Raw genomic sequence first — 139,894 nt, forward strand, 5'->3', positions numbered from 1 at the left:
TTTAATACCTGTACAATTATTTTCTGTTTCCAACCAGTTTCCGTTTGATAAACACATAACAGTCCTGAATCCCTGGTAACCAGAATCACAGTGGAGTTGTCGGGGGAAGCCAACCAGACCCATTGTAGCGGAAATGGCAACATTTACAGGAGCGCCAGGAGTTGGTCCGCAGGCTGGAATTAGCATGATGGCATTGTATTCTTATGGGCACAGTTCTGGTTAGAATATATATATATATATATATATATATATATATATATATATTATGCAGAGCCTTACATTTCATGTATTTTGAATAAAAAAGAAAAACATTATGAGTGGCAAATATTTCTAACTTGAAACCCTGAAGTTCAGATAGTGTTTGGTGATTTATAGCGGATAACAGGAGTCTTCTGAATTTGTTTTACAAGACATTGGTATCTATGCACCTCCATTACACGTTCTTAAATGTGGGTGTTTCTTCCTTGAATCATGCAGTATTTATGGAAAACATACATCCGAGGCCAAAAGTAACCCTAACGGGGTTTCCCCCTCGAAATTTGCAAGCAGGGAAATCGCGGATGATTGAATTTATGTACTGGTATCAGTTGACCGAGTCTAGACCTAGCGCTGAGACATTAAAATGTAATTAATAAAATATTCATTGTTTCTTGATAAATAAAAATATCATCTCGTAAGGTAGAAACTTTGATATTTTTCACTCGTGCTTCGCAATGATCTTGCTCTATGAAATATATAGAGGTTACACAACGAGTGATTGCTGGATATGGAATTTATTGAGTGAGCCAAATTTTAAAAGTTACAAAAGACAAAATGGACATGAATTCCATATTCAGCAACCATCAGTTGTGTGACCTGTTTCTACTAAAATTAAAACATCTAAAAAAAAGGCCAAAATACGATACCGTTATTTGTCGCCATATGCAAATAAGGTGTAGTAACATCATCATGAGCTAACACTCATCAATACTCAAAAATCTTAATTGCATAAAGTAGGTATAAATATAAAAAAAACCAATCCTTTTAATTATTAACTATTCCATGTATTTCTACTTACCGAACGTCTTTTTGAATCAAGATTTTTATTGGTACTTAAACAATAAACTTATCGTTATCGAACTATATTCGGACACGTTTAGTGACATATGCTTCCCATCATATTATCATCAAACCATTTTATCCAAGTTCAAATCCGGCCTTGATGCGTTAGTTCTACTGAAATCACCCCCAGATTCCTCGTACGGCAATACACGCCACTAAACAAAAGACAAGTATGAATATTGGCTAGATAGTTTAGGCTACGAATGGAAAAACAGGAAAGAGTTCGACGTCGCCACACATCCGGTTTCAAGAGCAGTTTGTTGACGCTAACAAATTGTGACATGACAATGAACAAAAAATAGTTCGGGTCAAAGTTGAGGATTTCGACCAATCAAAAGACCGGAAGGTGGAATATCAATATATTTATCCAACACCGATCACATTTATACTGAGAGTGGTAAAACACGAGGTACTGTGGTAAAAAACTAGTATTCATGAAGACACGATTTATCTTAAAAAAATAAACACAAATGATAACTACCTGATATTATACAAGTTGTGGATCCCGAAGACAGCCCGATACACACAGTATACTCTGGACAGTTGTGGTTACTACACAAATCCATCAAAGGCACATTCTGTAAAAAAAGTTTCAAAGAAAATAGTATTATACAACTAACGTCCAATTTTTCTATGCTAAAAACCATTTCATGTTTACCGTTCATGATGTTTTATTTGTTTATACAATTTCCCGCTTTTAAAATAAATAAGAATAAAATAAAAAGAAAAGAGGATGAGGACGGGTTCCGACCGACGTATTTATGCTCAAATTTTATTCTCTGTACAGATATTTCATATATAATGTAAAGCAGTTAAATTGCGCGAGTGGTAAATTTTCGGTATTGTGGCATTTCCATTGAAATCCACGGGGTCTTAACAACAGAAAAATATTCAGAAATTCAATGACATACCTAAGAACAACCATTCCAAATACTCTACAAGATTTGTGCCCTTTTTGGACCCCAAATCTGTATTCTTCAAACTTAATATTCCTGATTATATTGTTGAATTTCAAATATTGATCACATTCCTGATGTGGAATGATAGTTGTGTATCTCTGCAACTGTAGATGTCATGGTAACCATCTTATCCAAAAGCAAAAATTGCCAAAACAATACAGTCTTTCAAATTCGCTAATTTATGCATATTTCGAATGATTACCATTACAACTAGAATGGTAAAATGATAAAACTAGCTTTTAATTGAATCAATGAGGTACTTATGATTAAATGACAACTACGTGTATCAAATTCCTGAAATCTTTGTAAAAAAAATGACGGAATATCTGCCCAAACGTAGTCCCTTATCATGTTACATGACCTTTATGACCTTAAAGCTATTAAAACATTGATTACGTTCTCGGAATCTTTTGCAACCATTAATAAGTACAAAACAAAATCAATAACTACTGTCAGTATAATTTGTTTTTAATTCAGTAATCAAGACACAATAATTCTGTCTTTATGGTTGTTGTGTTTCTTATGCGAACAGTTTATCTATATTTTTTTGAAAGAACTAATGATAAGCCTTTTTCTTGCGGCTCAGAATAAAAGAATAAAATAACATGCATATGTTACCTGGAGTATTGTTGCTCTATTTCCATAGACATAGCCAGTACTCTCTGTATACTGCCCAGGTTCAGTAGTAGCATCCTCCTCTATGAACCGACATCTAAGCTGCTCTGGGATGTAAGTAAATGATTTACACCCGATCTGTATGCCGCAGTGTCGAGCACAACCGTATAAACCCCCTCCTACGAAAGCGTGGTACCCCTTACTGGACAAACCAAAGTTACGCACAAAGTGAGGTACTTCTAGTTCTAAAGCAGAACTTTGTGATGCTATGTAAATCAACATCAGATAAATTTTCAATTCCATTTTTTGTAGACATATGACACACTAGCTTGCACTGCATAACATATAACCAATTTGTTAGAGATTGAATAATTAAAGCGGGGTATGGTCAATACAGATGATATTTTCAGGTAGAAAGAGCATTCCATTGGTTGAAACGCCGAATGAACAGTAACCCAAATGTTTATGATTTATTTTTGATGCTATTCATATTTTCGTACGAATCAATAAGATGTCACAAGATCAGTGGAGTCTAAATTCATGCACACATCAATACACATGCAGATCTTTTTTCCTATGATTTCTATTCATACCAAACGACTTGAAACATCAATGTTGATATCTAAAAGGCCATTTCGTTTGTATGCCGAACTTATACCTTCATAATTCATTATGCTGTACATTTACTTACTTCCTGTTTGAATGATTTCTCTGGTCTGTTGAATAAAAAGAGTCTGGGTTTGCAGGGTCATGCTCTTTAAATTATGACCACATCATGACAAACATGCATATATGTTTCAATGTCGTGCACCAGACCCAGTTATCTCGTTAACGGGATTGTATGTAATATCGTCGTAGCGCTGCAATATCAATGCTTGTTCCGATAAATAAACAAAGAAAACTACATACTTAAAGACACTCAAAACGTATGACGGAAAAATCAAAGTTCTTTCAGTTACGATGTAACTTTTCTTTTCAAATGCCGCTGATGAGGAACATTTTCTATTTTGAAAGTGCTACAACGATGACGAATGGTCTAATTGATATCTATTAAAACAAGGGCAGACGAATAAGTAGTTGTCTTCAGTAAAAAGCTACTTTATCACTCTACACTAATACTATCACCGAAACGTTTGAACTTCTTATTTTACTTCAGAATATACAATGTATGCATTTAAAATAGCTAATTGCATCGTGGAAAAAAACCCATGGCACTATGTCCTATCAATCGCAACATCTCGGAGAAATTTCCGGCAATCTTGGAAATTATCGATATTTCCGAAGATCGTCAGAAATTTTTATGTTAATTACACAGGTATATTCAAGATTAAACATCCATTATTGTCCAACTGATCAACATATGACCTATTGAAGACTTACGTGGAGTGTGTCGTCGAAATGAAACACAATAGGTTCGATCTTCCTCAGCATCGTCTGTTGTTTCTTTTTTTTCCTCTACCTTTTTCTAGAGTGTTTGAAATTTGATATTTAGTCTGTAGCGGGTTTCAATTGTAAATAGTTTATATAGTGATACGGTCGTTTTCTAGCTTTGCACTAGAGGGAATTTCCCTTTAGCTCAGTTGGTAAAGCGTGGACCAGTCAGTATTTCATTGACTTAAACAAATAAGAGCTGAAAATGATTTTTACCAAAAATCCTTGTATTAAGGGACCTTCATACTTATGGGAAAATCCCGAAGTTGGGAAAACCCATGTCATTTTTTTAATATGTCTTATTTTCTTGCATTTTTCATGTAAATTTCAACTATATATGATAATCATGTTTTTGTTTTTTTTGCCTCTAAAAAAACAATGAATAACAAATCTAAAATAAAGAAACTGAAAACCCATGTCAATTTTACAATATTTGTATATGATATAATATTTTTTTTTCAAATTTCATTCAAAAACATGAAGCCCTCAATCAAATTTTCACAATTATGCAAGCACAAACATAAAGAGATTTCATTGTGAGAACGATTGTGATAGAGGTGTCTCGGTAACTGTAATCTATGTAAATCATCCATATTATGTAGAAATGGAAAACTTTCTCGTAAACCGGAAACGGAAATCACAACAACATCCAACGTTGCGCAAGACAGTATGCAAAATCACACTCTCGCATGATTCCAAACAATTTATACCAATCTCTCCCAGGGTGCAAAATTTCTTCTCTGTATACGGCCCAGAGAAATTTCAAGATTCTTGAAAAACGTATAACGGACACAAACTAAATTCTTTAATACTTGAATTCGATAAATGAAACATTTTGCTTCATGTCCGGCTACATTTGCGGACGATTGATTAGGACTTACCGTTAAATGATTGTTTCGCCAACCTTTTGCAATTTCTCTCATCTTGACTTAAGGATGTATTCCTCTGAGGTATCAGACCAATAGTAATCTCGTTTCGACATAGATCAAAGAACAGCTTTACATCTTTACTAGGTTCGTGGTTATTAAAATATTGAGCATTATTGTGTGAAATGGTACACTTTTGTCACTTAATTTTTACATTTAGTCTTGAGCGTAGCTTGCTATATAAAAAAAAGCCCGGGCTTGCACATAAACATTCCTTGTTTTGCATGGTCTTGTAGAGTTAAAACATCTATGTCGATCCGCCAGGTTCTTGAATGTAATGTAGAATCACAATAAAAAATAACCTAAAAGTAGATGATTTAATTAAAATTAATAATACTGAAATATACCTTCTTCAAACTTCTAAACCGAAAGACAAGCAAAGTCAAAGAGGCTTTTTCTTCCATTTTCTTCTAAGGTGTGAACTCTATTTCTAAAAATCTTTATAAGAAAGAAAAAAATTAATAGAAGAAAATTTTGACTTCTCAACTGAATACATCCTTAATACACTCAACAGAGGTAAACGGGAGATGCTGAAACAACATGCTATTCTTTACTTAGTTGATATTTGTGGAACTGTTTGCGTTAAAGTAAATTGCCGTTTTAACCAAAATATCAAGTTTGTTTGCTCAAGTATATCCATATTCCGTACATTGTATATTAGACGTAAAACTTTTTAGCATTAGGAAAAGGTCCATTACATCTTCTAAACAACTTTATTAAAGCATTCAAAACGTTAATTCATCATGTAGGTCATATCATGTTTCCTGACTTCGTCCTAATTACCACGCCTCTTATTGTTCTTTGGACCGATGAAACATGGTACGATGTGAGCCTTTTACGCCAACAACTTCAAGACTGTCAATTCCAAGAGGACGCTACAGCAGATGGTAATCCAGTAACTCTTCCTTACAATCGGTGTTTTAAATTTTATAAACAATGAATGAACAGTTTTATTATATAAAATGTATTTCGTTTAGATAAAGAGCGAAGAAGTATCGGATACCATAAAGAAATTACCTTGAATGCATACCAATAATGCTGTTGTCCAAGTTCCATTTTGTTGACATGTGATGTCACCGGAACCGGAAGTGATGGAGTTGGGATCGCACGCATACGTCCTGTTAGACCCTATGGTATTGTTACCGTCGGAAATGGTTGCATTTTGAACAATCGGGGGGTTACCACAACCTAGAGCTACATATAAATCTAGTTTAAAAATTTAATAAAGTTTCGTCTATAGCATTATAACAATGTACTTGAATGATTTGCGAATATCAGTCATTTAAAGGCCCCCTACCTTTCCGAAACTTCTTTTAATTTTTAAAATGGGTATGTAAAACAAGATCGATAATTTTGTAGAGTCCTAAAAATTATTAACTTACCGTTAATACTACATTTTTCATCATCAACTTCTGAACGATTTGATTAAAATAAATAAAATGTTTATTTTCATAACGCGGGTCGTATTATGTTTCCCGCCGTCGTCCTAAATACCGCACGGTAGTTGACTATCACTGCGCCAGATGGCAAAACAGCGAATTGACTCTCCACTGTTTTCATATATTACGCAGGCAATCTTGCATATGTTTGGTGTCGTAACCTTATTTTAGATCATCGGTATGCATTTTCTGGTGTTATTAATGTTTTTTAAGAAACCTTTATATTTTGCTCCGGAAAGATAATGGGCCTTTAACATATTTTTGTCATGAATACATATACATATATTCTTGACAATAAAGTACTTGTAAAAGACGTGCTGAGATTATACCTTAGGGTAATTGATGAGCATGAGAAGTTGAAAATTAATTCACAATTGTTTTTAGTTATCGTATTTGAAGAACAAAGCATGTCACTTCGAAATTAGGTAAACTGAGCATCTAAGCATAAAGACATCATTAACTCATTATCAAAATAAATAATGAAAAATTTAATCACCTATACAATTATTTCCTTTTTCCGACCAGTTTCCGTTCAATAAACACATAACAGTCCTGAATCCCTGGTAACCGGAATCATAATGGAGTTTTCGGGGGGAAACCAACTAGACCCATTGTAGCGGAAATATTAACGTCCATAGGAGCACCAGGAGATGGTCCACAAGCTGGAAATAATATCATGACATCATAAACTCATTTAGCTCATCGAATTTTGATTCATTGCATATATACAGCTTGGATTATGAACAAATCAGACCATTTCACTATTGGTGCGTCCTATCATTCTATAGCGGAGCATGCTTATGGTCATCTTCGCTAACCAAGGGTTACGATCCGACCGCTACTCCTTAGGAAGAGAAGACGGTTCGTACGGATAGTAACCGTTGGCTAGCCAAGATGTTATATGATAGTAATCTCATTTTGTCTTTCAGATATCCTGTTCAAACAAGCTTTAAATTTCCAATATAAAGATTGCAAAAAACGCAATAAGCGCATGTTCGACGATTTTCATAAGGTACCGGGCCAATAATACTCACACGATCCAAGCGAATAGGCGTCTGATGCTTCATCGACAGTAACCATCATGCAAATCAAGGTCAAATAGTGTCGTATCTGATGGTGCGGGCTCAATATCGCAACTGGAATTAGTACATGCCTCAACGATAGCACACGATTTTCATAAGAACTATTATGACTAGTTTAAGAAAAAGCAGAAACTGGAAATCATTTTGTGAAAGCATCCTTATTTCTATGAGGGCATTCCCTCCTTTTTTCTGGCTCTTTCTGGCTCTTTAAGACACACTTATGAAAAGCTACATATGTATTTTTCTTCATTTTTAAAGAATCTGTTCCAGGGTCAGAAATTTTAAATTAACTCATTTTTCTCATGCAAGTAAAATTTTCCGAATTTCACGAAATCGCCAAATAGTTTGGAATACATACAGTTACGGTAGATAATTCGTCGTTACATATCCAGCAATATTGAAATATAGTGTTACCCAGAAATATTAAAATAATGTCTTAACCAGAAATATTGAAATATTGTCTAATCCAGAAATATGGAATTATTGTTTTTCCCAAAAAATATTGAAATAATGTCTTACACAGAAATATTGAAATAATGTCTTACCCAGAAATATGGAATTATTTTCTTTCCCAAAAGTATTGAAATATTGTCTTACCGTGAAATATTGAAATATTGTCTTAATCAGATATACTGAAATATTGTCTTACCCAGAAATATTGAAATAATGTTTTACCTAGAAATATGGAAATAATGTCTTACCCAGAAATATGGAATTAAATATTGTCTTTCCCAAAAAGATTGAAATAATATCTTACCCAGAAATATGGAAATATTGTCTTAACCAGAAATAATGAAATATTGTCTTACCTAGAATTATTGAAATATTGTCTTTCCCAGAAATAGTGAAATATTGTCTTACCCAGAAATATTGAAGTATTGTCTTTTAATGTTTACACAAACAAAAATGATGAATTGAGAATAGAATTGAAATAAGTAAACCAAACTATATTCCAGAAAACTACCAATGCAAAATGGAAGTGTAATCGTGACAGTTACCTGTTACAACACAGACTCTGGACCCCAACGACAAACTGACACATGATGAATATCCAGGACAAGTATGATTACGACACGCATGCATCAAAGGGATACTCTGTAAATGTTTATCAAATGGAAGTGAATTAGATATCTTTTTTCACAATATCATATCATATAGAGTTTAACAATCAATCTCCTTATAATGTATTGTATACTGTACCAATGTATGTATGCATGTATTGCCTATGAGCCGTAAGGCCCGCGGAATAAAGAAACTTGAAACTTAAAAAGACATGACGTCATAGTCAATACATATCGGCAAGGGCAGATATCTATGTAATATGCAAATACAGAAAAAAATATCGCCAAAAGTAACAAAATTAGAAAATAAAGTTAGAAGAAATCAATGAACATTTTCAGATCATCGAACAATTATAACAATTGTAATTGTAACGAATTGAAAAAATAAGATATGCAAATCAATTATTATTGCGATCAGCTGATAATCGTATAAAAACAAAAATAAAAGAAACGAACCTACCATTTAGAATTCAAAATTCAAATACAGACAGTTTCAAGACCAACGTACCGATAGAATTGTTGTTCTATCTCCATATATATACCCAGATCTCTGTCTATACTGCCCGGGGTCAGTAGTAGCGTCTTCCTCTGTAAAACGAAGATCTTCTGTGTTGTATCTGAACGATTTACATCCAGCTTGTCTACCACAGTACCGAGCACAGCTGTACAAACCCCAGCCATAGGCGGAATAGTACCCCTTACTGAACAAACGAAAGTTACGTTCAAGTTGGGGTACCTCTAGTTCAATTCCAAAGATTTGAGATGAAAGTATACCAACATTAGATATATTTTCAATTCCATGTTTCCAGCTGGTATACGGCATTTAATTGTACTTTTTCAATTATGGCATTTTACAACGTATATAATCTTCTTAAGTTTAATTATGTAACGGTTATCTGCTGATGCCATTGGCTGGAAATGCAAATCAAATATAGAGAATGCCTTTTTATTCAAGGTATAAAAGTTTTAATGGCTACTCTTGCAGAAAAAATATATGTTTCAATCGAGCACAGATCAATATGCTTTTTTCCTTCTGTTGTAAGAATAGTCCCAAAACGAACACAAGTATTCCCAAGAAGCATTACTAAAAAACTCCATTTTTTGATTGATTTCATATTCTATTATCTTAATTTATAAGTAGCTGGTGAATGGTCTAAATATGGTAGACACTTTACATAAATTCCCCTGTATTCAACGATAAACATGGTCTGACAGGTATTATAATATGGTAGACACTTTACATGAATTCCCCTGTATTCAACGATAAACATGGTCTGACAGGTATTAGAATATGGTAGACACTTTACATAAATTCCCCTGTATTCAACGACAAACATGGTCTGACAGGTATTAGAATATGATAGACACTTTACATAAATTTCCCAGTATTCAACGATAAACATGGTCTGACAGGTATAAGAATATGAATGACTTTGTGAATCTTCTGCATTGGTATCAATAATCAGTAACATCCATAAGTTTCCAGTCATGTACTTCACACTAGTTCCCTCTATATGTTTTCAAACTACTGAATAAGCATTTGCCCTCGGTCTGGTATAGGACACTATTTATTAAGAGGCACTCTATCTACTTGAAATGTTTTCAAGTGAAAGTGATATTTAGGTGGATAAGCACATGAAATGATCAGATTGTAAATTTTTGATAGAGATATGGTACTTTGCATACGTGTATTATTTGAGGTCCTGTTCCTTGTCTGATAAAAGTGGTCCTAGAACCGCCGCCATTTTGAAATCCAAGCTTAACTGACCTGATCTGGTATACTGACACCAGAACACTATATCAGGGACCACTGCATGCATCAAAATTAAATCCAAATCCAAATGTGAACACTCTTTGAAATTTACCTGAGGCTCACCAAAGGTTTTACATTTTGTCATATCGTGGGTATTTTCGCTGATATCTCTTACGGTATTATAACAATTTTCCCATGACGATATTCCGCCATATCTTTTTTTAGATTCTGCAGTAATAAGTTCTAAGAGAAACTGTGATTGAAAATCAATTCTACATCAAAGAAAAAAAAAGGCACCATTAACAAAAATGAAACCCTATAGAAAAAATGCCATGACATCACAATGGTAGTGTGGGTAACAATGTATAAGGAACCTACAGCCTCATACACCACGAGCATATTGAATTAGATAAACTAGTACTGCATTAGTAGGTACACTGTATGACATCAGTTCTGTTATCTTATTTATTTCTTGTTGGATATTTTAATGACCTAAACCACACATTTGTTGTGTATAGGCAAATATTGCAAAGACCAGTGGCCAGGGGTACTGTCTTAACACGTGCAACTTGAATCAAAATTTAATAAAAAAAAACCAACAAGATTTATCATGTTGTGATGTATATAAAGCCGAGTGGTTACGATGTCCCGACATAGGAACAGGAGTTAGAAAATGAAAATGTTCTAACATATTATCATAAGCCTTCAACATCTGGGTTGCAAGTTCAAATCCCATGTTGTCAAGTACTGATTTTGGTCGGTGATTCTCCGGATACTCCATCTTTTCTCTACCAACAGACCCGGTACGTCCTTACATGACATTGACTGTTAATAGGACGTTAAACTACTAAAACCAAATAATACAAAAACTCATTATAATTAGGCGATGGCTACTATTACCAAAGGGGATTTCAGTATCCGCCATATAGAATGATATTAAAATAAATCATAAAATAATAAAAGTTGATTGTTGGTATTAATTTGCTTTAACGAAAAAGATAGCACAACGAAATATTAAAGATGCTCCATCGCTGACAAATAGTATTTTTTTACTATCAAAAACAGGATCAGACGATTTAGTATTTTTCTTCATTTACAAAAGTTACTTACTTTACACCATTACCACCATTGAAAAGTTTGAGCTTCTAATTTTACTTCAAGATGAATATATAAAAAATAATTAATTGCATCCCGAAAAAATTCATGGCACTATATCATTTATGAAATGAAGTACTGATTGCGCATGCACCAAAGGCATAATAAATTATCCTATATTATTTTTGTGTTAATTAGACATATATATAAATACAAGATTAAACATCAATTATTGTTCTAATGATGAATGCCATTTATGCTGCGTCGGCGGTGGAGCATCTTTAAGGAAATAAAGCATAACTGAAACAACTCATTTCTAGTTGGTTAAAGGGTTTATTTTTTAAATGATAACAAAAAATGATAACACTAACAAGAAATAATCATTTTTTATCCGTTTTCATACCGAATCTGGGTTCTGATTGGTCAATACTTTTTTGCATACCACTGTGAAAATAAAATTATGTTGTTAGTGTTAGACCGCAACGAAATAATACTATTTTCAAAATGAAATAAATAAATAAATGAAAGCAACAACAACAGCAACGAAAACTTTAATTTTGATAGTTTTTTCCCTACTTCATGGCATGACAAAATCAGATTTTAGCCTTATTTGAAACCGTATGCTGAGTGTTAGAGTACAATGACCCACGATTATTGATTTGCTAGGATTGGCCTCTGTAGTTGTGGAAAAAAAACACTTTCAAGGTCTACCAATTAATCAACCTTCGAGTCCATTGAACAGATAATGCTGTATGTACGGAAAGCGGTGACGTTTATTTATCATCATGGTCAGACGTCTTAAAAACTTCAAAGATTTGTCACAATGAAGGGATTTATTTTTCAACTTCGTGAAACACATCAAGGAGAGATGTATTGAGTGCACCTTTCACGTATTGTTTGTATTAATATCAAAAGAGAGTAACATGATTATAAATGTTGTTTTTTGTATTGTATGAACTGGCAACGTGTCAAAGCTCATTCAAAGACAGAAATCTCTTATATGTTCATTTTGAGAACTGCGGACCAGTTCTGGAGGACAGATAACCTTCAATAATTTATTTTTATTTGTTTTCATACTAAATCCAAATCTCTGATTGGCAGATTCTTTTTCTTCATATACTATGAAGAAAAAATGCAAGAATGACGCGAAATCCGACGTAATCATGACGTCACAATATAATAGAGACGTCGACGTTGCGTATTGATTTAGAAAAAACAATCCATTGGAAAATTAAAAAAAATCGTACGTTTAAACGTACTTTATGTTATCAAGTTGTCTAAAAAATTAAGTATAAGCATTGATGTTACTATTTTTTAACTTCATAGGGTTATGAAATAAATTTTGTTTGCAAACTTTTGTGAGAAACAGCTTCGCGAATGTCCCTTTTACTTGAGTACAAGAATTCCCACTTTCCATATTATAGAGTCGCCTTCCTCAGTGATCATAATAAAGTTGTGAGCAAAATATTGTTGTTTATTCTGAAATACGTCTCACAAAACATGTCTTAACAATAAATACCTACACGCACGTTCAGATAACTCCAAAATTTGCAAATGCAGAATAGTGTTCTAGAATTTGAAAACGATAATTGATATTTGTCTTGGGGTTAAATAACAATAACTTATGCTGTGTATTGTCCTTATAATAATGTCAATAAAAATATCAAAGAGATACATGACTATAACACAAATCAATGAACACATTACTATCCAGACAAGGCCGTGGTTGTTACTGCATCTCTACTTATTTTAACGGTATTCTAATTTTAGCGCCTTCCACGCTAATGTCAATGTGCTAATTCACATACAGCGTTTAGATTTCGCGAATTTAAGATTGCGTTAAAAATTCGTCAATACCTTCTCAGAGCGGTAAAATTTGAGTACGTCAATTTAAGTACACGTAAAGTAAATGATTCAGTTGTGGGCTTAAAACCCGCATGGTTACGTTGCCAGCTTCAGACCAAAATTTGGTGGTTTTTCTCCATGTGCTCCTTTTTTTCACGTAAACCGTACGTCCTAAAATAACTATAATTGTCAATATAATATAACTTGACAAACCAATATATATATATATATAAATATAATTAAATAACAATAATAAAATAAATCAAACAAAATATCAAAAAAAAAAAAATAAAGAAATGAAAGTAAAACAATCCAAAAAACCGTGTTGTTAGTGTTTTTAATTTATATTGAAATCCCTAATCGTATAGCCATGCGATCAAGCAGGTGCAATGTGTACGCTATATCCACATCCGACTCGAATACCAATAAGGTATACCAAAGCAACAGATTTCCACCTCGAAAACTCGTTTCACACAAATCATGTATATAAACACGTAATATGCTGATGTGAAAGCGATTTCAATAATTATAGACAAATGGTGATTTACTCAACTCGTTCGAGTTCGTCCTTCAAGACGATAGCCATTGTATATTTGCAAACAACCTGAAAAAATATATTTCTATGTGAGCATAATACGCTTCCGGACACGTCTATAAAATTGATAAATCTCTTTGTTAGGTAGTTCTTGTTTGACCTTACTTGACTTATACTCACTCAGTGTATTCAATACAAAGTGAATGATGTAAAATACAACTAGGATATAGGTTGAAAATTATTAGCCAGCGGAAAGGACCTTCCAAAGCGTCTGTTTTTGAGTTCATTTGTCCAACAGACACAGGAAACTAAATTGATGCTGTCGAATATCGATCTTTTCGCAAAATCGCCGAACAAATGTATTTTATTATGTTTGACCTTATAGAGTATCGTCATTTATGAATTTTTTTTAAAAGAATTATTATGATTTCAATAAGAAGTACGGAGCGTCTTGACTGACCTGCCTAACTCTTGTTTTATTTAGTTATTCCGAACTATTACTTAGTTTAGTTAAATGTTATTTTGTTTATTTAAATAGTATTTCATTTTATTGAAAGGCTATTTCGTTTAATCGAAATATTATTTGGTTTAATCGAAATACTATTTCGTTTGATTGAAGGATTGATTCATTTTTTCAAAATATTACCTGGAAAAGATATTTAGGGATTATTACATGGTCATCACACCATTATCAGTCAGATGGTCCGATGTCAGGACTAGAGGTCAGATTAGCAATGTGGTATTTATATGGTCATGTCATATTTTTTATCATAGGATTATATTTTCTTTTTTAGACGTAAACAAAATACATTCATCGGTTTTTTTCCACAAATAATTAAATGAAAAATATCAATATCACGTTATGTGAATACTATTTGCCGATCTTCAAAAAACATGATTCATAGAAAACCGTACAAAGTTGTTAAATGCAAAAAATCAAACTAAAAAGTATAGTACAAATGACTAAGTACATAATACCAAAGAAAGAAATTTAATTCAATAACAGTCGTTAAAGATTGGCAAGAAGAAGTTATTTTTCATTCCTTGTGATGCTTTTGACGTCATCCTAGATGTTGATATTTCAGCGTTCTGACTTGACAGTCAAACGTCATCTGACGTTTTGTCTGTTTTCCGCTATCACTTTAAAGATTGTGTGATATATTTATTCGTGGTAAACAATAAAAACAATGGTGTTAATGTAACGTTTACTTCAGAAAAAAGAAAATACGATGGAAAATTACATTGCTAATTTGACTTAATCTGACCTTAAGTCATATTAAGCCCTCATACTGATATTTAGACCCATAGTTGATAAGGGATATGGAATCAAAATAGTTATTATCAATCTCTTAATACTGTTTCGATAATTTTTGATAAAAAAAACGAAAAATATATTTATGATGAAACGAAACATTATTACAAAAAAAAAGAAAAATTAATTTCGAAACAAAAGGTCGATGCAACGAAAACATATCTACTTAGAAAGAATCTCGATCTTTTATTTCGATGAGATAAAATAAATGAGAGACATGTCCGTTAAGGGGCTCCGTAAAAACGGCAATAAATAGTGATTCATTACATGTTCATTAAGCACATTTTAATTGATCGTAGATAATACTTTTGTACCTTTGTATCGTAAATTCCCGTTAACTTTCATAATCGGATCTTGCCCTAGATACTGGTCCATTGTACTCATTTGTAAGAGAACTACGCAAGTAAATTAATCATACAAATATCCCCTATAAGAAAAGATGGCAGCTAAAACATTACTACTTATGTTGTACATCTTGAGGATACACACACTAGCAGGAGAACCATGCAGGTAAATTAATCATACAATACCTTCTATAAAAACGATGGCAGCTAAAACATCATTACTTATGTTGTATTGTGCGTCGTTTGTAAGCGGAATGGAACTAGAGGTACCCCGATTTGTACGCAACTTTCGTTTGTCCAGTACGGGGTACTATTCTGCCTATGGCTGGGGTTTGTACAGCTGTGCTCGGTTTTGTGGTAGACAAGCTGGATGCAAATCGTTCACATACAAAACAGAAGATCTTGGATGTCGGTTCATAGAAGAGGATGCTACTACTGAACCCGGGCAATATACAGAGAGCTCTGGTTATATATATGGAGATAGAAAAACAATACTCCCAGTAAGTCATTTTCCCAGTTAATTCATTTCTTTAACTATTTTATTTGAACTTTTTTGTGCTGCATAGTGCCTTAAAAGGTGATCTGTAATTCTCTCCAATTTTGCTTTCAACGCTTTATCACTGATTTGTGATTGATAGAATTTTCACGAAAATAAGTGAATTAATAGAATTAGATTAAATGAAAAAGTAATAATGTACTGAAAGATAACTCTATTTTCAAAATTTTGAAATGAAATAAAATGTAATTATGGAATTATAATTGCTCTAGATATGAAACTTTTCATTAATCATTTTTAACGATTGCTTCTGTATATAAGTTATGAACGTGTTGCAGAACGAACCTTTAATGGGAAGTTGCCGTGACCATAGCTGTCCAGATTACCAAACATGTTTCCGTCTGTCGTCCGGGTCAACAGTTTGTCTTGTAACAGGTAACTGTCTAAATAACATTACACGTGTCCGTCTGCCGTCCGATCTATTTGTCGTAACAGATACCAGAGTTACAATATAGAGTTACAAAAGAGTTACAATATACAGTTATATAATTCAATTCAAACAATGTTAGTTAAAAGGGTATCAAGTGTCTTACAAGTTATGTTTACGATTTGGTTGCAATCAGAATGAATACAATTAAATGAATCATGAACAGATTGTAGAGGCTAATCTTAAACTATAGTAGGAATACTGTAGTAGGAATATAAAGCGTTGATATGGAGCTTATTTTTATTCTTTATTTAACAACTTATCCTGTGTTGATTTCCAGCAAAAATGAGGGAAAATGTCTCAATATTTGGTATTTCAAAGAATTGTTAATTGAACACTCCATGTCGTATTTCTAAAGCGACCACCAGATACTGTAAACGTATGTATGTTAGTGGTACATGTATTTTCGCATTTTTGTGCTAAACGTTTTGCGAAAAAGTATGTTGCGCTTGTTGCATTTTATCTATATGTCGTTAGAATAGCAATCATTAGAAATGCGGTAATTATTCACTGTAAAAACCTATGAAACATCAATTTTGTGCTCAAATTTGATTACAACAAATTATTTATGTTTATAGTACATGTGTGTCGCCCTTGCAGAACCCGTTACATTCAAAAAGTTATAACGATAAAAATATATAACTTTATATTTGTAATGAAGTTGAGTGTTTCATCTTTCACTGGTTATTTGATGGGTTTAGTTATTAAATGTTCATTGTGTATTTATTATTTTTTATAATATAATCTATGTATTTATCCTTATGTATGACTTTTTTCGGCCATGCATATGAGTTTGTGTTATCTAATTTTGTTATTATTTAACAAATATATACATTAATGCTAAATTATGGTGATACAATGTTCTTTTAACGTTTTGTGCATGTATATTGATATGGATATATTACATTAATATGGGGTGTGAAAAGTGAGTAAAAGAACCATGTGTGTATGAATGTGATGTTTATGTATAGATAATATATAATATGTTGAAAAATTAAATAAAAAAATGAAAAAAGGCCGCGTTGATAATTCCAATCCGTTTATCGATCAGTTATTTCCTCTATTCCACTGTGAATCTAATGTTAGACTAATGAGGCATGTATATCATTTTATAAACTCAGATATATTGTTAGGTTTTTCCTATTTAGAACACTTTTTTGGCAAATTCTTTTGACAAATATCCGTGACGAAAAAATATTGAAAAGTGCAAAAAGGAAACGCATACAATATCAATACAACAGATTCATAAATCATTTAAGGATTCTTCTGAGGTTTCAGTCCCGTTGAAGTCTAGTTTCGACAAAGATCAAAGAAGTTTTGAGATTTTCAAATACATTTTATCAATATCTGTAGCAAGTTACCTGATGCAAATTTTGTCAAAAAAATTACATTTTGTTTTCAGTAGATTTTTTATACAGGGGTTTTAAGAAATGACCCATTGGCGGCCATTTTGAAATTGCGCCTTTTTCCGCTTTCAGTAAAGCCGTAGTTTTACCATTTTTTTTACTGAAATTGTTTTTACTTTACTTAAATCATCACTGCGCCAGCATTTTTAGCTGTATCGTGCTATTGTTTGCTGGAAATCTTTACTAGGTTTGTGGTACTTAGCTAATTAAAATATTGAGCATTACTGTGTGAAATGATACACTTTTGTCACTTTATTTTTTACATTTAATGGTTATTTGAGCACTTTTATTTTTACTCTAAAATACTTAAAAATAACTAATATTCAAATGGGGCAAAAAAGTAAGCACACGGACCCCCATTTTTTCTGCCTAATTTAGAAAGAACAACCCATTCCCTATTGATATGAAAAATATTAACAAAAGTTAAATACCAGAACTTTTTCTATAAAGGGTTAAATTTGGCAAAAATGGCTGAAAATGGTATATTATGTAACCCAAAATTAAGGGTTAGGGGTACCATATGTTGTTATTCTGAGAAAAAAATTGAGTTTTATTAATCAATATAAAATAAATTCTACAAACATCCATACATATCAAACAACTCATTAGGAAATTATGGCTTTAATCACTTGTGTATATGGTCAAAAAGGCAAAAATCCCCCCAAAAAAATCCAATATTTTTTCAACTAGGTATTTTTGAGTGACAATAGCTCAAAAACGAGCGCACGGACATCAGTTTTTTCTTCCATTTTCTTTTATGGTATGAACTTCCAAAAATCTATATGAGAAAAAAAGTTCAATACAAAAATTTTTTGACTTCTCAGAGGTTACATACTTAACAATTAATGAAGAGGGCAACTTTCGTTCAAGTTTTGGTCTTTAAAAAATAACTTAACTCGAAACTCAATAATCAACAAAAAAAAATCATTGTTCATTCCCGACAAGCCCTTGACGGAATAAACAACTGTTCAATGATTCGAAGTAGAAAGGCGTTTATTAGCTTTTGTGAATTCAGTTATCTTTGTAGAAATATTTTTTCGTTTCTTTTAAAGGCAAATAAAGCTGCATTGCCCACGAAATTACTTTTTATTTCAGAACATATCAGAGTTATATGTAGTGTTACAAATAATCCGCTATTTTTGTTCGAAAGAAAATAAGTATATTAATAGATGTTATCATTACCTTAATTTCAGTCTGTGGACCAACTCCTGGCGTTCCTGTAAATGTTGACATTTCCCCGACAATGGGTCTGGTTGGTTCCCCCCGACAACTCCACTGTGATTCCGGTTACCAGGGATTCAGGACTGTTACATGTTTATCAAACGGAAACTGGTCAGAAACAGAAAACAATTGTACAGGTAATTCAGTGATTAACACCGCCAATGTTTTGATATCTGAGTATGCAAAGCTAATGTTCTAATGCTTGAGTGAGGACCGCAAATGTTCCAATATTTGAGTCAGCATCAAAATGGTTTGATATTCGGATGCATTCCGTAAATGGAGGTGAATACTACAAATGCTCTGATGTCTTTTGAACATCAAAAATTATCTAAGCTTCGGTACTGTTTATGTTCTATTGTGAAGTGGATATTTTTAACTGTTATTTAGTTATATGAATTCTGAGAATTTGTCTATACAACCTTCATTAGCTGAACCATACAGCTATGTATCAGAGCAAAAATTTCTACGAATGTTGCCTCTCTAAACATATTGAATTTAAATTCACGACAAAGTTGTAAGTTTTGTAATATATCACCACCAGGTGGCGATGTGTTTATTTTCATATCAAATACATTTCACAATATACGTCGAGTGTTTATGCATCAATTTACAAAACACAAATTCATGTATATCAGTAATGTACTCTTGGTGTCCCGCCAAATATAAATTTCCAATAGTTTATTTGCTCAATTTTATCTAGGTTTATCAGATTGTGGAGATCCACCAGGTGTTACGCATGCAGTCATTTCCGTTGGTCACACAACAATGGGATCTACTAGGTCATACCAGTGCATTGCTGAAACTATCCCTTCCGGTTCCGGTGACATTACATGTCAACAGGATGGAAATTGGTCTGCTTCATCGTTGGTGTGTGTTCCAGGTAGTCACGTTTTAATTGTTTATTCGAAATTTCTACCTTTGACTTTGATCTTTCTTCTTCCTCTTCTTCTTCTTCTTCTTCTTCTTCTTATATCACACTTAATGTTAATACTCACTATTTGTGCTTTCTCTTTACGGGTAAAACGTTTCTGGTGAAGTTGGTCCTGTGCTTGAGACTACATGTGATAAGCATATTTTTTTTTTACTGTAAAAAATATTATGTTGACTGTCAATAATTCCAACAATACAAATATTCTATGGAAATCAAAACACATTTAGGATTATAGGAACCCTCTTATCTTATACCAGTATTTTTTATAATAACCTACACTATTTTCAGACTGTGGCACCCCTTCTAGTCTTTCTAATGCAACAGTTTCTAATGGGAACACAACTCTGGGGTCAACAAGGACATACGAGTGCATTCCAACGTCTATTGCTTCCGGTTCCGGTAACATTACTTGTCAACAAGATGGAATGTGGTCTGCTTCATCGTTAGTGTGTGTTCCAGGTAATCAGATGTATGCTGTTGTAATTCTTATTGATGGGCATTTCGAAATAAAAATCAAATAACAGTTACAAAGTCTATAAAGCACTTCGAATGATTTTTATGTGTATTGCATTGTGAATGTTGAAACAAAAATAACAATATAGTTTTGTTTTTACACTGTACTTTGTATAGTAACTAGAAAGATAATATAAAAACTAGATATATATATATATATAATAGGAACATTTAACAATCCATTGTTTAAGGCTTTAGAGAGGGTATTGAAATAAATACATGTGTACTGTATTTTAAGATATTGCACGGTTTTCACATTAAGATATTATTTTCTTAGAGAAATGTAATATTATGCATTACTGTTACAGTATTACAAAATATTTCTATCACTCTGATATCATATATGTAGATAGGTGATTTAAATGTACACTATGTGCATTGGTTTCAACTGCGGATCCGTACCAGTTGTGTTAAAGTGATACAGCACCGCCTAATGGAACGCGTTTGGATTTTTTTCATGATGGCGGCAGCCATATGAAATATACGCTTCGAATATAAAAGCAAAGTATTTTATGTGTAAACAATAAAATGGGTATAAAAGTAATAACTAAATAGATTCGGCATAAATTGAAATAAATAATCCGTGAAATTTATCGGATATAAATACTCTCTGTCTTTTTTAACAACAAAGAAAACATTTCAAGGACAAATGAAAAGCTCGAGTACGCCACCTTGAATCAAAGTGGTACTCTTCTGAAAACGGGCCGGTACAGTTCTGCTGGTACGGCAAGTTCCAAATATACGGTATGTTATAGAGATAAAACACAAAAATCTGATTGTACTCTCATCATAAACCGCTTCGCGGTTCATTAAAAGTACACTCAGATTTTTGTATTATATCTCCTTAACATAAACATGAACGAGATTGTACCGAAAAGATAATATTTACAAAAGATCACTTCTAACCCAACTTTCCGCTCAAAGTGAGATAATCATAGAATTTCAGAGACCAGTTTCACTGATTTTATTTTACTTAAAATTCATTAAGCATTTCGGACTTTAAAAGACTTTTAAAGAAATTGGTTTCTTACCTTCTATAATATTTTCCTTTGGAGTATAGTTAGTTCAAGAGCTCCTTAAAAAGGAATATTTGTGAAACTGGGACCAGTTATCATGGAACTATTAATTAAACTTCATATTCATTTAGAGAATATCAATATAGATGAAAGGCACAAAGGCATATTAAAGGACTAAAAGCAAATCTTGGTTTTAGGTTGTGGAGATCCACAAGTCATCTCCAATGCAATCGTTTCTACCGGAAACACGACAATAGGATCGAACAGGACCTACGAGTGTATTCCCACATCTACTGCTTCTGGTTCAGGTGACATCACATGTCAATCTAATGGAACATGGACCTCACCTTCTTTGGTTTGCATTCCAGGTAAGGTTATAATACGAAAATTATATTTTAGCTTGTTAGAAATAAAAAAATGCTTTCCGTGTAAATATATTGTATTATCTAATATCTACTGGCTTGTCTCATGTAAAACTCTAACTCATGTCCACTGAGGTTGTATTACGTGGCTATACAAATTTCTAACCCGGTGACGTCACTGCATAGACAGAAGGCATTTTAACGCCAATTGCAGAAACCAGGCTAATGTTAAGGATGCTAACAATGGGATTTACGTGAATGTCATATCTAGAGAATTGATTTGGAGTCGTAGTTTCCTTTAGACCAAAACAATTAATATGGTGGAATGTCTGTGATAATAATGGCGAGGTATGAGAGAGAAATATCATTCTAAATGTGGATAGGAAGGATAAGGAAACTCTACCCTCAGGATCACAAAATAAAATTTAAAAAAACTCGGCAAGCATCTGATATTAATTCATGTTGTGACCCTCTGGTATAATATCCCTATACTTTCTTTCGGGTTCCACATAATAAATAGAAGGGTCTTTTATAGTATCAACCTCTTCCGCGTTCTTTTTGTTTTGTGTGCGTTTCACATAAATAATTGTATGGGGCAGTAACATAGAGCAGCCAAATTCCTGACAATAGAAGAACAATATGACTTGAGAGATAGCAAGTATTGACTACGTCCCTAATAACGTCATGATTATCTATAGATTTTAAAATGTAACAAAACACATAATCAACAAAAGACTGTTTACTTTCATTTTGTCTTCAGACTGTGTCATCGACCCTGTAACACAGAATGCGCAGACGACAGCGACTAGAGCCCCTGCTAATAGTTTAACTCTTTACACGTGTATCACAAACTATGTGCAGGCATCAGGGTCCGGCTACAGAGTCTGTAGCCCCAATGGAGTGTGGAGTACCTTCGATATATCGTGCATATATTCCGCCCGTAAGTATGAAATGATGTCAATACATTAAGTAGATTTCGAGATACCTAAAATTTTATTTTGATATTGATGATGCAACATGGCTGTTATCCGGTGAATTGTATCTGATGATTGTTTTATGTAAAAGTTCAATGTGTCATGTGATGCATTATTTCGATTTAGTTTCCATTTTTTGTTGATAGCATAACAAATGTTTTATCATTTAATTCTCTAGTACATTGATATATTTTATGAATTTAAAGAATTTGGGTGCAAATTTGGGGGTCAATCTTCTATGCCTACGGGTATACTGTGTGATAAACAACTTAATGTTAATTTTAATATTCAGAAAACGCACTTGTTGCTATGGATGGAGACGGGGCTGCCCACACGTAAAAGGCTTTTGTTTGTTTATCTCGTGACACACAAAAGGTATTGGCTTGATCAACACTACCAGACGACAGTACGATAACTGGTATTACTAGTATTAACAATTTTTCATGCACAATAAATAAAAAATAGTGTAAATATTATAGACTGTCTGTAATCGAGGCCGTTTGTCGTTTCTGGAATACGTCATTCGATTAAGTTGCATTTTCTTGCGACGTCCACTGCCAGTGTTTACACAAGTCGATTGAATTTAACATTTCATATCTTACATTCAATCATAATGAAATACTCACCCTAGTAATCAGTGAACATTTTACACGTTTGGATATTTTCAGTTTTAAGTATTTTTCTCAAATAAATTTAGAAGTAAAAACATCCTCTTTATGTGTAGATATCCTTATTAATTTAACCTCTATTTGTATTTTGTTTATTTGTAGACATAACAATGTACATAAATGTATTAAAATTTCTATTGATATCGCATTGCCTTACAAGAATTATTACTATACATTTTACAATTATAGTTATCATCTAAGTTATACATGGATGTGATTTATTTACGGGCTTGCTGTTGTTAACGATTTTTTTCACCAGTTCACTTTGTCTATGTTGTCAAATGTAGCATTCCATTTTCTGGTGTCGGATGGTATCATATCAGATTTAACAAAAATATTGTAGAAAATTTTTGAACCCTTATTATCCATGAGAAAAATCTGTAAATTGAGAGGTATGTAGGGATGAAAAATGCCCTGTATGTGTGTATTGCATGATGCTTACTAAAGTATTCATAGTTCAGTTTTCTTATTGAATATCATTGATGTTGAATGATTGACTTTAAACTTTTAGTATTCTTTTAAGAAGAAGGCCTTAGAAGGACCGGCGGCGAAAAGCGATGTGAAAAATATGACGAGCATTATGTATTATCAAACAATCCTAAATAAGAATTGCCAAAATATGTGATATACCTAATTTGTTATTGATATTTTAGTGCCATTTTATTGGAAAGGGTGGTGAATATGTTTACACATTTATCATACAATCCAACTGGTATCCATGTGATATTTTTGTCACTAGTGTAATAAACCTGGAACGATTTTTCATTGGCTGAAACTTCATTGTGTCGTCATAACAAGACGTCAGTAAACAATGACGTAACGGCATGGTTTGAGGACGTCGTGACAAAATCTTCGAAATTTAGATTGTTTTAGTTATAAGGAAAAAAGTATCTTCAATTGAGTTCATTTCATGTGACATTTGTCTCGATGTTATATTTTTAGCTCGCCAAGCCTCGCAAAAATAAAAAAAAATCATTTTATATAATAGCATATGAAATAATCATTCATTTAAATCCTATATATGCATGCTTGCCGAGTGTTCGATGTTCGTGAATCTCCTCCGAGAGTAGAATTTCCCTGTCCTATTCTTAGGTACATGTAGGGGAGGATCATTTTTCTGCCCCTGTTATTTCCATTAAAAAATGTTTAAAACTACAAAGTTTACGCAATTTCATAAAAAAGAAGACAAATATTTATTTACTAACTCTATCAAATTTTTACTTTTTGAAACTAGTTGCACTGTGACAAACAAGAATCAAAATCATTTTGAAATATTCAATTAAAATAACATATATTGTATCAAAACCGTTTAAATATAGTCCTTTTTCTATTAATCGTTCATCCCTCTTTGGGGTGAGACAGATACATCTGAATCCGAGAGGTAAGATTCTTAAGTTGTCAAACACGAGGATTAGCCGAATGTTTTACAGCTTAAGAATCTTATTCTAAGGGTTGAGTTCTCCTGCCTCACCCCAAAGATGTAAATGATTCTTTTTCCCTTTTCGAGCCCATTCATAGATTTCTATTGTCTTGTCTTGTCACCCTTGGGTGATATCAAAAAATCTCACACTGGAAACATTGCGGATATCCATGTTTTCACTTACCCCGGACAGAGATATCTGCAATTTTAACGACGTTGGATTTTCTATTTTCTATCTTATCCTAGGATAAAGATAAGTTACATTATATCTTTACTTGAGTATTTTCTTCCCGAACTGATTTCCGTACTCACGGCCCTCTTACACTTTAATATCAGGAAACACCGACATCTAGGGTCGTGTTCACATGACTTATATAGAATCTTAAAACGTTTTAATACTCAAGGGCCGTCTTAAAGAGATTACCTGCTTCAGAGAATATAGTTAGATATATAATTCTAAGGATGTATTTCCTGACAATATGTTAATCAAGTGCTTCGTCATGTGAGTGTTCCAGCGAACACTGGGACGGCCTTTGGCCATTTATCCATATGGTCGGTACCAACATCGCGAGAGAACAAGTTTGAATGCTAGCTAACAAGGAATTAAACTGTAAACTGTCAATCATAAAGAACCTGCCTGATTATAAACCTGGGCTGAGATGAACATGGCCCACATAATCATATACATTAATTCAAAATTGACCAACCGTGTCATGAACCTAAAATTAGTTTTGGTCTATCTTTAAACAGGCCTGGTCAAGTCGATCTCTTTAGACAATGTAGCCGAGTCGGTACACCATCCGGGGTAGTGTTCAGAGGTCAATATATGCCTGCTCCTCCTCTTACAATACGATGTGAATTTAAGCCAGTTGCCTAGCTAAGTAAGAGGCTCCAATTAGAACTGATGTAACAGAAACCTCATCCGTTGTTGGCTATCTTTGCATTATAGTACATTAAAGTTTACTTGCATCAAAGTTAAACGAAACATTAATTTTACACATTAAGGTCAATCATATAATATATTATTAGCCTGAGAAAAAATTAAAACAACATGAAAACCTTTACATCATCTTGATTGATTACTTCCGAGAACATTTAAGATTACAGCACAAGTACCGGGGCTTACAGATATAAGGAAGTATAAAATCAACACACAAGTCGTCGGAGTGAGTTTGACTACACTCACCAGGGGCCAGTGTGTACGAAATCTTTAAGTATGATATCAACAACTTTCAAATATTTCATTCAGTGTACACCGGATTCTCTATCGACAACATTTCAGAGAATCTTTCATTTTAATTTGGTCTCGCTTTCATTCTCCATAAACAAAGAAACCATAAAAGACAAAACACCGAAGGGAATATTTTAGTGTCATAAAAAACCTATATAATGAAAATGTATTGTGTGTTTTTTCTACGACAAGAAAAAACATTGGACCATTATGAAACATGGCTTAACCGAAAGGCAAACATGTCGTAAACCATGGACTGTAACATGAATACCGGTAAGTTGACTTTAATACCTCTTACTGAATTCAGGGTTTGAAGGATCATAGATTTATAAAAAAAATATTATTGTTGAGTTAAACCGAAATTCATCGACGATAGAAAAGTAAAAATCGTTCGGTAAACATACAAATTACAGAAAAAAGTTGCAGGAAGACGGGCATTTAAACCGGGACCGAGAACCTTCAAAAACTAGTAAAAGGTACACATTTCTTCTGAGATGAATCTATCCCGAACAATCCGATGTAGTTGACATGCATTTTCTTGAAAATATGACTTAAGTGAACGTGATATTTTATGCTTATTAGGTTATTGTTTTACTGTTTACATTTATCAAGGACGGAGTGAAATCATACAACAAACAATAAAAGTGACGTACGACTATAACAACAGTGATGGACAGATCATACTACTGTGATTCGTCAGGGAGAAATACATCTCCTGGTCACACCATGGACGGTGACTGATCTAATACTGGTAAGTTATCTACCGATACAGTACAACAATACAGGTATGTAGGGAACGCCGTGGCCGAATAGTCATTCTACTTACAAAGTTAAACAATTGACTTTGATTTTCGTCCTTTGGTATTTACCGGTAATCATCTTTATACTAAACCTGTTTATTACGCTCCCTTTTGATACCGATTGATACAAACAGACGTATTATCCCCTGATAATCCCTTCTTTTATCTTACCACAATGCATAAGAATGATGCAAATTCCGTATTTGTTGTCCCACAAAAAATTCTTTAGCGGAGGCTACGTCACATTATCTCCACTAAAACAAATTCCCATAATAATATATACATTGTAAACACATACTGTGCGATTTTTATTTTGATTCTGAAAGTTAAAACATAGATAGACCTACACCTTGAACCTTTTTTTTAAGTTATATGAAGTTTAGGTGATTTCGGCACATTGTCACATTGGCAACAGCGATAAACATTTTTGTATTGAACTATGGGAGGATCGAAAATGTTGTGTCGCATGGTGTACTGTGGAACTTCGTCTTCACTTGGCGATACTATATCAAAGGTATCGAATGAGTTCAAATTTCCAAGTTTAAACAAATATTAGATGGAAATAAGAAATAAGTTGTAATAATCAAATGTTCAACGTATGTTAGAGTAACAATGCATTTAGATAAAAATAATTTGATTGATATAAAAACGTTTTTTCTCCTAAAATCTATCCTCATCCTTATTTTTTATATCAACTCTTGTCATATAAGATTTTAGTAATTCTGAATTTGAAATTGAATTAAATAAGTCATTTAGGTTTCTGTAATTTTGTTAAAATTGAACTGATTAATAAATTCAAAATTAACATTTGTATTAGATACTTTGAACCAAAACAACACAGAATTCTAAAAATATTTCGGTTTCCTTTTTAGTGTACATGACTTATATGGTATAACGTAGACATGGCGGATCAGTGGGAACTGTGCGGAGACTCCTGGATCCTTTATCATGTGTTGGACAGGATGATGGGGAACAAGGAGAAGGTAGCTATAAGGAGGAAGATGACACTTGTAGAGGAACGATTAGAAAGTGGCGAGAAGCAATCGTTCCTATCATTTATAGTCGGGAGTTCATCAGAAGGAGTAGACATGAAAGGTTCCGATAAAGATATCCTATATAGTGATAAGGAGGTTGTAGTTATATGTCCTGATCAAAACATCACACCTGCTATTGCTGATAAAACTGTTTTTGTTATGAGAGATGCCAACAGCCGACCTGGATATGTTACTTTGGAATTAATCAAAATGGCAGCAGAGTTTGTCAGATCATCGTCAATACATTCAATTGTACCTGTTGGGAATTCATATTTCATATCAAGTGAAATGTATATTCGGACTTTTGTTGATATCGCTACCCAGATATTCCAGTATGAGATAGCGAGTCACGGACCAGCAGGGTGTGCATTAAATGAATCAAATCATTGTGGTTTTGATGTGGATTTTGTAAGCGCGTTCCACTGTAATTGTTGGCCAAAAGAAGCCAACGAATGGCTAAATAGACCTCGATTACTTGACTGGCCCGATAAACGTCTAAGACATCAGATAGTGCAAGGTGGTTGTTACCTTGTTCCGGTGGGAGATAAAACATCAAACGATACATTCCTACAATGGAGGATTTCATTTGTCATTGCCGAACGCAAACTCGTACATTCATTCAATCATGTCCAGTTTCTGGTGTATTGCCTCCTCAAGTACTTCCTTAAACAAATATCCGACAAGTTGAAAAGCATATACGGGGAAGCAGACATCATTACGTCATACATACTAAAAACAGTTCTGTTTTATGCGCTAGAGAATACATCTCAGTTCTTATGGCAAGAGAGAAATATTTTCCTTTGTTTTATGTTCTGTTTAAACATCTTGTTGACGTGGGTGAAGACAGCGTACTGCCCAAATTATTTCATCCGTAACCACAATATGTTTTCGGGGAAAATTAATTTATCATATCATCAAAATCTTATTTGGTTTCTAGACGAACTTCGTGGTATATCATGGGGATGTTTATCTGTTGGATCATTCTTCGAACCTACAATAGGACAGTATATGAAAAGAGTGAAGCATGGGGAATGGGAACTAGTGCTGCCTACACCGGCTCGGTTAGAAAGAGAACGCGATGTGCTGATATTTATGAAAACATTCTCATTTTGTATCGGGCGAAGTTACCTTTACCAAGCATTAGCACTCCTGTATAAATCAAATACTGACACGGACGAATTCGTAGCTTATATTACTTCACTACGTGCGTTGTTTCTTAACGAAACAGAAGCATTTAATCAAAATTCATCTCTCGTTGGAAACAAACAAAAATACAAATCCCTTAGAAAATGTAAAATGTTGATGACACCACTGGCATCAGCTTGCACATGTCCCGGACTTTTGACTCTAGCAACATACCACTATCAGACTGGCAACTACACTAAAACACTGGAAATGTGCCGAGGCGTAATCTCGTCTAAGATCATTTATGTTCATGCACGTGTTAATGAAATGGAGGAAGATACATATGAAGATAATTACTGTAGTCGTGGATATGATCTTCTGCTCAAGTGTCAACAGGCATTTGGATCAGGATTTCAATTGAATGAAACCTCTTGGCAGTTCTGTCCATCCAAGTTGCAGCCAGAGTTGGCAAAAATACGTCTCGGAGCACAATTGTCTATCCCTCCACTGCCCTACGCCGTATTCCTCATGTTTCTGTGTTACCATGACCTTGGTGACACCAGAAGACGTGATACAGCACTTATTGACCTGCGGGCCATGAAGTATGACGAGTACCAGGGAAGGCGTAGATGGTGGATTGTACACAATCTCCTGGGGATCTGTTACGAAATGGTCGGGGACAAAGTTAGGGCTCGTAAGGAGTACGAGGAATCCCTGGGTGGTGAACGACCAGGGCAATACAATAACCCGTCCGATGAAAGGATAACACATATTTTACAAGAAAATTAACAGACGAAGTTAATATTGAGTAACAAATTCGGAGGTTTCCTGTTTTCCTGTTTTCAAAATGAAAACAGTTATATTGTCAAGAACATATTTTTTGTAATGGGTGATTATGTATATAATTCAAAGTGAATCACATGTACATTAAAGGTATATGTTGAAATAAACATACAGGGAACATATTTAACAATAATATTAACATCAAGGTAACATCTGATACAGTTACATAGATATATGTGTATGGGATACTACAGACCATCAGTGATTGTATTCCCTTTTGTTTTACGTCCGTCCTTTAACCAGGCATGTTCATATATTAAAGGATGATATTTAAAATGTGACTTGAAGGCGGAACACGCGTATAAAAACCATCAGACTATGGAAAGTAAATGATTACTCAATTATGTGGGATTCAGAGTCGAATTGTGTAAATAACAATGTAGACATATAGGGAACATGTACACAATAACATATCTAGGTATCGGGGAAATGTGTTGACAAAAGTATACGAATGTATATATACAAGAGTCATTGTGGATTGGTTGAGCGTGGTCATACAATAGGATAAACATAAGACTCTTGTAGACAATTGCATAATTATACATGCATTGTTTTTTCAATGAACACCTTGAGAGTGCATTATATCTAGCAACCCTTATAAATAACTTGGTTTACAGTATTAGAGAAGTTCAAAGTTTATAAATGAATATTACGATTTAAATAATGAATATTGAATATCATGTGTAAATGCTTTTTGTACCCATGTAAAATCTCTTCAAAATAAAAAAAAATACAAAAAAAATTATACATGCATATGTTTAAGGATCTGCTCTGGCGAGGTTTCGGTTTCTTTAAAGTCTCGTTTCAACATAAATCTAAGAGTTTTTGTGTTTTTCAAAACTGTCTCGATTTGCAGCAACTTGCCATAAAGGAAATATGTCAAAACATTAGACTATTTCTTGTCATTTTTTTACACAAATTTTAAGAAATGACCAATTTGGCAGCCATTTTGAAAAGGTGCATTTCTTTTTTTTTCACATTAAAATGAGGATAAAGTGAATTTTATTTTTAGCAAAAATCCTGAAACATAACAATTTTTGTATCGGGACAAAAAAAATCAAGCACACTTACCCCCTATTTTTATGATAGTTTAAGAAACAGAAACTTTTTTTTCTTTTGAACTGTAAAAATTGATAAATAGTCATCAGAACTTTTTCTGTGAAGCGTTGAACCTGTCAAAATTGTAAAAAATGAGGTAATTTAATCTTCAAAATATAGGAGGTAGGGGTAATATATGCAGCCAAAATAATGGGTTGACGATGTATTATTATGATTCTTAATTGTTTTGTTAATTTTGGGAATATTCATGTTTATCGGACAACTGATTTGCAAAATATTGCTTTAGTTTGTCGTGTGTTTGCCCAAAACAGTGACAATCTGGTAAAATCACAATTTACGTCAAACAGCCATCTTTGATTCATAATAGCTCAAAAATCAAGCACACCACCATATCATTAATATGGTTATTACATCTTTAACTTTGGTAGGGATTCCTATTTTCAAATATCTATGTTAGAAAAAAAGTTTAGTTATCAGAAAATTTAGACTTTTCACCAGAGCAATATGCAATATTCTATTAATCAATTCTACAGCGACAATTTCCACAACTAAATACTTTAAAGACGAGATCTTCATTACTGCAAACCAACTGACATTTGTATGGTACTGAATTCCGCGTGTTTTGCGGATGTTTGGATATTGTAAATATTAATTACCAAGAAAATCTGACAATGAATAATATTAATCTAATTAGCGAAAGGTAATTACTCAAAGTTAGGTAAGGCATCATTTGTACTCATGGACGAATCATAGATGTGTAATCATCCTACTACATCACAACTTTTATAAGAAGTGTGGTTCTATTGGAAAACTAAATTATCTTAATAGAATCTTAATTAACTAAAGTAAATATGTTTTGTTTCCGTACGTATTGTCGGTGTATCTGTAGCATACTTTCTAATTTCTGGTATCCTACTATTATATATATTGAGTTTCAAAGTCAGGAACATAAATAACAGAGGCATGATTGTTACGTTAGCTGTTTTATGTAATAATTGCTATTTGCAAGTACGTATGTCTAATATCAAGGACACTGAACATCATTTGACAACGATATAAGTGTTTAGAATTGGTTTTAATCATTTGAAACAGCTACATTATTTCTAATATGTCATTTATTACCACGTGTTAGAAACAACTTTAATTTTTGTTTTAATATGTACATGTGACAATGCTCGTTTGATGGAAAACGAATATAATCATAAAAGCATTACATAAAACGTATCTATCAAATAACTGGCCCGTCCAGCCATGTCATACGGCCATGTCATAAATATCGTAACGCACGTGTGTAATAACACTATTATGACGTCACGTGTAGTTTTGACGTCTAAATCTATATATGACGTCGAATGATTGTCTCAGTAGACGGAAACGTCACATCGTAGCCAGATTTCTACTATTTTATATAGGGAGAAAATTAAAAGTTTTACTGATATTTCTATCAATAGAATTTATCAAACTCGTGAAATAATTTGATATGCCACTCGCCTAAAGACTCGAGGCATATCAAATTATTGAACTCGTTTGATAAATTCCATAGCCACGCATGTAAGATTCTCTATATCTTGAAATAATGCATATTTGTATAAATTAAAACATAATAGATCACTAATCAATACATTATCCCTTTATCAATAAAATAAGCCCATGCTTTCTGTAATTAAAGTATATACACTACAAGGTACTTTGTTGTCTATAAACACATTGGAACTTTTAAAATTTTAATGGTCATATGAAGAATATTGGGATATATATACCCTTGTGGAAGATTTTGGTTGGTCAAATCGAGTTTTGCAGTAAAACAAAAACAAGGGAAGATATATGTGATTAGTTACAATCTTCTGGGCAGTTGTTACGAAATGGTCGAGGGCAGAACATTGGCTCTCAAGGAATACAGGAACTCCATTTGGATGGCTCGCAAGTATTTCAATTTATATTTGTACGGAAGAAAGGATAGAATAATGATGATGAAAAACCGAATTCACTTAAACAACGCATATGTAAATATACACACGAACTTATCATGCCATATCATGAAATGGTATGATCTCACTATAACAAGGATTTAAGGCTGATGATATTCAAGAGTTCAGAAAGGAAGGTTTCTGAAAGGTTTATTTCTCACAATTTTTTTTATTCAATAGGCATAAATTTCCCTTTCACCACTTTCACATTAATTTTAGATAAAATCATCATTTACTCTTTATTTCATCTCATCCATTCATATCCTTTCAAACTAAATTGATATGTAATTACTTTATATAGTGTATAATTAATTTCCAAATTTTCCAGTAAAATGTCCGGGAGGAGACAACTCTCATATATAATAAGTAAAAGGGGAAAGTTCGAATTCAAAAGCTCTGTTAGTATTGTTGCTTCAAACAAAGCCCAAAAAATATTGAAACATGTAAATTACACTATATAACTTTTTGTTCCTGTTTCACAAACTAACATCAGCTTTTACACTTTTATACATGCCAATCAATCATATATATTAATTAACCATAATAACCAGGCAGAGCATCTCTTATAAATATACAAAAAATCACTCATTCTAAAGTATTCTAATGTTCAAAAAAATCATTAAGCATGCAAACAGTATTATTATATTTTAAAAACCTCTCTCTCTCTCTCTCTCTCTCTCTCTCTCTCTCTCTCTTACGAAAAGACGAGAATTTTGAAGGCGAAAAGACGAGAATCAAAGTCGCTAATTAGCGTGTATCACTTTCGTCTTTTCGTGTTTGACTTTTCGTCTTTTCGTCTTTTCGCGGCGAAAAGACGAAATTTAAAGTTGTTAAATTTCGTCTTTTCGGGGCGAAAAGACGAAAATTAAGGTTTCTTAATTCTCGTCTTTTCGGGGCGAAAAGACGAAAAGACGAAAAGACGAAATGGCACAAATCAGCCACCGTACTCTCCCCTTACTAAACATTGTACATTTTTCATATTATTCATTTACATTCGTTCAAAATAAATAACTTCATAGTTAATTTAACTCCTATGATAAATTATATTGTATTTGGATTTTTTGTTATCATTATAAAGATAAAAATATTTTGCTTAAACGTACCTGATATGCAGTATAGTAAAGACAATAAATTCATATATATATATATATAGTACATTTATATATTGAATAAGTATAAGATATATTAAAGAAAATACAAGTTTAATTAGGCCTACTGGTTGGCGATCCATTATCGTGCAAATATGGAGATTTTTCTCCTTTTTTTAAACTTTGTATTAAATATCGGATTTCTAGATATCAAAATAATCTTTACCACACAACAGTTCAGTTTAATAACAGTTCCATCAATTTATAACCAATTTTATAATAAAAACAGTCGTTTCAAAAAGGTCGTAACATATCACGTCAAGTTACAGTACCCATTATCACGATCATGGGACATGTTCATTGATAACTACTTATTCATGCTATGCATGTATTTATGACATTCTGGTAAGTTTTCACCCCGTTATTAGGTTAAAAATGTAGATGATTACATCTGTAAATATAAAGCTTTTATCGTTATCAACATATTATAAGTGACCTACCTAATAATTAACCTCCAAACTAAAGTGACCTACCTAATAATCAACCTTCAATCAGAAGTGACCTAGCTGATAATTAACCTCCAATCAGATGTGATCTACCTGATAAATAACCTCCAATCAGAAGTGATCTACCTGATAATTAACCTTCAATAAAAATGGCCTACCTAATAATTAACGTCCAATAAGAAGTGACCTACCTGGTAATTAACACCCAATCAGAAGTGACCTACATAATAATTATTAACCTTCAATCAGAAGTGACCTACATAATAATTATTAACCTTCAATCAGAAGTGACCTACCAAATTATTAACCTCCAATCAGAAGTGACCTACCTAATAATTTACCTCAAATCAGAAGTGACCTACCTATAATAATTAACGTCCAATCAGAAGTGACCTACACAATAATTAACGTCCAATCATAAATTACCTAACTGCTAATTTACCTCCAATCAGAAGTGACCTACCTAATAATTAACGTCCAATCGGAAGTTACCTACCTAATAATTAACCTCCAATAAAGAATGGCCTTCCTAATAATCAACGTCCAATCAGAAGTGACCTACCTGATAATTTACCTCCAATCAGAAGTGATCTTCCTTATAATAAACCTCCAATAAAAATTGACCTACCTAATAATTAACGTCCAATCAGAAGTGACCTACCTAATAATTAACCTCCAATAAAAATGGCCTACCTAATAGTTAACGTCAAATCAGAAGTGACCTACCTATAATAATTAACGTCCAATCAAAAGTGACCTACACAATAGTCAACGTCCAATCAGAAAGTACCTACCTGATAATTAACGTCCAATCAGAAGTGACCTACCTGATAATAATTTAACTCCAATCAGAAGTGACGTACCTTATAATTAACATCCAATAAAAAATGACCTACCTAATAATTTACGTCCAATCAGAGGTGACCTACCTAATAATTTACGTCAAATCAGAAGTGACCTACCTATAATAATTAACGTCCAATCAGAAGTGACCTACACAATAATTAACGTCCAATCAGAAATTACCTACCTGATAATTAACGTCCAATCAGAAGTGACCTACCTGATAATTTACGTCCAATCAGAAGTGACCTACCTTATAATTGACATCCAATAAAAATTGACGCACCTAATAATTTACGTCCAATCAGAAGTGACCTACCTAATAATTAACCTCCAATCACAAGTGACCTACTTAATAATTAACGTCTAATCAGAAACACCTACCTTTATAATTAACCTACAATCAGAAATGGTATACCTTATAATTATTCTCGCATTCAGAAATGGGCCTACCTAATGATTAACATCCAATAAAAAATGACCTACCTTATAATTAACGTCCAATCAGAAGTGACGTACTTGATGTACTCAATGCACCCAAATTTCTGATCTCGCCGAGTGAAATGTTCTAAAAATGCACATTTGAAAGAAAAAGGGTCCTACTGCACATTTACGCCCCATTACATTTCATCTTCCTATGCCACTGTTACTCGACAATCACTCAAATCAATAATATTTTTTAATATGACTTATTTGTAATTGCATGTAGAAATTTTAATTTCTTTGAATGTCGATAAAATGACAAGATAAAATGTATCTAATTATTATCATTTTGTTCGTCAGAGTATTGTTAGAGATATAAAAGATCTTCCAGAATGAAAAAAAACACCTCTTATCTAGCAGCCAGTACATGAGAACTGTCCCACCTGAATCTCCAAATGACCACCTACATTTCTGAATATGAACAGCAATATGCATGTTGGATACCTTAACTATCTGGCCACTCTCGCCATCAAAAGAAATCAAGTGCTTCAACAAATCTGAGAACAAAGCAGTAAAATTCCAGCATAGGAAAAAGTTTATTTCAAATATAAAACTATTAGTGTTTTGTACAAGTTCACTATATATAAAGTAAAACAACATATATATCCCATTATCAATAAAAAGTGATAACAATATTAGATGGTCAACATGCATGTGTAGGGAATGCATTTATATACTAATATAATGACTGGTACAGTTTGTTATTGAAAGACATTTTAAAATGCACCTTTTCCTTAAATTTTGTAATGGATAATATTTTAAAATATCCTTATGATAATTGCATTTTAGTTTTAGGAAGTAGGCACAGACTCAACAACAAAAAACATGAAAAAGGTGAAATGGTGTAAAACTATCAAAAAGCATATCAGATGTAACATATAATGTATTTACCAGTATATAAACCATAACAGATACTTCTGATCTAGCACTAAACTTTTTATCTGTTCATTGAAAGTAAATTGAAAAGCACATGAAAATACAACAAGTACAAAAAATATTGCATAAGTATATACAGAAATGTATACACCGTTAACCAGGAATGACAATGTACACAGTAAATCAACATTTTAGAAATAGGGAAATTGGGAAAATAGATATATAAATGGGGAAACAAATAATGTGGGAAACTTTATACCATACACAGAAGAATAACTGTATTAATTGTTTTTAATGATACAAAATGATCATGTGATCATATGTGATGCATGATCAAGGTGATATGCAAATATTTTACTCTTAAGAAATTACTTTTAAGAAATTCATAGACCATACTCCACCACTCAAACAAGGGAGATCATTTGTCTTGATTTAATCCTTCATAGTAAAAATGGTACGACATTTAGAAATGGTAGAGAAAAAGGAAAACAGTCGACAAGAGACTATCATTTTTCATAATATTAAAACTTCAAACGATAAACAAAGAGATTTTCATTTTAAGGCACAATAGTTTTGCATTGGTTACTACAGGCCGGGTGATAGACTTATCCTGGTGGCAAACACAAGGACACAATCCAAGTTTACTGTGTAAATGTCACACTAAAATTAATATGATGATTACATGTTCATTCAAGGATCTGTTAAAAGTTTTGGAATGGAGAAAAAGCAAGAAATTCTCATAAAAATAGATAATAACCAACGAAAGCCATCTGGTACCTGCAAGGCATAGACATTAAACTTTACTTTCCAGCTGTGGATTTTTTTTAGCGGAAATTCAGAATCCTGGACATTTTGGCCACTGTTACCATCTATTATTATAAAGTGTACATGACATCATGACCACATTCAATACATGCATTTATGTGTTGGTATTGATCATACAAAATATAGTGTATAAATACATATGGAATGTCAATCATATTATTAAGGTATTAATGTCAGTTTTCAGAAAAAACTTTAAACAACAACTAAAATACTAGATGTATTATTGTGCTTCATACAAAGACTTGTTTAAGGTACACAGCTGTTTTAGAAACCCTGTATTTGGAAAGATTTCCCGCTTGGCTCGAACAGCGGTAACGGCCTCCATGAGTGTCATGCTTCTCTTGAGCATTAGGAAAGCAATGACCATGGTGGAGGAACGACTGATACCTTCCATACAGTGGACGTACACTTTATTTCCTGAAACAAAAAAAGGAAAGATACAGATCTACAGTATGAGAGTACAGTATATGAAATTTGAAATTAGGAAAATAGGAAGGTGTAAATATTTATAGAAACCAATTTACATAAAAAATTGTAAAACTGATGGGAGCCATGATCCAAAGACTCTAAAATTAAAATTCGGCTTGATTAATTTTGTCTCTACTACTTGTCTGATTCCAGATCAAAAGTTTCAAACAAGGGGGAGATAACCTAACATGTAACTCTTCTGATAAAGTCTGACCTGTAGGCCTAACTTTCAGTCTATTGGCGAGTCTATACAATCTACAATGAGCTTGATTGTAGCCAGAAAATTAGGGGATGATCCTGGATTCAGTTGGCCTCCTGCACATCAGTTTTAGTTTTGTTTTTATATATTAACCCAGTGACTTATTGAAAACTATTAAATGGAAATAGCCCCAGAACACTCAGCTGATCAGGTAATATGATCAACTAAGGTTATATAGTCTCACAGATGAGCAATCAAATGCCTCCTTTTATCTGATCTAATAAATTATGTTATTTTCAAATTTAAATGTGCTTGACATCTTTCTTCACCACTAACAACTGTCAATTTCTTTTGTTATAACATTAGTAACATTAGATTACCATCAGCAATGAGTGCAGCGTTTATAAAATCAGCAGCTGGTACAAAGTGTGGACTGATATCACAGGTAGAAATATCCATAGCCTTGATTCCGTAGAAACTGATACCAGCCTCGCTGAAGAACTCCTCATCCGTGTTGATTTGGTTGATCTTGGAACCCTGAGCACAATTCAGAACATGAGTTACTCCAATTTTCTTCAGCTTCTCCGGATCTTTGGCACACACACTGGAATGTAATGAAAAGTATATAGAAAACATAGGTAGAAAGGCCAGCCACATCATGATTGATTCAAAATATAACTTGAAATTATTGTAGCTTATTGGTTTGACATTATATAACATGTTTATTGTGACAAGTTATCATTGAAACCATGATAAAGATATATGAATAATAAAAGATGTTTCAATTTTTATCACATCCTGCAGAACTAATTTACTGTCTTTATTTCTTTATCCCAATATTAACAATTATATATTATCAACCATTCTTTATTGGATTATTCGGTAATATGAAGTCCCTCTGTATTATCAAAGCAGGTTTAAATATGAAACAGGAGAAAATGTACCTGCATGTACCTGGTCACTGATGATCAAAATGATAAATGGTATGTATTTTGAGCTACAATTGGTACCTATTACTGCTAATGGAGCAAAGCAATGATCATGCAAATCATTATTAAAACGTTTGTATGCATTTTATAGCACTTGTTTCATATCACTTATCTACATGGCAATAAAACTAAACTGTATAAAATATCAAATTCACAGCAAGACAGTAGTTTTTTTGCATATACAAAATAAAGGTCTTTCCAGAGGGATTTTATACGGCAAGTCTACAAATTGTGGACTTGACGTCTTGTGAGCGGTACGATAGTATTAGAAGGGTCATTATGTTTGTTTTAGACAAAAATGATATATAAATACATGCATACGCATGAAATAATTGAAAACCTTCAAAAAAGCATAGAAAACTGTGCCTGCATGATTTTTGGAGGCAGTGCATATATTCGTTCTAATGATCAACCCAGTATGATTCAGCTACATATAACAAGAGGCCCAGAGGGTCTGTATCGTTCACCTGGTTTGTAATGCCAAGAAATATTTTCTGAAGGAATTTAAATTTATATATAAAGATTCAACTACATAAAGATTCAACTCAAATTTCTCTATTGGGCCCCCTCTTTCTGCTCCAGGGGGTCAGAGCCAAACTTTATAGAAACTCTATTCTCCCTCCGCCAAGGATATTTCTGGCCAAATTTGGTTACAATCAATGCAGAACTCTAAGACTAGTAGCGATTTAAATGATTTACCTCTATTTCCCTTATTGGGCCCCACCCCTCCTGCCCCCGGGAGGTTATACCAAAATTTATGCAAACTCTATACCCCTTTCCCTAAGGATGCTTCTGGCTAAATTTGGTTACAATCCATGCAGAACTCTAGGACAAGTACAGTGTTTTTCCTGCCTATATATTTGGAGCCGAAATAAGGCCCCATTCCCAATTGTATTGCTTGTTATTTTTTCCCAAATCTATGTCTAAATTTTCCAAATCAGTGAGTTGACGCGTATTTTGTGCGACGAAACTAAAAAATTCAGGAAATCCCAAGTCTGAATGTGGTATATTAGTAACCATTCTTACACTTGATTCTTAGAGAAGCATAATTATCTATTCTACCTTTTCCAAAACTTCCATAAACATCGTTCAAATTTTTTATCTCCTACTTATATCGCACAAAATATCCCAATTTTCATCAGGTGGCAATTTCCCAAAATACCCAGGAAAAACACTGAAGTAGCGTTTTAAAGGAAATGTTGACGGACGGACTGACGGACGACGCACCATGACATAAGCTCACTGACCCTCGGGCCAGGTGAGCTAATTATACAATTGTATCTATCACCAAACTCTTACTGATTTCCAAGTATGATTCCTGGGTAAACTTCATTAAAGTTAGTTTTCGGTCCTAAAGGCATCCTGAAAGCATTAGGTTGGATTGGTTTAGGGGCATCAGCATCCCTCCTCTCCTGGAGGTATCCCTTCACAGTGTCAAAGGTCTCCTGATTGTAGTCTGCCATACCTTTGGATTTAGTAGATATCGGAAATAAAAACATTCTACAGAATATCCTCACATTTTTAATGTACACTTAAAATAGATTTATAATGAAAATTACAATGTATACTACTCCAACAATGTTAGAGGTATAGCACGAAACACTTTTGAAACATTATGTTGTGTTGACAGTCAGAAAAAATTATGTCTTATAAACAAGAGGCCTAGAGGGCCTGTATCACTCACCTGGTTTTTTTTTTTAGTAATAATCACAAAGACTCTTACAATCAGAATAATTTGCAAAATTGACCCCACGATTTGTTTAATTTTGAATTCCAACCATGTAACGATGCTATAGATATATATATATACCATACAACTATGAGTACTATCCAATATAAAGTTTCAGAGAGAAAGTAATTCATATAAAAATAGTAGCCTTATTGACCCCTTCGCCACGGGGGGTTAGCCCCATCATTTGTACAATATTGAATTGCCTGCCTATAAGTATGCTACCATTGAATTATGAGTGTTATTCCATGCTTAGTTTCAGAGAACAAGAGGCCCATGGGCCTTAACGGTCACCTGACATCCAATAGTAATTTGTCATTTAAGGGCCAACATAATAGCTATGAGGGACTTTAACACATGGTGTGTTAATTTTTTCCCTCCTGTATTCAACACAGAAGCTGAAGTAAATATGAACTGATGTTGATGAAACTCTGTATGCAATGAGGTCTTGGATGAATTTGCATACTGGAACAATTTATCATAAATGACATATGGTTGTTATTTTTCTTTCTAATTTTATCATCCATGGACCCTGTGAACAGTGATAAATGAGTGTTTGGGATCCCGAAACAAAATCATCATATCATGTTACATCACAGATGTTATTATAACTAGAAAATAATTCATGGGGCACAAAAAATTACAGATCTCAGGTCAGTGGTTTTTGTCCTTGTATTACAAATGTAGCTAGGCCCTTCCAGTTCCACCATCTTAAAGCTGGTACATCCTGGCAGTTAATCAGACATAAAACAGCACTTCACAGATAAACATGCAATAATAAATCACACCTTTATGTACATCATCATTACATCGTGTGACAGAACGTAAAATGGTGCGCCTAACTCATATTTTTTACATGATAAAGCTGTGAACAAATTTTTTCATCAAACTCTTTACATTTAGTTAAAATATTGTGTTTAAACGGTTCAATAATGGTATAGTTACAATGGGCCACAATTCTGTAAATTTTTAAATGATTTATACTCATTTTCGAATTGCTCCAAGATCTTATCAATATAAGGTTGCATAGTATCAAAACCAGATAACATTTACTCAAGTTATCCAGTTCACAAAGTCCAATAATTACATCATTACAAAGGGCATTAATTCTATCAGTTACATTCTAAAAATTCCCTTTTTCAAACTCGTTCTAGATCTTGTTGGTATCAGGCAACATACAAGGTTTCATCAAAATCTGTTCACAATTACTCAAGTTGTCCTGTTTACATAAGGCACAATAAGAATATTATAACAAAGGGCAATAACTCTAAGTTACTGTCAAATAATTCCCATTTTCGAAATCGTTCCAGATCGTTTTGATAGAAGGCTACATACAAAGTTTCATCAATCTGGTTAACATTTACTAAAGTTATCGTGTTCACAACGAAAAGTTAACGCACGACGGACGACGCACTACGACGGACAAAAGGCCATCGCAATAGGTCACCGTGACCTATGGTCAGGTGACCTAAAAATTTAAGCCATTTGGACCCCACTTGGCTCCACCCCTCAGCCTTTGGGGATGAGACAGGGTCTAAATGACATAATAGCAAAATGTCCTCATGTGGTTATAATGTGAATCAAAAGTTTGAACAATTTCCAGTAGAAAATAAACAAAATATACCCAAGAAGTATTCAGTATAAACTATAGCAAACTTAGCCTCCTCCTCAGGGGCAAACAAAGAGGCCAAGGGTTATAAAATTCACAATTCTGATAAAGCACCACAATATCTTTAGAACGCAAGGTCCAATAATAGCATTATTACAAAGGACATGAACTCTATAATATAGTTACCGTCGAAAAATTCCCTTTTTCAAACTCATCCTAGATCTTGTTGATATAAGGCTACATACAGAGTTTTATCAAAATCAGTTCACATTTACCAAAGTTATCTTGTTCACAAGCACAATGATAAAATTACGTAGAACAAAGGGCAATAACTTGTACATTACTTTCGAATAATTCCCATTTTTGAACTTGTACGGAATCTTGCTGATATAAGGCTACATACAAGTTTCATCAACCTCGGTTAACATTTACTCAAGTCATCATGTTCACAAAGTAAAGTTACCGCACGATGGACAATAGGCTATTGCAGTAGGTCACTATGACGTATGGTCAGGTGACCTAAAAATAGTAACAGTGACCTTGACCTTGAACTGGCAATCCTGAAACTGTATCTTGTCGAAAATATTATGGTCCTTTAAATTTGTGTGAAGTTTGATCAAAATCACTCAAGGAATGAAGCCGCTAGAGCACTGAAAAGGATTTTCAAAAAATAGTAACGGTGACCTTGACCTTCACCCTGCAACCTTGAAACTCAAACTTTTTCAGTCCTTTGTATTTGTGTGCAGTTTGATCAAAATCACTCAAGGAATGAAGCCACTAGAGTGCTGACAAAGAAATTATCTAAAAATAGTAACAGTGACCTTGACCTTAGTCTGGCAATCTTCACACTCAAACTTGTCTGAGATATTATTATCCTTTGTCTATGTGTGAAGTGTGATCAAAATCACTCATGGAATGAAGCTGCTAGAGTGCTGATAGGGATTTTCTAAAAATAGTAGCAGTGACCTTGAACTTGACCCAGCAACCCTGAAAATCGAACTCGTCCGAGATCTTGTTAATATTAAGTTTCATCAATCTCGGTTCACATTTACTCAAGTTATCGTGTTCACAACAAAAAGTTAATTAACGCACGACGGACGACGCACGACGCACAACGGACGACGCACAACGGACGACGACGGACAAAAGGCTATTTCAATAGGTCACCATGACCTATGGTCAGGTGACCTAAAAAGTCATTTACCCGCAGTATATGAAAATAGCCTTATTGGCCCTTTTGACCCCGCCCCTCAGGCCCCTGGGGGGTCAGCCCCATTATTTGTATAATTTTGAATCCCCACCCTCTAAGGATACTACCATTGCATTATGAGTATTATCCCGTGCTTAAAGAAGTCATTTATATGAAAAAAGTCAAATGGACACTTTTGGCCCGTCCCTCGGGTCCCCAGGGGGTCAGCCCCATCATTTGTACAATTTTGAATCCCCACCATATAAGGATGCTACCATTGCATTATGAGTGCTATCCCATGCTTCGTTTCAGAGAAGAAGTCGTTTATATGAAAATAGCTAAATTGACCCCATTTGGCCTTGCCCCTCAGGCCCCCAGGGGGTCTGCCCAACTTTTTGTACAATTTTCACTCAGTATCCCATAAGGATGCTAATAGTAAAATTTTGTTAAATTCTGAGTGAAGGCTGACGCCGGATGTCACTGTTTCACATAAGCTCACCTTGGTCCTTTGGCCAGTCGACTCTCATGTAATTATGGGATTAAATGTATACATGCATATTCATTGAAACACGGCTCAACGAATTACCCAAATCTCACCCAAATCTACCCAAATCTCCCATTTCATCAAAATATTACCTTATTCTCTCAAATTCCATTCTTCCTATAAGGCTATCAAACTTTGTATTTTTTTCATTGTTTTATAGACATTGAAATATTATCCAATATGATGTTAGATTACAGTACGTAATAATGATGAGAAACTTTTAATGGCCACAATATTAGTTAAATGTAGACACGATGTAATGTTTCAAAAGTATTTTGTCAAGGTTTGCCTAAAACATTATGTTGCTGTGCATGTATATGTACACCTACATTTATTACATTTTTTTTTTAATTAAATCACTTTACAAAGATTGGATATGGATCTAGTAAAATAAATATTTTCAGATATGAGACCATTTCATATATAAATCTATATATTGGGTCCACACTATGTTGTATTGCATATGAGCTTGGTAATGTACAAATGTACATGTATATACATTGTAGTATTAAATAGTATTAAATACGATGATGACATCATTTGTAACAGAACAGAATCTTGTTACAAACCTGTATTGTACTGTAGCTAATTAGTATGACTCATAAGTATATAAAAAAAAACATTTGTAAAATGATAATTCTCAATTTCATTCATAAATATATTAGCCACATTAATTTTCCGCAAAGATTCAGATCAAGCTGTTTACTGTCCTAAATTTTGTTAGTCGATAGGTATACCTACCTGGTGCTCTGTTCTAGCTGGGCTGTTGTGACCCTGACACGGAAACAAGAATGGCGGCTTTGCAAACATTGGTTTGTGTTATAGCTGGAGTAATCTTTCGACTTTGGCTTTATAGGTCGTTTCTACCAGAATGGCTTTCAACGAGAACAGAAATTGTCACACCAGTAACATCATGGGAGAGGGGTATGACTTTAGCGTTAAAACTTGGCTCAACTGTTAACATAAAAAACAAATGAACAGAAAATCAATACATAACCGCTGATCCCTTTCTACAATTATGGAGCATGCTATTTAGAAACAATGCTCACTAGCTTTAATCACAAAATTCATTGAAAGGCCAGGTTATTGTTTCCTACTTAGTGACCGACTTCAGCTGTAATACCAAAACTATACATAATAAATAATATATATGTTTCTGGTAATACACACACAAGGTCTATGCACAGGCGTCTGTTTCTGGTTTGATAAAAATAATATGAATTTAAGGCAAAGCCTCAGAAGAGCGCAGCTACATGTAAAAGATTATAACATCATAACTTTATATTGTCTATATTTTTCTACGAGATTAACAATAAAATATTTCACTGACATGCACATACTATATATATATATCGATAGTTAGAAAGAATTCAAAATAATCCAAATGGAATAGTTCAATATACTTCAATCTTGTTTTTATCAGATGCAGATGCTATCAAAAATACGCGCAAATCTGTGCCGTCATCTTTGGTGTCAGGTTTTGTGACGTCACTGCTGACGGTGCCGTGCTCTTGAGAACATGCACAGTTTATATTGGACCAGTACTTTTATTGCGTTGTTCTTGTACATGTGTAAATTAAAACTACTTACAGTAATTTTAAAATGTATACTGATAACACATTTAGTCTAGTACAGAAATTACAAATCTCGTTGTGCTGATAACGAGAATTAAAACATGGCTGCCTACATGGAGGCGCGAGACGTTTCCCGCGGGACACAATTTCAAAGTCCAAGGGGTACTGGGATGTATTGGAATCTGTATGCTCACACACTTGGTATGGTTAGTAGAGCTTCGCTCTACGCGGCCTTCTGACGCACAGAGAGATGCGCTCTTATAACAACCTACCCCTACTGTATGAACATAGTAGAGGTAGGATATCTTATTTTTCCAAAACCAGATGCAGACGCCTGTGGTCTATTGCATATATGTACTAATAGTGCTCATTGCAAATGATAACATTGGAAAAGTGGTGGCCAATTTTTACTTGTTGAATATTTTAGCAAAAGCATTCTTTTTATAAGGATACTGATCGATGCTCATAGTTATTGCTAAACATAGTGTCTTGCAAGTCTTTTTCGGCTGGACATTTTAATTTTTTTTATATATAAGTGTGTGATGATAATGTATATATTTAAAATATGTAACACTTTAATAAAACTTATCTATATGTAAGGAAAAACAGGGCAGGGCGTCAGGGAATAGGGGCATGGCATCGGGTACATTATGTTGAAAATGGCATGGCTTCAGGTAAAAAGGGCACGGCACAGCACGATGTTAATTGGGGCTGTGGGAAACACTATTGATCATCTTAGTTATATCCACCTGGAGGTACATGACGTACAATGTCTTTTATATGTATATACTGGTACATGTAACAATAATAATTTTATTTTTATGGTAAGATGTACTGATATATTTTTTTTTCTATTCTAGCGATGGAAGGCATATCTTTAAAACAGAGTTTTATTTCCCCATATTCAGGAGACCTTTTTCATGAGGTTTGTACATGCAGTCTGAACCTGTAATACATCTTAGATTTTCTCAATTTCTAAAACAATCAGTTGCCCATATAATTCATAAATATGATTTATTTTAAGCTACTTCATTGTATATCCCAAAGCATGTTGAATTAATAAAAAAGATGTCACCCATATTTTACAATTTAATGCTACATTAATACAAGGATTTATAAGTGAGAAGGATTCGTCACTGTCTCTTTACACTATGCGAGGAGCCTATGAAGCGGGAATAAAAATCATTTACAGCATTAACAAATACTTGTCTTATTGAGTCAAAAGAAACACCTATGTAAAGCTTCATAAATTTCACGATGTCTAGTTCTTGTTTTAAGGACGGAAGATTTAGATGAAATGTCTTAAATTTCCATAAAGAAAATATGATAGCTTATGAAATGCAGGCCTGTTTGATGGTAAGCATGGCACTCACAAGCTAAATGAAAAGTTGCGCCAGTGGATATCAAAGGAAAACAGTAGTCACTCAACGTCAAGATCAGTGTACAAACACAAAAACGTTCACGACGCATCCGTCCAAAACCCTGAGTGACAAATCCTTCTCACGTATAAATCCTTGATTAATAGTAATCAAAAATTATGTATTTAGTAATTTGAGTTATCTCCCTTATAATGATTTTTTTATATGGGTTATCTCCCTTTCAATCAATTGCTGTTCATGGCTTTTGTGTCAAATTAATATGTGATTTGTACTAAACATAAGGGATATATTTTGCATGTTAATGTGATTTAAACCTTGAACAACAGAAATAAATGATTAAAAGGACAATTCATGAAATGAGGCTAATTCTGTTACATAACCATGAAGCAAAATATGACATAAATGTATTGTTCTACATTCCTTATGAAACATATAACAAGAAATATTGAGAAATTTCACGACATTGTTATGTATTTTGATTGATACTATTGAAATTCCAAATCATTGATCAATACGATTAAGCAGGTACAGCATGTACTCTGTACCTAACCTGTACTCGAGCCAATGTCACACACCACTGAGGAGTTGATGAAATTATTTTTAGACAAGAACATGCATGTAATAAGGTAAACACACTACTGTAAGAGCGATTTGAGTAGTTCTAGAAAAACAAAGTTTACTACACTGGCAAAGGCCAGGGTTCGGCATACAAGACATCCGACCACTTTGTGTAATGGCGGAGAGTAAGCGAGTTTGAACATATCACTTACATTTCACTACAGTGGGCTTTTCTGGCATATCACAGTAAAACCAGCTAGTCTAATTTCTATAAGAACTTATTTGTTTCCGAAATATGTGCAAAGTAATGTACTCTTTGACTTAGACTGAATTGTCCCTCTAAATCAATTATCATTTAGTATGTATTTTAAAGATATAACCCAAAACGTTGTATCTAAATGAATCTCAGTATACACATGTACCTGCATGATTATAGATTTTAGCTTATAATTACTTGATTACCGTAGGCTCCAATTTCTCAAAACAGAAGTGCAGACAAAGGATATAACTTATGTTAAAAAATTTGACTTACCATATTTGCTGTAATTAGCACCCCTCCGCTATAAGCGCCCTCCCCTTTTATGGAGAAGAGTTGATATAACAGTGTTTTACATCATATGACGCCTCTAAAATCAACACTGTATCCCATATTACATGAACTTGTGAGTCTTTTACATGTAAATTATGACATATTAATGTGTCTCAAAGGATAAAAGGCATATGCATGTTTGCTGTAACAAATTTATGTACCATGAGTTAAAGTTTGTTTTGAGAAATTGGGGATAGAAGAGTTTCAGCCTTTAATCTTTAATATGCCCCTTGTTTATTATGTCTATCATCAATTGGAATATAGCTATAGTAAAGCATGTTTATAACTCTTAAATAAAACCATGGTTATAAACATTGTCATTTTCATTCCCTTTCAAGGTTCCTATAAGATGTCTGTAATATGTGTATAACGAGTTACACTTACAACAAAGTGGTTCTGTTGGACCCAAGAGGTTCGTTATCACCATGTTTTACTGTATAATTAGTGATTGATATTAATTAAATCATTGCCTTATTATTTTCAGACGCCTTTGATGCTGAGGTTGTTAGGGTTTATGAGCAAGTTTTCACAAAACAGCATTAACTTGATGTTTGTGGTGAGTCCTGCCATGATTATATGTATTCCCTTGTTGTAAATGATAAATAAAATACATCTAGTTAAATATTACAACAATATACACTGCCCTCCAAAAGTTCTGTTATAGTGCAGTTTTACAAATATACAAAAAGTACAGAAATATGTAGACCTTTTAATACAGACATCAGTATATAGATTATTTATCAACTTATTTATCTTCTCTAAGTCATTACTAGGTAATTTCTTTTTCGATAGTTTTCTTTGAAGTAAATTATCTGCAAATTTTTACAAATGTAACAGAACTTTTGGAGGGCAGTGTATATACCGTGGTATGTCAATTATGTAACAACAATGTTTTTGTGCAAAACTAACTACTATTATCGAGACAGTAATTATACCGATCAAAAAGTTAATGCAATGATACTGTTTTGTAAGTATTCTTTAACACTTAATTAAATATTAGTTTTAGAGCAACATGTTCTTTTGATATATGTTTTTTTTCAATAAAATATATTGTTATTTATTTCACATAATATATACAGGTATGTGGTTACATTGTATTCTGTATGATAAGTGATCATGCACAATGTCAGTAAACTTATCAGAAAACAAAATGACTGATGCAACCATCTTGAATTTTATATTGCTAATGTAGATTATCTTTGGAAAAACTCATAGTTATTTCACGTTTTAATGCATTTAGGTGTATGCTACTCCTGTATGTTACATGTATTCCAATACCATATGTGTATGAAACACCTGTATGTTATACCAGTATGACATATGTTTATACTCAACCTTACTCATTTTTTCCAGGCTTTTGATTTGGTGTGTGCAATCCTTCTGCTGAAGATAACAAAGCTATTTGGAGGTTATCTGGTAAAACGTTTTCTTTTTTTCAAAAAATTATTCAAATATTATGTGTTTTTATGAACTTAAGCCTTTTGCGCTCAATAGGGAATGAAATCATAAATGAAGCTACCGGTGATTATAAACCAAAAATTGAAGTATCTGTACTTAAATCTTATTGTTTCTCAATCAGTTTTATAAATCTGAGAAACATTATTTCAATTGTTGATCCAATAATGGGAATGATTTTTAACACAAATTCATTATAATATTTGTTTTAGCTAGTACACCAGGCTCGCAGTGTCAAGAACTATGCTCCAGATGTGGAAAGCCTTATCTTGAGGAAAGAAGATTTACAAACGATCCAGTTTTTTGTTACCATAGCGTAAGCACTTGAAATAAAACTTGGAATTTCGAGCAAATTCATAATGTTAGACTATATTGGGCTGTCCCTCAGGGCATTGTAACAGAAATTTTTGAAGCATTTTTTTTAATTTAATTTTTTATTTTTTGCACGGGGAGTTGTTGGAGGATAGTACAAAACCTCAAACCTCTGTTAAAATTCCCTTTGGGCATATATACATAACACTTCTGTACGTTTAAGCTGACACCATTATATAACTAGAAATTTCCAGAGCTACAATATTACAGCTATGTTTATATTTAAGCATACATTAAAGATGCTCCACCGCCGACAGAGCATAAATGATATTCATCATTTGAACAATAGTTAGTGTTTAATCGTGTATTCATAAGTCTAATTAACACAAAAATAATATAAAATAATTTATTTTGCCTTTGGGTCATGGGCAATCAGTACTTTATTCCATATAGGATATAGTGCCACAGAATTTTTTCGGGTTGCAATTAATTATTTTTTTTTATATTTTTAACTTGAAGTAAAATTAGAAGCTCAAACTTTTCAAAGGCGGTAATGGTGTAAAGTAAGTAACTTTTGTAACTGAAGAAAAATACTAAATTGTCTGCTGCTGTTTTTGATAGTGAAAAAATACCATTTGTCAGCGGTGGAGCATCTTAAATATATCAATGAGCTGTTAGTTTTACAAAACCCTAAAACAACTTTTTTAAGAATTACTTCAAATTTTCCATTGGTTTTTTTTTCAAGTATAATAATTAAAAAATTGACGCTCTTCTCCTATTTCCACACAAGAGTAGAGATTCAAAATTGATAGACAAAACTTTGAATAGTTCATATGATTGTCTAATTCTACATCTTAATTATTCATATATAGAATACTAGTTGTGCTGAATTTATGGAACTAATGCACTTATTTGATCTTTCAGTCATGCTTTCAATCCTTACTGTATAGCAGCCTGCCTGGCCAGATCCACCGCCATTTTTGATAACATGGCAATTCTTTTTACACTGTATTACTTACTGAAAGGTATGCTATGTTTCTTATTGTGATACTCACCCCTGCAATTTCATAATGAACTGGTCTACTCTTTGATTTTGAAGAGTCTAAATATGTCTTCATGGGCATATTAATGTATCAACCATGTTGGTATTTTGCAATTGTTTCACATCCTGTCTGATTTCATATTTGATAGATGATTAGTCACATTTATATATGTCTTACAGGCATCTAAAGATTTGTTTGCCGTTTAATATCCTATTGACAGCGGTGGATTTGATAACACAATGATTTAAGAATAAAGATTATACATGCATATTGGCAGTATATATTTACCAGAGTCTAATTTTCTATTTTGACAGGAGACAAAATTATGTGTGGATGTTTTCTGGCACTATCATCATACCTCACAATGTATCCACTCATCCTCTTAGCTCCAGTGGCCATTTACTTTTACCAGGTTAGTTTCCAAGTTATGTATATTCTACAAATATATTCAACCAAAAGTAAATTTAATATTTTTCACATGGTATTTTATCTGCCCTTATGGTTAAGTATCAATGTCATACTTTTCAGAGAAAATGATGTGACTTTCACTCAAAAAATAATAATGTTACAATGGATACCTACCTACAAAGGTATTATCTTCTGTTATCATTTTGTACAAGAAATATGGATGTGCTTGTGTCCATTTATTGTCACAACATGTTATAATTTTTGTTTTGCTATCTAACAGCGTGGCAACCCGTCCTCTGAGTCTTACACTGACCACAAGGCCCTGTTTAGCTACACACAGATAAGTCTCATCACCCTGGCCTGGCTAGCTGCTTTTCTTGGAGTATCAGCCTACTTAGAAGAGTCCTGGCAGTTCCTGTTCTCGACTTATGGATTTACGTATGTACATACTCATTGTTCTATAATACACTAAAACAAAGATTTAATACCTACTATATTTGATCCTATATGTATCCAGGGCACTTAAAAATAAAACAAATGAGAGGGTGCTTAACAGAACCAAAGTTGGACTAGCCTTTCATGAAAGTATAGGACAAGGTAAGCCACAAATGAATTTGCCAAAAAAATCAATAAAAAAACCTACACAGTTTTCTTGTTTTCAGTCTGCATGTAATTCTATGTAAGTGAAACTTAAGCCTCAAAAAAGGGGGAGGGGCACTTATAGGGATGAAGGCACTAATTTGGTAAATACGTTAACCTATGTTGATTGTTAGTTTTTGAGTAAGAAGCAGGATTTTTTCATTGGGTCTTTAGCCTAGCTGTCATGGTATACTGATTTGCAATTCATGTGGCTATATCCCTGTATCTAGATAGGCTTGAAACACAATACGCTTTGTCTTATCTAACTATATTTCAGGAAATTGAAAGTGGTGCTTATTTCCTTCTTTAAAATAGGATGATAAATATATTATTAAGAAGACAATTTGACAATTATCTACAATTTCTCACCTATTTGTTAACAGGCTAACTGTACCAGATCTGACCCCAAACCTGGGAGTGTTCTGGTACTTCTTCACCAACATGTTCGAGCATTTCCGTACATTCTTCATCTGCGTATTCCAAATCAACGTTATCATCTACACAGTTCCACTATCTATCAAACTCAGGTACGGAACAAACATTGTTCTGATTTAGAAAAAAAAAAAAAAATCTCAAATACAATGTATTAAGTATTGAAATTTTGTCTTATAATCATCTAACGTCTTATTTTCCATCTTATTCCATAACACTTCTTTTTAATGTTTTAATATCAAATTTGCTTAATTTATAAGAATATCAGATAAGTGTCTGTTGTCCTCTACTAACATCAAATGTTCAATAAAGTCTGTCTGATTAGGATTGGTTATGTCTATATCGAAGAGTTGTTCCCCCTCCGATAGTGTAAAACATGGATATTTTTGAATGTGGAAATATTTTCACTATGTCAGTATTCAAACTGTTTGTGGTGTTGATATTTTAGTGCTGCACATCTTTATCCTAGTTATTTACATAACTTATTTACATGAAAGTAAAATTAGCAATAATTTCCATGCAGCTAATAATTCCACTTTTATGGTACTTCTCGCATGAACTGTAACAAAAAAAAAAAGTCCACACTAGTGATAGAGGTAGTGTGGTTAATCACACGCCAAGCAACTGAAACTGATCACACTAGTTTTTTTTATGAGCCAAACACTGTGTCATAAATGTAATAAGTCAATTAATATATCAATTAAAAAAGTAAAAGCTATCAGTGCTATCTTGTAGTTTCTCTAAATTAATCCCATTTAATACTACACATTCCAATATGTGTAAAGAAATACAGTAGAAATTTCACAATATGTCACCTCTCCTTATGACATCTGTTATGTACATACCAAAGTAACTATAATAAGGACATCTGTAACACCTTATACCATTTTACTTTGTTACCACAGTGGGTTTTTTTGCCATAGCATCAGAGTAAGATTCTGTTTTTTTGTTGTAGAGAACATCCAGTATTTCTCATGTACCTGCTGATTTTCCTGATAGGCATTTTTAAATCCTATCCTAGCTTTGCTGATGTGGGCCTCTTCCTGTGTTTATTACCCCTATGGAAACATGTGTTCTCATGTAAGTGTCCGGGTACTTTTATAAAAACGGCAATAATCAATTCCGAGGTGACTATTAAAGGAACAAGTCGGTCTAAGAATACATTAAAATTTGCACATATTTCAGAAACAAACCAGTTCTAACAGAGGTTAGTTTACTTGGTTTTACTGTGATATGCCAGAAAACCCACTGTAGTGAAATGTATGTGAAATGTTCAAACTTGCTTACTGTCCGCCATTACACATAGAGGTTGGATGTCTTGTATGCCGAACCCTGGCCCTTGCCAGTCTACTGAAATCACTCTTACAGTAGTGTGTTTACCTTATTAGATGCATGTTTTGTATAAAGGTATGGGTACAGTGTACATTTTGTACCTGCTTAATCGTATTAATTTTCTTTCTTTATTTACATATAATTTGATATACAATCATTAGGATCTTACATGAGTGTTTATTTCATATGAGATTTTATGAAACGAGTCTAAGAAGTTTTTATTTTTGCGAGCCATAGGGAGCAAAAATTGAAACTTTGAGACAAGTGTCATAAAATCTCATGAAATGAACACAAATTTAAGATACTTTTTATCACATTCCTACATAACAGAGAATGTCACGTCAAAATGTATTCCGAAAATCCAGCAGAGGCTGGCATTTTGTTCTGCCGTCCTCATAATCCTGACGTCGCATCATTTTCCCCGACGTCATTTCATTGTTTCTGTCTGACGTCACAATGAATTTCTAGCCAATGACAATCACTCCAGGTCATATTACACTAGTGACAAATGCAAAAATATTACACGGACAAAATCACTGGATATCTGGCAGATTATGTGATAAAATAGTATTGAAATATTGGTACATAAGTAGCACTAGTTATAGTGAACTACGTATTGAGTGTGTATGAAGAACATTGCAATAAATATAAACATTGTTGTGAGAATATATGTTAGAGATATCATTTTCTTGATACAGAAATTAATTATTTTGTAATCATATCTTTCAACAAAGTTTTGATACACATTTCTTCTACAATTTTCCAAATCAATAAATTTCATCCTTAATACATTAAATTTGTTCTGCTTTTAGACATGCGTAACACCTTTCTTGTGACCTGTACTTTCATCTGCTCGACGGTGTTTGCTCCGATCCTACATCACCTGTGGCTATATGCTGGCAGTGCTAATGCTAATTTTTACTACGCCGTTTCTTTGGCATTCCAATTAGCTGAGGTAAGTATTGATATTGTGTACGGAGTAGTAATACCAGAAAGGGTAAATTTTCAATGACAAATGAAATAAAAGAAATTTCATCAAATATTGACTATATCACAGGCAATACATCCTTGATATTCCAGTGTTTACTTTCACTGTTGCTATATCCACCCCTGGACTGTCTCATAGTTAATTGAAGGCAGTTCAGGAGAGAAAAAAACTGACAATTAAATCGCAGGTCAGTTAAAAACTTCCTTTGAAGGATTAGAGAGACTGACAACCAACTTCAAACCCAGAATGTCAACCACAATGTACTGTTATTTCGATTCTAATATTTTTGATGTACACAAATGCATTTTGCACCTTTTTTCGGGAAGAGTTCCGATACGAGCGGTAACAAATCAGGAATAACTGTCTAGGTTATGTGTAAAATATGTGTATATACACGGGGATTAACTATGACAAACAAATTATGTGTTTGATTATGTGCAATTACATGTATGTATATTCTTCTCACAAATTTGAATTGTTGACGATATTAAAATAAGATCGTTTTCCATAAAATAAATAAATATTTGTTATTTACAGACGTTTTGAAAGATATTTTGGTGTTGCCTTTAATTGTAAAATGCTGATTAAGTGTTATACATAATGATCTGCTTTTCAGGTTTGCTGAATTGATTTGATATACATTAAACGACCGATATCATATTCTGGTAATATTTGCTGTACTTTGTGGCACGTAATTCCAGTATATATTTATTTCTGCGTTTATATTCAATGTTTCTGCGTTTATATTCAATGTTTCTGCGTTTATATTAACACATTTCGTCGCTTACATCGAGCGGCCGCGCCGAGCCGTGACGCAAGGTAAGTCTAGTACTATACATGTATACAGCATATATACGTATACGTTAGATCTACAATTTGAGTTTTTCGAGTAAATGGTTATTCTAGCTTTATGATGTAGATATTTTCAGTTTCAAAACATTCCATTTACACCACTTCAAAAATTCAAACAAGCATATATTTAACTTTAGATTAGATAATCAGTCCAATTTGATAGCGATATCAAAATGATGTTCGGATCAGTCTGGACTGAGATTTAGATAGCATATGATGTAAATTTCAGTGTAATAAAAAAAGTATAATGTAACACTATCTTTTTACGAGTAAAATCCCAAAATTTGGCATGAATATATCTAGAATCCGTGTTTTTATTTCATTCAAACTTCTGCTATAACGATATGATGCAAACACGGCACCGTTTTTGAGTAAAAATAAAATGTGGACGGTTATCAGTTATGTGATATTGGAGTTACAGTACCGAACTTATACCGAAAATAATATGTATATCTATATTGTTGCCTTTGAAACTTTATCCATAACGTTTACTAAAAAGCAGAAATACATCAATGGTATTTCTGATATATGTTCCTATATTACAGTTTAAGTGTAGATTTAAATTCATTATTTCAAAATTATACTAAATCCTTAATAGTATATTCATTGTCGACCGTTTTGTATATCATACCGAGATTTAATAGTATGATATATGAACATTTATCGTATAATCCAAAAAGTAACCACATACAGTGTTCAAATGAAAATTGAAATTACTCGTATACAGGCATTAAAAATAGATATAATATCTTGTACCTTTTTAAAAATATACTAAGTGATATTTAAACTCTTCTTGTATGACTATACATGTACATTAAGATTCGAAACGGTGAAAATACATGCTTAGAATTTTTACTAATACCTTAGAAATTACTGGAGATTGCTATATGCCACGATTCCGTAATTACAGTCTAGACTGGAATAATTTTTAAGGTTAAACCTTTAGTTGAACTAGTTCTTAGAACCATTTTTGTTTCTGAATAAGTCACCTTCCATTTTTGTTTTACCTGCGTACGACATATATATATGTGTGTATGTAATATGTATTCCTATGTATGATCAGGTATATTTTATTTCCATTTGCTTTTACATCTTCATTCTAAAAATGGAGGTGACAATAAAAAAAACCTAGAGCATAGATGTACGGGGTTTCCATAATTCAAATCACAATCCAATTAACGGATGTCCTAACCTGATTGACAGTAAGACAATAGCAAATACCCGATATAGTCCACTGAATAGCAAATTGCCCGCGGCCAGGTAATTACAGGTGAGTTCGATGAATGGCGTTGTGTACAGGTAAACAACATCCTGGTCAAGGTATTACATAACCATCAAACCAAAGGCATGGCTAATTATATATCTATAATGTCGGTGTATCTACTAGTATATCGATTAAAAATTGAAAGCGACCGCACGGTCTGAAAAAATAGTTTGTTTTGCTTAATATCTCAATATTTAGATCTTTTATAATATCGAAAGTAAATTCTTTCTAACACATGTTGAAACGTTTTACGGTATTGTAATAAATGTATCTCGATTTATTCGGTTATCAACACACAACACAATGTTTGTAATGATAAATCATCGGTGTGTACGTATGTCAAGCATCATATCCTTGATGCTTTAATCAAGAATTTCTTCAATTGTTACGTAAAATTTCATTCTACAGTCACAAACTTTGCAATTCACAATGTATCAAAGATACAGACTACAGGAAAATATTATTTAATTAAAGCGTATTCGTTGCTGAACTCCTCGACAAAAAATCGGAAACTTTTATTTCTGTGTGGATTTTCTTTCATAATTACTAGAAGATACCTGCTATTAGAGCACAAATTAGAGTATTTGAAACATCGAATTTCACTCTTTTAGTTATTTATATTCGAGACAAAGTTATTGTACGATTAACTTCACTCAAAAGTAATCATAAAAAAATCTTTGATCGCTTTTCCTGTGACCGTCGATGTAAGTGATAGCACATCAGTTAAAGTACAGCAATAAGCCACGGACTATTGTGACGTCACACGGTTTAGGGCTAGAAAATATGCATAATCGGGCGGTCAGAAAATTTGACCTCGATATCGGCGGTTTACAGGTTATTCCGGTCGCGCGCGGCACGGAGAGGTTTCTACATGGTCTATTAAAGCCATTTCCAGCATAAACTAAAATTATCACTTTTGACTGCACAAATCCTTTAAATATATCATGGAATTATAAATGCTTATAAATCCTTATAAATCCTTGTATATATGTAATCGTGTTCCGTATTTTATTAACACTTTTTGAACTTGATTTAGGCCTAATAGTTACCGGACTAACGCACCATTTTATCATAATAAAAATGTAAATGTGTACAGATTACCGAGTACCCGGATGTACTGTTACGTGAATCTCCTAAAATTGCTGACTTGCAATATGGCGTGTGTGTCAATGATTATATATATAAAGTCAAGTGAATGTATTATATATGCCAATTCATAAATACTTGGTACTGAAACCACCCCCATTTTGTATCCCAACATCGTCAAAAGTATCATCAAGGATTTATAAGTGAGAACTGTCTCTTTACCCTACTAAACACCACGCGTAACGCTAGACGAACCGGTAAATCGAGTCCAACGAAACACCAATGTAAAGTTAATAAAATTTCTCAACGTTTAGTACTTGCTTTAAGGACGGAAGATTTAGAAGATATGTCTTAAATTTTTGTTAAAAAATACGACAACTCATGAAATGACGCTTCAGAAAGTAAGACGGTAACCCTCGCACCCACAAGCTACATCAAAGGCTGCGCCGGCGGATATCAACGGAAAATCAGTCGTCGCCCAACGTCACGGTCAGTACACAAACGCAAAAGCTCCTACGTCGTACTTGCCCAAAACCCAGCGTCACTTATTCACCTTACATACGTCCTTGGTATCATCAAGGATGTATTTTAGACAAAAATCCTTAGTATCATATTATCATCATATTATAAGCGACCGCGGTGTGAAAAAGTGCTCACAGAAATTAGACATACACTACATATGAAACTATATATACTATGGTCTCATTAAATTATTAGGTAGCTGTATGACTGTGTTTCTGGTATTAAAAATCATACACATATGATCGCATTGAAAAAGTGTATACAACTATCGTAGGCCATTTTTCTCACTTCGAGCTCCCCAAAATGCATACGCATCCCCTTCGTAACCCCGCAGGGTACCGCTAGCTAGCTCCTACCCGTGGTGTCAGGATGGCCCCAATAGGGCAAGCAATATAGCTAAATTTGTCCACGGCGTCCGTTATCTGTGGAGTTAATTAGTCGGATGACACGTGTGCGGTACACAGTACACCTGAGAGGTGTATGTACAGGTAATATAATTCACCTGACAGAGAGAGAAGAACATATACTGGCAATAAGTGTTTTTTTTTTTGTAAAGTTCATTCTTTGTAAACCCCCATTAAAGTGTACTGGGTTAAAAAGGGTCTTCCCAAACTTCACTGACAATCTAGTCTCTGTCTTTCGTTGATTAGCATTTTGAGTATATAATTTTTACCAAATATATAGCACAGTGATCGTTCATATGATATTTTATGTTTATTATAGTGACGTTGTGTATCGATTACGTCACGCACTAAATATAGCCTTGAAAAAAATGCTAGCCGTTGGTCGGTTTGTGTTGACACAATATTCCATGTTAATGTGTATTTTATGGTGTAATAAATAACATGCCAGCTATGATAACTCCCAGTAACTGGGTTTCGAAAGGTGTGCTCTTAAACTGAAAATTGTATGAAAATTCTGTTATTATGTGACCTTCTTATTAGTGCTTTATTCGATTCGTGCCATGACGGTTCATCAGGATATTTATTCAAACCAATATTATTTTCACTTTTGTGTCTCTTTTTTTAGAAATAAGATATGATGATTAATACAGACATCGGTATATCCCGATGTCATTTCCTATAACGAGTTGTACATAGATCTAACAAATATCCCCAGCTAACCAGTTGCTTTTAAAGACGTTTTTAATATTGTCCAGTGATAGTAATATTAGTAAAAAAAAAACCTTTTAAAGATATTTTTAGGTGTAACGACGTCACGAGTATAAAAAATGCATACTGAATCAGAAACGTATAAAAAAATTAATGTATGTCGTTAAGTTTCAGATTCAATAAGTTAATCGACAAAGAAATAATAATTTTAAAAAATTCGTCGAAACCTCACTACCATTATGTGTAAGCTGGAATATGAAGAAATATACACGTTTTATCATTTAACCAATCGATGAATACAGCTCCCTGTACTACTCTCCTTATGGTCGTATCCAGAGTACCTCTCTTTGACGACACAAAAGAAATCATACATGACCAAGCTAAGTTCGCTTCGTTGTAATAACATAGGCCTGGGCATGGCCTCGTAATTAGGGTAGTAGTAAAAACCTTTACCATAACACTGACTAATTAGCAAAGACAGTATATCACCATTGTTTATTTAAGTCAAACATGTAATTATGTAATATCAAATAAAAAAAAAAAACAATTGTGAGAAAAAAGATGCAAAATGCATAGCTCAAATGACGAGACGCGGGAAAGAAAATAACAAAATATACATGTAGGAGAATAGGATAATTATGGTACATGTTTTTTTAAAGGGGAAAAGAGAATTGTAAACATAATTATTTTACAGGTACAATCGGCTGGCGGCTGTACGTACTGTAAGTCTCGTTTCACAAGGTAAAGTTTACCCGTGTAAGCCGTGTGCTCGGCCGTCACGGCTCGGCGCGCCCGCTCGATGTAAGCGACGAAATGTGTTAATATTAGCGCAGAAAACATTGAATATAAACGCAGAAACATTGAATATAAACGCGGAAATAAATAAATACTGGAATTATACGTGCCACAAAGTACATCAAATATTACCAGAATATGATATCGGTCGTTTAATGTATATCAAATCAATTCAGCAAACCTGAAAAGCAGATCATTATGTATAACACTTAATCAGCATTTTACAATTAAAGGCAACACCAAAATATCTTTCAAAACGTCTGTAAATAACAAATATTTATTTATTTTATGGAAAACGATCTTATTTTAATATCGTCAACAATTCAAATTTGTGAGAAGAATATACATACATGCAATTGCACATAATCAAACACATAATTTGTTTGTCATAGTTAATCCCCGTGTATATACACATATTTTACACATAACCTAGACAGTTATATTCATTTGTTACCGCTCGTATCGGAACTCTTCCGAAAAAAGGTGCAAAATGCATACGAGACGCGGGAAAGAAAACAACAAAAGATAGGAGAATAGGATAATGAGGGTACATGTAATTTTTAAATCGGCTGGGGGAAAAGAGAATTGTAAACATATTGGAATATAAACGCAGAAACACTTTAAACGCAGGAAGAAGAAGAATCTCTTAATTTATACTGTTAAGGTAGCGTACAATCGAATTGGAATTCTGAGGAAAAAACTCTTAATATTAACGGGGTTAATACTGAAAATAAAAGCCACTATGCTAATCCTGCCGAAACTTGTTAAAAAATTAAGTATTTGCGGTTTTCTAACAGTTTCGGCAAGATTAACACATTTGGGTTACCACGTGTTAAATTAACTGTGTGCCTATCCATTGTGACAAACAGAGACATCAATTTTGCTAAGAAATAGTCCAAGGGTGGATATTACAACATTTATTTCTTCATGTGAATTTCACATGAACGAGGGAAAAAATAGTGAAACTCATATGAAATTTATGTGAAATGCACACGCAGAAATATTACCTGTGTGATACTAAAGGGAAAAGGAATATAATTTGCTGTAATGCCATAATGTATAATAAAGCACTATGAAACTATATGTTGGATAATGGCAGTACTGTAAAAGCTCATAATTGAGTAAATGACGGCTTACTCTGGCCTGTAATATAAATAAAGTTGAAGATTCACACCAAGACAGCAAATTAATTCAATTTTAAAAGGAGGAAAAAAAAGCATGTAAGATGTGTATGATTTGTATTTATTTTCTGAGCCTATATAACTAATATGGTTTCTTTCATTTTATTTTTCAGATCTTTCTGGTCACGGATCTACTTTTTGCATTCCTCCGTCGAGAGTATGACATTCTTCACGGTAAAAAGCACACCACATCTGATGGTTCACAAGGGCAGGTTATACTGGACTGATACAGAAATCTCAAAAATCTCCAATACAATCTTACAAGTTAAAGGAAGCAGTTAAAGGAAGCTCTTGTGATAAGAATGCGGTGAAAGAGTTGAGAGTTCCTTGGGATGTTAGAAAATGATTGTTCTTGGTAGCAAGAAAGATTTGGTAAAAGTAAAACATAACTATTTCAATAGTTTGTGTTCATGATATATGATAGTTAGGAATTAATTAAACGTTTGTAAGGTTATGGATCAACATTTGATACTCCAGAGGTCAACTTGATTTGGGCTATTCTAAGTAGAGAAGTCTCCTCAGAAGATCATTCAGTTCATAGATGTAAGAGCTTCCAGAAACACAAGAGCTACAAATCGAGTGATCAGAACTACTATTCTATAGTAGATGAGGACAGATCAAGTTAGGCTCAGACCTTATTTCAAGAATATTTTTTTGGTATTTTATAGGAACTACCATTTGTTCTATTGTTTTGAAACTTAGTGACAAGTGGGTTCATACCTTACTTTCTTGTTCAATCATTATCAGCAAGGTTTAACCATGCCTGGCTGATACCAGTGGTCAGTAGATGTGGTCAGTCCCGTAACAGTCTCCTTACTGCTACTATCCTAGGCTCAGATTTAACCAGAACAAGGACATTAAGCCCCCATCAATAAGTGCATCCACAGCCATTACGATGTCCTTTCTGCTTACCCTTCCTCCAATGTGTTGAAGTTAAGCCATTGTACCAATAGACAGCCTTTACCCAATTTTGTTATCAAATTTACCAATACCGTGCCGGTGAAACCAAGAATATCAGGGTCAAGGCCATTTCTGCTATTTTGAAAACAGTTTTGCTTTACTGTATCAAACATATTTAAAAAAATTCTGTGAAATTATTTTATAATTCCTTTCATCCTAACAAGTTGTGCAGTTTGGCAGGGAACATGTATTGCTGAAGCAATACTGAACTCAATATGCTGGTTTTCCAATTTATCTGATTTTATAATGCTTTATTTATTCTCTAATTTAAATAGTATGAGACATCTGTAGTAAATATACACAAGCTGTGAAAACCATAAAAGAGTGTAAAAATCTTGAGGTCTTGTTACAATAAATACATAGAGGATCTTACATGAGTGGCTATGTGATATGAACTTTATCAAACGACTTCAATAATTTGATATGCCACGTATCAAACGACTTCAATAATTTGATATGCCACGTATCAAACGACTTCAATAATTTGATATGCAACATATCAAACGACTTCAATAATTTGATATGCCACGTATCAAACGACTTCAATAATTTGATATGCCACGTATCAAACGACTTCAATAATTTGATATGCAACATATCAAACGACTTCAATAATTTGATATGCAACATATCAAACGACTTCAATAATTTGATATGCCAGGTATCAAATGACTTCAATAATTTGATATGCCACATATCAAACGACTTCAATAATTTGATATGCCACGTATCAAACAACTTCGATAATTTGATATGCCACGTATCAAACGACATCAATAATTTGATATGTCACGATCCTTTAGGTGACTGGAATATCAAATTATTTTACAAATTTTATAAATTTCCTATCACATAGTCACAAGTGTAAGATTCTATTTATCATATAACTTTTATTAATAGAAATATAACACAAACTTTTCATTTTGTCTCTATATAAAACAGCAGAAATCCAGCTAGGATGTGACGTTTCTGTCTACTGAGACAATCATGTGACGTCGTATATAGATTATGATGGGCCAGTTATGTGATAATTTAAGTTGAATCATATGTAAATGTATTTTTAGATAAAGTGCATGAAAGTAACACTTGCATTTAACAGTACTGCAATTAAGGACTATTTTGTAGGGGATTGGCATTAAACATTTTAAAATTGATGTTTTAGATAACAAAAGTCCTTGATAAAAGGAATGGTATGTGTGAACCATTTGTTTCCGTCCTATTCCAGGCAAAATGTTTTTCTGCTTAAAAAGGCTGCTTACATAACGTCAAGTGTAATATTTACATTAAACTCCTAGTTTAATAAATATTTTAGAAATATAGCTATCCCTCTCTGACAAATGGGTTGTGAGTTTGAATCCCTGGTGGGGTAGTTGCCAGGTACTGACCATTTGTCTGTGGATTTTCTCTGGGTACTCCAGCTTTCTTCCACCATCTTAGCCTGGTACCTCCTTAAAATGACCCTGACTGTTAAAAGGACTTCAGACTAATCAAACCAAATCAATGTACTTATGCTTTGCCATGTTATTTTATCATGATATACAATGGAGGAACTACAAATTGATTTTGATGATTTGTTGAAAGTTCTGGTTTACCTTTATATTATATTCCTTTGCTATAAAAAGTGCTATTTAAATATTTTGATATTTATTATATGCATTAACATTTTCCCTGTAAACAGAACAATATGTTATTGTGCAGACAAAGCATTTGTATGAATTGTTACCCACAATACATTTGTATGATTGGTTACCCACAATACATTTGTATGATTGGTTACCCACAATACATTTGTATGGCGGTACTATCATGAAGTATAGTACTTAGATGTGTTAATTTTCAATATCATTGGTTGCAGTGGATGAAGAGTACAATGTTATAACATCCCTCATGTACTGCATGTATTACAGTGTAACAGCTTTGTTTATTGGGGTATAAATGATGAAATTTATACTGGTATGGGAATTTATGAGAAGACAGGTTAGTTAAAGTACAAAAATGATCAATCAAACGCTATTGACACTATATGGACATAAACTATATGTACCTATGTAAACTTAAAGAGGTGATCTGCCCCTTTATAGGGACAATGAATACAGTTCAATTGCAGTACTTTTGTGTTCTTTTCAGCTGTATACGTACACCATTATATTTATTCAATCATGATAAATGCTTATAAAATTCCTCATACTATTAGGTATTAAACTACAAGATACATTGTAAAAATTACTTTAATCAGACAAAAGGAGTACATGTACTATCTTCAGAATTTCTATAAACAATTAGTAGTCATGAAAACGTTCTATCTTTCAATTGATGAACCTGTGTTGGTTTTTGATACTACAATTTTACTTCGTTTTATCCATTTTTGTGATAGAGAAGTATATTAGGATATCTTGTAATTTATGTTGTTGCCAGTGTCATTCAATTGTCACAAGCTTTACCAGTATCAAATATTCATATTTTAATTAACCAACTCTTTCACGCACAGTAACACATATTTATGCCATCGTGTTTTCTAAACTATATAAAATACCTTAGTCCAAGAAGCATACATATGAACTCTGCTTCATTTTATGCTAACAAAAAACTCAAATACTTTAATGTTCAATCAATAAATGAACATTCAATTAATGCGAATAACAAAATCTTCTTAACAACTAAGAAAAGGCATTTACATTGAGTTACCACAGTAAGTATTAAAATGGGGGAACCCCTTCACAACTTAAAAACAAGAGGTGAAGGGGGCCTGTATAGACTAGCCCTAATGTCCTGTCCTGCGTGTAATTTAGTCTTAGCTTCGGTGTTATGAATAAAAAATAGCAATTCTAGTCAAGTTTCATTTCACCTCAAGACTTAATGATGATCATTATTATTTCAAATGTAAATTTGGGTGAATTCTTGTTTGATACTTTCGGTATTTTGCTTGTTTTGTCTTGACGATATTGATAGCATATTGTGGTTTTGCCAATAAAATACTATTAATATATCGTTATAAAATATACCTTTTTCTATAAAAAAATGGTAATATAATGAAATTCATATAATAATTTAATTTTATATTTCAAATTGACGGAGCATCAACCTCCTTTGCTATAAGTGGTTAAGTTGTAAAATCGATTTCTAAATTGTTAAACTAATTATGCCTCTATTATGCAAAGTTGTGGTTGATGAATCACAGTTTTTCTCTGTATTGTGATTCACTATTTTACACCAATGTGCAATGTGATCAATTGATTTATAGTATAGTGAATGGATTTATTTAGATATTGTGAATATCGCACATATTTTGATACAAAGGTTTTGTCAATAAAAATGAATTACATTTGTCTGAGTTTGTTTGTTATTGTTGAACTTTCTATTAACAATAAATAACTATAGTTATTACAGGACGAGCTCCCTATGCTCAGTACAATATATGTATGTACTGGGTTTGATACAGTGTGTTTGGATACACAGGCTAGTTGTGGTATAGATCAACACAACATGTAGAAAATTCTGGCCTTTCTACAGTGCTATCTCACGAGAGAATACTGCTCAAAGACACCGAATATAGTACAGCTCACCTTAAATACGGACAACAACGGACACACGAGTAGCCCTTCAAGCTGATTGTTATTTTTGAAGTTCCATCGTTAGCAGACAGAACGCAGTCTTCATCACAGGTGTGAACATTATACTCCAAAACGATTCGATGTGTATGCTGCAAAATATACTAATCAAAATTTGCTAAAGATCACTTTTATTTTGCAGTATATCAAATTTAATTAATGTACACTATTCATAAAAAATAATTCAATGGTGTCTTTAAGATGTCTAAACACAGGTTCCAACAGAAAAACTATGGAATTTTCACGACTGCTCGATGCATCACTTGCGAAACAGAACCCCCAAAAATGACAAAAACACGACAATGGGAACGAAAACGAAATTCGAACGTTAAAATACAGTTCGCGTTAAAATACAGTTTTATCGTGTAATTTTCATTTCAGTATCTTGTGTGGCGTCCCTTAGTTTCAATAACACTGCGACATCGCCTCTGCATGCTCGCAATTAAGTCCCGTTTCCGGTTTTGCTGGTTCGATGCCCATCTTCTCGCAGAGCCGATCCAAGTTCTTGCAGTGACTTTGGCTTGTTAACGCGGGAAGAAATGGATTCCTGTAGCAGTTCCTGTTACTATCCCACATGTGCTCTATCGGATTTAGATACGGGGATAGAGCAAGGCCAGTCCATGCGTTCGATAGTTTTCCTCTGAAGATAGGCGTCAGAGACTCGAGTTCTATGTGGGTGAGCGTTATCATCCATTAGAATGAATTCCGGACCAATAGCACCAGTATACGGTCTAATGTAGACTTCGAGGACTTCTTCGCAGTACTTCTGGGCCGTCAAATTCCTGTTCGGGAAGAAATGGAGGTTTGTTTTACTTTGGACACTTATACCGCCCCAGACCATCACAGACCCGCCGCCATGTCGGTCGTGTTTGGACACGTTGGCTGTATGAAAGTGCTCATTTGATAGTCTCCACAACCTTAGCACGCTTGTCTGTGAAGTCGAGACAGAATCTCGACTTGCTTGTCTGTGAACAGAAAAGGAATTCGGTCTCCGATAGTCCATCTTGCATGATCGCGGGCTCATGTAAGTTTAGCCTGAGCATGACTACCGATTAAGGAAATCGTCACTCAGGTCTACGGGCCCTCAGACCTGCTGGCCAGATGAAGTCTTTTATGCAAAGATTGCGTGGATATTCGAGTTCTAGTGGCGTTTATAAAGTCATTTCGTAGTGACGTAGCATTACTAAACCTCTGACGACGAGCTTCAAATGGAGTTGTCGAAAGCGTGGACTGGCCTGCTCGTTCCTTGGATCTAAATCCGACAGAGCACATGTAAGACATGCTACAGGAATCCATTTCTTCCGGCGTATACCAGCCAAGGTTACTGCAAAAAAATAGAACGCCCCTGCAAGAGGAATGGCATCCATTCAGCAAAACCGGAAACGGGACTTAATTGCGAGCATGCGTCAGCGATGTCGCAGTGTTATTGAAGCTAGGGGACGTCACAAAAGATACTGAAATTAAATTCACACGAGAAAACTGTTTTTAACATGTATTTCATTTTCGCTCCCATTTTCGTGTTTTTGTCATTTGGGGGGGGGGGAGCTCTGTTTCGCAAGTAATGTATGGAACACTCGTGAAAATTTCATATTTTTTCTGATGGAACCTGTGTTTAGACATCTTAAATATATTATTTAAGTATTTTTATGAATATTTTACAATAAAATGAATTTGACATGCTAGAAAGTAAAAGTGATCCTTAGCAAAATTTGAGTAGTATATGTACCGAACCCAATGGACTTACTAAACTGAAATGTACAATTGTTAACATATTTTGCCACAAACAACACTACAATCTACGCGTCAAAAATAATATCTCAGGTTAAGATAGATGCAAAGACACTTTTTAGCAACTAAGTTATGGAGTGATATATAGGCATACACAAATCACAATTTTTAAAGAGTCTAAAACCTTAAAACTGAATGTTTATATAAGCAAGATCAGAACGGACAGCTTTTATGTTCACAGTTTGATATTTCTTTTAATAGAGGACAGAACCCAGTCTTCATCACAGGGTTGAACGTTTAACTCGTGACCAAACGTCAGGCGGTGTCAAGGGAGACGGTAGTAAGAAGGAAGTCATTTAAGAAGATACAAAATATACAGTCGCCTTCTATAATGTACCGGGGTAGCGTGTGTAATTGTACCACATACATAAAGGACGTGTTTGTCTAGCATTACGCAGGTAATTCGCAGGTTTTCGGCCTCATTGGAAGTCAGGAGACTTATGGAGAGGCATTGATGGGCTCCGTGATTGTGGTGACTGATAGGGTTTTTTTAACCCCTCCCCTACTAGACAACCTGATGAATATTGAATATAGCTAAAAAGGTAGCAATGTATTTCATGCCTTGTACAACGGTACAAAATGTCCTTTTCCTAAAGGTGGCATTTTCAATAAACTGACGTCAAATGATATAAAGGCAAATTTTATTTACCCTTGAAATGACAGCCCACAGGTTCTAGTTCGGCTGTTTTCTCACATAGGTGCTTAGAAAGGCAAGCCAAAGACTGAATGACTATAAATGTAGTTGACCTTTGATTACTTTGCTGCCTGTGTTTTCTCAGGAAAGTCCACCACCAAGATATAAAATAAAATCATACTTAAATCTCCAAATATACAAAAATAATGCCCTACATGTACCACATGTTTGCGTGACCTCATTTAAGCTTTCTTACTTTAATCATTACGCAAATATCTGACGATCCTAAACATCTCTTTATCGAAGTACAATTGTATTACTGTTCTATCACATGTTTGCATGACCGCAAGTATCATTTTTTCTGAAGAAGTTAATATCAATTAAGAAATATATTTCTAAAGTATTGACCTATAATGTGCTAATTTTTGTCCGCTTCGTTGGCGTACATTAATTTCACTTGATGAGTCTCTTGCGTAAATGAACATCCGGGGAAAATTAAAAATGACCATACCTGATTGACATTGATTGACGTAATGGCGTTAAAATCAATCGTAATATGCATTTATGCATTTAGTTACGAACTTTGGTAAGAATTGATTGATGTAAGTCTCAAAGTTCATTAAATTGTATTAGTTACTAAGTATTTTTTATTTCAGTTAACGCCCTTTTAACAGCTACAGTAATTGAAGAGCGGACTAGATTATGGATATTTTAGTGGGAAGCCGGAGCTCCTTGAGTACTTCTGTTAGGTCAATATGTAAAATATTGCATATCTTATGGTGCTCAAATGACGGTAACTGTTAATTCAAAGAGAAATAATGCAGCTTCTGCCTTATAACTCAGTCAGTCGACATTATCCTCTTTCTTTGAAATTCCTGAAGGATACGTAATATGAAAGAAAATCATTAGAAGAATAAACCCCCTTTCTTATGATATTAATCCTACATCATACAAAATTCAAATCAAGTGTGTTGCATTTGACAACATTCGTGCAAATGGTATTAGTATTTTTTTTCAAGAAAGTGTCATCAATGGTATATAATTAACATTCATTGACGATGTAACAGCAATCTAACTAAAATTCTATGTTCGTTATCTACTCCGTCATACGGAGTGTATAAAGTAGATTATGAACATCCAATTTTAATTAGATTGATGTTACTATAAAACCAGCTGTGCATGTTATTCAGATATTCAGACCTTACGTGGCTGTTACCGTCAAGTTTTAGTTTGATTAGATCCGTTTCCATCAATAAACCGTTTGGTCTATAGCCTTTTAGACACATTTGATTTTAAGGTAATTGATAGGTATCCTTTGTCTTTTGGAAATCCTCCTGACCTTACGTGAAAATTAATTAATCACCAAAATGATGAAGTAAAAACAAAAACAACAATTAAAAGCAAGAAGTTGCCGAATAAATAACGATTCGATGATTAAATAACAATTCTTTTGTGTTACATGAATAAATAATTTGAGTCAAGTACATGTACTGTTCGTACCTAGCCTTCTGCATTTTTCTTACGACGACAACGACGTTATCTGTCTATAATTATTTAGAGCTACAAAATTGCAGCAGTGGTAGTTATGTAATCTACCCAGCCCCTATGAGGAAGGCTCTTGGTTCTCTGTCTTGGCCAAGACACACTATAGTCTATAAAAGAGGTCGTTTCTGCTCCTGCTTAGCGCTCAGCTTTAAGGGAGTGGGACGACTGGATTGCCCGTTGACCTGGTGGGTGACTGCGATGACGTAGCTCGGAACGATGGACGGACGATTTCTGACAGATGGTCGTCGTCAGAGCTACGATTCCGTCTCATTGACCGTAGTGTTGCAAAACATCCAGCGGTGAAACTGTTACATTTTACATGTGTCATATAAATTTGAAACTAAATTCAATTTTATCAAACATTTTGAACATAAAATGATTATTTATTTACCCACCTCCATGTCTAAATTATGTTTGTAAACATATTTGAATGACTCACATCTCCGACACGGCTCACTAGGCCGCCTTGATGCTTCTCGTTAGAAAGTCTTGCGCTCAAAATATGGCAACTAATACCATATATGGAATGACCTACACATTTTTACTACGAAACAAATACAATGTCACTATAATATAAATGTAATCTTTTGTCCCACGGAATCATGGAGATATCATCCTCACGATAATAATAGACGAATGATACTTTTAATCATCTCTGCCTATCATTAAAAATAACGAAGTGCACGTTTATATTTAATAGATAATATTAATTAAGGATTGGAACCATAACTCGCTAACATGTGATCAGAAGGTATTATACACACAATGTCTATTGTGTTACAACTATAATGCTCGTTATGCAGCCAGTGAATCATCCTCGATACTCCAGGGCTTCCGATCACATACGATCTCTACACCCCTGGACTATCTCATAGTAAAACTGGAGGCAGCTCAGAGGAAAAACTTTGAACCAATCACAGGTCAGCAAAACTTTCCTTTGGATACTACAGAGAGAGAGAGAGAGCGACGTCCAACTTCAAAGCCACACAGTCGATCACAGTGTACCGTTATACGGCTCTTTTGATGTACATCAAACGACTAAATAACCTGTTCTGTTCTGTTGCCTCCAGTTTTACTATGAGTTAATCCAGGTGTGTAGATATCGTAAGTGATTGGAAGCCCTGAAGTATCGATGATGCCAATGAAAGGGCATAAGTGGCAATTCAAATTTGACAAATGCCTTAAAATGTCTTATATGATATTTTTGATTAGAGACACAAAGACAAAAGTGATGGCTCACCACGTTTGTATTAGATTATCCTTACAAAAACAGCTAAATACTGGCCACCTACACTAATGCATGCATGTAGTCTAAAGATGTACTGTAAATGAACTTATCTTCTTGGCGACGTAATATCGCGTTTTCATGCCTAAAGATTTTTTCATGACGATTTAGTTTCACGATCGATACCTGTTAAGTTCTATTTTACCTTTATTTGAAGCATTATTGCAGAAATTTATTTTCGCAGATTTCTTATTACCCACAAAATTTAATCGCACTTAAAATTCAGTCGGTCTACAGTATAATTGCCGAAAACCAACCCATGAAAGATTCAAACCATTGGTGTACATGATCATAGTATTAGTCATACAGTAAGCAATCCTTAGTCCTAGTTGTTCGACTTCCTAAATAACTGACCTCTGCCCATCACTTACAGGTAAACAGTGCCCTAAATGGAAGGAGCTTATATCATTGCCAACGCCTGTCAAATTTGTTTACTTTGCTTGTCAGATTTTTGATAGATTTTAACATATTTATTGCCACATCATGACAATGTTTATGAAACCAATTATATATACTCATTTACATCATCTTCTAATAAAGTTTGATTATTTGACTGTATTTTGTGGTGATTTTCATCTTGAAGTCAATATAAATTTCATTAAAATTCTCATTATGTTGCAGCATTGGTTCATTGGGCAAAACAGGATATTTTATTTAAATTTGTCCATCTTTTCATTACGGTTTTGTCAATATTTTTCTTTGTTTCTTTGAGTGTTACGGTAGCTGAACTCATTTAATCAATGTAGCTTATGTTTACATTTGTTTTATATCATTATCAGCAGTAATTTGACACAATGAGAAATACGTGAAAGTAATTCAACCAATTAAACGGAGTAATTTCTGACATTAATTTCTTATTTATAATTTTTGAAGTAAGATATTATATTGACCCAAATTTGCAAATGAAAATTTTTATTGATAAAAAAAGAAACAAAGGAGGTTAAGGCGAACCTCTAGAACAGGATAACCATTAAAACGCCGTCACTGCCTGTTCTCTCTACTACCATCTTCAGTACTAATTCAAACATCTGTGCATTTGAATCCCCATCTACAGCATTTTGATGATGGAAACATTGGTTCACCAGCAAACGGATAACGTGATTTATGATAATAATAATAATAGACTTTATTTGGAGTCGATAACACTTTGAGTCAGAGACTTGTCTTCCAAATGGTCGACATAAAAATATACAGTATTTACAACAAAAAATTGTCGCAAATATGTCGGCGGTAATAAGTAGTGTAGCTATATATATTGAATAATTTGTAGAGTTGGCGATGTAATATGTTCAATGCTATATTACTTCCATTGCATAACCCATAAATCTTAAATGTATAAATCTCATATTATTCTTAGCTGTTTATTTTTGTAAGTTGATCGCATTACATAAGCTCTTTGACCTAATATTCATATTGGTTGACTCTTCAAATAAATTAACAATAATAATTACTACGAAAGAAATATAAGTAAAAAAAAATCGAAAATTGTCTACTGAAAATAGCGAAAGATCTTGAAAAATGACAAAAGCAAATGGAATGAATAAACAAACGAATGACACATAAAGCAACCCCGAAATGAAATTACCTCTGAAACGCATGTATTTACAGAAACTATAACAATGGAGGTGTGCCTGCCTGACGATACCTGACAGACGAAGATTCATTACTCGCTAGTTACTGTATCTATTATCAAGGTCGAACGTATGTATAGTCACATAGATCTATTTACAACTGTTATTCACCTGTATTTTTTACTCAATCGCCCCACAACAAATTTACATACATATATATACAGCATTTATTGCTTTTGATTATAAGAACAGTAAATAACATGACGAGATGGACACGGTGCGTTCCTTCGTGCCTTAGGCAGAAATCGTACACCACATGGATATGGGGCCCGCAATGGGTTACTATTTGTATTAAATCAATGACATTAAATAAAATATATTCGACATGAAATATTTATACACTGTAAATGCAATAGAAGCTTAGAATATTTTGTACTTGCTTCCATAGTGTTGAAATATAACATGCAATATATAAAGGAGTTCTACTGGCTGTTAGTTTGATATGGCTTACTCCCCATGTTCCCCATATGTATAGTGAAAGGAAAGATGTATACCATATACTAACACGGCTAAATACGTAAAAAAGGAACATACTGATTCGTTCGATTGGAGACAGATATGTTTCAGCAGTTTGTCCTGCTTTCTGTGGAAAACCTTTTTACGTCATCAAAAGAGCGGGACCATAATATTTTGTGATACATCTGTTGAGGACCTTTCTCCGGGATTAAGTTGACAGTGCAATGGTGTTTTCATGTCGTACATCATAAGATTAATATACGTAGGTCGACATTTTAAGGAGTGAACAGGATTTTGTTTACTTAAGGATTAAGACAATTAATTAGATGCTCATCAACAAAAAATCATGACAGATAAAATAATTACTTTGTCATCGTTACAGTGTGTGGTAATGGAATATTCTCCTTGTGAGAGAAGTTTAGTGACGACAAGAGGAAAGTTTTGAAATCTTGTTTATGACGGAATCCCCGAAATCAAAACTATTTTGTAAAACACTGAATTACACAAATATGGTTTTTAACTTCATTTCGTCAGAAATAAGTTGACAACATATCAACGATTTGACAGGGACTTGAAAGCGGACAGCGTATTCGGCAACCAACATCATGGGGACGCTCAACAAATGTTTTCTTGCTTATTTACCAATGTTACTGGTATGCTGTGGTTCTGTAATAGCCGGTTCAACCACACCTCCTTCAAAAACAACCATTCCTCCCTCAAATACAACATTACTTCCTTTGACAACGGTGTCAAGTCTGAATTCTAGTGACCAGTTTCTACCATCTGGATGGGAGGATATGTGCAAAGTAAATGGAATTAATCAAAACAACGTATACTTCCAGTGCAAGATTGAAACAGCCCATTCGGGTATATGGCGACTGGATACATTGAGGGACTGGATTACCTCGTCAACATTCCAATATCATTTCCATTTGTATTGCTCTGATTGGTCAAACGTGTCCATTCCTTGGCCAGTAAAGGCGCTGCATCTGGTCAGTCTAAAAGTTCACGAGTGTCTAATCACCGATTTCTTATCCGAGTCCTCATTCGGAGAAAACACATCGACAGCAGGGATTCCAGATCAGTTAATAAACCTTAAATTCCTCAACAGTGAAATATTAATCGATATCTTTCGATTGGTGACTTATATGAGTAATATAGCGAAAATGTCGAAAGATTTCATATGCGGACATGAAGAAACCATTGTCAATGTTGCTCTTCAGAACATCACCTATAAATTTGATGATTCTGATATTATGAACTTTTTAGGTTCATTTGATGAAGAGGTCAGTGCTCCTAATGAAACCACACCATCTCCAGTGAATAATGGAAACAAAATAATGGACGTTGGAAAAACATTCCTAGACGACAACAGAAAAATTCAATACAAATGCGACTACTCGAAACTAAAATATATCGACCAGAGCATAAGTGCCACCAAGTCTAGGTACCATATTGATGTACTGACAGAGAATTCTTTCTTCAAAGAGGTACGGGTGTATAATATGTCTCGAACGAGAATGACCCTCCTGAATTCTAAATTCAAAACATGGTGGATGGATTTCCCTAAGCTGGAGTATCTGGATTTATCGTACAATTATATAGATATGTTTGATTTAGATACAACAGCTGTAGCTTGGGACCTACCTCTTCTTCATGTCAACGTTAGTCACAACAACATTACCAGGATCACTACAAACTATATCTCCAAATTAGCCAAGTTGTCGCCTGTTTTAATTCTCAACCTTGAAGGTAATCCCTTCCATTGTGACTGCAGTCCTGATATGGAAAGTGTTGTTGATTTAGTGCAAAACGACGATGTTTGGAAGAAGAAACTATATTCACCGTACGCGTACATTCGTAATCTGAAATGTGCTACTCCAAAAAGTGCCCAAGGAAAGACATTTATTAGTTTGACAAAAGCCGACTTATCATGCGAGATGATTTCGTATGCTCCTATAATTATATTAAGTGCCGTTGTTGTGTTTTTGATGGTAATCATTACTGTTATGGCAAGATACAGGCGGGAAATTCAAATTTTAACCTACACGAGATTTCACGTGATATTGCCCTGCCAGCCTCACGACAGTTACCAAAACAAAATGTATGACGCTTTTGTATCGTACAGTAGTGAAAATGAAGGCTGGGTAAGGAAAACATTCCAAGCCCTAGAAGAAGAGGATCACGGGAAGGGATACAACGGCTACAACTTCCGGTTCTGTCTTCACCAGCGAGATTTTATTGCTGGCAAAACTATATTCGACAATGTAATTGACAGTGTAGAAGCCAGTCATCATACGGTCATCATACTCTCAAAATACTTCCTAAACAGTCACTGGTGTATGTACGAGTTTCAGGAAGCCTTCCAGCAAAGCATAATGGAACGAAAACGTCATCTCATTGTGGTACTTATGGAAGATATTCCTGAGGCAGAAATGCCGAAGGAATTGAAACGGTGTCTAAAAACATTTACTTATATCAGAAAAGACGACGCCATTTTTCATGACCGTCTTATCTACGCTTTAGCATTTAAGGGGCAAAAGCCAGTTGCAGAAAACCCCGTTGAGCCCGAGACACCACCTATTGCTATGGAAGACAAAATTTCTGAACTGAATGGCTTTTATAACATCGGGTTAGACTCTGACGATGTTACTGTATAAATAGAACCATTTCAATGTTCCAGTATATCATGGCAGCATTTGTAAAGACATGGGGCGATACATTATTATGTGAGATCACATTAGTATTCCATGTTAATAGCATTATGTGAAATGACAAAGGTCCAGGGTTACACATTATTTTTATTTTTTATTGTTGAAAATTCATTAACATTTTCAAAGGTTGATGATGGTCTCTGGTTTCTTTTACATATGTTTAATATTTTTAATTTCTGATGCTGCTGTTATTTTAGCTTCATCTTCATAAGATTGATCTTACTGCACCGTAGAGTCAAGATAAACATTTATATGATGAATTTCATACTTATAAGCATACATTGTCTCTATAATGGATTCATATTTATTGGCGTTCTTGATGATAAAAAAGTATGTACATAATAATGTATATACATATGAATGCATGAAATCATTAAATTCACGAATTAATAAAAGTGTAACGAATAGCTACAAGAGGTTTTTTTTACAGAAATGTCAACATTGGGTCTCGACCTTGCAGCGCAGCTTTTTATTCAGATTTTAGATATGTATCAATGCCTATGCAAGACTGTGAAGCCCGACTGGAGAATTGGCGATGGGACCAGGTTGCTTATATTTAGTTTACGACTACTTGTGTTTCTACACTTGGGCAAAGACGTTATGTCTATCACATATAAACTACTATAATGTATATGGTACATTATCACGCACTTTATAATACGAGCTTTAATACGAGCTTGTCATTATCGTTTGGATTAATGTTTTATCAAACAATACTTTTATCTATATATTTAGATAATCACATTTCAACAAAGACACATGATGTTTAAACAATGTGGAGAGTATTATACTGTAAACATGCTTATTTTGGCGTGACTTAATTTTAGCGCGAAAACATCTTAACAGGTTAGGCTAATATTGAATTAGCGCAATATATATAAACGATATACAGAAAGTACGTTTCAAGTAAGAACATTTTAGTGCAACGTTCCAGGCGTTAAAAAGTGGCTAAATACTTGATATTGCATTTAAAATAGGCACGTTTACAATATAGTGATGTAATAGCGTATTCTAGAAATACATCACATTTCCTATTTGTGCGATAATGTCCACTGAAATTGTGGTGCAGTTTAGAAATACTTAATAAAAAAATCTGATAACGAAATAGTTACGTTTTCCCGTATCTATCTTGCCAATTAGTTATCAAAATATTATCAAATTGATCGAATTAGAAATTAAAATGTTTTATATCTTCTTACCCGGATTCTTACATCATATTGTTCTTATTGTAAACTCTGTGAATTTCAATTTTTATTTTATATTGTTTTATAGTTGTTTGTTTACAAATGGACTGTGTATAGTGTCTATTTCATTTTGAGATAAGATTGCTATCATATCCTGGGATCGGCACGATTGTCCTTCAATATTATTGACAAACGTTTTAGACACAGTAGTTTTGTTCAGGCTGGCTGTATTTTGGTTCTTAAAATCCGACCACTTCTTGAACTTCGACCAAGTGTTTCTGTCTGATTTTTAAAACTACGCTTCTGTAACTGATTATAACTAAATCAGAATTTACAATTATTCCATATTTTTAAAAATCATAATTCCATCCGATCATTAAGCTATCAATGCTAATGTCATGAAGCTATATATGGTTCCGGGTTCAGCATGTCAGCTGATTGGTTGAAACCTCTGGCGATTTACCAATAGGTCAGGTTGTAGTTCCTGACTGGAGCAGGACATGTACACTAGTTTTTATCTTGTAGTCACCTGTGTTACACGTATGTATAAATACATTAGCAGGTTTCATCATCGAAGCTGTCAGTCTATCACATGGGGTCATGAGAACACAAATAGGAAATAGCTGTCAGTCTATCACATGGGGTCATGAGAACACATATAATTTATAACTATAACTATCAGTATCTACAACTACAACTAAAAAGAAAGAAAAAATAAAAAAAACCAAAGAAAGAACATTTTCCCAAATTCTACAAAATATAAGCATATGTTCACTTAGAACAAGTCATATGGAAGGACAGATAATTTTGCCTATATATCAAGACTATTGCATCGTTTGGAGGAATTCAATTTTGTCGAAACCCAAGATATCATTTTACGATCACTTCAGTCATAAACATTACACATATCGTCATTAGTCATCACATCTAAGCATGATTTAATTGCTATATAAGTAGTATTTTAGTGTCTTGAGTCATATACAGTTGTATTGTTTTCCATTAAATGGTATGCATGCATACACTGTGTGATAAATGTTGATCACTACATACCACTATTATTTATGTGTACTTGAATGTTTCAGGCAATCATGTAACATCAAACATCTTATTCTTTTCTATCTGTAAAAAGGTATTCTTATAAGGCTATTAAAACAAGTTTGATATTTATCTTGCAAATGTAATATGCAAATCTTAATTAATAGTTTAAATTACATATTTGTAAATGTATTAATTATGAATTATCTTGTGCATACAGATTTTTACTGTATTATTCTTTTTAACTTTGTTAAGATAATTTCATTGTGTTGAGATGTTTTATCGAACATCAGACCTATCTTATTTTAGTTTAGTCATCCCTATAATATGTTGGTGCAATGTCATTAAATTATGTATCTTTATTTTACTTTATCAAAGTGGTCGTGACCAATGTGACCTACAGATTTAGTGCTTCAGCATGGGTCTAATAAAAGTGACAAAATACAAACCACCAAAGGTATTGAAACGTCTAATATCAACCTTTATCTATACCAATATACCAATAATATAACGATCCATTAGAAACAGTAGTGAAATTATGATAACATTTGGACAGCATTGAAAGTATCAATTAAGCAGTGACTTTAATGAAGAAAACTTCTGTCATATACTTATATATGCCACGTGTTTCATATTTTATTTACAATCAATAAACGTTTTAATGTTATTCACCATTACGAGTCAGCAAGAGTGTGATAATTACAATTTTTATAATGAATTAATTTTAATTTTTTTCTACAATTATAAATAAGTTATAGCTCAGATAAACATTTATCTATATTATGAATATATGAATAAGTTATTTTTATAAATAAGACGTAAGACTTTTTCAAACAACATTGTAGTATGCGATATACTGGAACACACTGTTTCAAGTATTCCTCTTTTCGTTGTTTTATGCATATCCCTGTAAACGGAAACATATATGTGGGACGATCTCAATGTCCTTTGTAATTACCTAAGATTTTATCTAATGTAATATACATACAAATGTTTGTTAATGTCACCGGCTTCTATAGTCCATCGTCTAATGACTTATCAGATAATACAAATGTACATGACAGTTTATCCTACCTACTAAATACACACCTTAATCTTGAGGTTTGGGATTTCCTCAGGTGTAATAACGTACGTGTTAGCTCCAGGGCTTAACGACGTTTCCTAGAACGTACCATCATAACAGTTATATAGCAGGCGGATATATCTCGTTATTCAAGGAATACCAACATCATATGAATTAATGTTTATGCAGAATTTACTCTTATGACTTAATTAGTAGTTAGCATCATTCACAAAAAGACGACATAGCTGTGTTGTGTAACTAGAATTTATTTTGCGTTTAGATTTTAAAGTCATATTTCGAGTCTTTTGCACAATTTGCAGTTAGTATCAAACAATTTTGATATTTTTTAAAAAGTGAAAGCTCTAGCACCTGATTTAAAAGACAAACCCAGGGACCAAAACGAGAGTCTTTATAGCCAAATGGTCTTTATACACTGGTCAAATGGGATTGCAAACATAGTAGTCTTATTAAGCTAGTGTATCCTTAAACAAATGACACAACATTTCCATCCTTCAAGGTCACGTCACATTGATGCTAAAGGCCAAAAGAGGCTAGTGAAATCAACACTATCTTAAATGTCTAAACGTTAGGTAAACGTAATATTAATGTGAGATTATATATATATATAACGTTTATGTAATTGTTCAAATGAGCGATTATAACAATGAGATATTGGTTCTTACAAATCAACAAATCAAATCAAAATTTAGAAAGTTCATGCATACATTTTGTCACCTTTGTAAATATTGTCTTTTGTATACAGTTGTTCACATTGTCAATGTAATTTCTATATATTTCTACTCATATTTCAGTTCAAAATATGACTGCGATGGCATTTATTGTTATTGTATGTAAGTGTGGTTGGAACAAGGTCTTCTACCATTGTTTATATCTGTGATATAGGATCAAAGAACCTAATGTAGCAGGTGTTTATGGAAGGAACTTCTATAAAATGCAAAGATCACTTATCAAATATACATGTAAGTTAGTTTAAAAATATTTGGCATTCAGCTCAATTTTGTACAGTTATAAACACCGTTGACCTTATTCGCAACTTAGTCTTATTGGATCATAAAATGTAGGAGATAGCAATAATTAATTTTGGTATCTTCTTCAGTGTAATCATTTGTGTAATAGAAAATTTGCTGTATTTTGTCAATGATTTGTGTAGTTGTTCAAAACTAAAACGAGTTATTTCCCTTTAAACTATTTTCCAATCGTGACATCTACTACATGTACATTAGACGTAATTCTTGACACATTACGTTGCATATGTTAGCATCAGAATGTTTTAATAAAACGTACACAACATAACTATTAGTGAAATCAACTAATTTATTCTCAAATATAACATTGTTTTCATACAAAAACATGGACAATGGGACCAGCCATTGAGAATATAACACAAAGCAACAAGTATATGGTGTGAGCAGATGTGATTTTGGTGATAGAGGGAAGACAATGTATAACTCTACAACGGTTAAATTCGTTATGTAAATGTGTTGTAGACCCGAGACATACCGGATTCCACCCACATTATGATCAATTGGTATGCAAGGTATCTAGTTATTGGTGTATCATGAATAGGTTCATACACAGCGTAAACTACACACAATAACTTATAATATAAACAATAAGACAATATTAAGACAGATACATGAGATCAAAATGCAAATTAAAATCACATGAATCAACGAGCCATTTATTTATCAAAATAAACAATCAATTAATGAAATTATAATTTGAGGCATATAAATTGAAAATGTTTCCTATATTAACTCTAAAAATAGTTATTGATCTTCCATTTTTAACGGCCACTACCTTTTCGAAACAAAAAATTGCCTAAGATTATGTTATAACACCAAACAAAATGCAAAATGGAAAACATAAGACGACCCGCATTATGAAAATTGACATTCAATTCATTTTAATTCAATTGTTCAGAAGGTAATATGTATTAACGATAAGCTAATAATTGTTGCGACTTTTTAAAATTATCATTTACAATTATGTTTTACATCTCCATTCAAAATAACTAAAGCCGTTTGAAAGGAAGTGGGCCATTGAGAATAATGGTATTTTTATTCTAAATTATATGTTATCATTAAATACGAGATTTAGTGATTAGAAGTCATGTGTTACTGTTACCTCATTTCACTTCATTTATTTAACACCCATGGCCATTTTATATTATAATCACATACAAAAGCCATTGGAGTATTAATGATTGACATAGGTGTTTTATCCTCACCTAACGCCTCTTCCACAGCATCAAGTAAAGACGGAGAATACATCAAAGGGTATTCGTCTGTGATATGTACAGTACCTGAGCAGGGTTCGTACTCCAATGGGTCGGAACGTGGTACCTGACACATAGGTTTGCACGCTCTCCCACACGAGTCATAAGCAGTTATATAAGCAGTTACCTCCCCCATTCCTGGATTTTTGACGCCGACATATGTTTTTTGTGTTGACATAGCAACAGTTTCATCAACTATAGCATAATCTTTGTATCGTCCTGAATAATCAATGCCATCTGATTGAACATAAACTCTAGATGTACGATTATTTGACATTAAACACTTTTCGTGTTTCGCCAGATCTAAATCTTCATTTGTTGATAATTTATCTATTAATGTTAAGTGAATTTGTTCCCTTATTTCTTTAGATGGTCGTTGATATATTATTTTCACTGGAATAAATGACCATGCGTCTATATCTCTTTCTCCATCTAACACAAACGAGTTCTCATAGTCCTTGTGGAGAATTACATCGTGATCGCTAAGAATCTTTTCTATCTCCTTTGATGCTTTTCCAAGACTTCGTTTTTGCCTTCCAGCTATCATGGCGCTTCTTCGCCCTCTGAAAAGGATATTACCGATTTGAGGAAGAAATGAAATCTGCTGAGCAGGAGCTAGCCGTTGGAGGATCCCTTGGTTCACCCTTAATTGTACTCTCGGATCAGTGAGACGTATCCCGGTTCTTGATATTAAATTTCTGACCATTGTTGGCTCCGCTGGTACAAAACCGATTGGCCTGTTTATTGGTGCAGGGAAAAGTTCTGGATTTTCTGTTGGGATACATTCACCCCTTACACAGCGGAACATCATTGGATTCCCTCCGCACAACGGACAAGTTGGAGGTGGCTCATACTGTACTAAATTACCAAAGAAATCACTGTAGCAATCAAAGTTTGTCAAGGATGGGAATCCGTCGACTCGCCTCAAACGGTCGTGGAACATACGTGTCGAGTGCGGATAGTCTCTAGATGGGTTGATTCCTAGAAGACGTTGCCTGTTCCTAAACTGTTCCCATAAGTAATCGATGTGAGCATGAAGAACGAAAAACACTGGATCACCTGTTGACCATTCTGAAATGCCCATTGCACCGTCTATCCACGAATGGGGACCATTGTGAAGACTTTCAAGACTTAACATGGGCGAGGTTGTGCCTTCTGTAATTTGATACCCATATGTCTGCGATAAAACGCGATTAATGACTTGCTGTGACAACAGTGACCCATCACTACCAATATTTCTTGTTAGGGGCCTTCCAAACGTCTGCCAGCCCCTAAAAGGACCAGTTGTCACAACGCCGTTGCCGTTTCCAAAATAGTGTCTACCCCAAACCATGGATCGCCTCGGGTCGACTAATTTGAAGTCAAGGGATGAATCCCAATAAGGAATAGGCACGCCCAATAAGGAATAGGCACGCCGAGGGCCGTCTCAATTCTAAAATAAAGAAATACATCTGCAATCATGATTAGATTAATTGAATTTACGACACAATGATGTCTTAATGGTAATGGTGTATTTTCAATAAAATGTCTATTTTTCATTTTAAGCTATTCTGGAGTTTGAATAGTCGGGCATAGGAAGGCTGAAGTCGGTAAAAATTATATTGATAAGTCAAGAAAAAAACATTTATATTGATAAGTCAAGAAAAAAACATTTCCCGTCCAAATTGCACGGTCTACGAAGTTATTAATTAATGTTGCAGGAATCCTATAACGTCATCCCGACTGGATATTTCCACAAAGCCTCGCTTTCAAAGAGTTAGGCGAATTTATTTTTAGAACTGTACAAAATTTACACGAGGCTGTTTTATAACTTCAATGGTCAAAACTGGACAACATAAACAGAACTTGACCGTCATCTTAATATACAGTTTTGTATAAGGACTTTTGAAAGACCAATGAACGCATTTAGACTGGTCATTTTGCCCAACTATTCACTTTAATTACACAGTAAAAAGAAGGATATTGGACATTTGAAAGTGACAAGATAGTAATGGATACTTACAACAAGAGGTACAGCCTGTGCCAGCCGTAGAAATTAGGACCTCCATGTGCGGAATGTGAGGTTATGCCTTGGTGAAAACTGGCAAGGGCGTCAAAACGATTTGGTGATACGTCCTACAATTGTAAAAATATTATTAACGTATAGTAGTTCAAATGCATATCTTTCTTAGGAAATCCCCACTGTTCAAACTGCTTCCAAATAGTTCGTGGGTACAAATATTTGTCGTTGACCTATATGACAGTGATTCCAATAACGTAAAAAAACCAGCAACCACATAAACAACGATCATTTCATGTCATTAAATACATCTGTAGTCAATATTAGTTATAAAGTCCCAGTTTCAATAACCATGGAAAACAATAATCTCATGGTCAAATTGAGTAGGCAAATATGTAGGATTTATTTCAATAAAACATATTCCATTATTTCTATTGATGTAATTGCTGTGATTTTTACGAGCAAGCTTTTCACATAATTGGAATACGTTGTGTTGAGTTTTAATATAATTTAACATATTATGATTTTTGTTGCAATATCATTATACCTACCGTTTGCATTTTAAGCCAGTTCAATCTTCCTGCAAACTCGTTCCATTCTTGCAAAGACATTGTCCGTAGTTCTCTCCTGCGCCTGCGCGACAAATTCAATGTGAGCTGTCTTTTATGTCGGTGATTCCAATGATCCCCAGCAATCTGTCTAAACAGAGACCCAATGTAAGACAGCGTCTCATTCGATACATCTTGGTGGTATCTGGTGTCAGCGGTGCTCCAGAGGAACTGGTTTATACAGAAACTGTTGATGTCTTGAGAGGGAAATTCAGTCACGCTTAGGTTCCACGTCCTCTCCGAATAGCACATCGATAGCTCGTCTGGCATTCTGATTGGTTGTATCAGACATGTGACTGATGTCATTAGGAAGCCAAATAAAAGAACATGCACGCCTAACAGCTCCATGTTGACCACAATGATCGTCTGTAATCAAAGTAATATTACATCAATTACCATAAAAAAGAAAGAAGAAGGCAATTTGTTTCCGTTTTTATATTACACAGATAATCTTAATTCTTCGAGGCATCATTTGTGATGATTTTGTACACGTTTATTTTGAAAACTCCATCAATTATTTGTTGTTTAATCTTGAAAAAAAATGATTTTTTAGCAATATTTATTCATCAGGTAACAATATTTGATTGTGAAAGATTTGTTTACATTTGCTACATCTTGCAAACTTTCATTTATTTCATTTTTAAATTTATTATCTATTAAAGATGCTACACCGCCGACAGAGCATAAATGATATTCATCAATTGAACAATAATTGGTGTTTAATCGTGTATATTTACGTCTAATTAACACAAAAAATAATACAAAATAATTTGTTTTGCCTTCGGTGCATAAACAATCAGTACTTCATTCCATATAGGATATAGTGCCACGGAATTCTTTCGGGATGCAATTAATTATTTTTCATATTTTCAACTTGAAGTAAAATTAGAAGCTCAAACTTTTCAATGTCGGTAATGGTGTAAATTAAGTAACTTTTGTTGTAACTGAAGAAAATACTAAATCGTCTGCTCCTACTTTTAATAGTGGTGGAGCATCTTTAACAGAAAAATAAAATTTTGCATTTTTATCATTTTATAACTATAGAAACTTCAAACCAAAATCACTTATGACACGTGTATAAGTTCAGTTTCTATCGACATATGTTCCTGCTCAAACAATTATTTGATGGGATATTTCTTTGTTCCGGTCAATTTTCAGGAAGTACAATGGCGTTCCATACTTATACTTCATTATATTCATATTTTACGATTAAACAAGGCGGCGTACACGTGTATGTATCGGTTTATATGTTTAATAAATGCTAACTGTCAGTCTAGTAATAGACACGCGCACATCACGAGATGATCGCTGACATTTTAAATTATTTAAATAACAGTTGTTATATCGTATCATAAATTTTCTTCTGTCATAAGACAAATCTTTGATGATGTAAGCATTATGATAGATTATATCTTTAATTTTTTAATTGAATAATTAAATTCAATAAAATCCAGAAGACAAATCATCGATAAGGTAAGCAGTATTATTAATAATATGTTTAATTTTGTAATTGAATAATGAAATTCAATCAATTCCGTTCTGTTTTTGAAATTTTATGTTTCTAAATATTACATCACTATTTCACAAACATTGTTATGTTTTACTTTTTGGCAATAATGTTTTTATAAAATGACAATTTAAGTTTTAAATTTTTCAACATTTTCATTTTGTTTTCGTTTACAGACGGACAGATTTTTATGGTTAATATTGCCTTATGAATGCTATTATTTATGCATTCAGCTCACAGCGGTATAACCATAATCACAATGCACCCATTAATATCGTGGTAGTGTATGGTTATATTTGTTTGTGGTTGTTTTGAAATAAAACACATATACAGTACATTGTTTTACGTTAAAAAATATTACCTTGTCGTAATAACTTTGTTTGAATGTTGTAAATGATGTCTTTTCACCCTCTCACATACGACCAACGCATACTGTTGATGACATTTGATAACCTAATACATTGTACTATTAACCTATATTAAAATGTCCTATTTACTGAAGTGTATTATAATTAATGACATTTTCATTGAGATCTAAGCTACACCGTTACTCCCAATCGTGAAGACCATTCTAATAGGTCAAGTACTGATGTAATAGGTTCTCAGCAATGGTAGTTTATGGTTATATATGAATGATTAGCAATCACATTTTGTTAATGTCAATATGTGTTCTGCTTGCGTAACGATCCTTAGTTGATGGTTCAGAGTATTTTAAAGATTTTTTCTTATCAACCAATCAACAATCAAACATGTACACTTACAATACGAAATACATATGTCTTGATGTTTCACATGTCATGTTTTTTATTAAATACACAGAAAAGCAGTGAAGGTAATTACATCGTTATATGATTTCATCGTTCTTTGAAAGCTTCCTCTTTAAATTTGCATTTAAAGTTCGTTGTTAATGTTAACGATCATCTAAATTACGTATTATTTTCATGTGGTCATCCATGGTAATATATTACACAAAATCGTATTAATTATTCATTCATTATGTAATTTTGACGTTAAAAGACAAAATCACATTAACTATTTATTCATACGTTCGTTAGTTTGTACCAAACGTCAGAACTGAACTAAGAGGTATTTTGATAAAGCGATAACTATACAGCCCTTCTTATGTCTAGATACTGTCTAACTGCAACCACAGATGGTGTCAATCAACAAACATATGGCCCTCTGGGTCATAAGGATGTACGCGTCTCTCAGAAAGTAACTGTGACTTTGGAAAACCCATCTCGATATGAATACTTATTATATGCAAAATAATCCTCCTTCCTTGCATTCTTACTTCTTTTCTCGGCAAATGGGAACTTTATAAAGTGATCGATGAAATTCAAAATATGAAAGTTCTGAATGATGCTTTTGTAATATCATTGAATGATAGATTATCGAAATCAAAGTAATAAACGATATATCTGGTATAATGCATTAACTATATATAAACACGTTTTAAATTGTCATGTTATTATTTTCCCCTTTTCGTAATAAATATTAGTAAAAACTTATAGTAGATATATCTATTATAAACGAAAACAGATTTAAGGAAAGGAATCTGATACGGTAATCTGAGACAAATTATGAGCATTAATACTAACTAAAAGGAAACATTTTATTTGAATTAAAACAGTCTTTCATTTACAGAACAACTCCAATTTTCTATTTTGTAAGTGATCTTTTTATTTTTATTTTCATCAATCTATTACCTAAGATACCTTTAGAATATCAAAACAATTATCATTAGAACAATACACAATAAATGTTTTTGAAACCACTAATTTTCTTACACATAAATGAGGGCGTGGATAAAACCGAATTTAATATCAGTAGTGAAACCTATATCAAAGTATGTTTTATTCATAGCTGTTGCTGCGAACATTTGGAACATTAGTTAAAATAAAATTTAACTATTTAAACTATTAATAACTTTAAATCACATAAAGATTATATACGTTCCTATAATTTATTTAATTGACATAGATTGACTTTATCCGGGTTGTCAATGAAAGATGTGTGGTTAACAAATTAGCATGGGAAGAAAACCGCAATCGTGAATAACTGCATTACAGCCCATGTCTAGAAGAACAAGAAATAAATTATTTATTTATGATAAAACTCGTAAAAGTTTTTATGACTTTTTCATTGACACTTAAAAAATCGCAATATCTTTTATTTCCGGCAACTAAAAATCTTAATGGCCGGTTGTCTGTTGATGTCTACAGTGTCGTATATATGTCGAAATAGTGTTAACTTATACAATATTTGTAACGAGTATTTTCATTGGCGTTAAATTTATGTTATCTTATCATAACATACAAAAATGACGTCACCGTTTGTAAAGTCGCCTTAAATTGACTGATACAATGGCGTAATGATATCATTAAAAAGTCCCTTAAGAAAATTAGGCAAATACAAAAGAAAAATTGACATTGATTTTATGTTATTGTTCCTAAATTAACTTTTAACCCGTTCTTATGTTATTCATGTTTTCGACAGGGATATATACGCGTAAAAATTTCCTAAAACATGTTTAAATAGATAATCAGTATTGTCTGGGTCGTTATTAATCATCTGTTCAATCTTGTTTGTAAAGAGCATTTTTGTTGGCTTCATTTTTATGCTATCATATTATAACGTGAAAAGACGTCGTTGTTTGTAATTTTGTCTCTCATTAGTTGAAACAAACGGCGTGATTATATCATTGACAAAAGAGTCTATCAAGAAATATGGAATATCACTGGATTAGATTAGATTATAAGGATTATCTTTAATACATTTTATGTTGAATGTGTATCCATAACACAAAAATCAATGTACTCGCATCGTAAATGCACTGAAGTGATATAACACTATAAATGGGCAAGAGTTCCACGAAACAAGAAAACAATAACACGAACATACTACAACCTCCCAAAACGCGCACCACACAAATGCAAGACCCCAAATATATGGAAGATCGTCCTAAAATGACCCTGGCTGTTAATAGGACGTTAATTTAATCGAACTAACACACAAACAAAATCGCATTTTATTTACAGTAGAACACACTCTTATCATAACAGATAAAATCTGATCAATTCAATCCTAATATATTATGATATGTCATTGTGTTACAGTAATAAAAATAGTTATTGCAAAATTATATTGTTTTGAAGTGAAAATTATTTAACGACTCAATTTTTCCTCAATTTGATACTTCCCCCAAATAATAAATAGCCATTATCTCGGTAAAGCAATTCATGCGTCTACAAAATCATAAAAAAATAACCTTAAAGCCCTCTTTTATTCTTTCAATTTTTGAAGAAGTATACTTGTCAATTACATCATAATGATCAGCATTTTTGACGAAGGCGGTGATTGAACACATATAATAATTACAATGTAATCTGTTACGTTAGACTTATCACCTACGATTTTTTGTACATAAATACGTCATACATGTACGAATAGACGCACGATCTCTGCAATCGTTTTAGGATTTCCTTTTTATAGTTTCGGATACTTAATGTTTTATTCATTAACATACGTAAGCGATTTAGCATTCTTTAAATATAACATTTAATTGATGCATCTGATCCTATTTCTCAGAGTCGTCTTTATGATTACATCAATGAAGAGAAAAAAGTATAACAAGAACGCTTGACTAATAAAACGAAATATGCATATACAAGAGTAACAAAAACAAGTGATAGAGGTCTATACTGTTTAAATATGGTATACGGCTATACATTTTGCATCGCATTAATATACTTTTTCTTGTCATGTGCTCTTTTTAGTGCCCGTGTTCGTTTTATTAATTAACAGTAACATGGAACGTTACATCACAATTTCATCTGGCATTGTCTCATAATGTTTTGATTGAATAATGTATACATAAGACGAAAATAAAACGAATGCAAATTTTACTGATACGACTTATAGAAGTCTATTTTTATGTTTATCTCTGGTCTACTAAGGAATGACTCCATGTACATATCACAATCGTATGATGAATCCATCAAGAACGATAATGTAGTATCATTTTGGTTTAGAAACTTGTCTTTTGTGTGTTTGTTTTGGAAGTGAAAAAAATGATAAGCAAATATCGGCATTCTGCTAATTTTCTTCGAAATCTTTTAACATTGAATGTTTCTCTTTGCTTTACACTAAACAAAACTTTTCTAAGACAGAAATTTTAAGAGAAAAAAAATCTTCTTTTGACCATAGAATACCATTTAAAACTTAAAAAAAAAAAGCCGTAATTTTTATACAAGTATTAATAAATCTAGAAAAGCTGTACATATGATATCCAACATTTTGAGAATAACAATATTTATAGTGCATAGATTCCCATTTTATGAAAATAGATAAAAACACAAAACCAAGCATTTCTGTAGAATTGCCGAAATGATCATATTTGCGTTTATTGTGCTGTTAAGCGAGTCCACACTGTCAAACCATGAAGCCAAGCAATGAGCTGCATTCCTGTTCCACATTTTTACACTATTATTAGCAATCTTAAATTAACTTCTTCGACATGTTTTATCTACACATTGGACATTGCGTCATGTTAGTATTGTCTATAAATCGCCATAAATATCTGTCATTTTGTGCTTTTATTTATTTCTAGCATGTCGTACATGAAGCCTGGCGTGTTTAGTAGTGGTTAAATTGTCTATAGGTATCTTATTTTTCTTTACATCATAATTTGGTTCTAAAATGTTTCATTTTACCATAAACAGTTAACAAACAGCGTGTACTGCAAGCAGAAAGAATTAAGAACCAAAATGAATATCGGACTCCTTTGAGTTGAGAATATAGACAGCATACTGATCAAATGTGGGGTTTAATAGTTAAACGTCCTATTATCAAAAGGGTCATGTAAGGACGTGTCAGGTTTGTTGGAGGAGGAAACCCGGATTTCCCGGAGAAAAAACAACCGACCAGCGGTCATCACCTGGCAATTGCCCCACAAGGGATTCGAATTCGCGACCCAGAGATGGAAGGCTTGTGACCACTTGGCCAGCGCGGCCCGTTATCAAATGAGAAAACAATAAGATAGGATGTGAATTTGAATAAAGGAGAAGGAAAATGAAGATTTATTATTGGTAAATTCTATGGAGGGACATGGAATGAAGAAATAAGGGATTGCATTTTTCATATATACTAATATGATAAGGAAGCGCTAAAGAAAAAAAACCCTTTTTCATCTCTGCATTTTGTACAATAAACGAAACACTAAAAAGTGATGATGATGATTGTAAAACATTGGAACGATTATAATTCACCCCCTTCACCCCCTCCCCAGCAAAACCCCCAGGTATTTGGTAAATCCTTATGGCCGTCTTGAAATTCCCATCCTGAAAAAACTTCATACTGTATAACACATTTCTCCTCCTATGGAGAAAGTCTGTCAAGTGTCGTGATGATCCGCTCAGTATTTTCTCCAAAAATATTCACGGCAAAAGGAAGTGGAAGAAATAAAAATCGCGAGCAAAAGAAATGTTCCCCTGATTTAATTAGAATTAAGGAATCGCCGTGCTTATACTTAATACCAGTTCCGATTAAGTTTTTTATTGAAAAATCTGCACGATATTTTTGACATTGTTTGTGCATGTTCGTGACTGTTCATTCGTAACCTTCAGTTCTATACCAGCAAGTTAGTAATATGAATCACTAATGATATTGTCGATCAGGAAATGCAAATAAATAAGCATGAAGTGGATTTTTTCTTATACTGCGATCCATTATATTTCAGCCAAGTGTTTTTCTTTTCATAGCCTTAAGTCTTAGTATTTAAGTCAGTCTATCAAATTTAGTGTTGTACTATACTTATCATATCAAACATAAAGTAACAATGACAGCCATCAATTGTTCTAGTTGTTCCACTTATATTTAAATTCAAATTGTAATAAAATATAAATAAACAATTCATTAATGCATGCTTCAAGGAGTAAAATCGTTTAAATGACTATGCAACGTTCATACAAGTGCCCATAGACCCATGTTATAAGCAAGCAACAATGCCTATCGTTATTAAGTATTTGTGACCTTAGTTCCAACCTATAATAAAGTTATCAAGGCTAAAAGTTAAAAAAAAAACCATTAGTATTTATTTGCAGATGGATTGTCAAAAATGTTCATATATTAGAATGACACAGTACTCGGAGAGTATTTAAAATCATCAGCGTCTCCGGAAGTAGAAGTATTGTTCAAGTCAATGAATCTTCATCTGAACAAAGTTGAGAATTAGTTTTAAATTCCTTTCGAATGCTATTTCTTCCTTCCTTTGACTACCTTTTTGTTTCAAACCAGAAACAATATTTTAGAAGAATAGTTTGCATTGTCAGTAAAAAATCTTTAACTGTTTCTACTACCATTGAACAAATGGCTACTTAATTGTAAAATCTGGAAGATTTATGACGCACTTTTCCATCAATGAACGCTTAAAAGTAAAAGTATTTGTAATAACATTAATGCCTAATAAAAGTGAAATATTCTTTAATCAAAGAAAAAGAATATATCATTTCCTTTTTATAAGCATTTTGTCCTATGAGTAACGTCTATTATATTCTACAGCATTTGTATTTGACTGTTCCAAATTCAATACGACTTGTTAGCATATCTTTAGAATGTAAAATATAATTACTTACGACAAGGATTCTGTTAACAGGTCTCGGCAGGTATGACGGTTCGAAGATCGTTATGATATTTATACACATGCACAGCTCTGATATAGTAATATATTCCAGTTATCACGTGTTAACAAGTCGTGAGTGACAGTGGGTGTCAAAAATGTCACATCCACGTCCCTCAACCTAACCATATATTTATCAAACATTCATTGTACCTAGGATTAGAAAACGGTAATCTGCTTTATTTTCGTATTCATAAAAAGTTTGTGGTTGTGTAGGGATGCAATATTTTAACAAGTCATATCTGCCTCTGTAATGACATATCAATGGTTATGTTACGCGGTTCATTGAGTTCAAGTTCGCCCGTCCATGACGTAAATTTCATATCGAGTCTCATCTAATGCATTTATTTTTATCCATTTATATTTTGCATGCTGTCGTGATATTAGTCGATAGGTGCAGCACCTTTGAAATTACTTTCCTGTAATTTATGGTCTATTGAACAGGAAATGTCGATGTGATGTTTTCACTCTCTTTACTTCCTCCTATTAATAAAACCACAGTGTTTCTAAGAAAAAATATATTAATTTTAATGTATTTATAAACTATAAAAATGGTCATCAGATTTATTATCATAAAACAAAAATCAGTAAAGTTAGCGTTTTACCAGGCTCTGCATTTAGGATTATTGATATATCTGTGAAGTTGGCATCTAACACAATCTAGTTGGCCTGACGGACAGAATCTGTGGATGTTTTCGAATGAAGAATTGCGATCTGGACACTTCCTTAAATGAGTAGATACTGGGGTTATTGGTTTCTATTATTATTATTATTATTTTTTTTTTTTTTTTTTTGATTTTCAAATATTTTGATAAAATAGCTATTAGACTCGTGAAAAGGACAATTCTTTTAAAACAGGTGTCGATTCCATGAACCATGAGCTCCGTAGTACACATATAATGACCACAAGTTTGATTTATGTACAAAGACACCCTAAACACCTGTATTATTACAATTTTGGGAATAAAGCATGTACTTGTATATAATAATCTCGTTGCATAGACATAAATGTTTTGTTTTACTGTACGATTTCATAACATATGCATATATCGAATGTAAATCTACAGAAATATTTAATGAAATAAGTAATTTATTTGATTTCATTGGCATATCACTTCCGCAATGAGAATTTATCGATACATAATCCTAGTATAAGTTGAATTTACATCATGTTTTTATACAATGTAGACATAAGGTAATACATCGTGGATTAACACAACCGTGAACACTATATATATGGAAAACTATCAAATCCAAAAATTCAACTTAATTTAGTTGTCTGAATTTGATCAATTTCAATAATGATTTAATAGTTTGTTATAAATTATTGACTGTCACTGTGTTTTTTCGTTTTAATTACCGAAATACCATGTACGCATTACCAAAAGTAGTGCCTGCAATATTTCCACGTTACTATCTCATCGGTCAATTTATATTAATATGTGTATCATTATGTCAATGCCAAGTTCGTAAGGCCTCTGGAACGTCATTATCTACCAAAGGTCATTATTCAGCACTATTCCGAAAGCACAATGCACTGATGACTGTAAGATTATACTTCTACGATGTATGTCAAGATAATGTCATATATCATTACACGTATGGTAGATAAATTCATCTATAAATTTTCAATCGCCAATAAAGCTTGAATAGACAGAGAAAATCTATCATATGAAAGTACGAATTATGTATATGGTTCGTCTTTAAGGGATTTATTTTAAAATTCCTTGACCAAATTTGAAACGATATGATACTGCACAGGACACATTAAAAAGAATTTGATATTCAAATATTGTTTAACTAATGAAGATACTGATGAAAGACATTAGTTTGTCGTTTAAAATGTACACTAGATTAAGTGATATTATATCCACATCAAACGTATGTGTACTCGGACAAAGAAAGGCATTACACGCCTACCTAATATGTAAGATAAGAGATAAAGTCAATGCATTTTTAAACATGGCAACAGCCCAACCGTTATTTGCGTTTCTTTTTGTTGGATTACTTGGGATTTTATCAGCATTCGCTTCTAAGGACAAGAGGATATTGGTCAGTGATCCTGGTTACATCCAGAATGAACTACATCAGATCCAGGTCAAACTTCAAGAATATGAGGCCACAAAAATTCTGGTAACAGGCTTATCTGCAAAGGTTTCATCACAGGAAAATGAAATATCACAGCTTAAATATAAGCTGTCTTCAGTTGAGACGGAAATGTCTTCGCTTCAACAGCTGCTAAATGCATCCACAAAGTCGGTTGCAGTCATGCAAGCAGAGTTGGCAGGACAGGATTCCCAGATCAATTCACTTCAATCGCAAATTTCAGCAGACAAATCTAATATCATTTCTCTACAAGCAGTTGTCAACGCAAATTCATCAGTTATTTCCACGCAACTAGCAGCTCAAGAAGCGACAATTTCAAACCTGGAGAATCAAATACACAACACTCAAGGAGGTCGGCATATTTTTATTTTGTCCTGATAACATTCCAAATTATTTTGTAGGATTTTTTAAATCAAAAGTTAAGCATGCAAATCTAACATAAAATAATTATGCTGTTCTAATTGATCAGATGAATATTTGAAAATGATGCTGTAACTATTCCAACTTTACTTGAAATAATTATTCTAATATCAAATTACTTTACGAGGCTTCCACGCAAGACAGAGTTTGCATTGTCATTCAGAATATTTAAAACGACAAATTAATATGAAATGTTAAAGACAATTACAATTGTATACGGCCTAGATATACGTATAACGCCTTTATGTTTCCAGTAAGCACGGGGGCTGTATACATCCGTTGGGGGAGAAGGGACTGTCCAGCGGATAATAGCACACATCTCGTGTATACCGGTAACTTTCATCTTTCATCTAACTTAACAATTTTTCATTATAAGCACATATAGTGAAATAAAAACATTTATTTTACGTATGGAATGTTTATTGCAATATAACAAGAATAATAGAGGACATCTACATTTGTAATAGGACAAAATATATTTGACATCAATTTTCCATGAAGGCAAATTAAGTTTGAAGTTTGTGCTAAAATGATTAATTTATCGTAGCAATACTGAGTAAAAATGTCATTTCATGCTTATCTTTGTTATTAATTATCAATTAAGACTACACTTCTTGCCCCATGTAATTACATTGTTTAAAACATTTCCACTGACACAATATTGGGGGTACGTGTTTAAAAATTATGTCGTTTTAAGGTCGAAAAACGTAATCAGTGTCAACATCACGAACATTTACAATTAATTTTTTTAGGTTATGCCGGAGGATCCAACTCGGCACATACTGGTGGCGCAGCAGAAATGGTGTGTCTACCGTCCGATCCCACATGGGGACCTCACAAGGAAATAGAGCACTACAACCCCGCCTACATGTATGGAGCGGAATACGAGGACGCGCTCCTATTCGGCATGCCTAACCAGGATGAAGACGTGCCTTGTGCGGTTTGTCGAAGTACTATGCATTCTACGTCACTCATGATACCCGCCCGCGAACAGTGTTATTCGGGCTGGACAGAAGGCTATCATGGCGTTCTGTCTTCCGGAAGTGTTGGGTCTCCAAGTCCCACGCAATACGTCTGTGTCGACGAACATCCACAGGCTCTTACCGGTGGAGGGATTACGAATAGCGAAGGGAGGCTACTCTACCAGGTTAGAACAGTGTGTGGTTCCTTACAGTGCCCACCGTATGAAGATGATAAGGTTTTGTCATGCGTCGTCTGCTTGAAGTAAAACATTGTTCAAACCACTATTGTACACTTCATGTAATTAAAGTATCAATTGCACGTTTGTCCCGTTTTCAGGAACGAATTTACAACTAGTCAATATACCATTCTAGTATAAAGCGATTAATACCCGAAAATACCACAAATGCGAAGTGTCAGCTTATGTAATGTTCATTATTGAGATAACAATATGTTATTTTTATGAGGGTATGAATGAACGAGATACTATACTCTCGGTTGTGTTAAATCCTCAACAAACCTCGGGCATTATTACATTTTATATAATTCCATAAAGAGTTTTATGTTTCGGTAAATTATTTTGAGTGAATAGCTACCACTCTGGTTGAATGCTTCAATATGATGGAATGACATCATAAATAAGACGAAGGGTGAACAAAGGTTATTGTAACGAGAATAAAGGGTTTGCATTTCAACATTTTGAATCACAAATATGGTATAAAAGACTTATACAGCTGCCCAATACCTATACACAGGTAAATCTCTATAATTGTAACCACATATGCTAATGCTACATGCCATTTTAAAATAACTAAAGCTAATGATTCTCAAGAAAAATAGTTTGGTATATACATGATATGTAGATGGATAGCAAGAAGTTAATGAATTATTTGATACGCATTTAATGAATGTGCAATAGTTCTTTCCTATGATTCCATCGCACATGTCAATAATTTGAATTTTATATATCCAGGCAAATACATTCTGGAACTATTCTGTTACAGAACGATACGACTCTAATACATAGTCGTCAACAGCCCCACTTCCATTGTTGTCATTACATGTGCAAGCATCAAGCATACACACATGAATGTTTTTAACAGAATATGATATGTGTATTAATCATCCATAGTATGGTCCTATATAGGTTTTCATTAACTTTCTTTGTTTAAAAAACCCTCCATAAAAACTTCTTAATCTAGTTCATTATGGAATTAGACGATTATATAATCACGTCTGAATGTGGCATTGTGCTTTTTATGTACTGAGTTGTGTAAGCACAAATTCGTGAATCTATATACACTGATTATTGATATCCCATGACTGTCTAAACGTGGTGATGTTACTTGATATTTCACCAGTAGACAACATCATGTCGTTATGCGGTTCATTGTCATAAGTTCCCAATAATCCGACCGTCTTTCCGAGGTACCATCCACTCACAGATAAGCTGTATGTTTCTGTCCGAATGTTATGGTTAAGACTAAACCCACTTCCGGTTATAATGATAGTACCACGAACTTTGCTGACGTAGATATCATGAATGCGGTATGGTAGGATGACCAAAGCACCGTCTATTCTGACCTGTCGTAAAGCAGAGCAAGATAAGAAAAATCATACCATTTATCAATGACAACTTAAATTCAAATAGAGGGAAAACAGCAATTCAAAATACCCAAATGTATTAATAATTAAATCAGGGTACTATGGGCCCTAATCTCTCACCTGCTACCTGGTAATCATTGTGCATACTAAAGACACAAAAGAGTCAATAAGGTGTTCTATATATTATCAAGGTAAATTAAAATTCAAACAAACATGATTGAACTTCGAGTAGGTGAGCGAAATAATGAAATTAAGGATATAACGGTCTTCGTTTACACGTAATTAACTGAATATCATACAAAATTCAACGCAATATAAATGGAGTTGGACAACATCTCCCATAATAAAATGTACCTGTTTTCGTGGCGACAGTTGAACTGTGTGTTGACGTGTGGTCACTACGACCTTCACCTTCTGTTTACCCAGAATCCCCATGACAACAGAGAAATTTCCATCCCTTACGTCTCCTGCTAAAAGGTAAGTGCATCTGCCTTCTATGGGGTACGCAGTCCCGTCAAAGGTTTTCACGACATCTCTCGATATAGACGCAGAAGCTATATAGTGGACACATGAACATATATGGATATATGAGTGAGATACAGTATCAACATCAGCATATACATGACTATCTATATATGTCTTCAAAATAAAATCTTGAGTAGACACGTTATATCAAGTGTACACAGTGCTCGAATAGAAATAGACCTAATCCATGCACCGATGGTCTATGACATTAAGGCATTGATAATGCGGTGACGTTAGGAATATTAAGTTGACTTGGGGTACAATGGGGTTAATTTCTTTGATCAACTTAATTCTATAATCACACCTGAAAATGGCGGAATCCATAGACTGATATCAGAATTAAGAATGTCGTAGAACTTATATGCAGTCTCCATCATATACTCCAGCCCTGTTGTCAGACTGTAAATGTAGTTGGTCAGGTTCACGTTTGGTAGAGGGGATTTTAAGGATTTCACACCAAAGGGAAGATATACTTTTGCTTCCAGCTCGCCAGAATTCGGATCAAACTGTACTACCCGAGTCAGCTGTATATCACCTACAGCACGACCCAAAGTCTCGATTCTCATCCGGGCCTTAGATCTAATGAGACTTGAGATCACGTCAAATCCGGATATGACGTAAGGCCATTCACTGAGAAAATAGTTGTATCTGTACTCGATTAAATCTGTCATGGCTGCAGATGTGTCTGTAACAGTACAATTAAGTTTATCACAAAGAGATATGAAATATTTTTATTAAAAATACACTTGATAATGTTTCCAGCGTTGAATTATCAATAACTGAAAATTTAATGAAGCATTCGCTGGATCACTAGAAATACAATTGTTTACCATACATCAAATTTGTACCTTTATTCTTGGATTATGTCATAGCAAACCTGAAGGCTCTGTGTGTGACAACAGATGGTCCTTGATATACAAAAATCGAATAACAGTACACTGTATGGCTTTGAAGTTGGTGTTTCTCTTTAACCTTCAAAGGAACTATTTGGAAGTCTATGATTCTGTCAGGGTTTTTGTCTCCTGAAATGCCGACAGTTTCCCTATGCCATAGTCCAAGGGCGAATATATAACGACAGTGATAGCACCCTCTAGAATATCGAGGATGAACTACCTCATCTGAAAGCTGATTGTTTTGTTTCATAAAACATATAGTAAATAAACCAATGGCTGTATCTATTTTAGCACTTTTACCTCTCATATAATCGAGATGTTGTAGTAGGGACACGTATTCTTCCCTTAATCTTTCGATTAGTACATGAGCTTGGCTATTCAATTTCTGTCGGATCTCATCTTCCAGGTTCTATGAAAAAAGAAACAATTAATTTTAGTGCACACGAATTGATTATGATCGTTAATAGAAAAATGAATCTTGTTTCAACCAGAAATTCTCAGATCTGTTCGTGAATATTCTCGCAAGAAAGACATCCGTTTAAAAAGAAACTTTGGCAAACTTGAGAATCGATCTTAAAAATCCATTATATCTCTGTCAAGATAACGTGATGAAAGATCAATTTTCAGAATTGATTATAAGAGTCCGTGTAAAATTCCCCAACAAAACGTTAGTGATATTCTTACCTCTATTACTGTAGAACTGGATAGCAGATATTCCTCCAAAGCATCCTTTATTGGGTACGAAACATGCTCATTAGCTGAATTCTTCAGCCAAACTGAAAGATGGTCTGCTTTGGTCATAACAGTTTTAAGATGTTTTCTAAAATTTACAAAAGAGATATACAAAATCACTTGAAAATTTGCAACCATTTTACAAGCGCCTCCAAAATAAATAAGCGTCGTCGTCAAGCATCATCTGATCTTTCAAAAGACATTACAAAAGACACAAAAGACGAAATTGACATATATTGAATCTTTATGCGAGTTTTATGTGGATGAAACCAACAAGTACAAGTATTGTACGTTTGGTATTTTTATTTTTTCAGTGAAGATAGAGAACAATCGGACTATACCACTTAGACAGAAAGTACTCACGTCATACCAGTCAGCAGTGTATCTAGACTCGTTAGTTTCCTCTGGCGTATCCTATATTGGAGAGCTTCAGCGTTATCCGCCATCTCAAGTATTTGTGCAGCAGACAAAATCAAAGTGTGAGCAATATCGCCAAATATGTGAGATCTGAGGTTATTATATTTTGCATTTATATCGCTACTGATCGTGGTTCCCACACTTCTTAAAGCCGTCGATATATCCATATATGGCGGTAACTGTAGCCCAGTGTACTGTAATGGAACAAACATATATTTTGATGTATCAATTATTATGTAGTTATCCTATTGTAAATGTATCACAAAACGATAGAACAAGAATACAAAAAAGAATATTCTTTACTTTCGCCCGTTTAGAAAGTGCCAGAGATACTTATAGCCGAATAGTTTGGTGATGGAGGCAACCGATTCCTTTACTCATGAATCCCAAATTGCATTTCGTTAATTTCATGATGAATACTAAATTAATTTCCGTTCCACTATTCCTCGATATGTAGTGAAAGAAGAACAATCATGATTTTACAAATTGACTATATATAGTTTTCGACATAATAGGTAGAATAATTTTTCTGGAATATATAAAAATGAATACATTTATCAATTTTGAGGTCAATTCACACAATACCATAACGTCTTGAAAAGCAGCGGGTCTCCAGTTTACGTTAGTTGTAATTATCCTGGGGGATAGCAGATTTGATGTAATTAAAACATCGTTAACTCTTTCTGTGGAATTTCCTCTGAAAACGGAAGCCCTCAAACAACTGCCGTTAACGAAGAATACTTCCAGATAAATAACTTTTGATGTCATTTCTAAAAAGAAATAAGAAACATTGTATCGTATATCAATTGGCGATGCATTTATTCACGAAAGCTGTTTATAAGGAAAGAAGGAGATATATTTATATGCTTTGATTACATAGACAAATTAAAAAAAATACATAAAAAATAGACGCATGACTTCCATATGTATATATTATTAAACAACGGCTACATCCCTAGTAGCAATTTTTGTAAATACCCATGTCATAGTATCATTTTATATGAGATTTCATGAAAGGAATGTCTTAATGATAATATCACACAGTGACCAGTAGCATGGATTTATTTATTTAACTACTATGACATTTTATATAGAAAATGATAAGGTGGCCAATCAATCATTGCATTGTTGACCCATTGAATATTCTAATACGCTACAATACGTATCCTGGCATACATTTTTGGTATTTATATAATTTTTACCTAATCTGCCCTCAATACGGGGTTGGAATGGATCAAAATGAAGTTCCAAAACTGTCGGGGTTTCGTTTACAATATTGTGTATTGACATCCCATATGGACCGTCTACATGGACTTGGCCGGAATATTGTATAGAAGCCATCGGCGACACTATCTGTTAAAAATAAGTTTATATTTTTAATTTACCGTAAACTTACATATTTCAGCGGGTATTTGATTTTTGCGGTATTCGCTCGAGTTATTTTAAGCTAAAATAAGATTGCATTAGATTAATCGTCATCTTTGTAATGAAGTAGGGATAGTAATTTCTTGGAATGCGTGAGTTTAATTTTGCGCTAATATTTTCAAAATGAATTTTATTGTGCCAAAATAAATACATTACACGTTAACATTTATTAGTTGTCTCCTACTTCTGAACTGTATATTCCTTAACTCTTTTCATTTATGTTTCAAATATTTTGAACTACTACATCAGATTATCAAAATTATGAAACTATCAAGTACATTTTTACACAACAATACGTAGATAACATAGTAAAGCACGATTTAACTTAAATACAGTATAATACATAACCTACCTCTAAAGTAGCTTCTGTTACTGCAGAATTAACAGTTCCCTTCAATGTGATATCCTTTCTGTCTTTGTCCTCGGTAAGGTATAAGAGTTGTGTACCAGTATAGTACACGTCGTTTATATAGCCAAAATAGGAAGATAACTGTATGTCTACGGTCGACATTGTGCCCATCATTCCAACAACGAAACTTAGGTTATGACCCATGTTAGCATAGTCGTTCCTTACACGTGAGTATATGATAGCATGATTGTGAACATCTTCAGGGTTTCCTAGTCCAATTTCCCCATCAAAAATTATATTTCCACTGTTCAGAGTTACACTTGAATATATTCCATATGCCTAAAAGAGATACCGGTAAACTGTATATATTGCTATTCAAATGATAGAAAACAAAATGCCATAGTCATAAGGCAAGCGCCTTTCGAATACCCAGCAAACACATTTTTATATGAATATTTAGGTGAAACGTTATGAAGTCACGACAAAATGTTATTTCTGTTATACCAGCTTATCATCCCGAAAACTTGTGTCTTTGAAGATCCTAATTCGATCGACTTTAAATAGTCAGTTTGTTATAAAAAAAATATCGTTCTTATTTTATTCATACGGATCACTTTATTTCAAAAATATTAATGTCGATTCGATATCAAAATGCAATCAAACATCATTGGATATTTAAGAAAACAAAACCAAACTTACCTTCTCAATTCTTGGCAAAGTCAATGCAACATTAATAGTTGCCGATCTCTGCTGAGACAGAATACTCGATTGTGTCTTAAATATCACCTCCTGGCTAGAAATCATCTCCAAACTTGTCCTTAGTATGACACCACCCTCTCTGCCATAGGTCTGATTAACTCGCACAAATGTTGAACCAATTTGAACAGTAAACTGTTCTCGAAGCGCTTCTCCATGTAGATGATGCCCTTTATCAGTGGTATGTTGTATTCGAAATAACGTTTTCTCTTCTATAGAGAGTACAATCGTCCTCGAAGAGTGCATCTTGTTGTTTATTTGTCTGTGGTATCCAGATCCAACGTCTGAACTGCGACCTCCAGAACCAACGTCTGACCTATGACCTCCATAAACCGAGTTCTCAGAATAAGTGCCTACGTCGCTTTGATTATAACTTTCTGTTGGTGTTTGTGCACACGTGTAAAATTGCATAAAATACGGTTTTTGCATCTTCAAGGTAAGTGGGCATTCGTTTCTCTTGCTCACGCTGACGTCTAAATGTGTTTGATTGTTTGATTTTGCAGTTATATACAAAATTATGGTTGGTTTTCTTTCTATCGGAATTGGACTTCCATGTAATTTGGTTTCGGACTGAATGTCGTTTCTTACACTGATACCAAGCTCGTGTAAATCACTATCAAAGGACGCTGTAATATTTGCAAACGATACCAAACCCCGGGTCAAATATAATCCCGCAGAGCCTTTCAGAGTCTTCAAGCGTGGCAATAATGCTTCCGTAATTACATTTACTTCAAATCCGTCAGATATCGTGCGATTAAATTCAATATAATATCCCATAGATTTCCCCTTGTAGAGGGAAGTATACACTCGATTCACAAATAAAGTGTTGGTATTGATATTGAGAAAGGACATAGATACGTTTTCGTATCCGATGATAGGCGTATGTACGACCAAACTACCTTCTCGAACAGAACATTTAAAAGCAATATCAATGGTTTTACCTGTAGCATATGTAATCACAATATGACTGGACACTCTATCTCTGTGTATGTCATGTCCATAAACAGCCGATAACTCCTCATAGCCAGGAATTGGTGAATGGATATTGATAACGCCGGAAGAAAATCCTACATCGAGCATTAAACCATATCTGTGATCAGGGCCAGTGGAAACTTCAAGAAGAAGCAATGCGTTTTCGGCTGTGATATTATGACTGACAGCAAAAGAAATATGTTCATATCTAACGTAAGGTGTATGTAAAGTTACATTGGCAGATGCAGGTGAAAGGGAAACGCTGGCAAGAGACATTCGTCTATCAAGTTCAAACGTTGCATCAAATGTAACCAAATTTATTTGAATGTCCTTTCTAAAAGCAGCACATATTTCGGAATGTCCATATAGCTGTGTCACGATGTTTAGATGTCCCCTTAAATCATTTCCGAAATTACCAATAGCTTCTAATTTATTCTCTTGTTCACGTTCACGCGAAAGTGTAGCGTAAGTTATAATGTTATCGCGGTTTAAAGCATGTCCGAAACTGACTGACATATATTCATAGCCAACATATGGCGACTGCACGACCAGACTTAAGTTGAATTTGTTCATAGAGAAATAGTGGATGCTTGATTCAAACACATAGCTTGGAGAAAGTCTTAGTGCTATATGGTTTGATAACTCTTCGTCTGTATTTAAATATGTTACTGTGCCACCGATATTTCTTACAGCTTGAAGGGGTGTCTGAACGTTGAAAGAAATGTGCTTTGTGCTTTGCAAATCTATCTCTAGGTAACACGATATGAGGTAATCTTTGTTAATTACTTCCATATTTGTAATCAAAGCATTGGTGTCGTGTCTAAACGAAAATAAGATACTTATGTTTCCTTGTTCGCTTACAGGCATGTGAATCCTTAAAAGTCCATTTGTAGTGAGGTTGTTCAAAAATATGAACTGAAAATTTGATGTTTTTCCACTTATAGAAATATCAAGACTTTGCACACGAATTTTCCTTTTTAACGAAAAATTTCCACTTCTAATACTTTCGAAACCGGTTCGTACAATAAGCGATCCGTCTTCAAAGGGATGATTGCGAAACGTCAATTTAGTAAACATCAATGGTACTTCGTTAAAATAAAAATCCAAAAGCAATTCTTCAGATTCTAATTCAATGGAATCGCTTTGATCTCCAATATTAGTAAATTGAATATTGAATTCTATTTTTCTGTTTGTATTGTGATCTACTAAGATGCTGGAATGAAATCCTGGGTTTCCCAAAGAGTGGCTAAGTAGAATTTGTAGATCACTGAGACGTTCAAAGGTGGTGTGAAGAGACACATTCACATCAACTATAGATTGTGGGTCATACTTGATATTGGCCGATATGTACTGCTCATTTCCATAGGTCGCCTTAATGTGTGATGCCAAATCCGTCATTGTTCCATTATGAGAGAATGTCATGGATATATCTTCAGTGAATGGTGTTGTTAAGGTTCCACTAGATACAATACCATCTAAAACATTTAGGTCGATACTTCCAGCTAATCTATGTTCGTTTAAAACAAAATCGATCTCGGATGAACACTGACCAGGTGCGAAATGGTGACTTGCTTTGCAGTCAAGATGTCTTAACGGTACATATGGTGTGTCCAAAGTCAGTACAAGTCTTGTTTGCGGCCCAACAGAAATATTTGCAACCGTTTGAATTTGAGGTATCCCATTATAATTTAGGTCCGCTTCTAAGTGAAAGTCCGACACATGTCCATAGTACCTAAATACCCCAGTGACGTCATCGTACCACGGACTTTGAATTTGAAGTTGACCCACAGCGCCATTCAAAACGTTCAAAGTCAAATTAGATTCAATTACATCTTCATTAAGTGTTACATGAACGCGTCCGTTCATGTTATAATTTTCCTTTGAGTAATTTACAATTATCACTGTGTGTTTCATGTGATCAAACGGCAGCCTAATATCGAGGAAAACGTCCTTCCTGTTCAACAAATTGGCTTCCATGTGAACGTCAGCTACCTTTGCAGCATGAGAACGACTTTCAAAGTCGTAACGGTAGGTGGACTGGCGAGCAGAATGGAAAACCGTTGCGTCTATTTGTTCTATCGCGGCAAATGGACTTCTGAAGTTTAGACTTCCTGAAATATCTTTGGTGGTGTCAAGTTTTGTACTAAGAACGAGTATGACTTTATCATAGTTTATACGTACTGCCGTATGGAAATTCTTCCGAGAGCCGTCGTGTGAGAGAAACAACTTGGCAGATTTCGTCCATCTCGATTTGAAAATTCCGGAGCCCCTTATTCGTGGAGAAAGGGCGCATTTGAACTTTGCATTCGCCAGGTCCGTTCTTCCCAATGTTAAATCAGCCTGTGCCATTACTTTTCGTCTTGTTTTTGAAATCAACGTAGAAAGTTTTATATCGTCAGTGTCCGGAAGACGAAGAACCAGTGAAGTCTCATAATCTAAAAGCGCACTGTGAGTCAGCTCCATTTCATATATACTGTCAAGGACCATAACTCCAGTGCGAAGTTTGAAATTAATGCTGGCACCGACGTATTGAAACACAAAAGTAAGTTTTCTGTAGCCAACAAAAGGGGTCATTAAAGCTAGCTCGCCGCCTATTGTTTCCAATACACCAAATCGTGCAAAACCAATTATTTGTCTTTTTCCAATCCCAAGAAGGGATCTACATTCGAAACTTTCTACTGTACCAGTTATTGAAATACCAGCCTCAATTTTGTCGTATTTTTTGAATGGTGATATAATTGTAATACTTGCAGATCTTGTTGACTTTACGGATAAATCGAAATTTGCGGATAATGACAGTTTCCGGTCCCTGGGAAGGTTAATATCTAGAAAACTTTGATAATGTCTTCGTTTGGCATTGTGGGACAGCTTCATATTGAATGTTTCATACCTTGCAAAAGGAGTAACGAGGGATACTGTTCCAGTCAGAGGTTTTAGATTGAATTGAATATCACCAGATAGCCGCTTGGTGTTGCTGTATACGATTTCCGTTTGGCATTGAAATTGTGAAAATGATCCAGTGTGAGTGTAGAAAATTCGACGTTGTCTGAATCTAGCAAATGGTGTTTGCAGATTCACTTCAATCCTTAAAGGTCGAAGAGAAAATCTTGATGTGCCAACAATCGATGACTTGCCTACTCCGAAAGAAGCTTTTGAGTTGAACGCTTTTCTAGTTCCTTCGTGGTGAATTGCAGCATGCAATGTTTTCAGTCCTTTTAGCGGAGTAGCAATTTGAATCGATGCATCTAAATTTGGGCTTGTGGTGAAAACTGCGAGAATACCAACTTTTATATTGCCATACTTAACATTCATATTAGTATTGAATCTAGTCAGACGTCCACGGTGAGTTAATGCTGCATTGAACCGTTTGAAGCCAGGGACAAGCATAGACATGGTTGATACATGTGTAAAGTTTCTGTCTCTTTCGTATCCTATGTCACCTTCAAGTATTACCTTTGACCTACGCTGAAGTTCCCAATGTGTTTTGAAAGCACCAAATGTCCTTTTATGATAAAATCCAGCATCAACATTTTCTATGTAAACAGATTTAAGAGCAAAATTCCCAATTATGTTCTTCTTCCAGCCTAAATTCACATCCGCAAACAATAATTTTGTGAAACCGTACTTTAGTTCAGTGTGTGTTACAAATCCTGAGGACTGCATGGTATGGAGTACCAGACCAGCCATGTCTTTTGTAAAAGGTGTCTTGACTAAAATAACCAACTCTCGATTATTTCGAAGCCCTATCTTTAAATCTGCCTCAAATCTTTTCCTTGGATGGTACTGAAACTCCATATGAATATTTGTCGGATTACCATTTTGAAGATATAATATACGGATATCTTCTTTCAGCGGTAGTTTCAAGAGAAACGTACCTTCTAATTTACCGATGTTGCCAACGGCAACAGCCATTTCTACACGTTTGCTTGGACGGTATTGTATAGCGATATTAGATTCTGTATGAAATTGTCTCAAATTTCCAGAAAGTGCCATGTGAGCTTCCAGTGTTCTTATAATTTTAAAGTGTGTTGTAACTTCAATGTGGACAGTTTTGACGTCACCCCAGCTGTGGCGACTTTCTAGGAGAATAATTCTGTTTGCATTTCGGAGCGCTGTTATGGTGTTTATAAGTTCCTGTGATGTAGAATGTTGTTGAAGCGATAAGCTGATGTCTTTTAACTTTGGAAAACGTATTGATGCACTCCCATCATAAAGTCCATCGACATTATTCCACAGAAACGAAGCGTGAATCATTTCCTTATTAGGCCATTGGAATTCAACAAAACCAGAGTATGGATAGTTTCTACTTTCCGCAACTGTATTCAAAAGATAAATTTTGTTCATAATTTGCGTTGTGTGACTTAAGTCTATGCTTTCATCATTTATTTGTAATTGATTTATGGCGGAAAATAACAGCTTTGTCGTTCGGCGTAGACCGAATGTATTATCTAATCCTTTGCTGTTGTGAATGTGCCTTGCAAATAGTTCCATATTTGGAAGAACATTACCTGCAATCTTCGAAATCATATTCAATGTTCCTGTTTTCAATGTCAAAGTATGATTCATCGAAAAGTCCACGTTCAATGTCCGCTTCCCAAAGTTGCAATTAAGCTTACTTATAACCTCGGAAGGTGTATTAGCATGACTCCAAAAAGAATGAAACTTTTTCGAAAAGATTGCAAAAGAAATGTTTCCAGAATTCTGGATCTGCCATCCTTGGTGGTCGTGTAGCATGTCGCCTTTGTATTTGATTCCATTGCCATTTCGGAGTAATCTTAAATGATTATTGAATCTTCTACCATCGTCAATGTGTTTACTATCTAGGATTACTGAATCAATTCCGGGAAATGTTGACTTAACGCTAAATACTCCACCAATGTCTCTAAAGAACATCGTTCCGCGGTTGTATCCTTTCAGATAGACCTGAATCGCATTCCTATTCCATGTAAACTTCGCCATACTTGAAATTCCACGTTCTATTGCATGGACGCATTCCAACTGCAGCACTTGGAAATTCTTCAATGTTGACTTGACACCGAGTGTGCCCACAATAAATGAAAAGGTAATCGGTTTGCTGAAAGTAACCGATGCTGTTATTTTCTTTCCGGATTTTGTCTGTACGTTAACGTTCATGAGGTATCTCTCCCAATCAGAGATATGAGTAGTGGTGATCGATATAGCCCTATATCCCCGGAACGGAGACGCCACATTTAGTGCTCCATGAATATTACTATTACCATTAATCCCGTCATTGCGAAATGTTCCATTTATTACTACGCCTTTCAATGACCCCCATTGGATTTTCGAATTTAACCGGAACCGGAAATCACCGTGTAAATTAAAATCGGTGTCAACTTCACCAAATGGGGATTTCTTTAGTATGGAAAAACCAAAGTGTTCCACATTTATTATTGCCAAGACATGCAAATGACGAGTGGCGCTTTTCGAGTTACTCCACAATGCATTAATATCCAATCTGTTTAAAGGCAATTGTGGAATAAAATGCGACTCTAACCCGAAGTGTCTGGACGGCATTTTGACATCTGCAATGAATTGTGTTCCATCTTTCTCAAACTGAAGCGAATTTAACCAGGCATATTTCTTTCCGGCTAATGTTAATTCGGCAAAAGAACTTATGTTATTTATTGCGATCAAATGTCTTCCCGAAAAACGTATCCTTCTGAAATCAACAAAATGGATGTCCGTCGAGTATTGAGCTTCACGTGCTGATTTCATTCTAAGCACTATCATTATTGTGTTTCTCTTGCCAGGCTCCCACTCCAAAGTCATCTTATTTGTATACGTTCCATTATTACTATCGACTAATTCATTTCCTAATTTGACATTTTGTCCACGTAATGATAACAACAGAGTTCCTAAAAGTGATTTCCTCGGAATATGTGCCTTTTTAACTCGTATCGTTAATGCGATGGGTTGGATACGACTCATCGCATATCTCACCGAGCTTTCCATCGACATGCTGGAGTGTGTATGTCCAGCTTCAAATCGCACCTCTACGTCCTATCAAATAAAAACAACAGATTATTGGAAATATGATGGTTAGTATCGGTTAAGTTAATGTTGTAACTAGACTGAAATCCTTAACAATACAAACCATATATTGCCATACAGTACATTATTGTTTAAAGGTGTGCCCATATGTCAATCCATATAATATTCTTTCTGTTAAATATTAGAATGCGAATGGTATTTGAAAACAACCTACACTGTATGATTAAATAAGAAAGCATAGCATTGGACAAGTATGAGGAATACAAAGAAGCACAGTTTAATATTTAATTGTTTATTATTGTGTATTCAATTATAAAATCTCACATGTAATTGTTCAAGACATATACTGTTAGTGTCACAATAATTTCAGAGTAAAAACGAGCTACTATGTGTTAACGTACCTGCGCATGATGTCGATACGATGTGTTAACAGATAGTGTTGGATTAGACCATGATAGGCGGTGGACCACGGTCGTAAACCACGACATTTTGCTGTTAGTGTCCTGTTTGTCCGCACCATACTTTACATGAACCCCAAACTTGGTGTTCCTTGCGTTGTGTGTTAGCTCTGTACTGATATCTGTGTCGTAATCCGTTTGTTTCTTAAATCCTACATTTCTTTAGAGCATGAAAAAAGTTACTTACTTTGGCGAGCTTAAATTTTAGCACACATGTTTAAATAAAAATAAATGTATTGAACCAGTACAGAAAATATATTTATTTTGGCCCAATCAAATTTATTTTTGAACAAGCAATGGTGAATTCGTGCTATCACAATAATCGCGATATCAATGACCTGTAGTAATTTTTGCAATTTTCTTATAGGGTAGTCTCTGGCACATGAAGCATGATTAAGGCTAAAATATGTGCGTTTACAGCTTGCTTTTTTGGTAGTAAATACAAACTGATATACTTACAATGTACTCGTAGCAACGGTCAAGTATTTAGACTGGACGATGTTTCCTTTTCCATTGATTGTAATTTTTTCTCTCATTACTTCAGGAATTACGTAATCAACCGATGATCGGCTGAGAAAAGCTTTCTTTCCTCGTATAACAACACTGGAATGTATTCTAGTGTTTACGTATCCACTTCCCACGTCAAGTTTAGTTTCGTATCTTTTGTTCCTTTTACTGGCAATCTTTCTTATCCTACCTGCCAATCGAATAATATAATAATCTGGAAAAAACTTCAAACGGCAACATTTCTACACCAAAAATATGTTTGTACTTTAAACATTTGTTATGTTGTTTCTAAATTGATTAACCACAAACTTTATGTTGTCGTAACGTATACAACAGGTGATAAGGCAATAGAATAATTGCAGGGGAAAAAAACATAGAAAAATATTGTATGCACTCTATTATTATTGTAAACCATATTTTCAAAACAAAAAATATGATTCCGTGAATTTTTTTCCGAAAGTAATTTAGCTATTAAACTAGCTAAAATAGAACAAATTATTGGCGACCTTGCTGATTAATATATAATAACATATTAAAATGCTTACAGAAGACAGATATATTCTCCTTGAAAGCTTTTCGCAGCCTGATGCCTATGGTGACGGTTCTTCCTGGCTTATACTCAGTTGAACCATCGAACACAAGTATTTCTTTCTGTGGTGTCTGTATAGACATATAAGGTCGATATTTAACTGCCCTGTTGCTCCACAATCTATGGATTCCGGCACTGGCGCGGTAATCTTTCCCTGGCTCGAAACTTATACTACCGAGTATTGAGCGAATCATACTTTTGTTGTGCAACGTAACTATGCAAAACAAAACAAAACCCATAAATTACTGAAGGGAAAGAAATAATTGTTTGAACGGAAATATGATACAAATAAATGGTAATTTATACTATCCTACTTTCGTAATAACTTTAATTTCAAATTAAAGTGCTAAAACTGACATTACGTCATAGGCATCCTGGAAATGCATTGGTAATTCTATATTTCCATATAACAGAGATATCTGTCCTTGTTGGTAGGTATTGATAGTGACTTCATGTTGTCTCGGGCGTAACGTCAGACTTTTAAGAGTTTAAACGACGTGGATTTCGCACACAAAATAATGACGTCACAATCGATACCTACCCGCAAGTGAAGTAACTCTGTAATATGCAAAGACGGAATAAGAACAAAGATATTACAACCTAAAATGGAAATACCCTTTTACGCAATTTAGTAAATCAATTAGAGCTTCAAAAACAGTGCGAAAAACGCTGAAATGAAGCTATCGCTAAAATAAGTACGTTTTAAGTACTGCCAGCCTAGTTAGATATCATCATCAAGGAAATATCTGCTCGCTTGCCTTTCCAATACAGTTTTCTTATTTCGTGTCATTTCCAAGTGAAAAATACTTATACAACATAAATTAAATTCACAATCGAGAATAATGAACAAACCTTTAGTCATTATTGGTGATGTCTGTACACCATTAAGCATTATATCTAAGTCTATCGTTTTGAAAGGTAAATAGACAATGGTTCCTTCAAGTCTAATACGCTCCTGAAGTGGCAGACGAATGTCTAAGTTTGGAGTGTAAACAATGGAATGACCACGACGACTGCGTAACAGTTCAGCATTTATAGAGAAGTCGTGACTTGAGTCCACTGACAGTTTGCCAAACACCCGCCGCAGCGTACGACTATTTTCAAAGACACCTGTAAATGATAAAATCTACGTTTTATACACGAGATAATAATCGGGCCTTATCGGTCAGCAGCTTTTGTAAACAAGTATTTATTTGTTTGTCATTTCCCGGCCGAGTCATTATATAACTCTGATCAAACAATAACATAACGTAAGTGTCTTATACAGCGTTACTTAAAAATACATTGATGATTAAAACAATATTTGAATTCAGAGTTTAAAATACAAACATTTGCCATGCTTTTACAATAACTCTAATATAAAAAGCGATTACCGTTGAAGAGGACTTTCTTCCATGGTGAAAATATGTTCAAACTGATAGACGGATCGAGATTATCCATTGCAAAACTTGCCCCAATTCGCCGATCCGTGTCAGAACCTGGTGTGTCAACTTCTATATGTACTGTAATCGCTTGTTTTGTCTTAAAACAAGAATTAAATAATGCCATTTTTATTATTTTCCGTGTTTGAAAATAATTGTTTATATGAGTGTGTGGTTATATGTGTAAAATTGACAAAATATTCATCGAATATGGTTATGAATATTAACGAATTAACGAGTGTTTATCTCGGTATTCGTAGGCTGGATATGGGTGTGACAACCGTTGTTTTCATAAAAGATGACATGAATAAAGAAAATAACATTTTTTCAACTTCTTTTGTTAAAAAATGATGTGACAGCAGAGTCAATAACTAGATATTTACTTTTACAAATCTCGATTCAAATTTGTATCCCGTCATGTTGTCCGTTTTCAATAATTGAACATTGGCTTGAACTGGTCCAGTCAGTGACATGTATGGCGCCCCGGTAGGATGTTCAGGTACAGGGACTTCTATCTCACCACAGAGTTGTAGTCCACTCAATTGTTCAACCATATCGCCAGTACAAAAGCGATGGGAGTGCTGCCTGCTTTCTGTCGTTGGCTGTTCATAATCCCTTCCGTTTGCATTGTGAAAGATTGCAGTTCTGAAACAAAACACAAATAAGTAACGTTATTGGATTTGATGTAGATATACAGGAACCATAATAAACTCGATGTTTGTTGCTTACCAATTTTTTTTTTTTTAAATATTTCAATAATCATTTTTACTTTACGAAGGACTTGCATTTAAACGATTTCCACGAGATCTATGTATTGTACATCATCACGATAAGACTTTGTTTAACATAATCTTTAAAATAAGAAACCAGCTATGTTGACAAAAGGCCTCTTTCAAATGCATTCTGTTTGAGAACACTCACTTAAAACTAACGATCTCCATTTTGTCGCGTGGTATGTCGACTTCGAGTTTTACATTTCGCCCTTCTGTATATTCAATTTTACCCTTTAGTAATGTGCTGGTGTGTACATTTGATAACACTTTTATTCCACTCTTTGTTACCGAGGCGTCCAAACTCATCAGGCCAGAAATTTCTACTGAAGCACTACAAATGTAAGGATGTTCACTTGATGTAGAAGAATGTATTCTAGACATATGTAAATAAAACGTTATTCAATAATTCAAGGGTTTGGGTTGCTGGAACTTTTAATGTGACACAATTATTTATCAGAATTGTATATCGTATTACTTCAAAAGACATATAGATATTTTAAAGGTTTATCTAAAGTTCTAAAACTGTGCATCGTCTTCCGGCACTTTTTTTTGCATATACAAATATATTCCAAACGTTTAATAATGAGTGTTTAGGTATAAACTACTGAAATAAATTCGCTAATACATACCTTGGTTCAATGGCTCCATCAATCAATACGCTTCTCGGACTTGTAATGAGTTTCCTCAAATCCATCCTCCCCGAAGCCTTCAGATCAATGGTAACAGTTCCATCGACACTCAGACTTATTGGTAACCCAGCACAGGTCGGTACGGTCAAACTGCTGTCCAAAAACTGGACGTTCTGAGTCTTCTTATATTCTTGGTTATTTGTCATACTGATCAACAATTCCAAAATATTAAAGTTATCCCCAAAAAGTGAGTTCTGACCGTCAAATCTAGCGTAGCCACGTTCCTGACCAAATATCCTCGCATAAAAAGTTCCCTTCGGGTCAGTTGCACGTGGTAACTAGCAAAAGTGCAATTTTTAAAGTAAACAAATATATGAACATTTCTGTCGCAGTCAAGTTTTTTTTCTAATTTAAGATAAATGATAATTTTGAAAAGAAACTTTTTTGTATGTCGGGACACAATTACATTTATGTAATTATATTTGTAAACAATCTACTTTTCATGAACATGTATTACACAGAATATTGCCCCATCTATGACCTGCTTTTAATGACAGTAACTTCAATTACATAATTCCTTATCATTTATTTTCATATGCTATTTTAGACACATTAAATGTGAAATCTGCTGTTCCCATAGTGTTGAATATGTATGAATACATTTTATTTACATTTACCAAATCGAGACTCTATTTTTATCCTTTCCCAGATTTTTTATTATCCTGTTTTACCATATTTTTACGGCCACATACCTTATTTTCTATTCTTAGTCAGGCCCATTGTATTATCAGAGTATAAAAATTATACAAGTTGTTGCATAAACTATATATACGTGTATAGGTACCTTGCTTCTGATATCCATCAATTTTTGGAATTGGGCAGATTGCTCTATATGCCGTGAAATCCCGTAGTCGCCAACGTCAGAGAAGTACCCATTAGGACCAAAGTAAGATTCTAGAAAAGCCTCAATACCTTCAAACCTACCGCCAATATCAAGGAGATTCACAGATCGTCCAAATAAATCAACTGTTAAATTTGCACTCAATGACTTCGGCACAAACGAGGACGGAGACCAAACAATATTACTCTCAAACGATGAACCTATGTTGTATTGTTGAAGAAAAAAGGATTTTTCAAAATGATGAGAAAATTTCCTTTTATCAAGATTGAACTTGTCTCCAATGTTAATCGTTGCTAGAAGGTCTCTAAGTCCCTGTTTATGTCGATCTGACGTTTCATTTAGGTTTGTAAGATGAGACCACACAAAGGACCCGACTTGGTTGACTTGTTCCACTTCCATTGTTCTTATGACTATATCGATAATCTGTACGTCAGCACATTTCATAGCTGCTAAATACGCGGTAATTCTCAGCTCTGGGTCCTCGGTTGTATTTGTAAATATTTGTAGAAGATTTGAACGCTGAAAAAAGTCAAGTCATTACAAAGGAATATTGCTAAATCTCCATTTAATACTTCTGAATGAACATGAATTTGGATTTAATTTCAATAAACAATGTAGTAGTCGAATAGATAAATAAAGGTAAGTAACTATCTTATATTAATATATCATTTTCGGTACAATCACATATTTCATAACAGTTACTAATAATCATAAGCGATATTTCGCACTACCAAGTTCATGCTCAAAAACGATATGCTCTGTACATTGTACTCTAAAATCTACCACTTTTTCAATCCAATGATTTCTGTTTATAATACTGATATATACACTTAATATATACCTGAACGGAACAAGAAAATTGCCGATATGCATCTATTGCAGCAAGTCGAACTTCAACTGGATTTTGCGCTTTTGTCATACAATTGTTGATAACTTCAAAAGTTTGGTTCGCCTGGCCAGAGTTTCCGATGGCTCGAAGACTGAACATAATCTAGGAAAAGTGTACATGGACTAAAAAATATCTTTTTTTTCTGTCAATTGGATATGCTAATTTGCAAGCATATTTAGAACTTCCCCGGAAATTTGTAACTTTTATTAGACGTTATCTTTTTAATAGCACATAATATACAATGTACTACAAATATTATGATTTGGGGAAATACAGGAAATGTGGTTAGCATTATGTATAAAAATCTAAGTTTTCTTACATGTTATACATAATCAACGATACCTACCATTTGTATATTGTCGTCATCCACATAACATTCTTGAGTAATATGATTCTTCATTGCGTTCATAATGTCATGAATGTCCGTATCATCGTCACATGGGGAACTTCTACAGTAGGTTTGGACGAGGGATGACACAGGTAGAAGTGCATTTCCACCGCTCATCGTCAGTAATGGCTGTATATATACAACTTTGAAGAGTCAAGGTGAACTACGTTTATGTAAGGCTTGAACTACAATGGACACACTTTGCTGTGCCCAGTAGCATTAATGAACGTAAAATGTTCCATAAAGGAATTACAGAATTAAAGACACGCTTCTAAGGATTTTTTAATGTCTGTAATGGTTTTCTGTGGAAAATCTTAAGTCAAGGAACATCTTAAAGTAAAGAAACGATGATGAAACTGGGCCTGGTAAAGGCCATATTACAAAATCATTTACCATACCGCGTATAGGGTGCAAATTCATTATTCCTTTATTTAATTTGCTTCATTTAAAAAAGAAGATGGTAACGATGAACTGAAAAACATGGTGAATAAAATAAATTAAATTAAGATTACTGTCAGTTCCTTCAGCATTTGTTTTGATGGGAATGGCGTGAAGGATAATGTTGTCAACAACACGTCAGCCTCCGGACCCGTGACGTCAGCGCTTAGTATCAGTTCCGTCATTAAGCGCACAGCGCTGATGCTTCCGACCAATGGCAGGGCATCTAGGAAGAACTTTCTAAAAATAAATGCCGTCTTCATAAATATTTTGTTGTTTATTTATCTTAAGTTTTCATTTCTTATTCTTTCTGAAGTAAACTCTGTTGTTTGAAACAATCAAAGTGCCAAGGCATAGATGCTGTGAATGAAGGACTCAAACAAAGGAATAAAGAATTTGTTTTTTCATTTAAATATACTAAGTGTGCAGTGTTGAATTTTGGAGTTAAACAAAATGTATTTACGGTAAACCGTATTTATTTCATGATATTTAAAGTTGATTCAAGAACAATAAGTTGAATGACTCATTTTCCTGAAATAAATTTTATATTTAAATTATTTCTGAATAACGATTTCAACACAAATAAAACCTGTCAGAATCTGAGTTTCATTTTTTATAATTCTTTATTAATTACTAAAATTATCAATTTCATCAATTTTATTCAAAGACAAAAAAATCATAAGTTAACATAGCCGTATCTTCATACCACTTAACATTCAAGAATGCCGTATCAATGCGAAAAAATATAACATTAGAAATATTACGATTTCCGCATATGTTTTGGTTTCCTTTTTAGAAAACTAACATGGGTTGCTTTGACGACTTTTGACTCATAAATCATGGCCAGAGACTTTTGCCAAATAAAAGGTACATTATTTCGTTGCATATAAAACTCAGATTTATTTTAAATTCACAAGAACGCTAGTCGGTAACATCAAAAAAAATTCATCTAATGCATCGGACTTCAGCAAGTCTTCGTAAGACTAACTGTTAGTTGTATAGGCCATGGGCTAGGAGGGTCCCACATGCAACCCCCCCCCCCAAACCTCCGAACCAATATTTTTCTGAACCCTTATGACCCACTGATCACAAATCAAAATGTTAACATTGCATAAGTTGGGATGAACTTCCGGTTATGACGTCATCAAGATGGCCGCCATCTCGAATTTGACTAAAAATTGAAAAATAGTCATAACAGTGACATTTTTCAACCGAAGTATACAAATGAGGTATCAAAATGACCACAATAGAACACCAAACACATATCAGGACCAAAACATCCAATATATGTAGTGATTTCTACGCAGGAAATGAAAAAAACGATTTTAAGCTCAAAAATGGTAATTTTTCAGCATTTTTTTCATATTTGGCTTGACGCAGCAATATTGTTTCGAAACAACAAATTATTATTCGTAATCAATTATTTGACATCCTATCAATCAGTTAAAACAACAACAACAACAACAAAAATATATAGAAATGCAAAAGAGAATTGTTGTTATACCATTATTTGGTTTACAAAACATCACCGGATGCGGCATATGATTGTTATTTTTTCCAAACCACTGACACTACAGTTTCCTGGTGTCCTAGAATTTCCTGAATATAACATTGGCTATTGACGATTTATATCTTAAAGGGACAATTCACTCAGGCTATTTCTTTTACATAACAAAGAAGCAAAATATGGCGTAAATGTATTGTTCTACATTTCTTATGAAACATTTAACATAAAATATTTACGAATTCCACGTCATTGTTTAGTATTTTAATAAATATCGTTGAAATATCAAATCGTTGATCAATACGATTAAGCAGGTACACTATGGACGCTTTACCCATACCCGAGCCAAAGTCAGGCACGTTAAACAAATAAACTACATAACCACTGAGAAGGTCATAAAATGATTTTTAGACAAGACAATTCACCTAATAAGGTTAACACACTACTGTCAGAGCAATTTAAGCAGTTTTGACAAATGTTGCATTACTCTACGAGCTAGGGACAGGGTTCGGCATACAGGAAGTTCGGCCACAATGTGTAATGGCGGACAGCGAGCGAGTTTGAACATCTACACACATGTCACAACCATGGACTTATTCAGTCATGCATATTACAGTAAAACCGACTGATCTAATTTCCATTAGGACTGGTTTTTTCCGATATATGTACACATTTTAATGTTCTCTTAGGGACTGAATTGTCCCTTTAACAAATATAAATTTTAAAATTGGCTGAATATTTATGTAGGACTTCAAAATAATTTATACCCATTTTTCATGTTCGAAAATATTGTAGACTAGCAGCCTATCAAACTGAATTACTTACAGCCAAAATGCCAACTCATAGCTATAGGGTTATCAAATTAAAATTCCGTAAATACCATGACACTTTTCGAAACGTGTTTTGGTCTATTAGAATGAGTACACATCCATTGTTTATTTTCTGTGTATAACGTAAGGAAAATATAAGATGGTTTACCAGTGTCTACAATTTTCTTTCACCTAGTTCTTAATGATAATCATTTTCATTGTGCGTGCTTTCTCGCAAGTGGTCGTCTTCAGACCATCGCTTGTCCTGATGTGACATTACATTACCCCGGGTTACCTTCGTGGTTCTAACTTTTTCAACAGTCCATGATTTAATATCAGAAACATCGAATTCAGGGATGTTGGAGCTCTTCCTGTCTCCAACCTAGTTTCACCTAGATTCACATATCGTATATGATGTTTCAGACTTCCCCGGCATTATGGAAAAGACACCAGATCAAAATTCTGCGGAGGATTGGGTTGGTTCTCCTTAATTCGTATGAAGCACAATTCCTCATTCTTGTGAACCTCAGTGACCGTAGGTGGCACAGTTGGATTTCTTTGAGGTCATAGATGAGGTATGCAGTGAAGTTTCACTCTTTTCCAAGTCTGGAAAGCACTGTAGAGAACTTTTTACTGGAGAGTCTTCAATGGTCTCTTTACGCGTACACCAAATGTGACACAACCAGCACCTTCAAGGGACTGGGAAAATTCAGACCAATGAAAAGCATTTAACATTTATGGTCTCATTAATGACCTCGATGGTATCACCTGTGCCATTTATGGTTGCACGAGGGTCCACAAGATTAATGAATAGTACTTCATACGAATTATGGAGCTATGGCGCTAAGGAGAAACCAATTCCACCATTGGAAAATGTTGATCTGGTGTAAATTCCATTATGCCGAGAAGTCAGAACAGCATAACGTACGATATAGTTTAGAATATGAAAGAGATCCCCCATTCCTGAACCTGTTGTTCCCTGAATATGAACTCTGACCATGGATGGCTCGATAAAAGATGAACAGGCTAGAAACAAACACTGGCAAATGTAGTGTGTCACAACAGCTCTCTGACATCGGAAGACCGACGCTCTGGACTTTCAACTAATTGATACTTAAATCACGATAACTCTGATTCGGATGCATTGCCAGCTACCAGATATGCCGATTCTCTCAGTGGATAGTGCAGTGAGAGCGAGAAAGCCCGCACAAGAATAATGGTTATCATTGAGAACCATTGAAGAGACATATGTGACATTGTATCCCGACATTTTGCTTATCGTATGCATAGGGAATAAACAATGAATCTGCTCATTTTCAAAGACAACAAACGTATTTTGAAGCTGTTATTTGATATTAACCGAAAACACAAGCTTAGCGTGTTTAGGTTACATTTGTTACTCAATCAGTAGGCGTTGTGCTGTTACTAATAAATTTTGAGCACGCTGCTAAATCTACACAAATGAGGTATAACAATAACTTTTTTTGCAATTTCTATATATTTTTGTTGTTTTGTTGTTGTTGTTTTTTTATTACTGAATTGATAGGAGTTTAAATAACTGATTACGAGTAATAAATTGTTGTTGGGAAACATTTTTGCTGCGTCAAGCCAAATATGAAAAATCACCATTTATGAGTTTAAAATCTTATTTTTTTCATTTTTTGCGTACAAATCACTACATATATTGATTATTTGGTCCTGACGTGTATTTGTTGTTCTATTCTGGTCATTTTGATACCTCATTTGTCTACTTCAGTTGAAAAATATCAGTGTTATGACTATTTTGCATTTTTCAGTGAAATTCGAAGTGGTGGCCATCTTGATGACGTAATAACCGGAACTTATACGATGATAACATTGGTTTTTGTTGTTTTTTGTTGCTTAAACTGATTGATAGGTGGTCAAAAATCTTATTATAAATAATAGTTTGCTGTTGGGAAACATTTTTGCTGCGTCAAGCCAAAAATGAAAAATTTGCCGAAAAAACACCATTTTTGAGCTTAATATCAATTTTTTTTCATTTCTTGCGTAGAAATCACTACATATATTGGATGTTTTGGTCCTGATATGTATTTGTTGTTCTATTGTGGTCATTTTGATACCTCATTTGTACACTTCAGTTGAAAAATGTCAATGTTATGACTATTTTTCAATTTTTAGTCAAATTCGAGATGGCGGCCATCTTGATGACGTCATAACCGGAAGTTCATCCCAACTTATGCAATGTTAACATTTTGATTTGTGATCAGTGGGTCATAAGGGTTCAGAAAAATATTGGTTCGGAGGTTTGGGGGGGGGGGGGTTGCATGTGGGACCCTCCTAGCCCATGGCTTAGTACTTGTTGGCGACATATTATCGTCAGAGATTTAAATATACTATTCAAATTTTCGTGAAGAACATATTATCGTGATTTTTGCTTTGCCGACTTTTGAAAAATAATAAATCATGACCAGATATTTTTGCCAAATAAAAGGTACATTATTTGGTTACGTATAACACTCAAATTTCTTTTGAATTTATAAGAACGATAACGTCAAGAGCATCGGACTTTAGCAAGTCTTCGTAAGACTACCGCACATTACACGCCAATATAAGTTATTTTGTTACTCTTAGTAGCTCGTATATATATATATATATATATATATTATCATTATATTTTGTAAGTTAATGTTGATAAAATTTTGTACCTTTTCTCTTTTAATGGGAGGAACCTCATAACTATTAACTTTTACTGCGCAATAATATCATCAGATATAGTTTGTCAATGCAACCGAAACAAAACCATCTATAACCGTTATAAGAACTTTCTTTTGCAATTATCTTCCTAACATTTTATTACATTAATCGATCAGTAGCGTGAATTACGTAAAATTGAAAAAAAAACCATACACAATCCAAAATCCACCTAAAGTCTGCCGCGGAGGAAGACATCGAAGAAGGCGTTGTTTGTGATTTTTGGGACCATACATGACGCGTAGGTATACATTAATCATAGAGTCCCTACTGAACACTTAAAACATACCGTCTATGGTGCATATGTATGTACAAATTCAATGTTTGCGTTTTTGAATACTGAGCTTCGATTTATTCATACTATCAAGTAATATGTAAAATGAACAAAACAACATTAAATTTTCATCGCGGAGTGGTTTTATTACTTAGATGTGCACAGGCTCTCCGAGCGTACCTAAGAATGCTGTTTCACAGCATCAATAAGTAATGCATTGCGCACTAGTTATGTCAAACATCAGTTTATCAAAATTTTAGATTCAATATCAACAGCCGCTAAAAAAGCAAAGAAAACAACTATACACTACTTAGACACCTGGTTTATGACAACAGAACTTTAAAAGATGAAAGTGAGATGCTCTAAATAGTAAAACACTTATTGAAGAACATGAACCGGCACACTCTGTTCAATTATTCTGTCATCTCGGGCTTCGTTTGTGTAAAGACTTACTTTGTACGCGAGTTGTCTGCGCACAGTTGACCGTCCCCGAGTTGGTGATATACATCTTTTAATACGTGTTCTTCCAAAGTTCCCGTCATCTCATTGAGTTGTTTGAACAGTGTTGTAGACTCTGGACGAATGTCGTTTTGAGTGGTTTCACATATCTCCCGTAATACAGCTTCAATATCCCCAAACGTCGTTTTCCTTGCACCGCCATCGTGCTTATGGTAAAACAACAGGCTTTGACGATTTGTTAAGATACCTGGTAAATAAATCATAATATGTTGATGAAGGTTGGTTTATTTGTATTATAATACAAATGTGACTTTGGACTATGGACAAAACATAACTTGCCCCCTCCCCCTTTGTGCTGGGGTGCTATGTATCCTTTTTTCTTTTCAAATATCAGAAAGGGTCTTTTAAGGACGAGCTGCATTTAAGCCGAAGGCAGGAGTCAATATGGTCTATGGTCAATATCTAGCAACCTCACTCGGGCTTCTAACTAACGTCTCGAAGACTGGTGTGTAGCATCAATAAAATATTTTGTTTGTTTGATTAAATTAACGTCCTATTAACAACCAGGGTCATGTAAGGACGGCTTACCATGTATGCGGTGTGTAGCGTGTGTGAAGTGCTAGGTGTTTTGGGAGACTTCGGTATTTTCGTGTGTGTCTTCTTAGTGGAACCCTTTCCCTTTTTAAAGTGCTATATCACTGAAAAATGTCGCCGTAGACATCAAGCAACACACCGCACCTGGTCAGATAATACTTACAACGGGCGAACCAGTCGTCCCACCCCCGTTATGCTGAACGCCAAGCAGGAGCGGAAACTACCACTTTTCTAGACTATGGTGTGTCTCGACCAGGGTACAGAGACCAGAGCCTATCTGACAGGGGCGAGGCGGTATTACCATATATTTACCTTGTGATGTAACTACTGGTATGGTTTCCTGTACAAACTCCAATGTCTGCAAAACGTCTGTGACAGCTCCACTCCCCTCACGAGAGAAAGGTCTGAACAGGTGATTTTCCACACACCTTGCAGCATTCAGCAGTCCGTCAGAAGAGATTTCTTGTTGACATTGATGTGTGCTACTCATTAACGGCAGGGACTGAAAATCCTGGTTCACGTTGTAAATATCAAATCATGCATCTAAACTATATGTGACAAAATCTATCTTAACGACAATATTTCTCCAGTGGCTCACAGATGATTATAGTCCAATCGGGGAAGATGTTGAACTAAACAATGACATTGATAATCTTGAAGTCTAGGAAATGTCTTACTATCTAGAATGAAATCATGTAAGACTTTTTAATAAACCATTTGCTTGGAGTTAGTTAGATATTAGTGATAAAAACATATGTAATTGTATTCAACTTTTTGGAGTTATGAGGAGGATACTGAAGAGACCGTTAAAATATTCCCTAATTTGTGTGGAATATGGCACGATTTCCATTTTCCAATTAAATGTGAAGACCAATACAACTTACCGCCGTATCGCCATACGGAACTCCATGCAGTGCCGTTCGGAACCCTTGACGATCTGTACATCCTTGAAGGTCTTTCGTTTTCCTAACCATATGTCCGCCTTGTTGAGACGGTATTACTGTGTAATCAGTATCACATATACCAGTAATGTCAGTCTAGCAAATGAATATGAAACAGAGGTAACATATAGAGTCAGTGTCTTTAATAAGCGTTGTTTAAAGGCCCACTACCTTTCCGAAACGGCTTTTAATTTTTAAAATGGGAATGTAAAACAAGACCGATAATTTTGTAGAGCATTAAAACTTATTAATTTACCGTTAATACTTGATTTATCATCACCTTCTAAACGATTTGATTAAAATAAATAAAATGTTTATTTTCATAACGCCGGTCGTCTTATGTTTCCCGCCGTCGTCGTAAATACCGCGCGGTAGTTGACTGTCACTGCGCCAGACGGCAAAACAGCAAATGATTCTCCACTGTTTTCATATATTACGCAGGAAATATTGCATATGTTTGGTGTCGTAACCTTATTTTAGGTCATCGGTATGCATTTTCTGATGTTATTAATGTTTTTTAAGAAACTTTTATATTTTGCTCCGGAAAGGTAATGGGCCTTTAAAGAAGAAGAAAGTGATCATCGCAAAAAAATTCAATTTTGTTTTTGAAAAACAAAAAACCCATCTATACGATTAATTTGCCAATAACTATTAAAGTTATGCTTCGAAATACACGGATTTTATGTATAAATATGGCGTATAGTTTTAAGAATGTACTAAAAGTATTTTTATAAGATTCATTCGTTACCTCTTTTAAAGTTTTTTGTTGACCGAGATTATCCATGCTGTTCTGTAGGACCGAGAGAATACCACGTTTGATATTCAGAACCCATATTGGCTCTTCTGGAACTGAACACACACCATCAATGATGCCATCTTGGAAAGAAAATTTCAGTTCATTTTGCTCCATGTCTCGTTGGAAACGTTCACTTCCCGAAGACACCATTCTGCTGTTAGATTCTAAGTCCATCTCGTACAGCTGTGCATTTTGGATCTGTAAATCAGTTTGATAGATCGAAAATCAAAAATTAAATTTATATGTATATTGTGTATTATTTTCCCTGATAAATCATAGATTGGATGGAAAATACATCAGTAAATGACATATCTTAATGTATGTTCATGCTTGTTTCTTTTCACTCCATCGCCATATTCTTGTTTTTGTTGTACTAAAAGTAATTTCGTGCACGAGGCACAGCCTTAAGATAATTTGTCTAATTGCCAGTCTATTTTATAAACTTACGAATGGTGCATTTCTCAACCGTTTCGATATAACGAAGATTTAATTTTGATGAATATATAAATTGTGATTGATGATTGTGTGTTTGTTATAGTGTGTACCACTTGTCTACTAAAACGATCATAATGGTCTGTAGTACATTTTCTTTCATACCTACGAGTGTAATACTGGCTGGTCCAGGGCAATACACTCATGTCTCCTGAGACTGCATTGCATGGCTACCCATGTAATAAAGCCTCGTGACGTCACGGCGTCAACAAAATCTCTATTTCCCCGGTAAATTTTAAACATTTTTTAAACAAATATGACTTTTTTTACTTTAAAGGATGCAAACAACGGAATTTGTTATGAAAATATCACGTAATTTTTCGTGTATGGAAAATTGACTTCCAGTCGTCGATTTCTTCGAATCTATTTCAAAATGGCGGGATATTATAGCTGTAAAATTGCAATAAAACATCGAGGTATAAAAGAAAAAGTACTCTTTCATAAGTGGATATGAAGGATAGGGATATTCTACCCTCGGGATCACAAAATGTTGCAAAACCCTCGGCAAGCCTCGGGTTTTACTACATTTTGTGACCCTCGGTAGCATATCCATATCCTTCATATCCACGTATGAAAGAGTCTTATATTATAGCCTGTAGTAGTCACCACAGCAGTAATATTGCATTTCTGTTAAAATCAATTTGCATTTTGGAAATCTTAATTTATATATATATTCATTTTCTATTTTGTAATAAAACATAATCTAAATATAAGACCTGCAGCTGTGGAATTGGATCTATTATCACGATATTGCAGATAAAATTGTTGAAGATGTATTGCAATGTTCTTTAGGTCTACAATCTAAAGGATTATTCTTGTCTCATTACTATCTAGTACCAGGCTATATGTTTGTAGGATGTATGGCAATGATCTTCACCATTTTTGGTATAAGACATTACTTTTGATATAAACTTTATTTCGTTTTCTTTGAGAGACATACAGCAATTACAATTCTAAGGTTTGGATTCGGAAACAAGTTTTACAACTTATATAAATCCGTCTCCAGAAATAGAAAAAGCATTAGATTATGGACGAGGCATGATGATGTGTGGAATATTTGATATATTTTCACATAATTGAAACAATAAATAACTGGATAATTATAATTCGGGAATGGGGAGGAAGGGGTGGGGGGGGGGGGGGGGGGGGGGAGAGGTTGTTGCCCAAACATGCAAGTGAAATAATTCATAATTAATTAAAAGTAAAAGTTATGAAAGGATCTGTACAGGATGCGGAAAGCTGTGCAAATGGGACAAAGAATATGAAATAGCATACATAAAACTACATGTTACAGTAAATGGAAATTTAGTTAAATCTCTTAGTGCTTATTATAAAACTTTGAACACACGTGAATATTCGGACATTTTTCATTATATGACAATTCATCATTTCCGAACAACAATATTTGAGTTGAAATTGGACATGTTATTTCATTATAAGCACGTGTACGAAGTTGAGAGAAGAGGCGACAGTGTAATAAGAAATGTTCATTGGTTTCATCTCCATCATTGCACGGACATGAAGGACTGTTTACAAGATTTCTGCGGAACAGGTAGAAATTAAGAGAGCTGCACTCCATCCTTAATCTAGCATGATGGATTTGGCCAATTCTGCTACCACAATAATAGAAAGAGGGAATTTTAATATTGGATTCGTTTAGATGTCCTTTTAGTCTAGATATAGAAGGGTCTCGTTTTATCAATTCGGGTAGGGAGTTCCAAAGGCTGATTACGGAAGGCAAAAAAGATTTCTGATATAAACTGGAGCGACAGGCAATAGGACGGAAGTTGTTACAAACACGAGTATTGTGGTCATGTATTCTACTGTTTCGCGGAGGAAGTATATCATGAAGGAATTGAGGGACCAGTCCATGGACCATTTTGTGAAACTGGATTATTTTATGTTATTCGCGTCTTCGCTGGAGGGGAAGCCAGCCAGTTTCGGTATAAAGTTTTACTCTACTTGTCAGCTTAGTGGCACCAGTAACAATACGTGCTGCTTCCAACTGTATGTCTTCCAAAAGGTCGGATTGAGCCTTTATAAGACAATCCCAGACAATATCACTATATTCGAGAATAGGTCTTATTAGGGTAAAATATAATGTTTGTAGACAAAAACGGTCTAATGTAAATTTAAATGACCGCAAGATATTTATTTTAGGTGACGTTTTAGTTATTAAATAGTTGATATGGTCTTTCCAATCCCCATTACTCGATAGAAATACACCTAGGCTTATGTGTTTTGACTTCAGTAATGATAGTGTTATTCATAGTCAAGGGGGGATGAATGGGATTCGGAATTTTTCTACTTATTAGTAAAGTTTCAGTTTTACCGGGATTGAAGTTGACCAACCACTTCTGTGACCACTCGTGGATCTTATTTAGATCAGTGTTCAAAATTTCTGCGCTTATCCTGGGAGAATCAATAATAACATACAAAGAGGTATCATCAGCAAAAAGCTTGATAATAGAGTTGATATTTTTTACAATGTCATTAATGAAGATTAAGAATAAAAGTGGGCCAAGTATAGAACCTTGTGGAACACCTGCCTTGACTTCTGACCAATCAGATTTTTTACCATTAATTACAACTCTTTGCTTTCGGTTACGAAGATAATCCTCAAACCATAAAAGCAGAGAACCCCGGATTCCAAAACTAGATAGTTTACAGAGAAGACCCTTGTGCCAAACACGATCAAAGGCCTTGCTAATGTCGCAAAAGACCAATCGTATTTCTTTACCTTTATCTAAAGAAGAGTATATGTCATAAATGATTGAAAGAAGCTGGTAGGTCGGTGAGTCGCCGTGTTTAAACCCTGACTGATAGGGTGACAGAAGGGAATGGGTAAATAAGAAATTATATACGTGTTTGAAAACACACCTTTCCATCAATTTACCTACAATGGACAACAAAGAAATTGGTCTATAATTAGTCAAAATAGACTTGCTATCTTTTTTATGTACTGGAGTGACATTACTTTTGTTTCATTATTATCTAGTACCAGACTAAGCTGTAACCACTTGATCCAGTAAGCTTTATAACAAGATCTTACCTTGAGGATAAAATCACATTTTGATACAACCTCCATGACAACCGCAGCCGTAATCTCCAAGGACGATGACCTGACTGATGTTCCCTTCACTCCCGTGGTTGTCTGCACATTGTACTCAAACTCGTAAGCTCTGCCAGGGCGGTAACCAAACTTGTGTGCCACTGTCATCATCAAAATGTTTCGTAGTTGTTATCTTGTATCAATATTTCTTGAATCGTTTTTTTTTTACTGCACAATTCTGATTTTATAGCAAACAATATGAACATCGGTAATAGGTAAACCTATGTGTCATTTTCTAGTGATTTAGAGGTTGGTGAAATTCAATCAAAATGGTTACTAGATTTAATATTTCTAGGTTTCAAACCTTCTCCTCTTTGTTTTTTCTCCATGTTAGAAACATCAATTAAATACTCAGTATCCAATACCTAGATAGTATCTTTATTTAGTGCTCTATGTTTATATTCTAATGAGACAGATTTATATAAGTATTTTATACTTTTTTCTGAATCAAAACTTTATAATAAATTGTTATTTATATGTCCTTAATTGAAAAAATAAAATATGGTTTAAACTAAACCACCAAATCGTGTTTAAATGATATACATATGGGTAGTGTACAGAAATACTTACTATAAAACAGTATTATCAAGTCACTATGCAGAAAACCATTCATTCTTTATATAGTATAGATAATTTTTTTTACGTAGGTCTAAACTGGATGGCATGTCTGTACATTCTTCTTAAGAAAGGTTGGGTTTGGGTTTATTAGTTTAACGTCCTATGAACAGCCAGGGTCATTTAAGGACGTGCAAGGTTTGTTGGTGGAGAAAATCCGGAGAAACCCCACCGATCAACAGTCAGTACTTGGCAACTGCTTCAAATGGTATTCGAACTCGTGACCCAGAGGTGAAGGGTTTGTGGTAATATGATAGGCATATCTAGTACACGGCTGAATGGGGGATTTCCAGCTTTGGTCTTACAACTCGGCAAAGATTAAGAAAGACATTGGGCAAATGTAGAAGACAGAATAACGAGGGTTAAATTGTGGCTAATGCCTCAAAAATGCGCTTGCTTATTCCATGTGGAGTAACCAATTGTGGTCTTTAACAATCAAGAATCAATTATGTACTACATACCCCCACCCTCGGAAACCACAATGTATAATCAACGTTTATCAGACCGCAACCTAGTGTAGGCTGATTACGTGAGTAACCGATGGTGCATATCCTCCTTATTTTTCGTTTATTTCTTTTTTTTATTTATTACTAATTCTGTGAATAACAAAATGAGGCTTACCAGGTAGGATTCGTTATGTAATGCATTGATTTTAATATTCTGTAATGACCATCATCACTTCATAATCATTCCATGTTCAATATCTTACCAGTACACGTATTCGCACATATAGTTCCAACGTCTCCGATGGGAGTTGGGCCTGTGATGAGAAACAAACAAGTCACTTCGATTTACATGAGATGATTTTCCCCTATGTTAATTCAGTAAATATCAATCTGAACGATAGGTTCTAATGAAATTCTACATATTTTTTTACTCTAGGTTTATGTCCTGATCCTTTAAGAATCACATATTTTGAACTTAAATTTGAATTGCACATATTTTCTTTTGACGGTCATTTAGAAACATCATAATTATTGTTTTTATCTGTAGTCACTCCTATGTAATGATCTTGTGACATTTTATACTTACTTGCAAACACCAGAGAAATTAGTATAACCAGTGAATGTATTACTCCCAACTTCATTTTGGTGATTAGATTTTATAAACAATAACTAGCTATACTTCAGCATGAAAATCCATTGTTTGTATATTGAATAAACAACACATGTTAATAACACTTAGTTACATCTGTACCATATTTATAAGATACGAGGGTTCAAAGGTATACACGAGTATTTCACAAAGTCTTGTCAACTTTTGTAAAATTTATTTTTGTATACGACCTATTTATCATGAAGGTAATTTGTGTTGAAATCAACAAAATTATATTACATGACTCGAAAGATATCATTTTGTAATATCTATTTATCAAAAAAGTGTTTATATATCAAACAAATGCTCGTAAAACTGTTCGATGTGAAAACTAATTGATTACCATTAAGCTGCCTGATCAAGCCTTTCAAGATCGACTATATTGATTCAACAGATTCTAGATGCTTATGACCTTTATGTGGGCAAGTATAAAGAACACTTATTCTTAAATTGTAAAGGAACCAATGTTCAACATTTACATCGTTGAACATACAAAATATAAATAGGTTTCATTCGATTGATCATTGAACCACATTATTAATATTGATTGGATCGTTAAGATGACAATACTTCGATGGAAGATAAAGATGGTACATTGATATGTGATAACATTATCTATGTGTTACATACATGTGCCTACTTCGGTGTGACTTATAGATAGAAAGTTTACATTTTTTTATAATTCAATACTAGTTAGACCCCGATCTCACAAGAGAAAACAAATTTATAACGTTTGTACCGAAGGCTAAGAAATGAAAAATATATAAACAATGAACTATAATCGTATTTCTCATGAGTATTTATCTATGTTCTGTATACAGAAGAGACCTAAACAAACCGATTATAACTTTTTTCAAGTTGACCTTTCAATTAACCTTGATCAAAACGAAATGACACTTGGAACTTATATCGATACATGTGTAATGTGGCGCCATTTCATATAGCCTATAGTTACGTCCCAGACGACAAGGCCAATGATCAACATATCACGTGTTGCTCTCAATCTGCCTTTCCTTCTAATCTGCTATATCGATATCGATAAAGTGGGTAAATGTAGATGATTTTATATGAATATTTGCCATATGTATTGTCTTTACTGGCATATTTTTCAATTTGCTTCTAAAAGATACCCGGTTGGTCAGGTGTCTGTATCAGATATGCTGTAACAAGCTTTGTCCATCAATATATTTATATCGAGAAAATTATCCTTGATTTTGATATTGCTTAATTATTCATCGCATGGCCAATTACCCGCATTAAGCCACGATGGGAGAGAAACACGGATGTTTTACTGGCAGAAGTACTGTTACAGAAACCTTAATTTGTATTGCTTCAGATGACAATACGCAATCTGCTAATGTTTTGGTCATGAGTTCTCTCTATTGCTGTACAAGAATCAGATAGTTTTGATATGGCACCAGACTCGTGATCAATCTGTAGATTATTTTTCTTCTCTCTTGAGTAATGGTAGAATTGTCAAACTCGCTCAAGGATTATGTCCATAGTTGAGTGAGCTATATTCGAGGGTGCTTGGTTGCGTTTTTAAATACTGGACAATAATTTAAATGGTGATTTTTTTTTTTTTTTTTTTTTTTTTTACAATCTGGTGGCAGTTTGGTAGTGTTGCTCCTAGATATATTCAGATTTGATTCATGGTTTTAACACGTTGGCAATACTTTCTGAACCATCCATATAGAGATGCATCCAGACACATTAAAATAGATATTGTTTCGGAGGTATTCCACATTAAATTGTATTCCTATACAGTATCACAAGTCTTATATATCTGCAATGTGGCTTGGTGGATGATCAGGTTTTTAATCGTTTACGTTTGGCACGCGAAATGCCATCTTTTTTTTAATTTTTTTTTTTAATCGTGCTAAGGCAGTTGATGCACAGGTAAGCCTACAGAAAACTGTTTATAGAGCCAAATACCTGCTGTGGTTGATGTAAGAAGGGAACTAACTCTTTGTATGATTAACCTATACCTTAGGGACTCGAGTCTCCGGGCCCTATTAAAAATCTATGAAATTATGCATCTATATGCGGTAGAAATAATCTAGTAAATCAATCTTTAGAATATGAGTCACGGTTTTTGTTGTATAAGCCAGGTCCCTGTGCACCAGAGTGCCCATAGACCAATTTTAGACGTTTTAGTCTAGATAAAAATCTATACCCTTCAAACGTCTTCAATTGGTTTATGGGCACTCTTAAATAAACTGGTCTAGATAAAAAAATCGGTATGGCGAGGTGGGGTGGTGATATTTAATACGATCGTGAAGAAAGTCCCAGAATTCAACTTTCCTTGACAGAAATCAGAATGAGGTCTAGTGTACTGTCCTTTCTGCTGTTTGTGATGGAATTTAGTCTATTGCCCCTACACCATTTAAGACGTGCCAATATAGATATTGAGCCTTATGGGGATTTCACTATTATAGGAAGTTACTTCTGAATACGGAATTCTCAGTCATTTTTTATTTTGCAGGAGATTCAATATTAGACTGCTTCTGGTTTATCTAGTATGAGCTCGAGTAGGCTATTACATTGATTAAACTGGGCTGTCAAGCCACTCACGAGATATGATTTGATATTGACTGCGCTTTAGGTGAAGTTATTATTTCTGTTAATGTGTTCTTGTGATAGCGTAACTCTTGCTAACTGTCAACTCTGCTCTCACCAGAATACTGTCGAAGGTAAATCATACTGACAATGCGCCAACCAGTCTTCCTTCTTTATTTAAGTTGAGCATTTCTAGAACACTAAATTTTCCTAGGGAAAGCATCAGATTAAAAAAAAAGGTTTTTCCTCAATCTTTGTAATGCTTTTCTATGAGGAAATTTAATTTAGAATTCCTGTTACCGGTAAAGTAAAAGGCCCACTACCTTTCCGAAACGGCTTTTAATTTTTAAAATGGGAATGTAAAACAAGATCGATAATTTTGTAGAGTCTTAAAACTTATTAACTTACCGTTGATACTACATTTATCATCACCTTCTGAACGATTTGATTAAAATATTAAAATAAATAAAATGTTTATTTTCATAACGCGGGTCGTCTTACGTTTCCCGCCGTCGTCGTAAATACCGCGCGGTAGTTGACTGTCACTGCGCCAGACGGCCCATTACGTTTCCAGCAAAATATAAAGGTTTCTTAAAAAACATTAATAACATCAGAAAATGCATACCGATGACCTAAAATCAGGTTACGACACCAAACATATGCAATATTTCCTGCGTAATATATGAAAAAAGTGGAGAATCATTCGCTGTTTTGCCGTCTGGCGCAGAGTGACAGTCAACTACCGCGCGGTATTTACGACGACGGCGGGAAACATAAGACGACCCGCGTTATGAAAATAAACATTTTATTTATTTTAATCAAATCGTTCAGAAGGTGATGATGAATGTAGTAATAACGGTAAGTTAATAAGTTTTAAGATTCTACAAAATTATCGATCTTGTTTTACATTCCCATTTTAAAAATAACAAGGACATAGTCATTCAGATCCCCCGCCAATGGAGATATCAAAGCTGAAGTAAGTTTGATTGTGGAGACTTGTGTGTATGAAAAAAACCCAGGAAAAAGGAAGTTGAGCTAAAGAAAGATGGAGTATAATTCAAGTAGAGCGGGGCTGCAATTGTCGAATCAGGTATACAGCCTTGACATTTATATTAGACTATATACACAAAGATGGATGGAATTTTCCAAAGTAACATTTACCATTTACCATGATATTTTCAGCAATGTTTCCATGGTAACGGAGAAGGTGCAAAAAATGAAAACCTAAAAATAGCAAAAGGTACTACTAGACCATAAAAAGAATCGTGGAAATATTTTAGAGTTATGCTCCGGAAATGAACCTGCTACAAAAATATGATATTTTCAGCAATGTTTCTATGGTTACAGAAAAAAGCACAAAAAGTGAAAATCTAAAAATAGCAAAAGGCACTACTAGACCATAAGAACAATGTGTCTATGAAGTTTCATGGAAATATCTCTGCTGGTTTTAGAGTTGTGCTCCGGAAACGATTCTTACACAAAAATCTGCCATTTTCAGCAATGTTTCCATGGTTACAGAAAAAAATACAAAAAGTGAAAACCTTAAAAATAGCAAAAGGCACTACTAGACCATAAGACTAATGTGCCTATGGAGTTCCGTGCATATATCTCAACCGGTTTTCCAGTAATGCTGCGGAAACGAACCTGGTACAAAAATATGATATTTTCAGCAATGTTTCTATGGTTACGGAAAAAGTGCAAAAAATGAAAACCTAAAAATAGCAAAAGGCACTACTAGACCATAAGAACAATGTGTCTATGAAGTTTCATAGAAATATCTCTGCTGGTTTTAGAGTTGTGCTCCGGAAACGATTCTTACACAAAAACCTGCCATTTTCAGCAATGTTTCCATGGTTACAGAAAAAAGTACAAAAAGCGAAAACCTTAAAATAGCAAAAGGCACTACTAGACCATAAGACTAATGTGTCTATGAAGTTTCGTGGAAATATATCTTCTGGTTTTAGAGTTATGCTCCGGAAACGAACCTGGTACAAAAATAAGATATTTTCAGCAATGTTTCCATGGTTACGGAAAAAATTCAAAAAATGAAAACCTAAAAATAGCAAAAGTCACTACTAGACCATAAGAACAATGTGTGTATGAAGTTTCGTGGAAATATCTCTACTTGTTTTAGAGTTATGATCCGGAAACCATTCGTACAGACGGACGGACGGACGGACGGACGGAACCCATTTGTATATCCCCCGCCAACTTCGTTGGGCGGGGGATAAAAAGCCGTTTCGGAAAGGTAGTGGGCCTTTAAGGAATGTTCATAAAACTGGGCCCAGGGCTTTGCTAAGTTGTAATTGAGGAATATTGGAGACCGTATTTAGTGGCTCTAATAATTGTTTTTCCAGAAAAATTATCGCTTAAGCCATCCACCTTTAGGTTGTCATTCTTGATTGTTTGTTTGTTTGTTTGTTTGATTAATTAACGTCCTATTAACAGCTATGGTCATGTAAGGACGGCCTCCCATGTATGCGGTGTGTTGCTTGTATGTTGTGCGAGGTGCGTGTTTCGGGAGACTGCGGTATATTCATGTTGTGTCTTCTTGTATAGTGGAACTTTTGCCCTTTTTATAGTGCTATATCACTGAAGCATGCCGCCGAGGACACCAAGCAACACACCCCACCCGGTCACATTATACTGACAACGGGCGAACCAGTCGTCCCACTCCCTTTTTGCTGAGCGCTAAGCAGGAGCAGAAACTACCACTTTTACAGACTTTGGTGTGTCTCGGCCAGGGGACAGAACCCAGAGCCTTCCTCACAGGGGCGAACGCTCAACTCAAGGCCAAAAGTGAGGCGGTGCCAAGGGAGGCATTAGGAAAGATTAAGTCAGTTAGGAAGAAGAGAAAAGATAAGATCCTAAATTTAGTCGCCTTTTACGATCATGCAATAGGGGCAGCAGGTACAATTCTAACGCCCTACCTGCAGGGCCATGTCATTCTTGATACTCCAGAGGGTACTATCCCTGTCTGAACTAAAAAAACGGCAAAACTAAAGGCTCTGTGTACGACAAAAGATGAGACCTGTAATTTGGTCCTTTGGGTGTACATATTACATAAAAAGAATTGAATAGACAGCACAATGTGGCTGACCGTTGGCTTTGAAGTTGGGTGTCATAGTCCCTATAATCTTCAAATGAAGTCTCTGTAGGCCTGGGATTGATCAGTCTTTTTTTCTCCTGAACTGCCTTCAGTTTTACTACCATATATTTCAGGGGTTGATATAATGACAGTGATAGTAACCCTTGGAAAATCAAGGATGGTAGGTTGTAAGCTTGAAACCCTTAGGACAGTTGAAATGCCAGGTACTGACAGTAGGATGGGTATTTTTTCTTCAGTACTTCAGCTTTGTTCCACTTTTTCAACCCCTGGCTGTTACCAGTTAAAGGCCCATTACCTTTCCGGAGCAAAATATAAAGGTTTCTTAAAAAACATTAATAACATCAGAAAATGCATACCGATGACCTAAAATAAGGTTACGACACCAAACATATGCAAGATTTCCTGCGTAACATATGAAAACAGTGGAGAGTCAATTCGCTGTTTTGCCGTCTGGCGCAGTAATAGTCAACTATCGCGCGGTATTTAGGACGACGGCGGGAAACATAATACGACCCGCGTTATGAAAATAAACATTTTATTTATTTTAATCAAATCGTTCAGAAGGTAATGATAAATGTAGTATTAACGGTAAGTTAATAATTTTTAAGACTCTACAAAAATATCGATCTTGTTTTACATTCCCATTTTAAAAATTAAAAGCCGTTTCGGAAAGGTAGTGGGCCTTTAATAGGTCATTACCCAAATTAAGGGACATTTAAAAAAAATTTACAATGGTTTATCTGGTTGAGTTAGGGCCTGACTTTCTATTTCTGTGAGAAGTCAGTTTTGGTACATCCCATAGTATACTAGGATACAGGACTCTCGGAAGTCTTCCAAGATTTGAACGATTAAGATTAACATGCTTTCTTGCATTTGTTTTTCAATGAGAAAGGAGAAAAGCTTGAAAACATTATTTGAACAAAAAGGAATACAATACATTGTAGGATTATTTTAGCAATTATATATATATATTTAATATAATTACATGTATTGAAAATACCAGTAATCTATCTATATTTATCACATTACTGGCCCGTCCAGTCATGTCATATTATAAATTTTACTTATGGGGCCGCGGTGGCCCAGTGGTTAAGATGTACCGGCATATTACCACATGCCCTCCACTTCTGGGTCGCGAGTTTGAATCCTATGTGGGGCAGTTGCCAGGTACTGACTGCTGGTCGGTGGTTTTTCTCCGGGTACTCCGGCTTTCCTCCACCAACAAACCCGACACGTCCTTAAATGACCCTGGCTGTTAATAGGACATTAAACTAATCAAACCAAAGTCATATGACTTGTAAATATTATAAGACACACATGTAACAACACTATATGACATAACAAGAAGTCAGGTGGAACTTTTGACATCATAATATATGACATCACATGATTGTCTCAGTAGAGGGAGACGTTACATCTGAGCCAGATTTCGACTGTTGTTATACAAGACAAAATTCAAAGTTTTACTTATATTTCTATAGTACATGTAGGGGTCAAGGAATTTCAACAGGATTTTCCAGATGACACAGGATCCCATCAAATGCAAGTCAGTAGGATACGAATTACTTGAAATGGTAAATATACAACAAAGAAGTAATTACAACCGTGTGGACAAAAGAAATAGTCAAATTTTCGACGTGATCTGACCATTTTTCCAGACACACAAAATGAACATGATTACATATGATACAAACAGTAATATGGGACAATGAAAGAAGACAAATATTTAACAACATACTTTCATTGTCTCGTATTACTGTTCATATCATATTATGTAATTGTGTTCGTTTTGTGTACCTTGAGAAAGGGGCAGATTGCCTCGAAAATTTTATATTTTTTGTTCACACAGTTGGAATGACTTCTTTTTAACTATAAATGTGATTAATAGAATCTTACACTCATGACTAAGTTGTATGAAGCATAGCCACTCCTGCAAGATATCTCATTCTCTATTGTATTTTTATTTTAAATTAAATCTCACAGCTTGCGTGCTGCAAATCATATATACTATATGGCTTAATATGAACCCTAGCTACCTTAATTTTGTTTGGATCAATTAAATGCAAGGTCGATGTGCATTAAAAGTATTAAATAACCGTACAGTTGTCGACTATGAGGCTTTGAAGTTGGGCGTCACTGCTCCTGTAATCTTAGAAAGGAAGTTGCTGTGGGCCCATCAGTTTTTTCTTCTCAATTGTCTTCACTTTATATATATATTGTATCTGACCCAACAAGCACCGAGGGCTCAAAATATTCTAAAAAGTTGAAAACAAATATCAAATGAAAAGGTGTTTTATTATAATTAACATAACAAAATTATTGCAAACCTTTACAGTTTGGTCTTTGTTTAAGTACGGGCAATTGAAATTGAGGCCGCAAAAGGGGGAGGAGAGCTTATTGGGTCAAATACGGTAATAACCGCTGGAGTATCGAGGATGTGTAAAGCTAGCCTACCCGGTATACTGTTTTAATGGAAAACATTTACCCACATATCAGACATTAACCCAAATTTCAGACATTACCCATCATTTCTGACATTAAACCACATTTCGGAAGAAAAGTCGCCAGAAGCGCCGCCACATGAACATGTTCGCCACATGAACATGTTCATGTGTACAGTAGCTAGTTATATATGTGATAAATATATGTATTTGCTGATTACTTAAAGTGAAAAGTCGGGCAAGGGAAGGTTAAGTCGGTAAATATGGTGTTATTATATCCAGTACCATATATAATTTCTTATGAAATAGAAAAATAAAATTTCCTGTCAAAAGATTCTACATGTATCTGATATCGATTCACCAATTATATTCGATTGATTTGAGATGAATCACCATAAACAGAATATTTGTCAGAACTGTTTGGACTTGAACTGAACCAGACTATGACTGAATCATCAGTCTCTTAAAACGAGCCTCTTTAATTTTTTCTTTTATTGATATATGCTCATCTAAAATCATTAAATGAGCAAATATTGAGCATATCAACATATCAGTACCGCACATCATGTGGGGGCCACGGTGGCGGAGTGGTTAAGATGTCCCGACATATCACCACAAGCCCACCACCTCTGGCCATGGGTTTCTAGTTTGAATCCTATATGGGGCACATGCGCAGTTGCCAGGTACTGACCGCTGGCTGGTAGTTTTTCTCCAGGATGTCCCGACATACTAATTACCACAAGCCCTCCACCTCTTGGTTGCGAGTTTGAATCCCATGTGAGGCAGTTGCCAGGTACAGACTGCTGGCTGGTGGTTTTTCTCCGGGTACTCTGGCTTTCCTCCACCAACAAACCCGACATATCCTTAAATGACCCTGGCTGTTAATATGACTTAAACGAATAAAACCAAAGCATATATCATGTTACTACAGAAGTTTGATGTTGTGTCAAATACAGCATAAATATATTATTAAAATATCCCTAGTAAATATAGTGCAAATATCTCATAAATGTCAAGATAAAAGCAATAATATATAGATCTACCAGTATAACATTTTCCATTATTGAAAATGACAGAAAGTGTCAAACTTTGGTGATGTTACATGGTAGATATCTACCTCATCATACGTGGACTGAATGTCCCCATCACCCCCCCCCCCCCCCCCATCCCCCGACGTTACTGCATTTACTGGTATCGTTCCCCAAAATCATAATTTATCCAAAAATCGAATGGAAATATCCTATGTCGAAATCGCTTTTGTGTGTAATTCTATATATTTAA

The 139,894-nt window shown here is 34.2% G+C and overlaps 10 protein-coding genes across 13 annotated transcripts in view; 5 read left to right on the forward strand and 5 right to left on the reverse strand.

Moving 5' to 3' along the window:
* Positions 1–1,340, reverse strand: part of LOC138315379 (sushi, von Willebrand factor type A, EGF and pentraxin domain-containing protein 1-like) — a 7,732-nt gene extending 6,392 nt beyond the window's left edge. For 2 of the 3 annotated variants that reach the window (XM_069256361.1, XM_069256363.1), the window contains exons 1-2: positions 1,058–1,340; positions 9–173 (exon numbers count right to left, since the gene is read on the reverse strand). In XM_069256361.1, the coding sequence (XP_069112462.1) occupies positions 9–123 (115 nt within the window). In that variant the 5' untranslated portion in view covers positions 124–173; positions 1,058–1,340. The remainder of the gene's footprint in view (positions 1–8; positions 174–1,057) is intronic. The other variant, XM_069256360.1, reaches the window with a different exon arrangement.
* A 14,412-nt stretch (positions 1,341–15,752) lies between these two features.
* Positions 15,753–24,486, forward strand: LOC138316631 (sushi, von Willebrand factor type A, EGF and pentraxin domain-containing protein 1-like). Its single transcript, XM_069258305.1, has 8 exons — positions 15,753–15,998; positions 16,333–16,429; positions 19,081–19,245; positions 19,809–19,988; positions 20,328–20,498; positions 21,766–21,936; positions 22,691–22,870; positions 23,197–24,486. Exons 1-8 carry the CDS (start codon positions 15,753–15,755, stop codon positions 23,241–23,243), a joined length of 1,257 nt encoding a protein of 418 aa, XP_069114406.1. The 3' UTR covers positions 23,244–24,486.
* Positions 23,197–32,732, forward strand: LOC138315380 (uncharacterized). 2 transcript variants are annotated; one of them, XM_069256365.1, is made up of 3 exons: positions 23,197–23,279; positions 26,836–26,974; positions 27,896–32,732. In XM_069256365.1, exon 3 carries the CDS (start codon positions 27,926–27,928, stop codon positions 29,969–29,971), a length of 2,046 nt encoding a protein of 681 aa, XP_069112466.1. In that variant the 5' UTR covers positions 23,197–23,279; positions 26,836–26,974; positions 27,896–27,925; the 3' UTR covers positions 29,972–32,732. The 2 variants fall into 2 exon arrangements, with proteins under 2 accessions (XP_069112466.1, XP_069112465.1); XM_069256364.1 differs by lacking the exon at positions 23,197–23,279 and adding an exon at positions 24,897–26,496.
* A 3,751-nt stretch (positions 32,733–36,483) lies between these two features.
* LOC138315381 (dual specificity protein phosphatase 3-like) lies at positions 36,484–40,949 on the reverse strand. Its single transcript, XM_069256366.1, has 3 exons — positions 40,628–40,949; positions 38,720–38,943; positions 36,484–38,089 (listed from the first exon to the last, which is right to left on the reverse strand). Exons 1-3 carry the CDS (start codon positions 40,825–40,827, stop codon positions 37,893–37,895), a joined length of 621 nt encoding a protein of 206 aa, XP_069112467.1. The 5' UTR covers positions 40,828–40,949; the 3' UTR covers positions 36,484–37,892.
* A 4,220-nt stretch (positions 40,950–45,169) lies between these two features.
* LOC138315382 (phosphatidylinositol glycan anchor biosynthesis class U protein-like) lies at positions 45,170–66,204 on the forward strand. The gene is made up of 12 exons (XM_069256367.1): positions 45,170–45,323; positions 46,834–46,898; positions 48,984–49,055; positions 49,853–49,915; positions 50,167–50,270; positions 51,191–51,291; positions 51,624–51,721; positions 51,998–52,155; positions 52,740–52,883; positions 53,744–53,868; positions 54,933–55,075; positions 62,034–66,204. The coding sequence occupies exons 1-12, from the start codon at positions 45,191–45,193 to the stop codon at positions 62,145–62,147; spliced, it is 1,320 nt and encodes a 439-aa protein (XP_069112468.1). The 5' UTR covers positions 45,170–45,190; the 3' UTR covers positions 62,148–66,204.
* A 7,654-nt stretch (positions 66,205–73,858) lies between these two features.
* On the forward strand, positions 73,859–78,380 carry LOC138315383 (uncharacterized). Its single transcript, XM_069256368.1, has one exon. The coding sequence runs from the start codon at positions 74,433–74,435 to the stop codon at positions 76,485–76,487; it is 2,055 nt and encodes a 684-aa protein (XP_069112469.1). The 5' UTR covers positions 73,859–74,432; the 3' UTR covers positions 76,488–78,380.
* A 2,758-nt stretch (positions 78,381–81,138) lies between these two features.
* On the reverse strand, positions 81,139–92,912 carry LOC138315384 (tyrosinase-like protein 2). Its single transcript, XM_069256369.1, is given in 5 exon segments — positions 81,139–83,517; positions 83,520–83,554; positions 84,125–84,237; positions 84,673–85,095; positions 92,872–92,912. Coding segments are annotated over 4 exon segments (2,088 nt in total). The 5' UTR covers positions 85,078–85,095; positions 92,872–92,912; the 3' UTR covers positions 81,139–81,982.
* Positions 92,913–94,807: 1,895 nt separating this feature from the next.
* Positions 94,808–96,726, forward strand: LOC138315386 (uncharacterized). The gene is made up of 3 exons (XM_069256372.1): positions 94,808–95,373; positions 95,696–95,773; positions 96,194–96,726. Exons 1-3 carry the CDS (start codon positions 94,878–94,880, stop codon positions 96,667–96,669), a joined length of 1,050 nt encoding a protein of 349 aa, XP_069112473.1. The 5' UTR covers positions 94,808–94,877; the 3' UTR covers positions 96,670–96,726.
* Positions 96,727–96,862: 136 nt separating this feature from the next.
* Positions 96,863–110,170, reverse strand: LOC138315385 (uncharacterized). The gene is made up of 10 exons (XM_069256371.1): positions 103,047–110,170; positions 102,351–102,686; positions 101,776–101,926; positions 101,159–101,343; positions 100,520–100,767; positions 100,109–100,244; positions 99,725–99,833; positions 98,836–99,216; positions 98,361–98,560; positions 96,863–97,985 (listed from the first exon to the last, which is right to left on the reverse strand). Exons 1-10 carry the CDS (start codon positions 110,052–110,054, stop codon positions 97,695–97,697), a joined length of 9,045 nt encoding a protein of 3,014 aa, XP_069112472.1. The 5' UTR covers positions 110,055–110,170; the 3' UTR covers positions 96,863–97,694.
* Positions 110,171–110,818: 648 nt separating this feature from the next.
* On the reverse strand, positions 110,819–115,874 carry LOC138316985 (apolipophorins-like). Its single transcript, XM_069258618.1, has 8 exons — positions 115,309–115,874; positions 114,465–114,802; positions 113,984–114,166; positions 113,446–113,707; positions 113,015–113,162; positions 112,494–112,751; positions 111,598–111,855; positions 110,819–111,242 (listed from the first exon to the last, which is right to left on the reverse strand). Exons 1-8 carry the CDS (start codon positions 115,807–115,809, stop codon positions 111,001–111,003), a joined length of 2,190 nt encoding a protein of 729 aa, XP_069114719.1. The 5' UTR covers positions 115,810–115,874; the 3' UTR covers positions 110,819–111,000.
* Positions 115,875–139,894: the final 24,020 nt, after the last annotated feature.

The sequence above is a fragment of the Argopecten irradians genome, chromosome 2 (assembly GCF_041381155.1).
Source record: "Argopecten irradians isolate NY chromosome 2, Ai_NY, whole genome shotgun sequence".
Lineage (NCBI taxonomy): Eukaryota > Metazoa > Mollusca > Bivalvia > Pectinida > Pectinidae > Argopecten > Argopecten irradians.

Excerpts from the sequence above, each read along its gene's own strand:
- LOC138315381 (XM_069256366.1), bottom strand. The coding sequence starts at position 40,827 with ATGTTTTTATTTCCGATATCTACTAAATCCAAAGGTATGGCAGACTAC. Across the intron at positions 38,944-40,627 it reads GGAATCATACTTGGAAATCA|TGTGTGTGCCAAAGATCCGG; the intron begins GTAAGAGTTTGG and ends ATTACATTCCAG. Across the intron at positions 38,090-38,719 it reads CGCTGCACTCATTGCTGATG|GAAATAAAGTGTACGTCCAC; the intron begins GTAATCTAATGT and ends TTTTTGTTTCAG.
- LOC138315380 (XM_069256365.1), top strand. The coding sequence starts at position 27,926 with ATGGCGGATCAGTGGGAACTGTGCGGAGACTCCTGGATCCTTTATCAT.
- LOC138315382 (XM_069256367.1), top strand. The coding sequence starts at position 45,191 with ATGGCGGCTTTGCAAACATTGGTTTGTGTTATAGCTGGAGTAATCTTT. Across the intron at positions 52,884-53,743 it reads CCACTATCTATCAAACTCAG|AGAACATCCAGTATTTCTCA; the intron begins GTACGGAACAAA and ends TTTTTGTTGTAG. Across the intron at positions 53,869-54,932 it reads ATGGAAACATGTGTTCTCAT|ACATGCGTAACACCTTTCTT; the intron begins GTAAGTGTCCGG and ends TTCTGCTTTTAG.
- LOC138315383 (XM_069256368.1), top strand. The coding sequence starts at position 74,433 with ATGGGGACGCTCAACAAATGTTTTCTTGCTTATTTACCAATGTTACTG.
- LOC138315386 (XM_069256372.1), top strand. The coding sequence starts at position 94,878 with ATGGCAACAGCCCAACCGTTATTTGCGTTTCTTTTTGTTGGATTACTT. Across the intron at positions 95,374-95,695 it reads AATACACAACACTCAAGGAG|TAAGCACGGGGGCTGTATAC; the intron begins GTCGGCATATTT and ends TTATGTTTCCAG. Across the intron at positions 95,774-96,193 it reads CACACATCTCGTGTATACCG|GTTATGCCGGAGGATCCAAC; the intron begins GTAACTTTCATC and ends TAATTTTTTTAG.
- LOC138315385 (XM_069256371.1), bottom strand. The coding sequence starts at position 110,054 with ATGTCGATGGAAAGCTCGGTGAGATATGCGATGAGTCGTATCCAACCC. Across the intron at positions 100,768-101,158 it reads CTGCTTTTCAAGACGTTATG|TACACTGGGCTACAGTTACC; the intron begins GTATTGTGTGAA and ends GTTCCATTACAG. Across the intron at positions 99,217-99,724 it reads ACATCTCGATTATATGAGAG|ACACATCTGCAGCCATGACA; the intron begins GTAAAAGTGCTA and ends GTACTGTTACAG.
- LOC138316631 (XM_069258305.1), top strand. The coding sequence starts at position 15,753 with ATGGAACTAGAGGTACCCCGATTTGTACGCAACTTTCGTTTGTCCAGT. Across the intron at positions 19,989-20,327 it reads ATCGTTGGTGTGTGTTCCAG|ACTGTGGCACCCCTTCTAGT; the intron begins GTAGTCACGTTT and ends CACTATTTTCAG. Across the intron at positions 20,499-21,765 it reads ATCGTTAGTGTGTGTTCCAG|GTTGTGGAGATCCACAAGTC; the intron begins GTAATCAGATGT and ends TCTTGGTTTTAG.
- LOC138316985 (XM_069258618.1), bottom strand. The coding sequence starts at position 115,809 with ATGAAATGTGCTGACGTACAGATTATCGATATAGTCATAAGAACAATG. Across the intron at positions 114,803-115,308 it reads TGATGGATATCAGAAGCAAG|TTACCACGTGCAACTGACCC; the intron begins GTACCTATACAC and ends CACTTTTGCTAG. Across the intron at positions 112,752-113,014 it reads GAAGAAAGTCCTCTTCAACG|GTGTCTTTGAAAATAGTCGT; the intron begins GTAATCGCTTTT and ends TATCATTTACAG.